Source organism: Labrus mixtus, chromosome 9 (assembly GCF_963584025.1).
Source record: "Labrus mixtus chromosome 9, fLabMix1.1, whole genome shotgun sequence".
Lineage (NCBI taxonomy): Eukaryota > Metazoa > Chordata > Actinopteri > Labriformes > Labridae > Labrus > Labrus mixtus.
The window spans coordinates 4,264,045-4,401,731 of record NC_083620.1 but is presented as its reverse complement, the minus strand read 5'-3'; the positions used below and the strand labels follow the sequence as shown (position 1 = coordinate 4,401,731).

Genomic DNA, 137,687 nt, shown 5'->3' with positions numbered 1-137,687 from the left:
AGAGGAAAATGAGTCTACTTCTAATTTTAATTTATTACATCAGCTAACATCAGCTAACCTGTATGGACTCAAGTCAATAAATTGATGTAGTATTATGCATTCATGCATTTTTGAGCTTGAGGGTGTGGCTTACATTGATTGACAGGTGAAGCAATGTGTTAACCATCCACTCGTGGTCACTTCTCGTGGCCACAGAAAAAACAGACGGTGGTGTCCAGAATGCCAAACTTAAGTCTTGACTGTGAACAAGTAAACGTCACTCGCTAAAAAAAAAGTTGAAAATAAAAAAAAGTATTACCTTGGACTGGACACAGTGTGGAGACACAACACAGTACAAAACATACTTTATATTCAAGTGTATCTGTATTAAATCACAGCTGTTATCTACAGAACAGTCAGGTGTATGGTGGTACTGAAAGTTAGCCAGTATCTGTTTTTATTGTGAGGTTTCTATTCAAATTAAATGAGAAGCATTGCTAAGTTTAAAAAAAAATCTGGGCATGTTTTACTCTGTAACTTGGCAGTGAGCTTTTTAATATCATGACACAGATATATAAAACAGAAAGAAGTATGTCAAACATTTCCCTGTGGTGCCTTCATTATATCATTAAAACTGCAAGTTGGATCAAGCTAACTGAGGCGCGTTCTGTTTCTTCACATTCATGAAGTGCCAAGTGTGAACAGCACCTCACGGCTTGCTGTCAAATGGGCTCCTGCGTGCCAAAGACATTAACCCTTTCATGCATGATTATTAAATACCAGTGCAAGATTTTTTTTTACTCCTTAGGGCATGAAAAGTAATGTTAATGTTTTCATTTTGTTGATATTTATAATTCTGAGAAATTACAAAAGTGTCCACTCGTGTGGACTTCCTGCAACGCTGCAATACAAAAAATCATTTTTTGTAGATGAATAAACTAAGTTATTGTATTTTTTTTCTTTTAACAAACAGTTTGTCTCTTCCTGGGATGCAAGATAATCTTTATAAGTTCTTGAATTTGAGTTTTGTAGGTTTTCCTGGTATAGTACTACGTACCGCCACAGTTTTTGTCTGGAGGCTGCCAGAACAGCACAACAGCAGACATTTAATGGAAAAGGAAATATTATGGCAGAGCGTAATTAAAATCGTATTACTAAAAAACCCTGTAAGTTACAGTCAATAAATTAAAACAATTGACGTATTATGAAGTATTATGAATTGTAATGAAATAAAGCCAGCAGCTAAGTGGACAGGTGATCAATCATAATATGATCCAAACCTGAAATAAAAACTTTAACAGTAATATTTCTCTTTAGTTGTAAGCGATGTTAAGAAAAGAGTATCGCCTGCAGGCTCTTCTGATAAAGCAGTAAGATATTGATCCTGAACATATGAATTCATGACTTCCCATCACCTATCTTGATTTTGAAAACATTTTTGGTATACTTCCTACTTCTGGCCAGTGGGGGGCAGTGTATGGGATGACTTGCAAACATCTACTGAAGTAGCTGATGTGAAACCAACTTTTGAACAGCTGTCCACAGTAGTGCCCACTACCACATACTCAACCCGTGTCACATCAACGTGTGCCAAGTCTGAACAAAGCCAACCAACTGATCTGAAATCTGAAGAGCATTTTTTCCCCCCTCCTCACAGCTCGCCAATTTTTCCTGTAACTGGATGCAGAGTGTCAAGGTTAAACAGTAAGGGATTGGTGTGTGTGTGTGTGTGTGTGTGTGTGTGTGTGTGTGTGTGTGTGTGTGTGTGTGTGTGTGTGCGTGTGTGTGTGTGTGTGTGTGTGTGTGTGTAATCCACAGATCCTGTTTGTGAGTCCCGTCATGCTCCTGCTGAAGCAGCACTTGTGGAAATCCCCGTGCAGAGGCTCGGCCTGCAGGTCACGATCAGTGAGAGCAGAGCAGGCCTCAGCAGAGCTCCTCTTCACATTTTATTTGCTTGTATCGACGTTGCTACATGTCCACAAAGACAACAAGTTTTTTTTATGACTTTTTTTCTCTCCTGGCTTACTTAAAAGAACATTTGTCTAAAGCATATTATTTATTCATTTAGCTGGAAATATCCGAGGGTAAAGCAATCTGTATATGAAACTATGTGGGAGCGTAGGCCCAACAAAGTTTCTAGAATAGCTTGGCAACATGTAATAAAGGTATGTGAATGATTCAAAACAAGCTTTTTAATGCCTGCCAGGAAAAGGTAAAGTGTTGCTTTAGGCTTGAATCCATCCCTTTAACAATACATACAATACAACAATTGGAATATCTACAAGAGGACCAAATGTGTGACGCACGAGGAAAATGGCGCCTTTTGTTCTGCCTGGCTGCCTTTTTGAGTTTCTTGTGGGGAAAAATCTGGAAGGTAAACAAAGACTAGTTGACTCCTACCTGGCTGTTGCTACTTCAAAGACACTTTCCCATTCAAAATGAACAGACTACACACTGATTGTTGTTGGCTCTGGTCATCAGGTTTTTAGATTGTTATCTTATCACTGTCTGCAAACAGCTGCAGTTTGAAAATGAGGGGCAACTGTTCTTATCAAGACAGTTCAGGAGAGCAACTGCACCTCCTCACCAAGTCAACGTGTACACTATTCACCATACTGCTTTTGTGGTAGTGACAGGCCTTACAATCCTACCCATAATGCAATGTGTGACTGGCTATAATAGCTGGTTTAATCCAAAAAAAGCACAATGATTCCTGCAATTGTGTCGGATCAAAGTTGGTTAATGGTCTTACTACAAAATAAAAAAAAACGCACTGAGACCAAACTTTTCTCGGTACTGTTGTTTGGTCCGCAGCAGGGATCAGTTGACAGCTTTCAGTGCAAACAGACTCAAGTTAGTTTCAGCCTAACTAAACAGGTGAGGTGTGATAGCTCCCTTAATCTGTCTCCTAGTTCTTATATGTGCAATATATGTGCTGCAACATTTTGGACCAGGAAGTTTGTGTTGTAGTACTCAAAATCAATAATTTCAATTCATTCATAGTTTGATTTTAACACTCTGGTTACAGCAGCAACCTTCCTGGTGTTATGGTCTAAGTGAGTGACACTCCTACTGCACAAGAGATGATGATTTTCATCGATATTTATGGTCCTGACTCGGCCTCGATCCCTAAATGTCTTGGTCTTGTCTCAGTCTTAGATCACTCAGGTCACGGGTATGTTTTGGTCTCGATTGGTTTGGTCTTGACTACAACACTGAGGGAAAGTACTGACAGGAAGAAAACAGAGTCACGATCTGGAGATATGAAATAAAACAGAATAAATGATGAGGGTTGCTAAGAGGGGAGTCGTGCCTCTCTGTCCTCAGTTTGTCTTCTAACAATGGGGGACTGCTCCTATGGATTGGGAACAACCGGGCCGAGGTGTTCTAAATACATGACGACCCACAGAAAGCACAACCAGCAAATCAAGCAACCAACAAGTTCACCACACCGCGGCTCCTTTGAACTTTTATGATCACAGTCGTTGAATAGAATCCTTTGTTTCTGTGCCTCGTTTGTTCTTGTTAAAAATTAAGCAACACGATCAATCCACTTCTGTTGTTTCAAAGGAAAGAAAAAACATCTCTGCGTCAGTGTAACATTAAACTTTGGCACAGCGAAAGGGAATGTTATCAGGCCCGAAGTAAAGATATCTAACAAGAAGTGTGTAAAATACACACACTCTGTGTTTCAAAACGTTAAGTGAGCCTTTGTGTGTGTTCATATCTGAGGCTGTGTCTTTATTGACTAAATCAAAGGCTGTTTACACTCATTCACGCTTTCTGCACAAAACCTCGACACACACCCAGCCCTGATAACAGACAGACACACACACACACACAGTGACAGGTGAGTATATTTACACATCACACAGACACTATGTGGAGGCTTATGTAGGTCGTACAGTAGGTGAGTCCACACTGCTAAAAGTAGTTTTCATATAAATAAAAGGCTGCACACAAATAATTAAGTGAGTCAGTTCATGAGTGCTTGTTTGTTTTTTTCTGTTAAATGTCTGGAACTTTTTTCCACAAAAACTCTGCAAAGGGTTTTTTTCTTTCTCTTTTCTTTTTACAGTAAGGGTTATTGGTTTGCACGTGAAGGAGTTGTGCCAGAACAAACATTTCTGTGGAGAATGTCCTCAGCAATAGGGGAGTTATGACCCTTTTTGTGAGTCAGTATTTGGATTCTCAGTGAAGACAAAAGACTCTTCTGGCTCGCCTACCTCTCCTCAACAGTTCTTGCCTTCAGAGTTCTTGCCAGAGTTTGAGCAGAGCATGCAGCATTGGACCAATTGCAAACATGAACAAGTCATAAGTTTATCATATTTTACAAACTCAGAGCAAACTGATATCAGAAAACGTGACAAAGTGAAACACATGGGCGACTACGGACTGACATTTGCAAAATGCAGGAAGCACAGAAGAAAACAATCGCTGATTGCGAGCGTGCAATTCAAAGATTTAGATACCGTTAGTGCACCTTAGCTCGATTACAAACACCCGTTTAATCACTTAGATTATGTCTTGCTCTGATATTTCATTGTGACTTGTATGGCGGTTTTTAGAGGTAATATGTCAGGTGCAGTATGTGAAATCATACCGGCTGCAGGCTATTGTCGGTGTTCCATCAGATAGTGCTACCCCACCAAGATGTGCTGGCAGAATGAAATGACACAAGAGAAAGTCTATAAAAAGATAAATCTATAGCCAGTGGGAGACAATCATATACACCATCGCTATTCAACCACATAATTCCTGTCATTAACACTCCACCTGTCCTTTCTCTCTGAAGAGATAACTGTAGAGATATGGAGGTAAAAAAAAAGTGGGGGGGTATAATCTGTCATAGCCCAAACTTTTATGTTTTTTATAACCTTTCTTTTGTTTTCTGTCATGCAACAGTAAACATTTGTAGGAATTGTTTCTGTGGATTGACGTGATGACAGTTTGTCCTGTGATTAGAGCAGCTGCATTAGCAAAAGGTTTGTTAGCAATGATCTGCCATTAAGAAGTAACAGATGTACTGTAGTGTTTGACCAATCACGATTATTCAACAAGGCTGGGTTATAAATGTCATCAAAATCTTATTCAGCATGTTTTTTTGTTTTTTTGCAATATTCTTTTTTAAATTTTACATTATATTTCTATATTACTGTATTTATGTGTATTAGTAATTTGAGTGTTTATTGCATGGCCTTGCGGAACAGTCTTTACATTTCACTGCACATCTGTATGAGCATGTGACAAATAAAAATCCTGAATCTTGAATCTTTTAAAGTATTAACTCATAGTTTCCTTCTTTATAAGAGAAGCTGAGATTTTGGCTTCAGTGGAGATCAAACAGTGTCCTTGCTGTTCAGTTATAACTGGACGTCGGTTTGTTTCTTTTTTTCTTCTTCTAAGTAATAAAGAAAGGCATAATTTGTATTTACAAGCTCTTTATAAAGAGCCGATTGTTAGACAATGGTACCAAGATGCAAGTATGTGATGAAAGCATTCATTTACAACAGCAGAATGAATATAAAAAGACTAATTGGCAGGTATTGTGAGATGTGTATTGGTGCCTTCTTGGGGTGCCAGGTTTCTGACACCTTCCCTGATAAGCTCTGGTTATTCCTCCATTCGTCCCACCCCTGCCTGCTATCAAAGGTGCTGCTTGGGCATGTTTCTGCAACGCCTCTTGGCACCCATGTGAAGCAATTTAAAGGGACTTTCTCTGATTCAACACATGCAGCCCTCGCCCCTGAGCTTGCCTCTTTCTGGCATTGAAAGAGTGGAGTGAGTGAGGAGCTGAAGGCAATTCACACTAAAGTGTTTCACGTGATGTTACCTTTCAGCGCTGTTTATCTTTCTGAAGCACCCTAAGGATATGTAAGCTGTGTCAGCAAAGGCGGCAGAGCGCCACCTGCCCCGTCTTTGATCCACCGGGGAGCTTCAGTTCAGTTTCGATGAACTGATAAAAAAGAAAAAGAAGAAGAAGAAGATGTTAGCTGAATGAGTCATGGAACAGATCTTTAAAGAGTCGGATAATGAGAGATGATTGTCTCTTCATTCACTTTTTATAGATAAGATATCTTACACACCTACCCTGAAGCAGTTCTGTGAGTTCATCAGTGTTGGAGAAAGTAGTCTGAAAGTGCTTAGCAAGCTTCAAACAGGCAGAAAATAAACTAAAGCAAAGCCACTCAAGGAAGAAATCTAAGTATTGAGAAAAAGTAGTTTAATAACAATGCAGTCAAATGTAACCTGTGCATCGAATATGATATTATTACAAATCTTAAAATCAAATATTATCCAACTATTTATGTTGTGTTGTATGGTATGTACAGTATGTATGTTTTTTTATGCAGATCTTGTGCAATAAGGGTAATGTGTATACAAGTGTGAAACCAGCATCTAACACTAAGAGGTAAATAAAATCATTCCATCTATTAAGAGACTTCCATGACGATGTGGTTGGATGTCATTTCAAAAGTTTCATTTTCATAAAAAACAAGCAAATAAAGTAAATAAACTGCATCACTTGCAACTTTCATGTAGCTGAACTTCCAAACGGCTGACGTTAGTCGGTTATGAAACCCGAGTCCTGCCACCTGTATTGTTGTCAGAGCTGTGTTTACATCATGTTTACATGGACGGGGCGGCCCTGTGTATAAAGCTATTTCAGTCAAGGACTAAAGAAAAGAAGAGTGACATACTCACTGCTTATTTGGATGTCACTTAAATGTCTTTAGATCTCGGTCATTATGTGTCAATCTATGCGCAATATGAAGCTACGAGTTAACCAAAGAGTGCTAACATTAGCATGCTAACACATGCTATGCAGGCCGCAGGAAGTTGCAGCTCGAGCAAAGGACAGTTTTTTTCCGCCCCTTGCGCTTAATGGTGCTCATTTATGGTGCGATCTAATTCATAATTCCTTCGTGTGGCCGCATGTGTAAAGCGGTTGAAGGTGTGCCGCTGGAGGAGAGCACTCTTCAGAAAAGTCGTTTTTTTGGTTTCATGCTGGTGCTCAAGGGCGACATCTACTGGATCGAAAAGTCGGACATTTTTCCTTTATTTTGCTTATTGTTCACTACTTCCTAACACTGTGTAGTGTATGATGAGCCTGTCTAACCCTCATGGGTTTTTTTTCACCAAAGATCAAAAGTCACAAGTATGTTCAGGCTGCATGCTTTGAATCCATAAAAACTCTGTTGGGCTTCACATCCAGACGATTTCTCAACTCTCAGTGTCACTTTCCAGCTTTTTTTTCACCTCTTGATGCTCGTTAAAGGATCACAAAATCTCCTCACTTTTTGTTTTGCTTTCTCAAACAGAGAGAGCCAAAGCCAACTTTCTCTTCACATGTTCCCTTCACATGAGCAGGCGGGGCACGTTTTCTCCCCCTCTGATACGATCTCAGGTGTTTCCAGGTGTGAGGATCTGACAGACGAGTTGAAGCCCCTCTCACGATGTCAGTTTAACCCTGGGGGAAAACCCCTGAGACTCACAGGGCCCTCACTGCCAAGAGGAAACACGACAAGTCCCCATCCTACATCCTACGCTGCAGTGTCAGACGCTTCAGAGCACTCTGTGCTTTCTAAAAAAGAAATGTCTTACATTTCAGGAGTTTCAAACTAACTTTTTTTTGTTGTTGTCATTGATGTGGATTTCCTTGTTGTTGATATGTTTGATGATGAAGAAATTTGCCATTGACACTGACTTGCTTACATAATGATCATTTTATTGACAAACAAGTTACAGCATCGCCAGGCTCGCCATGGTTCGACCTGGGAGAGACACAGCCAAAAGTGATCTCTCCCGAACATACAGAAACTCTGGTACTTATGGACACACCCCACAGGAGAACAACATGGGGATATCTGTTTGTTTTCAGGACAACCCCTCTTACTACAACTGCGGGGGTTTCTGTCTTAGATATGTGTATGTCATAAACTCAAAGGACAACACAGGTCACAGATACAATCTCTTGTCCAGATGTCCCTGGGCAACTCTCTGGACACAGGGGCCCATTTGTTCACATTCCACTGTGGGGGATCCTGTCTTAGATTTAGGATTTCCGGGTAACTCAAAGAACATTACCGGTCTCAAATATAATTACTACAAACTGTCGTTTTGCACATTCTTAATAAGAAACGGAGCTGACCTAATTTAAAGATTAGCCTCCATACACTCATAATAAACAGAGAAATGAGCTATAGTGACCAAATCCACTTCTGAACTCTGTTTTAAATACACTCTCTCTAGTGCTCATTGAGGTTTTGTAGTTTTTGGCTTTTCCAGTCAGAGGTTGCTGCAACATTCAGACACAAATCATCACATTTCACAGGAATGTCTCAAAGGATGAATTGATGAATATGATGTGGGTTGGCCGTCTTGTTCATCCATACCACTTGGAGTCGAGCACAGACTGATGAAGATGATGATTACATCTGCCAGGCACGTCTCCCCCGTGGGTGTTGTGGGTGTTGTGGGTGTTGCGACACTGAAATGGAATTTCATCCCCCACACTTTTTACCAGTGGAGTCATTGATGAAAACCTATTGGTCAAGTAAGATTTATTAAGTGACAATTAAGCCAATCAGAGCTGTTTGGTTACAGTTGAAGCACGGTAAAGTTACGTGCATTTAATCCTCCTGTCACTCATCACTGGCTGAGTCAGAGCTAACAAATAGATACATCCACAACATGTAGCATCTTTCTGAAAGAGAGTTAGTCACCCAAACAAATGTTTTTAAGATAAATCCACCTCACAAAACAACGTTAGTGTAACATTTTCTCCTCTAGGTTGTTCTTTTAGCTGTATTTATTTACTCCCATAACTTCACGATGAATAAAAGTACATTTTGTATGAAGAAGAAATAAAGAGACTGAGGCATAAGGCAATAAGAAAAGCTAAATAAAAGCATCACAGTCAAGCATTCAGTTTTGAATCTGGTTTTTAGAGCTAACTGGGTTACTCACAATGGATGTTCATAAAGTTAGAGTCTAATTATCTTTTGTAACTTTGTCTTGTTGTATGATGTGTCAGCTAACATTAGTTATTGGACATTAAATGAAACAGAATGTGTTGATTTGCTAGAGGGTAGTAATATACTAGCATTTGAACACCCGCACTTTTAAAATCGCTGCTCCACCCCTGTCTGTCACTGCAGCTTCTCAAAAACATGCTGTTGGCCTTAACTTTACATATCACACACCAGTGTGAAACACACACACCATTGTTTTTTTCTAATACAATAGGGATAATAATAGGGTTGTAATTGCTGAATGGAACCCCGACAGGCAGAGCTTCATGTCGGGGTCTAGTCTCACCCTGAATGTGTTGCGCCATGATAACGGCCTGCCCGCCTATATTATCACTCTTATTACATGACTACCTGAAAATCAATCACTTGATGCAGTTCTTGATTTGGAAATGATTTCAGTGATATGAAAATGCTTAATTTCTCCGCTATACAAATAGTCCGTTGGGATCTAGAGTTAGAGCTGCACCCATAGCAACAGTAATCACTTCTTAAAACGAGCTAAGCTAGCTGTTATTACTCACATTTACAGAACATATCCACTGATGGTGAAGTGAGACAAGGTGAAAAGGTCCTTGTGAATCAGCACAGACCCCGACTCGTCACTGTCGGAGTCTGTAGACATTTTCTTTTACCTTCATCATCTTTGAACACCACTGTGTCCCTTCCCCCCTTCACTTCCTCTTGACCTTAATGTGCAATCATCCGTTTTTTAGATTTCTCTGTCATTACAAAAGTTCTCAACTTATTATTATTTGTCCTTTACATTTTTGCATATCCGAATAAGTAAAAACTTTTCAGGATTTAAATAAACTCTGAGTTTTTAAGTGGTTTTGATTCATATGTTTTGAGTGTTTATTTTGCAAACATTACTTTTTTTTATTTATGACAAAATGTGATACATATTTTCTGATAGAACTTTTCATTGACTCACACATCTTTTTGAATATCTGTACAGTATCTGAAGAAATTCTTAAACGATGACCTCACAATAAACTCAAACAAAAAAAGTATTGCAGGGTTCAAAGGGTTTATGACTTTGCATGTTCTCACCGGCATTAGTTGGCTTATTTAGAGAATGAAGGATGAACTTTGACACACATTGTTTCTTTTTTATAACAGAGCACAGTTATCTTTTTGTGCCACTCTTCCATTTCCATGAGGTCATGACACAAAAATACTGATGGTACAGCCATTTACAGTTAATCTGTCCCACCTGCTGCTTAACCAGGGGTCAGCTTGACAAGAGTTCAGCTCTTCCTCTGCTGTGTTACAAATCATCAGCCAGTAAAAGATACAAAAACATGATTCCCTGGACACGCAGAGATCGTCTGCCAGTTCTTTGGAACTGAGAGCATTAACAACATATTTTTTTGCTGAGGCAACTATCTCGAGGCTGTCAGGAGATGGACAGTCCATAAATGTAACTGCTTCCTCGAAAACCCCCGATATCTTTCAATTGTATACTTTAAACTGCATGCGACAACTGCCTATCATTGAAAAAAAAAAAACTTTTGGCCCAAACTTGGTACAGTAGATTGACTTCCATTGAAACAAATTTATTTTCATCTACTTAATGAAGGGGATTCTTAATTCTATTTCCCATGTCGTTATAGTGGAGCATACACATATCCAAAGTGGCATGTAAAGGGTTAATTTTTCAATTCATAATGTCCAAAATCAATTGAAAGCATTATAAAAATAAAAAAAGGAAAAAAATCCAGAGGAATAGATACAAAAAAGGTGTGACATATTTGGTCATAATAACAAGTAATTAGGGCACAAGGGTTAAAGGGGAGTTCTTGTGTTTTTAACCTGAGCCCTGTTTGTACAGACTGAATATGTTGAGGTTGGCTTCAAGTGAATTTTTTCAGGCAAATGTACTTTGTCAACTAAAACTACTTTTTGGTTTTTGGTTCAGATTGTTATTCAAAATATCCAACAAACATTACAGAAGGGATCCCTACAGACAATGACCTTTTTATAAGGTTAAATACTTAACAGCCATCATATCTCTTCCTTCAAAGGCTCCGATTTGAAAAACATCACTGGCTTGACAATACAAAACAAACCCCCTAGTCTCCAGGGCAACAGTTGAGCGGAAACTTCTGGATTCTGGCGGGTAAAATCAGGGATGTCACCCGTTGGTTTCTGAAGTTTTAAAAAAAAGTAACTACAGCTTGTACCAATAAACCAATGAGCTATTAATACCAAGTGTTGTTTGAACCAGGCTGTATGAATGTTTATTTCTGCTGTAAAAATTGACATTTTGAAATGGTTGTTAAAGGGGCTTTCAGGGCTTTTGTAGGCAGCATCAAGTGGACACTAGAGGAACTGCAGTTTTTCGAACCTCTGCATAGGCTTCACTGTTCACCACAGAAGGTGGTCACTTGAAAATTATATGTTTAAGCCACACCATGTGTGTCTGTAATGATGCAAAATCATCTGAAATATTAAAAGCATTAATGTTTGCCTTATGTACACATTAAACCACAAGTAAGAATTTAGCTAATTATTTGATCTTGGTGCTGTCACAATCAATTATAGGCGATAGCTACAAAATGAGGACACATACTTTCATGAGTGAAAAACAGTCAAATATTTTCAATTATCAGGAACAAAATATGCACTGCTGTATGAGTTTTTGTTCTCCTCTTCATCGTCATTCTTTTGCTCTTCTAGGAGTTTATCCAAAAGGCTCGGGGGTTCAGACCCCACATCTGGATCTTCATCGAGACACTGATCATGTGACTCAGGGTCCAGGGCCTCCGAATGCTGCGGGGGGTCCGGCACCTGCAGCTGAGGATCTACAACATGAGGGATCATGGTGGTCAGAGACATGGACATGGGCAGGTGGACAAGAGAAGAGCCAGGCAGCGCTGCATGGCCGGAGGCGTACTGGACCCCTGTGTTGGGCATGGTAGAGATGGTGGTGAGGGGCGGGGCCCAGGGCAGGTAGGTCAACCCAGAATCTTGGAGCTCAATCTGTGGGAGGGCAGCTGAAGCTGGAGCCATAGGTATGTTCTGAAACGAAAACAGATAGGACTTAAATGTTCCATCCATAGAAACATACCACCGACCGACCACAGAGAAAAACATTTTCCCAAAAACTGCAATGTTCTTTACAGCATAGTGTTTCTGTATATCAGCACACTATTGAAATGAATGGACATTTTCACGTGACTTAAAAACATGACAGAAATAGATTCTTTTGAAGTAGGTTTCCTACGCCATCCTTAGCTCTTTTCACAAATGAACTCACAAAAGATTGCAGTGCATGCTAACTTAGTAGTTACTTAAATGAGGCTGAGGTGCTGACTACTATTGTTCATTTCGGGGAGCTGTGAAAGTAAGTACCCTGTTCCTCACAGGGGCAGGTCAGGGGGGTGTCCAGGGGCCTGGGTCACCCTTGAAATCTGATTGGTCACCCCAGAATCTTAAAACATTATTGGCTATTTGTCTTGACAGAGGCAGGGCTTTTGTTAAAATCAACTCATTTGGCTGTGCTGCAACAGGCTGCTCGTTGCTTTACTTTGTATTTATAATGATAAAATATTCACAGGATTACATCATTTTATTTGAATATTTAAAGTTAGTAGTTTAAGTAGATATCTCCATTCTTTGTAACCTGTTATATTTGGCCTTCTGAACCAACTTTTTGACTTTCCATTTCACCTTGATATGGACTATTTCGTTCGCTAGCCAAGGTTGCTAGGGCTTGTGGGTGTAGGTAGCATTAAGCATTGCACTTCAATCAGGGCAAAGAACGCTGAACTCAGCCCACATATGATGCCTCACATATTACATCAGTGTCCAACTGATGAACTCCACTGTAACTTTAGTTTTAAAAACCTTATAATTAAAAAGATTCCATGAAGCTAAGGCTAAAAGTTAAGCCTGGTGTCCAACTTTTTTCTCTTTAAAAATGGGGCTTCGAGAGTTCATGAAGTGTTTCGTTTCATCACATCCTGTTGTTGGAAAAGAGATGGCGAGGGACTCCAGGGTTATCCAGGGTTGTTTCCTGCTCACCCCAAAGTTAGTGAGCATCGGTGTGTGTGTGTAGGTCAGCATGGTGTAGCTGGGACACAGAGTCTGCATGTACACATCGGCAGGGAGGGCAGGAGTGGAGGTGTAAGCGAAGCTCTGAGCTGCTGAGCGGTCCTGCTGGTTGAAGTCGGATGAAGTCCAGGGTGTAACAGCCGTCTGCAGGCTGGCGCTGCTGGTGGTCGTGGCAGAAGCTGCAGCTTTCCATCCCGCGAAAAGCTGCCCTGCATCACTGACGGCAGGCAACTCAGATGAAACAGTGTCAGAGGTGAAGACGCCTGGATTTTAAAGACATGCAAGGTTTTTTACTGGCGGGAATCAGTTTGTCAAATGTTTCTAGTAACACTCAGAGGTATCAGTCAGGAATTTACATTTACCTTGTGTGTACGATGACTGGTTGCTGTGTGAGACCACATCCTAATACAAAACACATTACGACAATGAAACAAAAGGATTGAGCATGTCAGTAATTTGCAGTAGAATCATAAACACACATCATGTTAATGTTTATATATAAATATTAAGTATTTACACTTGTACCGATCAAGTCCAGGTGTCAACAGCAGCTGAGTGGAGCTTATTACTAAAGTGTGTGTGTGTGTGTGTGTGTGTGTGTGTGTGTGTGTGTGTGTGTGTGTGTGTGAGCCCTAGGGATACACAAACATTTATTGGTGCATACAGTATGTCTCTGGTGAATTCAGCTTTCGGAAATGATTCGAGTTAACCTTGACTTGGAAAACTAGAAAATTAGAGGAATTTGATTGTATTATTGCAGCAAAGAGACAGTGTGTCATGCCTGCAATGTAATCTTTCACGACCAAGGCACCTGCACAAAATGCAAGTGAGAATCCTCCAGAGTTAGTCATTTGTCTAAAGATCGATTTTTGAGCTTTAAAGACTGTATAGAAATAGGACAGTGGATGAAGCAGGAAACCAGGGAGAGAGAGTGAGAGAGAGAGAGAGAGAGAGAGAGTGAGGAGTGACATGATTCATTTCAGGATGAAGTTACAGTAAAACTCTGTGCTGGGATGCATAGTGACATGGGCCAGGCTGGCGGTGCACACTTTTTAACACCTTTTCTCCCTCATTATTATAATAATAATTCTACCTTCAGAGAAAGCAATGGTTTTATTGTTTGGAGTGCTGGTTTGATTGAAAAGACTGACTCAATCAAAAACAAAAAAAGTGAGCAGCATGACTCCAGACAAACTGGTCACATACCCTGGGTCTGCGCTCAGGCTGAGAGCTCAACTTGGGTAAAGGTAGCTATCAGGTTTACACTATTGGTACTGAAAGAGCTACACAGCTGCACAGAAAGTGCAGGAAGTGGACTTTGCGGAACAAGATGGGAATCCTCACACAGGAAGACAGTTTAAACTTTGTTCCATCTAGGAGACCCTCAAAAACAGACTGCTTCTTTTATACCAGTGAGACTTAAATTCAGGATCTTATGGCACTGTTTAAAGATTGACTGTAAATGTAAAGGTATCTGTTAATCTGCCTCATTGTATCAAAACATGTCATGTTAAATGAAATGTAATCCATTTGAGGCCAGGGGCTACAGTTTGACACCAGTATTGATGCTTTCCACATAAACTTTGAAGGAATTATCTCTGTTACCTCTCTATGGGCTAAATGTGCACACCCTTAAGTCCACTGTGTAAAAACCACATACAGGAAATCCCTTTTGAAAGGTTTTTACGTGCTCAAAGGAGGAAATGTATTTGTGTATAAGGAGGAGTGCATGATCAGCAGCGTACAAAACACAATGTGTGGTGAGAGACGATCAGGAGAAATGACCGAGTATGCAGCGGGTGCCTCTACACACGAGAGCAGCGAGAAGCCGTGTCCTGCAGACAGGCTGCAGGGCACAATTAAAGGCAGCAGTACACGAGGAATAGAGTCAACGTGGGTGAGCCGAAACCACAGTTCCTCAAACAGCCACATGATGCTGAGCAAGTGAGCAAATCCTCATCAAAGAATATATAAAACATGTTTTAGACTAATCGATTCTGGTCTCTGAAGCTCATTTTAGAGTGTTTTATTTATTTATTTTTTTTACATAACTTTCCACTTTAAATTATAACAATGCTCAGACCAATAGTGTGGCTTGTTGTGCGTTTAATTGTATTTAAACAGATGATCCAATAACTTTTCTGTAAGTGAGATCTGTGTGTGAGAAGTTAGCACTAGTAAGCAGGTGTCTTTGTCCCTACAGCTTGTTAGCTTATCAGTGGTTGTCATACATTGATTTGTTTGTAGTGAGAATATCAGTTATTCTTAAAAACCTGGCTAGCTGCATGTCTGCTGTGTTGCACCAGCTTTTTAGCTTAATATGCAACGTATAGCGGACCTTTCACTTGATCAGTTTGACTTCTTTAGTTTGACAAATATACAACTAGGAGCTACCCACATAAAAATAGATTGTCATGTTTTGGAAATACAGCCAAAGAACTATTATCAACATTATAGCTTTGATAAGTTTGCATTTGCTAACCCCACTCTCCTCTCAAATGTCAATCTCTCATCCAAACATGGTCACTTCTAGCTCCACAAAAACGCAAAGCCTCAGAAAGCTTGTTGACGAACTCATTTCTAATGGTGCATTATTTGTACAGTCGGTGGTTCAGAGGCAGCAGAGCTGTCACATGCATGAATAACTGCAGAGACCCTGAGGAGCTGGTTAATGTTACAGAAGCTCTCTGTCATTTAGGCTTTTTGTCTTTATTTTGGAAAGGACAGTAGATAAAGAAATCGGGAGAGGGTTGGGAATTTAAATGTGGGTAAGGCTGAAAAAAGCCACAAGTCATATTTGATCCTGTACCGCCCACTTTTTGGAGTGCGGCCTAACTGCCAGGTAATCGGCGCCCCCCCTGTGAGGCCTATCAGCATTTATTCTATTCAAACCAACAGGTTTAAACTTGGTGTCTAAGTCAACTTCTCATATACAGTCTATGCCTCAAAGAAGTACAAGAAAACTCCCAGAGTGCTTTGCTCTCTGAGACAGAATTCCATGGAGCACAGCTCTTGTGCGGGGGAATAAGTCAACTTCTTGGCAAATATTGAAACATGTTGAAACCCTTTGAAATGCAAAAGTTTCAAGTAGATAGGAAAGAATATGTCATCGTATCTTTAAACATTTTATAAAATAATTGCTTTTCATGAATTGAAAAATGGCAGTAAAGTTATTTCCTCCTCACAAAACTTGAAATATGTGACATGACAGGTGGTAGCTCGGATATTTAGAAAAAAAACCCTGCGGCAGATTTTGTACATGTTCAGAGTTTTTTCTTTTCGAAACGTATCCCTTTTAATCCTACTGACTTGATTGAATAAAGGACAGCAAGTAACTTGTGCTGCCTGAGGCGGCAGAGAGTAGGTTTGGTCTTAATAATATCAACAAAGCTTTTCAACAATTGTGCTGCTAAAGTAAGTGTTGATGGGTGCGTTTAACTGTAGAGAGTGTGCACTGTTACAAGGAGCTGTTCAAACATAAGGATGCCGAAGCTCTCTGTTTAAACAATGATCCTTTGTGCTATATGTGAGCCTGCTGCACTTCACATCACAAGCTCAGTAAACCTGAAAAAATTAAGATTTGATTTAGTGCAAGAGAGTGTCTAACATTAAAAAACCCACATGCTCGCTACAAGTTGTAAAATATGTAAGCTCTGTGCTCCAAAACCTAAAGATCTTTTTGCAAGTCCAGAGCCATTATAAATATACAGTAATTCATAAAAAACAAGCAACATTTCACATCCTAAAGTTTGTAAAAGCAGAATTTATAACAAGTGCTTCCAGCTGTGAAACAGTTGCAATGTGATTATGTTTTAGCACCAAAATAACTTTGTTAGTTTAGGAATAAGATAAAGTTTTAGGTTTAAAGAATACCATCCTATACATGTTAGAAACTAAACTAACCTGAATGCATCACACAAGTCTTGCAAGACAAGGACCTACATGCCAAACCTAACACTGACATACATGACTTAGAAAGAAGTCGACTCTTTTAAAGAACACAACATAGCAACAACTGACTGGTTTCAAAAGGAGACTGCACTGGGTTCCCTTTTGTTTGCACGAACCATCTGATGCTGTAAACCAGACTTGTGATGTCCCCAAGGCTCCTTAAATCAAAGTCATTACAAAACAACAGGCGTTAGGATCTGAAGAGGACTCTGGAGTGGTACCCACAGCATCATGTGTCTGGAGGCTGACATAGCAGCTGTACTTGAGGAGTAAGGAGTTATAACAGTTTGGTTAAATAGAGGCCATGCAGATGATTTGTCCTGCTTAGTCAGATTTCTGAAATGTCTGTCTTCACCTTTCTTTTCTTTTTTCCAGAATTAAGCTAGTATGGCTCACAGAAAGTTTTCCTCAACAGATACATCTCTGACCAGAGCCTAGTGTTCAGCCTAGTGTGGAATGGTCAGAGGGAGGTCTGTGGATTATCCAGAGTAACAAAAAAATGTTTTATTTTCCATTTTGCATGTCCAAATTCATAATTCTTCTTGTTTTGCTAGTGCTTGTGACTTTTGTGCATGCAGAGCGCTCTGTGCTCTCATTGGTCAATGTCACTGATGTGACAGAACACATCGTAGAAGGCAGGAAGAAAATCAGACACGCTGAAACTTCTGGAAGTCCAAAGGCGTCCCAGTTGTGGTCCTGACTACCCAGGACAAAGCGATCGATTTACGAGGTCCCGGAACCCAACGTCTGCCATATCGCGCTGTAATCAGGCTTATAACATTTAGTCTGTTCTTGGCATAACCCGCGGCAGTAAAACCAAAACTAGCTGCATGATTTTATGTCTGGTGAGATGGAATAAAGCTTATTTAACACTTTGGCTGAAGTGACCCTCTCATAGCTACAGTTCATATCTGCACTGACAGTGATACTATAGCCTAAATTCATTCATTATTTCTCAGAACACAAGACGGGTCAGCCTTCTTAGAATTTTTGGTAATTCGCTTGCATTGTCGAGCGTTAAAGAGAAGCGTGACACCACTCCTATATTATCCAGAGTTATGAAACTAGCGCTCCGCCAGCTGCATTCAAAAGGTAGAACATTTGCCTTCCAGCATCCCTGAAGGTAACTCATGAGCCGGTGACATGATTTATGTTGTTTTATCTGAAGTGCAATAACAACAGGCTGAGCTGTACTCGGATACATGCAGTCACTTTTTTGTTTCCTGGACAGGCTGATAACTTCCACTGCGGTTGAGAGACAACCAGCAGAGTCTCTGGTGTCATCTCACAGAAAATGTCCACACAAACATTAAAACAACCACTTTCTGTCTTTAACACTCAACCTTGCTTTTGAGTAGAAAATACCAATAAGAGTAAAATCCATCTTTTAAGGGAAAGACGTACTTTGGAAAAATGTTGGATCATTCCTTAAAGATGGAAGGATGATTGGGATTTTATTGTGAATAATACAATTACAGTGAATGTACTTTAATTTTAGGTCTGCTTCCTTCGTACCTTCAGTCCTTCATCAGTCAGACGAGTACAGGGTCTTATAATCTTTGATCTCAGGACCTTTTCTTACTGTCTGTTCCAAAAGTCAGAACTGAACTGGGGAAAAAGGCCTTTAAGTTTGCTGCTCCCTTTAAACTTAATGAACTTCTCTCGTTGGATGCTTTTAAGAGGAAGTTAAATGACTTGGAGGCGGACACATCTGGCTGTAGATGTTCTTCCTGATGTGTTTGTGGATGATTTTTGACAAACATTTTGTGTCTTTTAATGTCTAATGTATTTTGTATTTGAAAGATTGGCTGCTTGTTGTCCATGTGAAACTCTGTTCATGTTTTGATGCCTGTCTTGAAAAAGAGATTTTTAATCTCAATGAGTTTCTTTCCTGGTTAAATAAAGGTTAAATAAATAAAAAAAATGTTAAACCTCTAGATGTAAGGCGAGGGGAACACTTAAAGACCCCAAAGTCGAGAAGAGAACTTTTGTCTGGTCATACTGTCTGAGGTAAGCAGAGAAAATGATGACCACTTTGTGAAGCTCTGTCCACAGTTTGTGTGTCAGCACGTGCTGTGTGTCTCCTCTCCAGCTCTGGTAGGCGTTAATAAATAGCAAGTGGGAGGGCTCTTTGGCAAAGCTGCATGTTATTTTGCATAGGGCTGTGTGCCCAGGCCTGGAGCCATGTGCGAAATGGCTGTAACTGTCATGGAAAAACACCTGGATTATATAAAGAGAAAATCCCCCTCTTGGCTCTGGGATAGGCCCTGGGCCCCGACTGTTCACATCCTGATGGCCCCACAGAAGCCTTCTCTTTCAGCTCCTCAAAATGTCATCTATAATTTGCTGAATAATTTTATAGTTGGCAAGAGGACTCCCAACAGAACAGGCCTGATCTGTCGCGCTGCAGCTATTTGCAGATGTTAAAAAACAATGAGTAAGGTCTTTTACCTCCTTTTTGTAAAGTGTCTCGAGATAACACTTATGAGTTGAAGCTATACAAATAAAAATTGATTGATTGATTGAGAGTGCATGTGGAGGTTCAGTCGTGTGTGTGTGTGTGTTTTTCTTTTTGATCTCTGCAGACACCTCCCTGCTGCAGAAATCATAAAGATCCTCGACTCCGTTCTTCCACACCACAGATCTGATGAGTGACGAACGTCATGCCTGCAGTCTTGTGCTGATAAATCATTTGGGCACGATGTTTTCGTCATGGAAACCGTTTTCCCCCCCTTTCTTTCAGAAGAAATCATTTTCTCCTTTGCTCTACTTGAATATTTTTCTGCAGACTCTAACCTTAGGTGTACTTTTGGAATTTTTAAATCTCACAAAGTGTTAGTTTGTAATGTTTTATTAGTCAGACAACAAAATAATCCTGATCAATCATTGCTCCAAACTGCAACTCCTGCTATAAGAAATCCTCCACTTCTTGTGTATTTAATGACTAATGCTGCTGTGATAAAGGCAAGGGAAGAATGTGGTCAGTTTTTGCAAAGTTCTTTGGAACACAAATTTCCTTGGAAACTGTCGAGGGCCAACGTCTATTTCAACATTTGTTGAATTTGTTTTTGTTATGGCACCAATGTGTCTGTTTGTAAATGGTTGCAATGTGCAACTGTTGACAAAATGTGTCATGTAACTGTCATGTGTCATGTATCCTCACCACAGTGGGGGGCGCTGTCTTGGTGCTGTGCGGCTCCAGACTCCTCTTCCTCCTCAGCAGCTCTTTGACCGGGTCTTTGACTCGAACTCCCTGGTACGGCCTGGACCGGGCCAGTGCTGCTGGAGGCGCTGGAGAAATCAAAAACAGTGTTATAGTGAGAGAGAGAGAGAGAGAGAGAGAGAGAGAGAGAGAGAGAGAGAGGGAGAGAGAGAGACAGACAGAGAGAGAGAGAATGTGTGTTAAAGAGAGAGAAACAGAGAGAGAGAGAGAGAGAGAGAGAGAATGTGTGTTAAAGAGGGAGAAACAGAGAAAGAGAGAGAGAGAGAGAGAATGTGTGTTAAAGAGGGAGAAACAGAGAAAGAGAGAGAGAGAGAGAGAGGGGGAGACAGAAAAAGAGAGAGAGAGAGGGGGGACATAAAGAGAGAGAGAGAGAGTGAGAGAGAGGGGGAGACAGAAAGAGAGAGAGGCGAGAAAGAGAGAGAGAGAGAGAGAGTGAGAGAATGTGTGTTAAAGAGGGAGAAAGAGAGAGAGAGAGAGGCAAACCTTTCTTCATTTTCCTTGAAATGTCGGGAAAGCATTTTCTCTGATGGACATGATGAGTTCAGAGAGTTCATGAACAGAGGCTCACAATGATCTCTAGTTCATAATAATGATAATAACTTTGTAATTTATAAACATGTATAATCATTAATACAGTCATGTGTTCTGACTGTGAACTGATACTAATAGGAGAAAGGACTGTAAAACTATCTTTTTAATTTGTATTTGTGTGGTAGCACTTTATATAAATGAGTATGTATTCCCCTCTAATAAGTTGTTTTTAGCACCGCATGCAGTAACGATGTGTTAAAGTGACAATGAGCAAAAGTAGTGCATAAGTGTGATGTGCAATCATATATGTTCAGAATGTTTATGTGCAATAATAGAAGTACAAAACTCTCAAGAAAAGAACGTGGATATTTTTTTAATAGTTTTTTACACTGTTTCCTTAATTAAATGTATTTTTCAAAAATTGTATTTTTTGTGCATATTTTTTTTGCAATTTTATCCATTTTGTTTCTCTTTTAGCGTCTGTAATACGAGTACATAACATTGATTCTAGAGAAAATGCACACTCATTCTAAAGACCCTATACTGTACCTGTACATGTGCAGAAACAACAAAACAACAATTATATTCTGTTCTATGCAGTGTAAATACTATTTAAATTTATTTTAAAATACATTTAAAATCATTATTGTGCATTCATTTGAAAACTGTGATATGTGCAAGGAAAATCTAATTCGAGTTACCAGGATACAATTGCAAAACTTTTGTTATTCTGCAAAATGTGTTTATCATGAGCGTGTAGTCAGGCAGCAACCGAGCCCACCCCAATTATTCAATATTTTCACTAATTATAACATGTTGTTTCAATGTCCTGGCACAGAAATGGTCTCCCAGCAAGTCCGAGTGTTAACAACAAGTGACTTCCTGCAAGTATGAGCATGAGGGGAAATCTGATCTGACAGAGAGGACCTTTTCTGCATGCACGTAAAGCAGCAGTACTGTACATGTGAAGCTGCAGCCGGTGCCTGCGGTGCAGAACGACCTGAGGCTGCAAAGTCAAAAGTCTCAGTATCACCTGAGTCCCGTCAAAGAAGTTCAAAACAGCATGCACACTCACTTCTTCAGGCCGATGACTATCAGTGGTTAAACAAACACACAGTCTCATTAACATGCCAGTTATCAGCTCTGACTTGACTTGGAAAAACTCAAGAGGTCATGGATAATGTCTCAGTCAAATCAAACTCTCGTCCTCATGCCAAACATGTAAACATCAATCTTAAAGTGACAGATTATATAAAAATGGAGGTCAAGAGTTCAGTAGAGTGATAGCGCTCTGCTTATCCATCTGCTGAGAACTATGAAACCCTCTGGCATTCGGATTCCTCTGATGTTGAGCTGTGAAGCAGCACAAGGTTTTTTCTTGGAAACATTTTATCGATCTTGCCCTCTTAGTCCAAATCCCCAAAATCAGACTGGTGCACATAATTGTTTGTTTATCTGGGTCCTGGTGTTGGGTGAAGTCAATGGTGAATAACCTCTGACTACAGGAGCAGATATAAGCACAACTTAATGCAACCAGCCATGAAATGACTCATTACTTGCATTGGACAACATCCATAACAGAAACTACATTTGAAGCCAATGTTTCATTGCAGGCTGTCGGAGAGGAAGGACATCTGAAGATATTTAGGAAAAAAATAAACACTTTTTTTTGGTTATCTTTCAAAAGGAACACATTAAGGTCCCATATTAAAATCTCCATCCATACAGAGGAATCACATGTGTTTATTTCTGTCAATCATTTTATCATATTCCACTGAACCAGGAGGAGCTCTGCCACTTTCTCCACAATAACTGTTCCTCCCAGCATCAGTCTGCCATTAAAAAAAACACACTGACCTGGAGAGGAGGAGGTCTGTCCACACTGCTGCTGTCCCTACCCTCCACTTAACCTCTGCTGTGAGCTGAGGGTGTCTTGACAGTACGTCGTCCAGTTCACTATCTGCATCTGATAGATCTGTTCATAAAGGTCAGACAGTGTCCCTCTACAGACTAATAAGGTCTCTGATGCTTAACAGAAACAGGGACTGGAAGCAGATGAGCGTTTGATAAGCGTCCCCTCCCTCAGGCAGGGGTCCAACAACAGGAGGTTTAAAATCCTAAAGGAGTCAACAATCTGTTTTTTACCATGCACATGAAGACACAGTTCACAGATATGCTTTATTCAGATCCCGAACATGCACAACGCAATAATGGATAGATAAATCTATTGAAAGAAAAGGCATCACCAGCTACTGTGACTGCTGTGTCAGTCTTTATTCTGGCAACTGATGGTGCAATCACACTATGCAATATGCATTGTGTCCGAGCACGTTTGACCCCCAAGGTCCAATTAATTGACTTGTGCGAGTTGGCTGTATTGTGCAAAGTACAATTTCTTGGTCCTGGCACGGTTGGAAGAGGCTTGCTATAATCGATCCCCGTCTTGCATAATCGAGAAATCCAGGATTGTAGGAGGGCTGTATCTGACCAAAACCAATGAAGATAAGTCACAAAGTCATGTTCTCCGGGTCGTTCTAAATTGTTGTGCAGCCAAAGGCTTCCACATCCAGTTGAGATAGTTATGTTTGTTAACATGGCAATAGTGGCGATTTTAGAGTCTGTTGGGGCCCTAGGCAAAAACCAATTGGGGGCCCCTCCAACCTGCATTCTTAACCACCAGGTCTACCAGTGTCCCGATGCTTACTCCTCTTCCTCTTATTTCCTGTTTCTTTTTTCTCTCTTGTATAGACGGATAATTCCTCTTCATTTTTCTTTGTTGACTTTCATTACCGAACTCTGGTTTTCACAGGGCAACGAGAGTGAGCGCTGTCAGATAGTGGCCCTGTTAGGGAGGTTTCCTGCTGTCATTGAAAAATGTTCACATTTTGGGCCATTGCTTTGGTTTAAGTATATAAGTCATAAGGGGGCCCCTTACTCGTCTGGGGGGCCCAAGCAGTTGCCTTCCTTTGCCTGTTGACAAGCAGCGCCTCAGCATGGCAGGTTTGATGTTAATGCACATTTTGGCTTTTTGCAGCACTTTCTTTTTCATTTGCAATGCGTGTTACATTCGATGTCTTATAGTTTGGACTTTTGCACCCTTTTGCTTTTTAATTTGCATCGTTTCTGACTGCGTTGCACGTTTTTCTTGACGTAAATTGTTTTGGCAGTTGTGGAGAGTTTGACCTCGATTTACATCCTACATTCAAGATATGGAAGAGCAGCTCTAGTGTTGCAGCAGGTAGGGAAGGTTGTCACACGGCAAACAGTTAAAAGAAAAAAAAAGATTTATAAAGACTCCTGGCAAAGATGTGGAGTGTGAGGAGTGTGCAGCAAACAGGGGTGTGGTGCACATCACTAAGAGTGATTTATAACAGCAGTAGAGCAGCCTTTAAATTAGTTCAGTTCCTCCTTTTTGTTGTTGTAATTATTTACTCTGATAAGCAGATCTATATCTATTATTTCTAGGGTCTGGGGCAATGTGTTGAGAATAAAAAAATGACTATTTCAGGGGTATAAGATAAGTCTAGAATTTCTGCCTCACATTGTCTCATTATATGAGGAAACTGTTTGTTTCTTTATTGTGCTCCGTGCAAAACACCAGGAAATGAATGGTGTAAAAGAACAAAAAAAAAACAAGCTACAATCTAGATCTTTGAACTGAAACTCAAATGAGCTGCAGATGTTGTTAAAAGCAATCACACATGAGCACACACACAGACAGACAATCAGCATCGACCAACAGAAAAGAGGAAGCAGTCCAGCTGTGCAGTGTTTTACTGTGGTGCAGGCCTCAAACCATTTTGCATATCAAGATTATGGCCAAATCGTAACATTCAGCCAACTATCAAATGATCACCTTCCTCTTTCCGAAAGAGTCAACAGCTTTGGTAAAGTTTCTGACAAATATTCAAACGGGAAAAGTTTTGGAATATTTATATGGAAGTTTTGGAAGAAAATAAAAACCTCCACTCCTGACATGTAAACATTTTGTGGATTAAATCAAGTAAGCTCTGGTCATGTGCAGCTTTTAGTTTTAAATTTATCAAATGAATTGTGAGGAATAAAAACACAACCCAGTTTACAGCTGACATTCAAACAACAATCTTTTATTCAAGGCCAATAACCCTTTAATGCAGTATTCAAATGCTATTTCATCTAAACTGATATTTCATTTGAACTTAAATTGAACATTTATTCAACTGTTTCACTTTAAGTTTTCTCAAATTCTTTAAATATTATTCAATATTTTTTGTTGTCTGTTGTGCATTTTAAACTGATCTTGTTTTGTCGCACACTTAAAAGAAGAAATGTCACACTTGAGCACCAGTTCAACCAAAACAAACAGCTCCTCTAACCTCTCTACATTCCCTGAATTAGAAAGCGCCATAATTAAACACCGTTAAGTACAAGCGGCAGAAAAAAATGTCTTTTGATCAAGCTGCAATTTCCTGTGGCCTTCGTTGTTGTGTTAGCAGGCTAATGTTAGCACACATTGGTTAGCTCATAGCTACATATTGCACATTGGCACAGAATGACCGTGATCTAAAGATCAGAAGAATATAAAAGCCCTATACTAGCTCAAGTCCATTTACCATTAACATTTACCAGAGAGGTCAAAACAGCCAGTACAATCATAGGGAAACCACAGATGTCACTTTGTGAACGGCATATACAGAACAAAAAAAAGAAAACACTCGACATGACAAGTGACCCCCCTCATCTATTACACGTTTGAAGTTGCTCCATCAGGTCGACGCTTCAGACCGCCAAGAGTCAGAAAAAAATGTTCATAATAAATCATTTATTCGTATGTAGAAAAAAAACAAACATCTTGGCCCCCGACAAGATCCTTTAACTGCACAATGGTTTATGAAATGACAGTCTTTAAAAGCTCTAACTATATGAAATGTCTGTTTTTAAAACAACTTTATTACTTAACTAAATACTGTTTTTACAAAAAAAAAGTGGACGCTGATGTTGTCGAGGACTCTGAGCGCTCTTCTGATCTGTTGCTGAACTGAAATGTTTGTTTGTCATCATGTTCTTGTTTTTGTTCTTATGAAGCTAAATACAATTTTCCACACTGTGGATAAATAATGTTCTGTTCTTCTTTTCTTCTATTCTATTCTACTGATCATACTTTTGTTTTCATATTGTGTTTCTTTCCTCCCCAAGCTAACAAAAAGATAATAAAATAAATAAAAATAAGTATTGTTCATTTCAAACCTCTCTGCAGCTCCTTTCCTCCGAGCAAATTCAAAGTACGATTTGAATCAATCGTTTCACTTCTGACAACATATTTCTGCGTTATGTAAGCAAATCCCACTTGATTTTAGAGTTAAGCTGCTTCATGTAAATAAAAGATGTGTCCTACTTACATTTCTCCCAGTGCATATTTCTCATTTGGATTGTTTCCTATAGTCAAAGTAAGCCAAATCAAAGTGGCGGGTTGACTGACGTTCTTTATAAGGGTCTGAAGTCAGTTAAATATCCCCTTGAGATGTGACAGCTTCTGGAACCACAATCTCCCTCCTGCAGCTAGTTTCACTGCTTGAGCTGAATCATAACTATGAGAGATAAAAGGCATGAAGAAGAGAAACTATTAATGTGTTAGTAACAGCAAGAAGAACTACAGAGGCAGGAACTACAAGAAGAATCTTATTCTTTATAACATAGAGAATAATATACAATTCAATTAGAATACCAATCATGCAAAACAGGTTTTCTGTAGCCAATTGAGACAGAATGACGTTTGTTAAATCCTCTGAGTGAAATTAGATGTTTGACTTTGTGACTTGATTTCAACTATACAAGCTCACTCTTTGGGAAACACAAGGGAAAAGCTCATTCACTGACAAGCTGTTTTCTAAATGCTATTAAATAAATAAAAAAAAGAAGAAGAAAGCATTAGTTTAAGGCAGTGGTTCTCAACAGGAGGGCCGGGACCCAAAAGTGGGTCGTGGAGTTGTTTTCAGTGGGTCACAAATGTGTGTCTGGAAAAAATATTATGTTAAAAAGAAGCGCTTTTTGTTTTGCTTTATGTTTGTTTTGGTCTGCTTGCAAAACTGTACCGTACCTCAGCTCCCCTCTTGTTTGTATGCGTTTGTTTCTCTTTTTTTTGTGTGCTGTTTTTTACATGTATGCCCGTATTGGTGAATAAAAGTTTTTAAAAAAGGAAAAAGAAAAAATATACGCTTTTTACACTATTTTTGTTCAGTCTCTTAGTGTTGTCACATTTTGTAACTTCTGAGGTCAAAACTGCATAATATTTCAATAAATAAATCTGATTGGTTGAGAAGTAAATTGTACATTTGGGTCACAATTTTTTCATGAGGGAGTTGGTGGTTGGTCCTGAATCCTGAGGCCAGATCAGTTGAGAACCACTTTAAGGTGACACAACTGTAGACGCTTGAAACAAATGTAGCATCTATTAATTAAAAAAACATATATTTGACTTATAGACTGTACAGTCTATGATTTTACTAACATTGTTCAGTGAAATAGATAGATTCTGAAAGTTGGTTTATATGGAATCTACGCCGCAGCTACACCCTAGTGGTCTTTGCCGTTGTCAGGACGGGGTCAGCTCTATGTTCCCACATTTCTATCCATGAGCCTATGATGCCTCCAGAGGGCTGGAAAGTGACTCCAAGCATCCCAGGAGCACCTCCTCTCTATGCCAACCCGACTTTCCAGAGGTATTAATGCACTGCAAACTATGGTTTGCGTCCAGTTGCTGCGCTTCATTCGACTGATCTGCTAGTCAATGTGAGGCCTCTGTGCTACTTAGTTTATTTTGTTTATTTAAAAGGACAATGTGCACTTACATTAAATGTTTGCAATAAACAAAGAGATGGGCGCACCAGATTTAGCTAAAAGCTACATTCCATCTGTAGTCCATTGCTACTGGATAATAGGTTGGGTACCAAATTGGGAGAAAGGGGGATAAAATCTGATACAAATTTATGAAAAAGGTGGGAACATAGGGCTGTGGGAACATAGAAATGTGGGAACATAGGGCTGTGGGAACATAGGGCTGTGGGAACATAGAAATATGGGGACACAGAAATGTGGGAACATATAAATGTGGTAACATAGAAATGTGGGAACACAGAAATGTGGGAACACAGAAATGTGGGAACACAGAAATGTGGGAACACACAAATGTGGGAACACAGAAATGTGGGAACATAGAAATGTGGGAACATAGAAATGTGGGAACATAGGCACGCTCCCGTGAGGACTACATACTTGATTGTTGGTGTGTCTACGTAGTTCTGCAATACTCTGTCTAAAAACACTAATTGTCAGTGCGATTTCTGTGCAAGATATATCGCTAATTTTGGAGATGTATGAGCTGATGAATAGCGTTCTAGCTTTTGTGTTTCTGCAGAATTTTGAACATGGCGGCTAAACTGGAAATGTTGGAAATAGTAGAAATACGATACCACAACACAGACCAAGGGCAGGGACTGCAGTCTGCATCGTTTTCACACGTAGTGACATGTTTGAGTTATTATGTTGCTTGAATTCTGATGTTGGTCTGCTTTTTGTTTGGGTTCTTTGACTGTCAAGGGTTTTGTTGTTGTTGGGTGTCTCTTCCGTGGGTTGTGTTGTTGTCGTGTTTTGTTGTGATTTTGGTTCGTATGTGTTGTTGTTGTGTTTGCGTCTGCACATGTCAAAGCACTTTGTAAACCCTTGTTTGAGGAGGTGCACATACACATGCATAGGAAATCAAAGCTACCTTAATGTATTCAAACTTAAATCACTTTTTATTAAGACCCCCTTTGAGTTTGTTCACCACTGAAGAGGAGCCGACACGGGAATGATATAAATCTTACAACCGGGTCTGTCTGGCTGCCATACCTGGCCGTGGCATTTTAAACAAAAGTGTTTGCCAAGGTCGTCCTGTTCAGGCATGTGAGTAGAGAATTAACCCAGGTCACCATGTTTATGGTGCATGATCAGACCATCTTGATAAGAGAAAACAGCTTTTATTCGGCTTCATATTTCAGCTGGAAAAATAAAGGTGAGTCATCTTTTTTGTGCAGGTTCACATGCTGGTCAATGCTCTCTGATTGGCTGAAAGGAGGACATTAAGAGAGTAAAAGGGTTTACAGTTGAATTTAGGGTTTGGCTCGGCGCAGCAGAGATTACAGGTTGGGGGGTTAGGTATGGGTTTCTGTACAAAATCATAACCGGTATCCACTGTACATATCCTCCTCCTCCTCCAATTATCTATAAACAAATCAATGACCAGAAACAAGTAGTTTTGAATTAAATATGAATGAGATTGATCTGGATGTGAATTTTATCATATTTTGCGATCCAGCCTATTCATCTGATGCCAAAGACTTTTTAAAGGACTAACATCTGACACCCTCTACAATTCTACAATTCACTTCACATCAGAGAGTAAGTACAACACAAGCAAGGATCTAGAAAAAAGGGAACAATGTCATGAGAGCAAACGATCAGCTTTGAGTCTGATTGGACACACAGGTGCTGACAGGCATTGCACAGAGGCAAAGCACAACATTGAGGGCAGTTCTTGAGAGCTCTAATCAGTATAGAAACCATCTTATAAGTCATCGTTATCAAACAAAAACCATCATCATTACCATCATCATCATCAATAATATGGAGACCATCATCATTAAGTTAGTAGGTATTCATGAAAGAGCTGGGTCTTTAGCTTTTTCTTAAAGGTGGAGAGGGACTCTGCAGATCGAATGGAGTTTGGAAGTTCATTCCACCACCGGGGGGCGACAGAGGAGAAGAGTCTTTTGTCGCTGCGTAAGCGAGCAGCAGAGTTTTAAATTCGATGCGAGCAGTAACTGGGAGCCAGTGTAAGGAGATGAACAGCGGAGTGACATGTGCTCTTTTAGGAAGGTTGAAGACCAGTCGTGCTGCTGCATTTTGTATCATCTGCAGAGGTTTAATAGTGCATGTAGGAAGACCTGCCAGTAGAGAGTTGTTAAAGACTGGGGATCTTGCAGGGTCACTAACTGCAAGACTACAAGTAGGTTATTTTTGAGATCATTTCCCATCATGCACCTGGTGGAAATGTACAACTACAACTTTTGAGTAGAAAACCAAAAGGTGGGAAAACTGGTGGAGGTGGGGAGAGAGCATGTAACATTACTGATTGTAAGTCAACATTAAAATTGGGATTTAAGTGTGGCTGTCCGGCACTGGTGGTGAGCAAAAAGATGTCAGGAGGCAGAAATCGATGCAAAATAAGGTGGTTGATTTATTAACCAAAAATAGCAAAAACAAAAGTCCCCGGTAATCTGATAAAACAACTAGATTAAATAAACTGAAAGAAAACACAGCCTCACAGCAAGCTGCCACCAACAGAACATCTTTCCCCCAGACTCTGGCTGAGCTGAAGGCTTCACTAAATGTCCAATTAGGCTCAGGTGATTCAGCCTAATCACTTCTGCAAGCTGCAGTCAGTGTAGGGAAGGTGGGGGCAGGTGAAAGGTATGGGAGAACCTTTTCACAGAGCAAGACCGCCTCTAATACGAGTCCTCCCTTCTTTCAACGAGCGTGGAGATGGAATAAAGGAATTGCTGCAGATAATGATAATTCAATTCAAGTGACAACCAAGGGGTTGCAGATGACCTAGTGGTTAAGTCGTGCCCCATGTTTGGAGGCTATAGTCTGCGAAGCAGGTGCATGTCCTTCCCCACTCTCTCTCCCAGATTTCCTAATCTTTCCTCAAATAAAGGCATTAAAAGCCCAAAAATAAACCTTCACAAAAAAAAGACAACCAGAAAATTATTATTCAATTCAGTTCGCTAGCTATTGTATATACTGTGTAGGGAATTTCGAGGGCGGGAGACATTTCTTTTAACCTTTTTACTTTCACTTAATCGTGGTACAAAGGGGAGGACACGTCAAAGAGGTTTTCTTGCGCTCTCTACTACTCCACCAGATTCTGCTTCTTCTCCATGGTCCAGGAGAACCACACTTTCCTTCTCCTCCCCGCCATATTAACTAGTTTGCAGCTTCCTGTTTGTTGCTGGTGAGACCGCTCCTATTGGTTGTTGACAATGTTCAATGTTTAATGTTTTTACACCAGACTATCGTTTGCATTTCAGTAACTTTAAAAAAAAATGATTGACAAAAAAGGGTTCCTCTATAGACCATAACACAAAAGAGGTCGATGAAATAAAGAACAAACACACAGGATTGTGTAATTTGTCTATGACCTGCAATTTCCACATAGTCTGTGCACGCCGCGTCGAGACAGCAATGCGCACTACAGAGATTATCGCTCCCTCTATAGCCAATGCTCCTGTTCCCCCCTTTTTTCTTTTTTTTATGAATCACACAGGCTGTATCCAAAGTGCTTCCTTTTTCTTCTGTTAAAAGTGCCTTATCAACTGACGCATTTCCTTTCCAAAGCACCGATGTGGCACCATCCTGTGGACCATCCTGTGGACCATCCTGTGGACCATCCTGTGGACCATACCGAGCTGCAGGCTCCCAACCAAGTGGTCTCGTTTGTTTGTGGTCATTTTTAATATCTCAAAAGGACTGCAGTTACACAGATACAGCCACTTATTTATCACATGAATTTGAGAGACTAATGTTTAATTCAGAAAAAAATAAAAGATGTATGTCCTCTTTAAATGTCTGAAGAACACTAAAGAAGTTTGTTTTTGTTGACTCGGGGCAATCTATTCGTTTTTATTCTATTTTTACACTTATATGTGAGAACTACATCCTGAGTCAGTAGTGCAACGAGTGCATGAAAGAAAGAGGGAACTACCCTGGCCAACTTCACAACAGAAAGAATCACGTTTGCATGCTGGTGGCGCTGCTCTGTTGACGACCCGGGCTCTAGTGCTGCTCACACTTGCACTTATTTAAGGGTTTTTTTGAGAACCTTCAGCCAGTTATTTTATAACAATGGCAATCTATTTTAAAGTATACTTGTTGTGTTTTTATGGTTGCACATCTTGTGTTATGTTTGTTTTTCATGTATGTAGGTTGAACAGAGCTTTGTGTTTTTTCTCTGCACTTTTGCACAAATCAAAATGTCGCCTCCGGGACAATAAAGTACCGTAAAATCTAGAATATAATTTCTACCGATCTCTCTCTTAGTGGGAAAAATGGTTTAAAATGTCTTCCAGTTTGACATTTTCAGCGAAGTTTCTGTAGTTTCTGTGCAGCTGTGTAGATTCCTACCATCTGTTTTCACCATGTGGAGTTTTTAATCCAGCTAGCTACCTGTACACTAGTGGAGCTCTCAGCGTACGGTAACGTCTTGAACTGAGGAGTCTTAGCGATCAAACCAGCACCCCAAAAGGTTTACTTACTCAACAGTATACATCTGTTCTCTTAAAAAGGATTATGAACTAATGAGGGAGAAAAGCTGTCAGCCTGGTTTGTGTCGTTATGTATCCCGACACCTTAGCAGCAGATCCGATGTTCGCAATACACAGAGAATGAGGGTGAATTATCATTCGTGTCTGGTCGTGTGCAGTGGTTGACGGTGGCGGTTGATGCATGTCTTTAAACTGGTATATCGGTCACACTGCTACATGGTACGCATCCAACTTTTTGGTTGAAAAATAGATGTTAAAAGTTTGTCTTATACATCATATTTGACTGAATCTCTAATCTAATCTTCACCAAAACAAAGTGTTTGGTCTCTATAGCTTGTTTTCATAGTCATGATAACTGCAGTGTGTTTGATATTTAATATAATTAACTGACTAGGCATAACAAGTAATGCAAAATGAGCTGTCCCCTCAGCTAATTCAGTCACTGAACATTAATTTCTGGTCTTATTTAACCTGGTCTCTGAGTGTTTTATTTGACCATTTATCAAAAAGCTATTCAAGCTGCGTCATTCACTCAGGACACAAACAGTTGTTTATTATTCATATAGCACAGCCAGCACACATCTGCAGACTAAGTTCAATAGTTGACTGCAACTCTGAGCCTGAAACTGGCCTGTGTTGGTCTCTGTGGAGGTTCAGGCGGGAAACACCTGCATGTGCGTCAAGGTTCACTGACCAGCAGCGCAGAGAAGCCACAAGCAGAATCTCGTCTCCATCTTTCAGTGTCGAAATGATTTTATTTTTGTCTTTATGTTTTGGTGTCTTTCATTTCAAAGGAGTTGTAAAAATAAGAAAATGACACCTGCTTGTTGCCAATTTATCCCCCACAGCTGCAAAACACAGTGAACAAAAAATGCATTTCATAATTTTGATATTTGCAATGTCACGTTCCTAGTGACTACGTTCCCAATCGGTGACTCGTCTAAAAGTAAGAAAACCTGTGTATAGAAGCTGTTGTCCAGTATCTCATTCTAGAGAGAAGGGAGTAGAACAGAAAGTGTGGGAGGGTCCTTTTTTAAATACAGCTGGTCCCCTGCAGAGCCCTGAATATGAGGGGTCGGGCACCTCCTGCTGTAAGTCTATCTTGTCCTAGGCTGTGCAGCTTATACCACATAAAAGTTAATTAAAAATACAAGTGGTCTAATAAAAGTTTATCAGCAGGTGTTGTGGGAGTTAAGCCTCTGCTTGGCCTCCCCGGCCTGATGGTAGATTAAAGTAGACCAGGTGACATAAACTGAGATTAAAGCAGAGAAAAGAGTCCAGACTTTCATCTTCACAGGGGGGCCTCATGGGAAGTCCTGGCAACATTTCTCCCAACTGTGACCCCGCTACGTGTGGGGATAGATTTTGAATATGAGCAGTGAGTGTTGCAAAGCATGGCTGATGATGGTAGATAGCTAAAGCAGAGAGGGGAAAGCTTGTACCTGTTAGTTTATTACTCTGAAACATTATTGTTCGAACAGCGGGAGCATGGATTTTGTTTCGCCTTTTCATATTCACAGTGCAGATGAGCAGCCTCAGAGTTTGTGAAAGGCAGGGACTTCCAAAGTAAGCCGATCTTTATAGAGGCTGGAGCACAAATAAACGAGTAAAAACAAGAATCTGATAACCAGAAATACTTTTAATTGTACTCAGTCAAAAGTGTTCCTCTGCCATATTGGCTGTTTCTGTGAAGACAAAATAACCAAACCTCATATCATATAGTGTTGTAGAACTAAAAGACGGTCTTGGACTACAGACCGGCCTCAAGACCACTTTTTGATGGTCTCATTTTTGTCTTGGAATCAGAAGCATCTTTACTCTGTCTTGTCCCGGTCTCAGACTGGGTGGACTGGGATAAGAAGGAAAAAGTCCCAATCTAAAAAAACAAATAACTGCTACACACAAGATGATGAATTTCAATTTATATTTATGGTCTTGGTCTTGTCTCGGTCTCGCCCCGCCTTGGTCTAGGCCTTGATCCCTAAATGTCTTGGTCTTGTCTCGGTCTCGCCCCGCCGTGGTCCAGGCCTTGATCCCTTAATGTCTTGGTCTTGTCTCGGTCTCAGAGGACTCCGGCCTCGGGTGTGTCTTGGTCTCGGTCAGTGTGGTCTTGACTGCAACACTATCCTTATCTTATCTTATCATATGTGCGACTATTTAATGTAGACGATTCTAACTTCAAAAACAAAAAAGAAAACAACTTGTGAAAAATAATCAACATTTACTTTGCTCCAATGTGCAAACTAGTAGTATAGGAATATTTATCTGCCCCGAATCTGCTGTCCTCACTTTGCACTTTCATCCTTGTTGCTATATGTTGTACTGTTTTCTGTGGCTCACTTTTCGTTGGTCAAATTTCCCTTCCTTTTTTAAATGTGTTTCAAGTTGTTTTATCATGTCATGCATGATATGCATAACATATAAAGTGTTTATGTGTAACAAGGACCAGAAAACAGTCAGTCACATCCTCTGTTTCTGTAATGATGGCAGCTGTTACAGACAATAACAAACTATATAAAATGACCATCTTTCCCCTGTTGGTCTGTTTTAAAGGGCAGTCAAGAGTGTCGATTTCACTACGTTTTATATCCACATAAAACCTCCTCTTGAGCTTTGAGTACACTATTGACATCTCTGCTTGGTTACCTTCCACTTTGGAGGTAAAGAGAGGATACTCGACTTTCAAAATAAGGGAGTGAACCAGAGAGATGGCGCCAATTGGTCTATTGATAGCAGAAGAGCCATTTCTCACACGGAGCCTCATTCGTCAGTTGAGTCTGTGAGCCGAGTCTCAGCACTGATCCTATCTCCTGCTTTCACTTCACTCCACCAGAAGCTTCACCACTGACCCAGACGAACATAAAGATAACGAGCTGACCCTCGTGTCAACTGCAAGTGCCCGCAAGACCCCAAGGATCCCCAACACAGCTCAGCCTTATTATCTGATCTTTTAAAGATTCATGGTTTGACTTCTCTGTGGATCCCCTGAACATGTTGTGAATTCATGTTCAAAACAGATGAGTTTCATAACAGGCCGACATTCCACATCAAAACATGTAAGGAGTCCTTTTACAACATGATTCATTTCAGGAGAGAAAAAAAGGAATTGCTGATTACTTTTAAAAGCAAACGAGTCAGGTCAGATAGCATCTCTTTGTATGAATAAAGAGATGCTATCTAGAAACTAGAAACTGCTTGAGGACACTGCAGTACCCACAGGAGCCTCTAGAGGTCCCTGAGTTTAACCTTAACCTGAAACCACTCAGAGCGGCTCAAGCACTTGGTTCAAATTTGTTAGAAATCATAAATCAAAGATACAACAATGAGCAAAGTGTTCCGCCTCATATAGAAAAAAAATTGGGGACAAAGGACATCAACCGGGAGCCACTGTGCAGAGAGTTTGAAAATCCTCATCTCCCCCCTGAAGCCTGAGCTCTGAAACGTCACAGATTTATTTTGGTGTCAGTCGTGCAGTAAGTGATAGTGTGAGGGCGTGAAGTGGTATAAAATCGACATAGAGGCAACAGGCTGCATATATCATTCAGGTAGTCCCACTTACATCACCCACTGAAGAGGGGTTTTGAAGCCAAACAACGGGCGCCATATTCAAAATGCTTTCTCCACCTAACTTTAGTTCACCAAGAAACAAGCAAAGAGGGGAAGCTGAGGCAGGCCTTTAGCCTCCTGGAAAACAGCTACCCACCTGTCCATCAACATAGCCATTAGCCACACCCCTTTATTATATAAACGTATAAATAACTCACAGGGTTAATAAAATAAAACTGATAAAAGTAATAAAATAAAAGTTATTTAAAAAATCACCCCATATACAGTTTGTACTATAAGGAAATGAGATATAGAGACCTCACACTTCTCACAGTTCATACTGTTTTAAAAACTTGTTTTTGTTCACCTGATTTTTGAACCATCACTTGTGGGGTTTTCACACATGCACAAATCTCCCCGACATTACAGCCCCCCCTAGTAAAATTGGCGTATGAAGACAGGGAGAGCCGATGTGTGAATGCAGCAGGAAATATCCAGGAAGATTCACCGTAGGCATGTGGACAGGTGTGTTAACTATAGTTTTTTTATGACATTTTCAGGAGTGAATGTGTGAAAGTGCTCAAAGATATTTTAATTTCTTCCCTACACGTCCCAGCTCGCTTGTTTATGTTTGCTGGACAAAGTCTTTCTGCGTCACCAAGTTTGCAATGAACTCTGGGTTAAGTCCCATGCATATCCAGAGAACCTGGTAAAAAAAAGTTTGCTTCAGAGCCCTCACCCTGTAGACCATTTGACAGCGGGACGGTACTAAACACTCACAAAGCCCCTTAGAGTCTGTGAGTGTGGAGAGTGCTACACTTAACCCCAATATCCAGTTCAGTGGCCCCTGCATTAAAATTATGTACAAGCTTCTCCAGGAGGGATTAAATTAAATTACAGCAGCTTCTGTTCAGTCATAAATGTTTTTATTATGTGTGAATTGCAGGGCTGGGGTCACCTCCTCTATGTTTACTCTAAGAGGAGGGACATGGACACGTGACCTCAGTGCTTCTCCTTGTGGCTGCGACCTGTCAGACCCCTCACACAGCATCCAGAGACATGCTTCTATCTGTGTGTGTGTGTGTTTGTGTGTGTGTGTGTGTGTGTGTGTGTGAGACGTCAGCCCTGCGTGGTCTTGACCTGTGCGTACATGTCGAGCCTTAAAGGGCCAGAAACACGCCTCAACCTGCAGTGCAAATAAATCCTGCTGGGGGGTGGGGGGGCTGTGGCTACACTTTCACCTTTCACTCACTGACTCTCACTTTCTCTCTCTCTCGCTCACAAACATACTACACATGTGTATGCTGCATGTCAGCCTGCGAGCCGGGAGGACAGAGCCGGCCCCTTCAACCTGTGCAGAGGATCCAGACCTGAGCTCATAGACGGGCCTGAAACAAACAGTCAGAGAGGGGGGGAAGCTGCAGAGTGCTTGCACAGCTGCTCCTGCTGAATAAGTGTACAAACAGTGAGAGAAAAACACAGCAGCTTAAGTTAGCATTCTGTCCACATACTCACAGTGTGAAAGTGCAAGTTTGTAAGTTCACATAAGTAAATATGAACGGACAACAGTTCATGTTGACAATATGAATCACAGCTTTCCATAGATTTTGAAGTCTAAATATTAACTTCACACAGAAAGACATGAGGTGTGTAGAGTGAGATATTTAAAAATAGTGATGGCTAACTTTTGGTCAAAGGTTCTTCAATCATTCATGGACTTCCATTCAGTGTTTTCTTTCCTGTTGTGAGTTTACATGCAGGACGACAAAAAGCAGTGCATTGTGATGGAGAATAGAGAAGAAGTAAAACAAGATTCTTAAATTCATCAAATCAAAAGAACATTTTCCACTACAGGGTGATAATCATGAACTTAAATAATGTTTGACTACTGCTTCATGCTTACTTCATGCAGGATGTATCATGATGGCTTCCTGCTGCATTACTTTTAAAAAAATGATTGAAATACTATGATCATGTGATCGCTTCTTAGAGCATCAATAAAAGAATATTTATAACATTTATATCACATTTATTGCTTTGGTTCCCAACCTGAGATCCGGGTCCCCTCTAGGGGGTGCGCCAAAGATCTCAGGGGGTGCGAGGCTTTGTCTGCTCAGAGGTCATTGCACGTATTAACTTAGAAAATGATAACACAGGTCCTGCATAGTTTATTCAAAGGTCAGAAAATAAACTGTGTGAGAATGACATTTTCCTCACTCCATAACATCAGGCTTCTTCGTCAGCTACACTTGTAATCCAGGTTATAATGAAATCAATTAAACGTGCTGTTCATTCTGCATGTGTGTTGTGTTTTACCCTAAGGTAGAAATGGTGAATGGAACATGAACATATGTAGCACTTGTGTTTCTACACTTCATGAATGTCACATTCACACACTGAAGGCAGAAGATACAAAGTGCCCTTCAGTAATAGGTGATGCCAATCATACGCGTTCACACCGTGCAGACTAAACAGTGGGAGCTATTTGGGGTTCCGTGGCATCGAACCTCAGACCTTTCTTCTGAGAGACAACCACCCACTGAGCTACAGCCGCCCCATAATTATACAATTACACACTGTGTTTAAATGATAGTATAATGAGCACTTTATTACATATGATTACTATTTATTACATTTATAATTTGACATAAAAGCTTTATATATTGAAGTACAGGCAGATGTGTATGATGCTCTTGTTTAAGCATTTCTTTTGTTCTACTTTTCCATGAATCAATGTGGTTATATTTCTGTTCTTTAAGAGCAGATACTGAGACGTCTCCTGAGGAACCATACTGTCTTACTTGTTGACAGTCTTACTTTATGAGTTAAAGATCTGAATAACTCCCTCATCATTACACATTGTCCTGTTGTCACATAGGGTCAGTCCTGCAGATGTGACTAAATTCACAACAGGCTGCAGGATCAGGAACAACATCAATGTCTGACTTAAGCCTTTTAGCAAAACTTAATTTACAGTTAATTAAACACAACACCTAAAGGATTTAGATTAACATACAAAGAATAGTATTTAATTCAAAATTAGCTATCCTGCAGACTTCCTTCAGGGTTGCAGCCCTTATAACCAGGAAGTTGTGGAACTTCCCTTTTTAGTTTCTAAGTAGAGGCGCGGGTAACTGTGCCAGGTGCTTTTACAGTTTATCTTAGTTAAACATCAGCTTTCCTCAGAGCACATAACCACTTACATGAACAATCATAAGAGAAGAAAAAAAAAGAATTGGGGGGAATTTTGGAACAAAAGCGTATATGATTTACCGGTCGGGTCACATCAGGTGACGGAGGACAGGGATTGAATTTAACAAATAATGAACGATGGATCTTAAATATGTCTTGTTGAAACGAGATGTGCACAAAATCATTGAAGTTTTTAATGTAAGAGTGACTCATAGTTTATAGTTTAATAACTGATCCTCTTTTTCAGATCAGTGTAAATCTTAATTATTCTTCATTTTATGACAGACCTAACACAAATAATTGTTAATTAGAAACCAAATTCCTAAATTTGGGAAGAAAATTAAAATATAAAAAGAAACAGGTTGTGTTTTCCTGCCTGAACTTTGGAACTTTGTGTTGCTGTGGTGTATTTTTTTAGAGGACATTTCCTGGTTAATATTTAAAGCAACTAAACACTTTTTTCTTATTTTTGGGATATTAGACACCGTGATCCCTTTATAAAAAGAGCTCTCTCAGTTCTTTTTTTTTTTACCACAGTGTGTGACTCAGAAGCATCGAAAGTATTCATCAGCTACACAGAACTCATTTAATGAACCCTGACTGCACCTCTGCACAAGTGAGGGCATGTACAGTTTCTACAGTAGGAAACAAAGTGAACCCTGACTTAACTCTCCACACACACACACACACACACACACACACACTTTCCCTGAGGTTAGATCCTGTTGTATGTTGTGTGTATGTGTGCCTGTGTGGTGGAGACGTTTGCTGAGGCTCCTTTAAATATAAACCTCTTTCTAACCTTGTACACCAATGAGAAGCTCTTTGTTGGATTATAAAGTAAGGAAGAGACAAATTAACACAAACAGATGCAGAATAAACGTACAATACAAGCACAACTTGCAAAAGTCTTAACAACCCAATAAATCTAGGAGGGAACTCTGGTGGAGACCATTCCCAGCTGTGAAGTTGGGCTTCATTCTTATACACTACTGCCACCTGGTGGAAAATACTCACAACTACAAGTCACACAAACAATGATCTTGTTGGTATATCTTAATGCTCTAGATGGCGCCAGAGGGCTCGTAACGAACTGCTCCAAAAGGCCTAACATCTCTCCAAATGAAGAAGATGATGCAAGTGAGGCTGAAAGTTTGGTTCAGGCAGCCAATGGGGGGGGAACGTTTTAATGCAGGGTGAGGGGTCTCAAAAGATCAGCGAACGATGAGCAGCTTGGAGATAGATTTAAATTTCAGTGTATTGCCTAATTAACTACAAAGAGATTATTAACAGATCTTTTAAAGCTGCTGGATGTTCTTTTTTTATGCCAATTGTACAGGAGACAAGGAAAAGAGAAATAAAGAAACAGGGGGAAATGGGGAGTGTAAAGGGAGACAAAGAGAGTGAAGGAAGTGATGAAGGAAAGGAACTGATAAGAAAAGAAAGAAAGAAAGAAAGAAAGTTACAGGTAAGTGACCTATTTGTTGCATCTTTTTAGGTCAGTTCGAGCTTAAATAGGAGGAGCTTTAAAGTCTATTACTGGGAGACTATCAAAGTAGGGCTATTAAAGTATAATTATGGAAGTAAGTAATTACAAAACATTTCAAACTATTTTCAGGTCAGTCTGTAAATTATTGCAGGCATGTTTTTTACGTAATCATCAAATACACAGGCGGCCCCTTGTCCTCTGATGTCAAGCTCAGGTCGGGAAAGAAAAGCTTTTATATATCAGAAACTATAAAGACAATAGATAGTTAGAAAATGAGGCCATAGCAAGAACATTGCCCCTCCTTCAACCTGTCCATCCATCCATCATTTTATAACCAAGGGACAACCTCTATGTTGAGAAATGAAGCCAATGCAGAAATACAGTAAACTGCAGTTCCTCCAGTGTCCACTTGAGGCTGAGTGTCGAAGCAAAGGGGTCCAAATCAGGTCGCACATTATAATGCCCATTCTGACAGCAGAACTTAACATATAAACAGCCAGGGTTTAAAATAAAATAGGTGGACAAAAATGAGTTTTTAAAACAGTCCAGTTTGAACTGTGGGCTTTGTACTGTCTGATGATACGAGCTCGTCAGACGATACAGAGTCCCTCAATGCAAACTGACTGAATGATTGATCAGAATCCTTACATTTATACTTTGTACTGTCTGCCAGATGATACTGTCATGATTTGGTCTTATTTAGTTTTGTATTTTTGTGTATTTGAGAGTTTAGGTCTCCTTGTTTTAATTTCTCTGTCTATAGTGTTGCTTGTTTCCCTTCCCTTTTTCATTGTTACAGTTTCCCCATGTCAGTTGTTCTCTGTGGTTCCTCGTTGTTTTCCCTTTTTGGAAGTAAGTTTTTGTTTGCCTTTTGCCCTTTTTTGTTTAAAGGTGCAGTGTTGGTAGAGAAATGTGACAGTTTGAGAAGTGTACAGATTCTGTGGTATATGTTCATAACTCTATACAATAACTGTCCTCCAGAAAATGTGGTCCCTGTAACACTGTTTGAGGATAAAATGCTACAGGAGAAGTTATGGTGGGGGGTCAGCACCAGAGAAACCGTAACTCTCCTGGTCACTTTTTAGCTCCAAACAGTGTTCCAGGGAACCATTTTTTTCTTAGAGCAAAGTTTGTGTAATTAGTTCTGAAAATAGAATTGTTTAACTTCTCCAACTTTCAAATGTCATTACCAAATCTACATAGCACCTTTAAATAAATATGTTTTGGTTATACTGCAATTGGGTCCAGTTTCCTGTTTTTCCTAACGTGACAGAATGAAATGACAAATAGGAGGGAAGGAACACACAGGGGTAATCAGACACAGGTGAAGACAATGAGGGCAATCAACATGGAGGGAAACACACAGAGAGGCAGAGAGAAAATACAGGACAAGAAATACTGAGGACAACAACTACAATCTAAAACATGAATCACTAAAGACACAGAGAACTCAATAATTTAACAATACACACAAGAACAGAGAAACTTTACAAAATAAAAACAGGAAACACTAAAGACCAAACTAGGAAACATTAAGACAAAAACACACAAGGGAAACAAACAACACTAGGATAGAGAGGAGAAATTAAAACATGGAAACCTAAACTCTGAAATACACAAACATGTACGACAAGATACAGAGTCCCTCAATGCAAACTCACTTGACAATAATTGATCTGAAACCTTACATTTATACAATTTGCAATGCTGGAAACCTGCAGTATACAACATTATAGAGCTTCCAACTGGGAGAGACAAACTCTTAAAGAAAAATAACTCAATGAAAACAGAAAGACATTCAAACAAAGTGTTCTCACAAGATAAAAAATATATATACCTCCATGCCTGCATTCTTTACAATGCCAAGGAATTATAATATAAATGTGTCTAATCATAGATCAGTGATAGACATGAAAAAGGTTTTGTTGTTTTGTCTACTCAACAAACAAAGAAGCACATTTAATCCTTTTTAATAAGTGACCTCTCTGCAGCTCTTATGAACAGGACAAACAACTAGAGCAACCACTAATGCCTCCATAGTACATAAGGGTGTGTGAGCATCATCTTAAACAAATAAAAACAGACCTCTCTAAGAACATCCTTGTTCACATAATCCTGTTTATATAATCTAAAAATAAAGACTGCAGAAGCTAGAGCACCACGTAACATTTCAGTGTTACAGATTTGAACGGTTCTGAATATTATCATCACGTTAATTAAAAAGACAAACAAAGAATAGAATTTAAAATATTTTTAAAAAGTCCAGAGTTCAAATAATTATGGAGACTTAAGAAACATTTTGTTCCTGATTTGACATTGACAAGTTGTATTAAACAATGTATTTTTCTGTAATTTTCTCATCTTATACGTACTAACAAACTTCTTTTTTAAGGAGAGTAGACGTCCCCTGCGGGCGATTGTAAAAAGGATGCAGCTTTAACGAACTTCTGCAGTGGCTTCACTCTCTTAACTGGATGTTCCTTCCTTTTATGCAACCTATGATAGCAACAAGTTAGTTGAGAGCATTTAGGAGCAACAGTAGAGGTTATTTCCCCCCAAGGCAGTGAGTGTGAAAGAAAAAGTGTGGGTGCCGGGGCCCTCTGGTGTGCCTTGAAGGAACTGCAGGTGGTCCACTAAAGGTCATGACTAATAAATCAATTCATACTTTTTTTATTTTACAAACCACCTTTTCACTTGTTTTGTGGCCTGACAGATTGTTTTATAACATTACATTGCATTGGGCTCAAATATGCAGAATATATTTGGCTAAAGACATTAAAGGTATTTTGTGATACTTATTGCTGGTATTAACGTATTGATCAGAGGTCTGTTTTTTTAAAGGTTCAGTAGGTGCTTGAATAGTTTAGTGTTTTTACATTAGGCCACAGCGTTAAGTAGGAATGCTGCTCAAGGATTGATGGGGAATGAATACAGTGAAACTTACATTCGTTCACCACTACTTCTTCAAAAATGAAATGTTGATGTTGTTTTTAAACTTGTTTCTGCTGCCACCAAAGAGTCAAATAAAAGTGTTTTAATGTAGGGAAGAACTTCCTCTTCTGCCTTCACTTCAGCTGTTTTAAAGACTTCTCTGTCACTGTTCAATCATGAATACATGACATGTGAAATGACCTATCCCTCTCTCTTTGGTGAGATGCCAGCGAAGCTTTGTATTACATAAAGGTGATGGCCTATCTGTTCCTCCTAAAATCAACAGTTCCTCTGTTAACATACCCCTGACAGGTTGTCTCAGTGTGGATAGATGGAGATGTCTGATGATAAAAGGCATCATCAAATCAGAGCCTGATGGATAAGGTCTCTTTCTTCAGATAAACATCCTTCAGAAAGTTATCTGTTTAAGTGTGTTTCAATCAACAAGCTCCTAAGTCCGTTTTCAGACAACTCCATGGGATTTTTTTTCATAACCAAAAAAAGCAACGACACCTTAACACTTTGAATAATGCATTTAGAAAAACATATCTAAAATGTCCATAACTCTTTATCTCTCTTTCACATACTCGCTAGCACACACACACACACACACTGGCTTTTCTCAGGATGTGTATTATGGAAGAATAGGGCTTCTTGGACAGCAACAACTTTGTTGACTCCATGAAAAGGTCAAAAAGTTCCAGCAACATTTGTAGTATGAAGATCAACACGACCCTGATGAAGGCCACAAGCCCAAACGTGTCGGTCTAATTTGTTAATAAAGTTGATCCTCATACTACAAGGAAAAGACTGCCTTTAGTGTTGCTGCACCCATTATGTGGAATGACCTTCAGAGGATAGCTAAGTTGCCCTCTCTTGTTTCATACAGCGTTTTTAAAGACCTCGTGTACAAACTACCTCAGGAAGGAAATTGCAACTGTTTCACAATGTGAATTCATTTAAATGGACATGGTTTACATGTGTGAATATGTGTTTCAGTGTCTAGATGCTATTATTGTTAACTGTTAATATGTTTATATTTGTGCTGTTTCTATTTTTGTATTGCTGCAGGGCACCCCTGGAAAAGAGACGTCGGTCTCAGTGGGTCCTCCCTACTAAAATAAAGGATAAATAAAAAAGTGTTGCTGGAGCTTTTTGACCTCTTCAAGCCTTTCACTCTTCATGCACCTTGGTAGTTAGGCCAGAAAATCCTCTGCTTCTTGACTACACGAAAAAACAGGAACGTCCCTCAAGCAACTAGAAGAAGGGGCGGACACTGGCTCGATACTCTAGGTCTCAACAAGCTCCTCATGAGAAAAATCAACCATATCACGGGGGAATCTATTAGCATTGTTTTCTGCTAGCTGACAGTTGCCTGATCTGTGACATTGGGTAATCTAAAATATCTGCTGGGGTTGATACAACAATCTAACACCCCTTCACATCTCAGGGGCCATGACTAAGAAGGCACTCTTCTTGTCTCGTACCTTTAATCTGTGAGTTTTGTTGCTCTCCACTTTTCTTCTCTGGTAAGTAGAGTGCTTGTTGCAGCCTCGGGGGAAATGCATGCTGGACTTTGTCATTTGTACTGTTCTCCCTTTTGAGTCTTAAACACAGGGATGTGATGCCTAATCACCTGTTCCTCCTTATAGCAGGCTACAGGTTTGGGTACATCAAAGCACATGCAGAGCCAATGTGTGAGAACATCACATTACTTCAGTTATCCTGCAACGTTAACTGAATGACAAGTACCAACAGAGAAAGTTTGTGCTACTGTAACTGCAAAGCTCTTTTCTATGGCCTGTGTAACAAATGGGAGGTGCAAGTTAAACATAGCTATTTGATCAGGTTATGAGAGAGTCAGCCTCATGAGTATCTTCTTTTAAATCACTTTTAAAAACACATTTTTATCGTAAGGCCTTCTTATAATCCTAGTTTCATCCATGATGTTTTATTTGTTTTACTGTTAACTTTAGCCAATCGTTGTCTCGGTTGTTTCTCTTTTCTCTGTTCATTGGATGATTGCTGCACTGTTGTTTTATTTTTCATGCTTTTTTAACAGGATTTTATTGTTGTGTATTTGACTGTTGGGATTTTTCTTTTTTCTGTAAAGCACTTTGTGACGTTGGTTTTGATAAGTGCTTTATAAATAAACTTTATTATTGTTATTATTATTATGACACTGAAAACTGGCTTTAGGCCTTACATTTTTTGATTGGCACTTGGTGTTACTCAGATAAAACTTCCAACCCACAAGTCTCTGTCAAAATTTCAAAACCAGGCTACAAGACTAATCGCTCAAACTGTTTTGGTTGAAATGCTTGCAACTGATAAATTCTGTCTAGTCTCATCCACAAACTGTAGAGTTATTACACAAGCAAAGTGATGTTGTTAGTTACTGGAACAACCTTGTAAAAGACCTAAGTTGGAAAACACATGGACTCCACCCTCCAAGTATATTTTGAAAAACAAAGAGAAGTATCCTTTAGAGTCCTTCACAGATACTGTCCAGTCAGTCATTATCTTGTTAAATCTAAATATGTAGTCGGTGTTAAATGATCATTCTGTGATGTCATCCCAGTACCACTTTTTCATAACCAGGCTCTGGGACCATACCAAAAAGCTATAAGGGATGCAGCAGAATCATTTTTGATAATATTGATCCTGATTTTAATTTAAATGTCTAGAATGCGTTGTGTGTGGTTTCCATAAAGGCAACGTTGAAATCAAAGAATATCAGTCAATGTCAAAGCCTATAAATCAAAATGTAATAACCCTAAACCCTCACTTCTTTGTATGAAACCAAACACATTAAAACAACTATTTCCTTCCAAAACAAAAGGGCTATTATGACGCTACTCTACAGTATGTCCCTCCTTTAATATATTTATTTAAATCTGCATATTCTCTGGATTTGTAATTGCATTATGTTTATCCGCAAGCATCTTCACCCTGTTCTCTCTAGGCTTATTGAAACTATACTTTCTATTTATACAATTTAGAGGAGAGAAAAAGTTCATGTCAGCTAAATGACTGATTGAAGTACCAAGTGGCCTACTTGTGGCATAAACAGCCTATTTGGCATATTAGGTCAACCTGAGGAAGGTCCAATTAACTGAAATTGGGGCATACCACCGTGTGTCGGCTCCTCCCTACACGCAGAACAAGCGCTGCGTCTGCAACATGAGAAGCATTCCTAAGGTAATAATGGGCATAAACTTTACCTGTGTGTCACCAGGTAGGCTATAAATGGTCAACAAGGCTATTCATCCTACTTGATCAGTTATTTTCAGAGAGACGTTCATGATCAATCTATTCTAAATCCCTCTGTTCACTGTGACAGACGCACGCTGCTGAAATGGTCAATGGTAAAAGGACTTGAGCTTGTTCAACACTTTTCTAGTCTTCTGACTTCTCAAAGCACTTTTACACCACAGGTCACACATACAGTATTCACACACACATTCACACACTGATGGTAGAGGCTGCTATGTTAAGTTGTACTCAGTATTAACTAATCCCATTCATACACATTTATATGCCGCCAACGAAGCAGCGGGAGCAACTTGTGGTTAAATGTCTTGCCCAAGGACACATCAGACATGTGGCTGCAGGAGTGCTAGAGGTGGTTGAAAGACCACCTCCTGTGGCTGTACCACAGCCACCCACAGGAAAGTGCTCCTTTTATTTCCCTCCTGTAAATAAGATGCTTTTTGGACAGGTCCAGTTGAATCACAGCTTATGCCATTCTTTAGGAAATGCATTTGTCCGTGGTTATTCTGTAAAGTTTCCACGTTGGTTTTGATAGTTTTGATAAACCTCTTATGAAGCATTCTTGTGCTTCTTATAGCTGCTGTAACATGTCGCGGTGAAAACAAATTAAAACTCTAGTCGTGTTGTAAAGGGCATTTAATGAAACAAACTGCTTAAGCCTATAGTATATCAGAACATTCACTCTAAAGGCCTTCACAGTGTGGAAGAAAAAGAGATAGAGGTGATGCAGGGTGGTTTGTGTAAGAGGAGATATGTGTGGGGACAGAGAGAGAAATAGAGCAAGGTGACCACTATTTATTTTTTATTTTTGTTGGGGGGGTAAAACAAAAACAAAGTAGATTGTGAAGTCTAAGTGGAGTTAATATTTAAAAACATAAACTACTAAATACATTGTTATACATTTTAGCAAATTATTTGGAACGTGGCAATCCAAAATATTAGTCTATACTTTGCCAGCTGCAACAAGGAGTAAAACAAATCTATTTATGAAATAACTGTAAATAATATGAATGTGTTTATGTATTTCAGGATATTTTATATCATTTATACTGTATATATGCTATAGGCTGTATATATTATTGAAATAGCTTGTATTATTAAATGATGACTTGTGTGGCTATGTGTGAGTCAGAATAGCATTAGGGGGCAAATGATCTGTTTTTGTGTCTTTTGTCTTGAAGATGGATCATATAATAGGAACTGAAGCGTTCACAAACACTGCATACTTCTGCATAACTGTCTTGTTCTTCAGCGTGGGCGTTGACTGAAAACACCTGGAGCAAAAGGCGTGGACGTGCTCATCTTTGGTACAGTCAGTGTTACATTACTCAAATATAATATCACGCACAGACAGAGCTGTCAGTGATCACCTGGAGAACCAGACAGGTGCTGAAGGCAGACTAGTTCACACCCAGCTGTAGACATTAGGTCAGTATTATTTCGTTTTTCACTTTCATATTGGAGGGCTAAACTCTCTTTAGCTCATTTTAACACATTTTCTTTCACAGTTACTTTCGGTGTACACAATGAGAGGACGTTTCAGACGAAGAGACCAGAGGGAAAGAGGAGAAGAAACAACAGACCTCGGGGCTGCTGGGCTCTCACCTCTGCCAGGTGAAACCGCGCCGGGCTTCGCTGAGGCACACACACCTGTTGCGGGTTCGACTCTCCAGGATGTAGGCGGTAGTAAACAAGGTAGGACAACTTGTTCCGATAACGACTTTACTTGCTCCGAGGCAGTGTTAGTTTGTTTATTCCTTAAGAAAGTGCTGTTCAAACGCAGTGCCAGTAAGTGAAGAAGTTATTAACAAGCCTTTAAGAAGAGGAAGAGTGCAACTTTAATGGCGTACAAAACGCAGGATAGCTAAAGTAAGCTAAAGTTAAAGATATGCTTAGTTAATAAAACTCTATTTTAAGGTTCAAAGGTAAAACTGCAAATTAAAATGGTTAAGTAAAAAATATATAGCCTACTTAGGCCTATATAGCGTTTATAAAATGTGGTGAGTGCAGTGTTAATAACGTTGTCATCTCTAAATTCAGATAATCTTTAAGTGACGTAAACGGAATTATTTAAAACTCAACAGCGCCACTAATTAACAAACTGCAGAAATTGGAGAAGTTGAAAAAAGTCTTTAAGAAGTTGTAATATGTTAAAAAGCTGTTGTATTTGTAAGTTAGATGTTCCTTAAAAACTGAATATATGTTTTTAATGTAAGGAGATAGCCTAGTTGTATGACAAACATGAGTGAAAAGAAGGCTACCTCATAATATTTGATAGTAGGGCTGGTTAAAAATATCGATTAATCAATGCATTGCAATTATTGTTTTCCCAATTCAATATCATTCAGGGAAATCCTGAGATCGTTTTTTTTCTTTGTTGTAATGATGCCCTTCTCCACTGGGGGCGCTGTGGGTGCTGTGAATTTATTATTTGTTTATTAAAAAATAATGCAACGATAAAATACGTATTTGAGTCAGTTTGTTGTAAACCTACACAAACAATTCACACATAATTATTTAACAAATATCAGAGGTTACTGTGATGAGTTATCTGGGTATTTCTGTCATCTTACGTGTTATTAAATCGATATTGAAGCATATTGATCAATATCGAATCGAATCGGATCGTGACCCAAAGAATTGAAATGGAATTTAATTGTGATGTTGTGAACAATACCCAGCTCTTTTTGATATGACTAAGTATGCTACAGTAGCTTCCTACTCTCAACAAATAATAATTCATTTTCATTATAAAAAGTATGTTGCTCCTGCAGTGCAGATTAAGGTTTTTATTTATTTAATGCCATATTGACGCCAGCTATCATAAGCTCTAGCAACACAAATCCTAGAAATCGCTATTAGTCTCCAAATTTGTCCTCTTTGTATTATTCTAACTTGGTGGGATGTTAATAGCCCTTCTGGGACACATAGAGTTGTGTGATTGTGAATCTGAATTCTGCCATAAAGGCTCATGGTCCTTTGTTCCTCCACAGGTTCCAGATGTTCTATTTATGATGGTGAAAAGGTCTACCTGGGAGTCCGTGTTAAAATGCCAGTAAGGGATCTTCTAAGAAACATCCGCCTCGCCCAAGGAGTTGATCCTCAAGATTTTCAGGTAACAGTTGAATTTTTTTTTTTTTACTTTTGGTATTGTCAAAAAGCTCAAGTTCCGCACCACAGAAGAAGAATAAGGATGTGTTTTGTAATTATTTGATAAGACTGACTTAAATGAGCTGTTTAGGTGCAAGAGATGACTAAGCCCTAACACAAGACCTTGAGGAGCTTTCTAATGTCTTTAGCTTTTTGGAACACATTTATGTTTGTCTGAAAAACGTACAACGTAGTGAGGACACGTCACACTTATGTAACTGTGTGTTTTTTGTTTCGGTACAGGAGATGAACGGCAAATCAGTCCTAGGTCAGTATCAACCAGATTCATCCAAGTTTGTCATTTGGCTGTGGTGTGATGTAGAGGTTTTTTTTCCTTCTTTTAAAGGTACTGAGCAAAGTTCATGTAAGGGCTGCTACCCTTAAAGTCAACCAATTTAAATCAAATCAGATTTTCTTTGAATAAACAACAAATAACTGCATTTCCTTTGTTCAAAGAGTAATGCAGGAACTTGAGCAGAAACGGCTGTAAACTTTACAAAATCGGTCTCATAATGACCCTGCTGATTCCTAAAGATTTGAACCGTGAGCTGGTTTATCCACTGAGCCATCTTCCTCTCCAAAACTAAAAGAACAATTAATTTAAACCAGTAGAAACAGTGAACAAGCTGGTGAGTTTGAAGAACCAGAGTTTCACCATTGTCTTTTTGCAGATGTAGGACGTCAGGAGGGGCTTCCTGCCCACCTGCTGCTAGCATGATGTTTAGCTTGTTTAAAGGTTAGGATTCCTTCACTGTTCAAAAAATAAAAAGTTTTTTACCTGAGTCAGAATTATCCACAAGAGTCTTCTCCTTTACAAAAAAAAACATAAAACATGCCATCAAAAGCAGTAAAAACACTGGATTTAGCAGTTTTGAGTTAAACTCAATTTTTCTTGATTACTCATTGATAAGGCTTCAGAGCTACAAGCTATAAGCTACTGCTAACCTAAGCTCACTAGCAGACCATTTTCCTTAACCTGGTAAAGTAAGATGTGGGAATTTAAAAAATGTAATGTAAGTACTAAGGAAGTAGTCAGCTTGAAATGTTTTAATCCCCCTGAGGAGAGCCAGCACTATTGAAAACCATTAAAGATCCTTTTACACTACGCCAAGCTGAATAAAAAATCGTTAATTGTGAAAGCTTCATATTGAATATCTTGTTCCATTTGGACAGACAGAATTCGGTGCAGAAACAGAACCTTTGCTGCTTAAGAACCGCCATGAAGGATTAAAAACCTGCAGCACACCAGCATGCAGTCAGCCTGCTTCTACATTGAGTGCAAACATGCTGTTAAGTTCTCTGAAACTTAAACTTCACATTGTCTACCACAGGAGAAAAGAAACGAGTCCAAACACGCGCAGGACGCCGAACCGCCAAGGTGAGTTTCTCAAAAACCGACCCCGGGTCCTTTCAGAGGGTTTAACGAGCTCTTTGTAGCTTCAGGAAAACTCTGTAAATCACATGTCAGTTAAGAGCAGCTTTCAAATAACTCTGCACGCTGCGGCTGTCTTTGGCTTTCAGAGGAAACGCCCCACAAAGAGCCTGGAGGAGTTGGCAATTATAGTGGAGGTTCTGGAAGAGGACCTCAGGACTGGAAACAACTACTGCTCCACTCCCACGACTCTGTCCTCACCCTACTCTGCCGGGTCCCCCGAGTGGTCTCCAACCGGTAAATCAAGCTGATCACATCCACATTTATATAGAGACAGACTACAACAGGCTGTGTCATTATGAATGTTAAGTTTCTGACTGATGTTATACACAGACACCAGCTGATACCTGCATGATAACTGCAGACACACTTAGATTAAACAGAGAAAAGTAGAAGCAGCGTTTAAAACAAAGTACCCATACACAATGAAATATCAACACTTTACGACATGTTTCCTGAAAGAACTTTCATTAAGACTGATTAGTCTCCCTGTATTTAGCCGATGTATTTATTTATTTTTATTTTTATTTTATTATTTTTTTTAATTGAGATTTTCAGCATAATAGTAACATTAATTGCACTTGTGAATTTTTATGCAGAGGAACATTATTTGCATTGAAAGCAACAGACATTTAAAACAGAATGAAGACAAAAAAAAACATCTTAAGAAAATAAAGGTAATGAATAAATACATTTAAAATAAAATAAATAGAAAGTATATATAATAAAAATTAAAAATACAAAAAAAAACAGATAATTTATATAGATGATCAATTACAGGTCAACCCGATTTAGAAAAAAAAACTGTACTGCAGTCTATAAGACTTTAATTGCTAGCCGATGTATTTAGACTCATTAGACTTATTTACACCATGATGATATATTTTTCATCAGCGGATCATATGCCATCCAGACCGTGGGGTGTGATCTGAATAGATAAACTGATCCATTGCACTCCTAATCAGTACATTACAAAGTATTTGTGCTGTGTTTCTTCCCACCTCTGTAAAAAGATAAGCTTGATAAATTACCTCTCCTCACATTTTTAAATGTTCTCATTAAGGTGCCGGATACAACAGTGACGAGTCTGATGAAATGATCCCGAGCCCCCAGTCCTACATGAGCTACTCTCCCTGCTCAGTAGACTACCAGCAGGCCCTGTCTCCTCCGGCCTTCATGCACACCGGCCTCCAGCCTCCCAGCTACTGTCACAGTGAGAGAGACAGGGGACAGGGGGAGGACTGGTTTGATTCCCTGAACCAGGACTGGAACCTGGACAGTTCCGCTTTCTTCTTCACCCAGCTGCAGAAAGAGGAGAGCGCGCTGAGACACATCACTGACTCTGTGCTGCTGTCCACCGACGACCAGGGCAGGACGTAAGTCTGGTGCAAAAATAATGCTGTATGTTTGAATATCCCCCCCCCCCCCCCTATTGAAGCGACACTCTATTGATTTACTCCTCAAAGACTTTCTCCAGAGGGAGCTTTACAGACCTCTCCACTCCGCTCCTTCAGCCAGCTTGAGGATGCATTAGCTGCTTCTAGCTTCAAATCAGAGCAATTTTTAAACTTTGGCATGGAGATCATCAGTCTCAATAACTTTGATTTGTGATTATTTGTATGTACTTTGACTTTGTAGAGTACTATACAAATGTAGGATTGCAAATTTCATACAGATTACAATGGACGGTTCGATATAAGTAACTTCAGTGTTTTTATTTAAGTAATTTAAAAAAAAAGCTGACGCAGCAAAATAAATAAATGTTTCCCCACATTTTTCTTACCAAGCAGCTACACAGTTTCATCATATGTTGTTCTAGATTCATGTTTTGTAGGAATAATTTGGATGATAAAATGTTCTCCACTGCTTCAATCTGTCTCAAGTAGGCAGCACAGTACTGTAACACTGTCACTGCTGTATGGGACTCTTGCAAAGAACAGAAATCGTTAATGTTGTTGAAAACCCCCTTGTTTATGTTTTTTCTTAAGAGCAGAGTCCCACAGCAAAGTCCCACTTTTCCATCTCAGTCTGTGAAATATTTTTCTACCAACTACACATAAAAAACACACAGGTGTAGACATGTTAGCCTCTCATGAGATCGTCTGACAACATCGGGTTGTTCTTGTTCCTCCAGAGCTCTCCACAAAGTCGTATGTGTTGGAAAGAGGGCGCTGGGATACGCCATCGCCAAAAGGATGGCCGCACTCAACAGCCTGGACCTCAAAGACTCTGAAGGAATGGTAAATATCCACATTTTCAGTTTTCATTTCATATACAGAGTCTGTGATTATTGCCTGTGGGATTCAAAGGAATGTTGTCGGCTGATGTATAATACTGACATGATCACTCGTTCTGTATAGTTTATTTTTTAGATTAATTGAAGACTAAAGATAATGTTATTCTTATCATGTGATTATAATATTCAAATAAAGTAGATCAAATACAGACGAGGGACCAATCACTGCAGTTCAGAATCACAGTCTGCCGTTCCATGAATGTTTGCTTCTTTGATCTTATCTTATCATATGTGTGATTAAGTTTTATTTTATGCAACGGTTTGAAGTCTCAGTGTGATTGGTGGAGAAACTTTCTGGAAAAAGGTTTACACCTGAAATCAATGCAAGCTAAAGTTTTCTACTGAACAGTTATTGTAGGTTTATTTGAACTTCTAAGCAGTTGATTTTAATCTCTTAGATCTTATTTGGAAACTCCACTAGTTTCCAGCATGTGTTCAATCACACATATCATGAAATATTAAGTGTCTAAGTGTCAGAAGGATGCAGATTTAAGAAAACAAATTCACTCTGCAGAGTCTTCAAAGTCGTGTTTTTTTAATTTAGCATGATCCCTCACTATTGGACAACCCCATTGATTGATGTTAACATGACTGTTCGCAGACTGCCCTGCTCCACGCAGCCAAGCACAACCACCACCTGATGGTGGCAGATCTGATCCGGTTGGGGGCCAACGTCAACGTGACCAACAATTTAGGAAAGTCGTGCCTCCACCTCAGCGCTGAGAAAGGCTACATCAGAGTCCTGGAGGTTAGAGATGATTTTTTTTCTTCCTCTAAAGCTACAAAAAGGGGTTTCTCTAAGTTGTCATTACATGTCACATGAGGTGTAATGGACGCTACTGATCAATACAAAACTCATGGTATTTTTCCAATTTGTACAAAAAACATACCAGTGAAGGAGAACATTTTAAAAAGCAGAGGCACAAAGGTAGAAAACAACAAATCAACAGTAAAAGGAGGCGGGGCAAGCTGCTGTGTGCAGTAAAAAAGGAATGGTGACGAGAATGTCAAATATTTTCAAAAGACAAATATAAGTTATACATGACGGGAAACGCAGGCGTCCGGTACAACCAGTTTGCTTTTGCTTTTTTTTGGTTTTTCTGCAGCTAAATTATCCAAAAGAAAAAACATTTGTCACAAGATATCTGCTCCTACAGATAGAGTTTGCTTAGATCCAACAGGTTATTTAGGCGCATGTTTATTAGTTCTCATGGCAGCAAGCATTTATCTTTGTTGGAGTTACTAATTAAATGTTCAAACCAACCGGATTATACACTCGGAAAAGAAACCACCACAGCCAGTTTGTAAACACACTGAGTGTCATGTTGTGGTTATTCGCTGTCATGTGAATGTGCACAGTTTCCCCAGCGTAATGTGTTGAGTGACGTGGTTTCATGATTGCCTGATGAGTGACTCATACAGAGACAAACAAAGAGGATCATTACAGAACATTTTGTACCTTCATCAGGGTTCTGACGCTCCATCGTTTTGTAGGACGTGAACTTGTAGTGGTTCAAGTTTTTACAGGTTAGGCTGAATAGTAACTTGTGCAACCTGTTATTATGCTTCCAAATTTTCTGAGTTCACTTTTATAGCCCAGCTTGAGCACATGCAGCAGATGTTTGACACGTCTGAGATGTTTTTTTGGAGTTTGAGGAGAAACGAGCGGCAGTCAAAACACACACAGACTCTGTTTTCTTAGAAAGGCTGAAGCAGTGAGGGCACAGCGGGGTTTCTTGGCACATGTGTGTTTTTGCAGCTCTCCATGTGTCACAGTGGAGTGGAAGCACAGTATGAGGACGTTAAAGGCTAATCGAGCAGTGCACTTTAATTCAGCTCGTTTTTTTTACACCATCTGCCTTTGAACTTTTTATAGGCCACTTTGTGCAGTTAACCTTATCGTACACGTTTCTTATTCTATTTTCCTTTGGCTTTATTTCATATAACAGACGGGATAAACAGGGAAGAGAGGGGGTTGGGTGACATACAGCGAATGGCAGATGAATAACATCTTGGGTTGCTGTGGTGAGGACTGTAGCCTCTGTACACACGGCCGGCGCTCTGAGAACTCAAGTACCTAGCGTACCTACGATTAGATTCATCCAAAGGCTGCGATGCAAGAAAAAGAGCGGTGTGGTCGACGGCCCTTTAGAGAGAAAGTGATGCAAAAGAACATGGTCAACTACAAAGAGTGAAATCAAGGAGATGAAACATCATTTTCTGATTATTTTTTGCAGTTGTCATGTTCTATTAGAAAATAAACTCACAAAAATTAGCATTTATCAAAAGTGCAAAAGAAAAGTCATTCATGCTGCGTAAACAGATATGTTGTTTATTTTTCTAAAATTACTTTGTTTTTTTAATATAGCTTTTTGTGCTTTTTTAAGCTAAACCTGAGGAATAATTAGTATCTTTCTTTAGGACACAATATTGTTACTTTTTCAGATATTATAGTTAATGACTCCTATTCCCCTTTATCTCATATTTTACAGATCTTCATAGAAACATTTCAACATATGTTTTACTCCCTTTAAATTAAAATGTCAAATATCTCCTGCCTCAAAGTCAGCACTGGGTCTTTTAAGGTTATTTGACTTTTAAACACTAAACAGTCAATTAAATACAAAACACTGTTCCAGTACTTTAATAGACTGTAGTTGAATCATGGCTCATCCAGTTCACACACTGGAGAGTAAAGTCAGAGTCAGAGCACACACAGAGAGTCTGAAGGCAGCAGGTATGTGTGCTTTGAATTCCATTCATTGCAAATGATCAGCGTGCCAAATGAAGCGGGTGTGACTCAATTAAAATTGCGTAGCAGAGAGCAGGGTATGTTGTTGTTGTATAGACTCAGGCACCATGGCAACAAAAGTACAAGACCTGTACAACAATGGGTTATTCATTGTTTTCAAAGATTGCAGGCCAACGCCTGCACACCACAAAATTGGCATCACATTGGCAACGTTTTAGTATTTAAATGTTTCCAACCAACCTGTTTCCCACGGAATGAGTTTCTATTTATGGTCGCTGAAAGGAGTTCAAAGACTGAATAAGCAAACAAGCTACATCAATACAGTGGAAACAAGCACAGACACCTGTCATTTTAATGATTTAAAGCTACATCCTTACTCTCTCAACACCAACAACGTACACCTAGCAGCACCTACCTGTCAATCAAAGCAACCTCCACCCTAGTTATGCATAACTTTAACGCTCAGATATCTGAAAGATGAGACGTGTAAAAAATGTGGCTCCTTGCACAGTTATCATGAATTACAAAATGAGCTATAAAAACCAAAGCAGTTTGTTTGTTTCAGGCTGTAAACACTTCTGCTGTAATGTTCAGATTTGCACTATGGGGCCAAAAGGGAATAGACTCCCCTTTTGAGTTTACCAATCTCTCTGTGTGTTGGTGTAAGCTAAATGTGCAGATGAGAGGAACAGATGTTGCTTCTTCAATCGTGTTGCAGTATGTTTGTGAACTTGTGTTTGTTCTGTTTTCTAAAGGTTCTGAAACAAACGATGATGGACGGTGTGTTTGTCGACGTTGAAGCCACCGATAACTCGAGTGAGTACTGTGATGTTTCAAATCTCTTAAATGAACAGAATTATAGAGGTCAAAATGCAGGAATTAGAATCAGTTATTTTAATGAAAAGAATGGCTGCAGGAAAGCCAAAGTATAAAAATTTGATGACTGAATACAGGAGCTCTGCTGGCAGAAACCTCATACCACTGCTGACCTAGAAGAGTCTCCTTTAGATCACAGTTTGCTTTCAGTTACATTTTCAGTTCGAGGTAAATTAGCATTTTATCTGCATAAATAATGGAATATATTTAAGGAGAGAAAACTGTACTCTCCCCTCACACTAACAAAAAAACAAGCTTTGCAAAATTCTCTAAAAGCAACAAAGTGATTTGCATATTTAAACCGTTAAAGGAAACTGGGGTGTCTCTACTAAATGACCTCCAGCTTCTGTCTGTTGTGAGAAAAAAAAATCCCCCAGAATTAGGTAAAAAGCTGTAGTACTGTTTGTTTGTATGGTTGTTTCTCTGTTGTCTAATTCAGTTTGGTTAATTTTCTAATCAGTCATCATCTCGTAGTTTGGTCAAGCTGTCCTTATAAATACATTTGTAATCCTTAATCTTCCGTCTGCACAGCAAATGTACTTTCTTAGGTACTACTAGATACCCTGACATGTCTGTGTGTGTCTCCAGGGATGAGTGTCCTGCAGTGTGCTTCAGTCGCTCTGAAAGCCGCAGTGTGTGAGCTGGAAACCAGTTCATCTCCCAACTACTCCAGACTGCACACGCTGCACCAGGAGCAGATGATGGAGACCCTGGAGTGTTTGCTGCAGATGGGCAGCTACCTTCATACCATGGTATGACAACATGTTAATGCTTCAAAATGAGGTTTTTGTGCAGTAACACTCGCTGCCCGGTGACATTCAAACAGTGTCAAAGACGTTAAGTCCCTTGTTTGGAGTTTAGCTTGTTGGCTTCATCCCACACCTTAAAGATCCTGAACACATCATGAGTCAATGTTAACTGAGATCTGAGTAAACAAACATGTTCCTGGTGTGTTTAAGAACCTGTATAGGTCTAAACCCTCCCTGTTCCCTATGTGCTCGTTTTGGAACAGACTAGGCTACTGTAAAGAATGCTGGTATGCTTTTCAAGTGTCACACGGAGCAATTTGTGCCGTCAGCTCTGCAAAATGAAGATGAGTGGACTCAAAAGGTTTAACTTCAGAGTCATGTCACTCACCTTTGCTTTGATGCGTCTATCTTTAGGTGTTCTGGCTGTCAACACAAGTCAGCTAGCACTTTGTCTAAAAGGTCGGAAATGTGTCCTCCAGTGGAACACAGAGCAGACCAGAGTCCACACCATTGTTACACAACAGGAGGGTTATCTTCTCGTTTCCAACCCCTAAAGTGGAATTGAACCAATAGACTACCCCCCCAGTACCAGCCCTGAGTTTGTTCTCCTAATACCAGCCCATTAAAACTTAAAGACTCAGTTCCATCAAGCCTTAAATAAACTTACAGATTAATTTAATATTTGTTTAAATACGAGGTTAAATGTGTTGACATAAGCCGTGCTAGTGTAAGCTGAGTCTGACTTTAAAGACCCTATGAAATCAAAACCTTTGTTTGATCATTAATGTGTTGCTAACTCGGCCCAACAATGACAAAGAAATAGTTTCAAAGGTATTGTTATTATTTCAGACTTTGCTATTCCCTGGAAACATGGTAAAAATGTTGAAGACTCTTCCACAGCTCAGGGGCAAATCTGTATGTTCCTCTCTCATACACAGAAGCGTCTATTAGCTGTTGTAAACTTGATCAATTTCTACAAGTCCCGTCCTACCTTCCTGATTTTAGAGGTATCATTCAATATATCCCATGTGACTCTGATGTAGGGCTGCACAGTAAGACAGGCATTTTCATCTTCATCACAGCATGAGAAATCAATAATCCCATCGCAAAAGTTGGAATTTAAAAGATGATTTTTACGTCAACAAGAATGTCAACACACTCAGAAAGTCTTTCCTCTGACACTCCTTCAGGCTAAAGTTATATTTCTGTCAGTAATCGCTCCACAAAGAGTGTTTACCGATGTGTCAACAGCATGAAAATGTTCCAGCGAGGCTAGAAACGCGTCTCACTTTAACCCTCTTGCATCACTATGGACATTTTTTTCTACTACCAAATATTGAATAATTATCAGGAATTTAACCCTTTAAATGCCGGAATCATGTAATCAAACTGGCGTTTAAAGGGTTAAATTCCTAAAAATGATTGAATGTTTGGTAGTTTTGAGCAGGGCTGAAGTTGTTTAAGAGATGTATGCAGAAAAAAATATCAATGTGTTCTATTTTTATAGCAGTTTTTTTGGCATGGACATTTTTGTCCTTAGTGACTAAAGAGGGTAGTAAATTAATATTAGTAATATGTATCTCATATAAAAGGAGCACTTAAAGACACTCTTTCTACTTTTCATACAGACTTCGATCACTAACTCATTGTTCTCTCTCTTTCTCAGGGGAGTCAGACGATGCAGCCCAGGTTTTTCTGACCCTGGTGGCACGTCCGCCCGGCAGGGCTTCCCGGACCCCGACAGTAATGTTCTGAGTTGGTTTAGGCTTCAGTTTGTCTGAGACAGAGACCATAGTTAACTGAGTATCTGTTCTCTTGACGTTCCAAGCCGTTTATGTAATGCATCTGAGGTTCTGTGTGTGGTGGAAATGTCTGACTTGCAATCAGACACTTTCTTTAAAGCCTGCACAGAAACATCAGGTGCTCATTAGGTGGTTTCTGTGAAACTTCCATTGTTTGTTACATTACAGTAACAAGTCGTCCTCAGTCAGTGTGTCTGTGGCGATGTTAATGTGAAACCCTATGACAGTAGTTTATGTATGTATAAGAAACTGTAGGGTCATTTATGGGAGTGTTAGGAGTCCAGTTTGGTTTTATAAATGTGGACCCAAATACAGACAAAACACTTTTCCATAAGCCCCTGTCAGAGTCATAGGATTTACATGTTGGATCTCTTTAAAGACGTTGGTACCTGAGGACATTCAAATGTTTGTTCAGCATTGTGTGGTGATGGGGAGTAAAGACTACGTTTTGATCCTATCCTGTGCATGTCTTAGTTCTGTTTATACATCGCCTTTTCATGTATTGACAAGTTTTGGATTCATCTAAACAAAAAGTCAACTTCACTCTGTGGAGTCTTGTGTAATGGGCTGTGTTTTACCTGTTTACAGACCTGTTTCAGAAACACACCTGTTTGTTTGCTTCATTCAGGACTACAGGGAGCAAGGTTACAAAATGACTTTTTTTTTTTAGTTTTATTATTTTTAGGCTTTTCGTTTTCAGTTTCATTTGAGTTTAAACAAGTTTTTAATGCTGTTTGGTTAGTTTTGTTTTTAGTTTGTGAAAAGGCTTCATTTTTGTTTCGTTTTTGTGAGTTTAGGTTTTTAGTCTCTGTATCATAAATCTTAAGCACCTTCTTTAAAATACTCTGTTAAATATTGTTTGAGGGGGAAAAAGTTTGAACTTGTGCAATACCTAGATAGTGACGTGCCAGAGACTAATCATAATGATAGATTATATGTGACTCAGCATGAGTGGATCAAAGATAGAAACTAAGGTCATTTTCTCTACAATTTTAATTCATTATAGTTTGTTTTGTAAACACATAACACAGTTTCAGTTATCGTTTTTTAGTTAAGCCTGTATATCATTTAAGTTTCTGTTATTGTTCTGTTGACAGAGAAATTCAGTTTAAACTTTGTGTGTGTGCCAAAATGTGGCTTTTCAACATGTGTTGAGATTAGTTTTTTCTTACCACTGTAACTTTTGCTGCTTTGCTAAAGTGCTCATGATGGATAGGCCGGATCTTTGTAACATAACAATAAGTAAGGTCTTTTACCTGCTTTTTGTAACATAACAATAAGTAAGGTCTTTTACCTGCTTCTTGTAAAGTGTCTCGAGATAACACTTGTTATGAGTTGACGCTATACAAATAAAAATTGATTGATTGATTGATTAGCTAGTTAGAAGATATCACAAAGGGTTTATAGATTACCAATGGCAAAAGAGATGTGAGACAGCTTTTAATCTTTGTGTTCTCGCTAAAGTGGTAAATAAAGGACAAAAAATGTGATTCTTGCATGGATGATTTTTTTTTTCCTATACAAGATGACTGTTTATCATAACGACACTACCAAATAAGCTAGGAACTGGTGTTTGATTACTCCTAACCTTCAAATATCCCCGGGCTGGCATTATGTGGTCATGCTCTCATATTTCTCAAGAGTTCAAAGCTAACGCTGACATGCATCACAAACATGCAAACACACATGATGACTCTGTTTCAGCAGGCTTTTTGCAGTGTATTAAAGTTTTTGTTGTTGAGCAAGTTATGATCAACTATATTATTTTTGAATGCATGATCATTTACACTGGAGATGGGTTTTGGTTGTCCACATCATATGTTGTGTTTTTGTATCAATGTTTACCAAACTAAGAGATAAAATAAACTTCTATATCCAGCAAACAAAGCCTTTTTAAGTTATTTCTATACAGTTTATCGTACTGTGTTTTTCAGTTCTAACAAGTACATTTAGGTTCCAGTTTCTCAAGAACTCGACTTCTTTCTCTCGATATCTTCTTTATCTTGTTGTGTCAGTACAACATCACAGGTTTTCCCTTAATAACATGAACATTTCAGTCGGTTTATCGAGATCTCGACTCATTGTTCTCATTATCTCAAGATGCAGGTTAATGTCTTAATGAAAACATTTCAGCCATTTTCTTTAGATTTCAGATATTAACTTGTCACCACATGAAAAGATGCATTTTCATCATGAGATAACAATTTAATTCAATTAAAAAAAAAACTTTATTTGTCCCCTGGGGGCAATTCAAACGACATAAATAAGTCAAATATGTCAAGAAAACAGCTCGTTATCACAGGGGTATAATAAAATGTATGGATGTTTGTCCACTTAGGGCTTCTGTAGTCAAGTCATGACACTTCAATCATGTTTAATATCGTGGTAAATTCTTAACATTTCTTCAGGTACTTATTTAGACTCACCAATCTTACTAAAAGATGCATGTTATTATATTATTAGGACTCCAGGATGACTACTCTGGTTGACATTTGACACAACTCTGTGAACATAAGTGACCATTTAAAATGTCAATCTCTTCGACCTAAACAACAGTCCTTAAAGCAGGGGGAACAGTCCTCGAGCTAACAGCCTCTTTTATGTGTTTCTGAAGGATTACCGGGATTTGTCGCGGCTTGCGGGGCCAGAGTGGGCAGCAGTAGCTGTGAGCAGTTTGCCTGTGAAAGAGTGCAGTGAAACCCACTCTCCCAACTGTTGACTCACTGAAACTTGATGAGATGATCGAGGGTCTCTAACTCATCTGATGTGTAATCATGACTTCACAAGGAAATAAGCAAAAGTTTGATGACGGCATGAAGTCGTGGATCAATGTTTTAAGCAAAGAAATCACAAAGGACTAAACCGCAGACCTTAGACCAACAATATTGTTCAAACAAACCAGCTAAGTACATGTCAGGTTGAAGGAGTTTGCACGTGTTCCTACATGTTTTGCTGCATGTTTTTCTGACAGACGGAGACAGCAGGTGGGGCAGAAAGTATCATTACAGCATTCACCGGAGGGGGAAATAGTTTGCGGTTCCATATTTCACTTTGATGAAAGGCGCTACTGCATTTAGCTTGAGAAGAAGAACTCCCATCATTTGTATTGCAGAAAACAACAACAGCAAAAGATTAAATTGATACAACCATTGAAAAACAAATTAAATTTAACTGAAAATAATTAAACAAAAACGTTTTAATGAATATTTAAATAGTTCATTTCTATGCTACATTGTAATGATGGCTTCAAATACAGTTTGTAGTTTTGAATGCCATGGTTAACAGCATGAATGTATTATATAAGTGACACAAATATTTTTTTAAAAGGGGTGGATACACAATGCTATGTCATTAAATGATGCTTATAGGTCACCATGTTTGACATGTTAATCACGTAACCAAACCCTACAGCATATTCTGCTTTACCATGCTGTGGTTTACGGAAGCCCGAAGTGGACAAGCATCGATAAGTTGTATTTACTCTAACCAAACTAGCTTTGTTGTCCGGAGATAATGAGAAAAATAAGTTCAGATCTTGAAAAAAAAAAGCTGGAAGTAAGTGAGTCATGATGTAAATCTCACGCTCTTACACCACACATGCCTTTCCTCAACTAACTTGTTTTTTTTTTCCATGTCAGTCTATGGCTGGGGCGCCAGCAACCTAATGGGTGTAAGAATAAATCAGCAGCCAATCACAGTGATTTTGTGGCCAACCTCTTGTGAGAGAACCAGAAACAACTGCTAAAGTTACATAGTGCTGAAAACAAGCTAGTGGGGTGCTCTGTGGACATGAGAGACATCCTCCCTTGTTGAAAGTTTTGTGCTATTGGATCAACTTTGAAACTACTATATAAGGAGAAAAAGTGACTTGTTGTTTACTTCCTGGTTTACCTTACAGTTTTGTTAGACGATAACACTTTCCCTGCTATTTCTAATGTAAGGCAGAAAGTGGTTGAATGATTACCTGTTGGTACCTCTTTACTTATCAGTTATGTAGTTTTTACTAGAAGTATGTCAAAATGTTCCTCTGGATATCCATTATTTTTTGAAGAGTTATGAAATTTCTGCAATTTGTTAGCTTTTCTATGTTGTGCAACTTGAAAACCTGGAACACATGAGAACAACATTAAAACAGCACACAGCGAGTGTGATGTCAAAAGGGATAGCCGCTGTGAAATGTGGAGAAAAAAAAGAGAACTTACAGACAGTTACTGGCAGGTCAAGGTGTGAGTGATATTCAGAGGTTAAACCACAAAGCAAAACTATAAGAAAAGAGCACATGGCAATGAAGATAAGCTGGCAATAAAAACAAAGGAAATGGTGTGATAGATATTGAGTTAGGATACTGAGGGAAGTGGAGACAGGTGGGCGCTTAAGGTCAGCAAAACCAGGATTAATTAGAACTGCTAACAGGTGTGTTAGGAGGTAAGTTCTGAGGGCCTCTGGTGGAGAGGTGGAGAACAGCACCTAAGGGACTAAGAAAACAGTCAAGGCTGCGAGGATGGTACAGGACACAGACTGTGAAAATTATGTGTGTTTTTCTTAACTGTCATTCACATTCTTGTTGTTTCAGTCTATTCAATATAGTTTTAAAATCTATGTACTGTATTACTTTCTGAAAAAAAAGCTTTTGTACCATGCGGTCTGTCGTATTTCTTTTGTTTTTAGTTCATCTTTTTCATGCTGTACTTATCACACAACACATTTGATTCAGTACGCCGTACCGGAGTGAGTGGGGGGTTAATTAAACACACCCAGCCCACGGATCAAAGAGACTGATGTTTGCTGATCAAAAATACTTCCTGGACGTCAGAGAAGAAGGTGTGGTCTAAGATGTGACGCAACTCAAGGCTGCACCTCACACGAAGCTGTGCAGCAGTAGTTTTCCATCCTTAAGATGCATGTAGAAGAGGGGGGGGGGGGGGGTATCAATCCTGGATCTCAGGCATCGACCACCATGGATAAATCTAAACAAATCTAAATATAACATCTCACTGAATGACCAAACAAGCCAAAGCATTATAGTCTAAGAAGGCGAGACATGATGAGGCAGAACAAATGAGTAAAGAAGAACATCATGGCAGGAAACATAATAAAGACTGTTTGCACACATTCTGTAGACACTCGCTCTTGGTTCATTTTCATGAATATTTCCTGCTGCATTCACACATGCAGCTCATGGAGCTGAGCGGAAGTTCAAGCAGGAAGACTGGTTATATTCTCTCCCACATTTATTCAGTTTCTTCATTCAACTTAGCCTCTCCCTCTCTACCACGTCCTCCCTCTCCCTGCTCTGGTGATCGGATGATTTGAGGCGTTTACTCTTTAAGTAATAATCAAACCTGACTCTGCCACAACCTCTCTCAAACAATCATCCTGACCCTCCTCCGCCCCGGTCACCTTTATTCCGGCTCAGCAGAGTTCAGATACAGCCTCAGAAACCCACTCCTCATCACATCCTGACTTCTTCTATCACCACTACCACCACCAGGGTCTAGACTCCATAGGGGGGTATCCTATCCTGCTGTCGGCCTCATGACCCCTCTGAGTGCATGAAGTCGTCATGTTGGAGTCTAATCCCCAAAGACTTTACACATTTATTTCCTGAATTGTTAAATGAGATGTTCATTCTTAATTAAGTCTCTCCTGATTAAAATACATTTCAGGACAATTTAAGGAGGGTTGTGCAAGTTTTTTTATGTACAGCATTAAAGTGCCTTTTATAAAAAAATAAAATAAATAAATTGAACCCCATACTATTTTTCCAGACAGAAAGAAAGTTGGGGCCCAATAGGGATTGACTCCTTTTGGTAGCCAGCCTCCAGTGGCCACTCGGGGAACTGCAGTTTTGGCACATTTTTGACTATATCAATTTAGACCTTCACGTTCCTGCTTCAGGCAAATCCAGGAGAGAAGTCATACAAAGGATACTGTGTCACCCAAAAGACAAAGCTCTTGGTGTATCATATCTTCATGAAAGTTTTATGAACATTTTCATTCCACACAAGAAGACTGACTTTACTATAAAAGTCCTCTGATAAGATCTGAATAAAATATAGTTGACTTAAACAAAGTCAATGAAGTATTTACAGGGAGGGTTTATAAATACAGTGTTCCATAAATCAAGCTGCCTCTCTTGTTAAATCACGCTTGTTCAAAATTAAATGTGCATATCTCAACTTGTTCCATGTCTTGATTTATTGCGTCATAAAAAATACAACACCAGATGCATTCCTTGTTCTTATCCATCATCATATAACAATATGTTTCAGATTGAAATACTGTAGACACAAAGACAGAAAGACAAGATGACTCAATGTGCTAGCTTAGCTTTAGCGATAGCAATTAGGAGCTATTTAAATGCTTTGACCAATTGAGAGTTTAGCTTGTGAAATCATGTATCCACATTCTGCTGAGAACAGAATAATGGACATTTTGAAAACATAGTTGTCCTGATACTTCTCAAAGTTTTGAATAACAAGAACGTTTGGTTCATATCAAACCCAGAATGTGATTAAACCCATGAATTATTTTGTTCTATTTTGAGCCACGCAGTTTTAAAGTTTGACTGATCCAAACATACAGAAGTTATCCAATCAAAACACTTTAAACATCCAGGCCATGACTTTCTGAAAACATCTGAGCACATTTATGAACCACTGACTTCATTTTTTCCAAGACTGTTTTTTCTCTACATTACTTACTGCCCTAAGGACAGAAATACCACCTTCGCACACAAGATGTCAAGAACTTGGCTCTTCTGTTTTTTAAAAAGAAAACTCCTGGTTCTAGTTTTTTTCTTCGCAATAAAAAGTTTAAACTACTCCTAGAAATCAGAGATCTATGTTATTTTGGGTGGTCTTCTGCATTTCCATCCACCCCCCCTACCCATCCCCTTCCTCCCCTTCCTCCCCTTCCTCCCCCCACAAACTCACCCATCAACTGCTCATAATGAATTTAAAAGCTTCTCGCTGGTTTGTACACACAGCCTGAAACAGAGCTGCAGGCCATTCTGCAACACTGAGCTCCAGCTCTTCATCTGCTCTCCAACACATCACTGGAGTCTCACCGCAGTCCCTCAACCCCCCCCCCCCCCCCCCATCAGACCTCCCCCATTTCTTCCCCTTCTTGCATCATATCTCTCCCACATCGTCCTCTCTGGCACGCTCTGATTTGATCCTGTGTTGCCTTCGTCTTTACTCGGATTTCTTTTAGCCAACACCTTATTGAAAATGTCAACACAAAGATGCTGCTAGTGATGTTTGATTTTTTTTATTTTTTGTCATGTCTTTATTCATTCATGGAATATCATCAACATAATTGAACATCAGCTTGTGCTGTGCCCTACTTCTTTTACTCTCTCTTTTCATTTATTGGCTGCATGTTTGTTTGTTTGTTGGTTTGGATGTTTGAGAGTGCTATGAAGGATACCACAAATACAGTGCAGTACATAAACAGTTTCAGGACGTTGTTTGCATTCACGTTCCCGCAGAAAACCCTGTTTATTTCACATTCAGTCAAATAGCGCAGAGCCGATCTCAGAACCCCTCAGCCAACTTTTCAGGGCTTCAGGTTCAATGCCACTGTCTGACGAGTGACTTGAGAAGTGCGAGTGTTTAAAGTGTGAGCTGAACAAAGGATCCTTAAAAGGATGTAAATATTTCACAGCTAGAGGTCCCTTAAACCAAATCAAACGCTGTCTCTGCTGATGAAGATGTGTGCTCGGGATCAAGTGAGTTAAATAAACCATGTAGAGACTGTTCCACCACCTGCTGTTTGCAAGGTCAACAGAGACTTGTCAGGCTTTATTTACCCTTTTCCACTCAGGTGTATAATTGGCCGTATTGTTCGAAGGTTACTTTTAGATTTACATCCCCATGTGCACTTATTGCATCACTTTAATTTAGTCCAAAACATTATATTAATTCTATTGTTTTAAAATGAGTATCCTATGACATGAGGCATATGGTTCAGACTGTGATTTCTGTGGTATGAAAGAAAACCTCTTATTTCAGAGGTCGAGCTTTCGGCACAGACTTCATATTTATTACTTGTTTGTTGTCGACAAGGGACTACTTTTTTTTAAAGATGCAAGAGTAAAAAACAAAGATGTTTCTATGCTGTATTTCCTGTTAAATGTTTCAATGAGCTCAATAACTGAATAACTTCCAGATAGATGTTATATTGTGTTGATTTTCATGTCGCTACATTTATAGATGATCTTTGTCTCTTAACAGTTTGAATATTTTGACTCCTTAAACGTTGATGAAGAGCTGCCATCCTGTCAAAATATCCATTTCATCTTCACTATGATTCATTCATTTCAATGTTTACCTACAGAGTTGTCTAAACATCTTTGCCTCCAGAGGATGAATCTTTTTAATGACTTTTCTTTAACTGAGGACTTCTCTTTTTAGAAGCTGGATCACTGGTCTGAAATCATTCATTGTGACATGATTTGGTCTGGTGTAGTATTTTCAGAGTTTAGACTTTCTTGTTTTAGTTCTCGTTCTCCCCTGGTGTCAGCGTACTTCCTCGAGGATTCCCACCCCGATAAACATTGTGGAACAATTGATATCCTGCTTGACACAAAGTATTACAACAACATGATTAAAAAAATACAATAAATATATTTCTAAAATGATCGATTGCCTTCCACAACAAACATCAGGAGGACAATAACATACTGTTTGCAACCCCTGAATACAGCTGTGCTACATAACCAGTATGACAGCTTCAAACCCATGGAGGTATTATAGAATAGATACAGCATTGAAGGTGAGTGTCACTCAGTTCAGAGGCGCATGAAGCAAAAAAGTCTGACTTCAGCTATAAAAGTACCAGATCTTCCGTGTTACTGGGCCCATACAGCATCCACACTCTTTATGTCTACAAACACGTATCTGAATTGGCTTTAATTTCTTCATACGGGGAATTTGATGTACCTTAAAAAATATATATCCACTGATTTAAAATGTCACTTTCCCAATGTAATCTTATAGGAAAGAGTCCTTTTGGGCCCGATGGCATCATGTGATGCTGCAATACCAGGTGCGACCACCATGTAAAACAGGCTTCTATGATCAACGCACTTCCTGGGGGCTTGTTCCCAGACCCAAGAGCATGGGAGAGGAACATGGCCGCCTTGTGATCATGGTGAATAGTCAACACAGTCTGACAGTTCCTGCTCACCACATTTACTGCAAAATGTTGGCAGGACTTCATGTTACAGTAGATAACCTCTCTGTTTCCTCCTGTGGGATTCTTTTTAACGACGCTCAACACGCCTCATTTGGCTGATTCATTTCATACCTGATGGATTGTGAACGCCCACAAGGACAACAGAACATCTACTGAAGATGTTCACACACACACACACACACACACAAGCATATTCAGGTTCATGTGAGTGCACACCGACAAAACACATACATACTTATTTACTGATACACTTTTGTTTTCTTCTTTACAACAGTACTCAAACTGCCAATTATGTTTACTGGTTTGTGACTCACTGCAGTCGGTGACTAAGTCTGACTTTATACAACTGTAGATAAAACTTAAGATCTGAGCCGCCCATGATTAAAATCTTTGACTGTGTAAAAAAGTTGCTGTAAAAGAACAAGATTCCACAAGAGTGATTTAAAATATGGCCTTAAAATGCATAAAAAACTGGATCAAAATGTTGAAAAACTGACAGTGCTGTTCTTGCTGCTCTCTCAAATCCTGCTTGTGATGGCCTATGAGAAGATTTTTTTGCAAAGTTTGTTTCTTAATCAACTGTTTTCTAAATGTAGTTTGGCATCACTGTCAGTAGAAATAAACATAAAATAAGTGGACAGTGTCGGTTGTGACTTTCCTTTAAATACTTGTAGTTATTTGAGACATGGCTGTTACAATGCCAAACAATAAATATTCCTCTTAAAGCTCCTGTGAGGAGTTTTTATCTGGTTATGAAACAGACTCAAATTAAATCTGACGTCTCTATGACTTATGAAAGCAAACGAGAACATTAGAGAGTAGAATGGTGATTTCTATATTGTAATGGGTTAACTTTTTCTTGACTTTTTCAAGTAAAGATTGTAAATGAATGATGTTACAGGCTGTAGTGCTTTGTATTTGTTTTTTGTGTTCTCTCTCCCTCTCTCTCTCTCTCTCCTGTGTGCTCTCCAGCTGCTGCTCCTCAGCCTCAGTGAAGTTAACAATCAGGGTCTGGAGTCTAAAGGCAGCAGAGAGGAGGCAGTGGGACTTTCTGATGTGTGTGTTCGGGTGTCTTGATGTCGAGCATCTTTAGTCTGCTGCCTCTGTGGAAGGAAGTGTGTTTTTCATTGAGGCCTTAGTGTGCATTTTTCTTTTTAGTGTTGGACTTTTATAAAAGATTCATCAGCTTCACTTCTGGTTGTGTTTTCTGAGAGAAGCTTGATTTGAGTTGTGTCTTTTTCCTTAGTTTGTAAATAGATCTTTTTTTACATTTGCATATGCGTTGTTCCTCCTTCTTTTCTCTGGGTTTGATCTTAAAGTTACTCATCCCCCTAGCCATGTCGGGAACATTTTTTTTTTTTGACCTGGGTGGCCTAACTGTAGGAGTGATTTATGCAGCAAAGGCAAGAAGTTTGTGTTGCACATGCACAGACACGAATAAATATAATTTATTTACCCTAATTATCTCCACTCATTATATCTACTTATTGTCTTCACTTTAGAAAGTAACGCAGCAGAGTGGCACACATTAAATGATCTTAGCTCAAATCTTCAAGAACACCAGAACAAAATTGGCAAAGAGAAAAGAGGAACTGCTTTGTCCACAGGGGGCGCCAAACGAGAGTTCCTTTCAGGGGCTTTGAGCAGCACATCTCCTGTTTAAAGGTCTTTTGTGTCCCCCATCATAGTTTGATATGAAATCAAATTCCCATTCTTCTTCCACTAAGAATTGCTCTTTAAGACAGAATATGATGGCTTCTTTTTAGTTATTGTATAAAGAGTAAAAAAAAGGGGATTGGAGATATCCTTCACTTGTTTTGATTATTTCTCTGCAATTATAAATAACCTCGAAGTTCATCACACTGATGGAGAACCATGTTGTCTTTCCAAAGTCAGAGTTTTAACCATAGGTTTTAACAAATGATTTCAGCCTTTTCGATAAATGTCAAAAATCTACCACTGTAATCTTGGTGTCATAATATTCTCACTCTTTCTATACGTACGTCTTTGTTTTGTCCTAATAAGGAATGCAAGAAAACACACACAGCTATCTTCATGCAAAAAAACAAAAGCCTTGAAAGTCACCTTACGAGTCAAAAACATACAATATTAAAGACTTCTTAAAGTCACACACACCTTTTATCCCCCCAAAGTACCACCTCTTTATTTCTTAACTATTCTAAATGATCCTCTATAGTTTAGGGGGATCTGTGTGCATTTATACCTTTCTTAATTTATTTACATATGTAGTTACATATTGCTTTGCTGTTTAAGATACATGGGAAGTTTAATATGCACTCTGGTAAAGATAAATCCACCTCTGTATGAATGATTTCAAAGAGGCTTCATCAAAGCAGCAGCAGTGACAGTAAAATGATTTGTAGACATGAAATGCTTTAAGGATGCTAACCCAAACAAACATCGGAGAAAACATTAAAGATATAGTTTCAAAAGGTCATGTGTTCTTTAACCTGAGTCAGATTTAGACTGCAGTGAGAACATTTAAATACAGTATTTTGTCAAATAAATGATGTGAATATACTTCTTAAACTAGAGGTTTTCTGTTTCCTTACAGGAACACTCTCTTAAGACTCTATGAGTTGGGCTATTGCATCATGGTGTTCTTATCTTTTTCTATTATTTGTTGCTGTTTTTTATGATGATTTTGCACAATACATTTAATCAAATCAAATCAAATCAAGTTTATTTGTATAGCACATTTAAAAACAGCTTCATCTGACCAAAGTGCTTTACAGGCAATGCATAAAAAGAAAGAAACATGAATCTATACATATGCATATATATACATATATGTATATGTACATACACATAAATACACACACAAACATATATATATGCATATAGATATATACATGCAGCCTACATATTATACATATATAATATACATATTACAAACACATACATATACCCTCATACCTACATGCACATGCATACATAGAGATACATACATAAGCTAAATATATGGGGTCTGTTTCAACTTGTTTTAAATGCCACAATACATTTAATGTACGATACATGTTGTTTCTGGTTTTCAGTGGTTTGTGCATCTCTGTTTATATGTGGATTGTTGTTTGTTTTTATTGATAGATAGAAGAAGCTAAATGTGTGCAGTATCAGAGCCCGATGCAAATTTCACCAAAGGGAGAATAAAGTGTATCGTATGGTATGAGATCATTTCGTTTCATATCGTATCGTTTCGTTTTGTATTCTTATTTTTTTTAAATTATTCTTAAATCTGCTCCTGTTCTTTTTCAGCTCATGTCAGACTTCAGTCCCTGCATAAGGATATTAACATTTAACTTATTTTAAGGGCCTTCACATGATCCCTATAAGAAAGCAAACATTGTATGCTTTGCACAACATCTGACCTGTAATAAAAAGTGTATTCATGAAGATATGCTGAAATTTGCAGGTAAACTGTAGTATGATTTTTAAAAAATAACATCTGTGTGTCGCTCCTGTGTCGTCTGTTTCTGGGCTGAGAGGGACACCTGGTGGTGGAGCGGCTCTGTGTGGATTCATCTTACTGGAATATTCTACACTCATAAGAAATGGAGTCACTTCTCAATGTAGACAGTGTCACTGCAGAGCCTCTCATGTGAAAATGATAGAAATGTACATATCCAGCATAGATACTGTATAAAACTGAAGATAAAACTACATATCTCTGCCCACATTTAGTGCTTTTAGCCTGAAATCATCGTATGATCTGGATATATTTCACATCGTTGATGGTGTTTAACTTGAGCAAACACACTTTAGTTTCTGCACTTATAAAAGTGAACTTGTCTGAACTCATTCTTGCACCCAGCATGTTCTGAACACTGACATGTTGAATCGTTGGTTTAACACTTAAAATGTGCTTTGTATTTTCATGCATTATGTGTATTTATTTGCCATTTTTAAATTGTACTGTGACATTATTTTAGAGTGTAATAAACTGTTGTGAATTAGTGGTTAATATAAGCAGCACAGAGTGAAGGGACGTGTCTCTATCCTACTGAATGTAAACATGTCGGATAAATAAAAATATCATATGGAAGAACTTTATTGAACACACTGCAAAAATCAGCGTTTACAATCCATTCTTTTCATTGCATCCGTATCAAAACAAACAAGAAAGTGAATCAATACGCTTAACAGCATTCTCTGTCAACCAACTACTTTTTTATTCTGATAGTTCACTTGCATCTCTCTCCTCCTCCTCCTCCTCCTCCTGCAAGTATTGTGTGATATTGCCTCATGCACTTGAAAGGCCTACAACTGCTAGGAGAGATACCAAGAGATTTCACACACACACACACACACACAAGCGCACACGCTTCAATACAGGCGCACGCACAAGCTGAGAGATGAGATAGTCAACTTATGTTGTGTGTTGTTGACTGCCGGAGCTTGATATCACTCAGCTTTCAGCCCCGAGGATCGGACATAAAGCAGGAAGAAAATGTGAAAAATAACAAGATGTGCCAATTAGTGTTTTTTTCTTAACACTTTCCCTTCTGGTGCAGCGGATGTCGACTGATTTTAGGCTTTTGAAATTAAAAGGGTAATAAGTTGATATTGAATTTCAAAGGAGTCAATCAAAGCCTGCCGTCCTGTGGTGGGTCCTGGGAAATAACTCGCACTCTGACTGCATTGCAGCCAAAAAAAAAAGAAAAGAGGGGCTGGACTGTTCAGGAGTTACAGGGCTGGGCGCAGAATAGAAAGGAGGGGTAGATTCTTTATCCCTCTTTATCTCTTAATCCCACCCTCTTCTCATTCTGCGTGTGTGCTGCTCTGAGTGCAGCTCATGAAGTTTGCACGTAAAAAAGGCGTCTTTTAAAAATGTGAAAGCATGCAGTGAAAAACAGTCCAAACGGCAGAGAATGAATGAGTCTACATTAAGTGTTTTATTTGGCTGTGATTTTCCTGATGTAATCATTTCCTGACATTGACATTCCATCATTCAAATGACCCTGAATTGCAGATACATCAAATTTGATCAGTTGAAAAGAAAATTCCCATGAAGTCGTACCGTTACCCAACAACGATTTATTGTCGTGTCAACAGGTGATTGTTTGCTCGCAAAAAATACAGCCGAGAGAGAAGAAGAAAAGAAGCAATGTTTCTGTGTTTGTCAGAGCAGAAAAACCAAATCCTGAGCATGAGTCTCACCGACGACCAAGGGGGGAGAAATGTCGCCGGCTGTATGAAGAATAACTTGGTGGATATCTTGAAGCCATGCATTTAACAGAATATTGCCTTCAAATAACACTCGCACATGCTTTTTTTTCCAAAATCAAACATGCATTGGGTATCTCAGTGGGGGTAAAGAAGTGTAAATACTCGACATTTTTAGCAATACAAATCTTCTAAATGTGTCTGATAATGAGTATTTCTTAGAGCATGTTACACACGTTTTTTTTTTTCTTCCAGCAATCCCTTTATTCATTCGATTTAAAGCAAAAAAAATGATAATAAATGAATATATTAAGTAAAAATACAAATATAAAATAAAATATATATTTAGTTATGGATCTGCCTCGATGCTGCCGATGTGTGTGTGAGTGTGTGTGCGTGTCACAAAAACCACAAGCAAAAAATTCAATCACTACTTAGTAATTCAAAGAGCATTTTTTGTAAACGATCAATCATGGAAAGCGCAGTCATCACAAGGCTGTGAGTGCAGTTCGGATCACAGTGGTCACGGACAAGTTCAGCATCTCCTCTGGAAGCCACCATCGCTAAGGCTGGTTAGAGTTTAGTCACCCTTGTTTGGAAATCGGGAGGAAAAGGTGTGTTTTTTTTGTTCGGCCATCCTCTTGGAACAAATATATATATTTTTTTTTTTTAGAAAAGAACTACCAAAATCATGCAACTACCATTTCATTTTTGTGAGACAAAAACCAGTTGGTGCTCTTGACTTGATGTTTCTCTCGGTGCTCTCAGTTTTTGGAGGTGGGGCGTTTTTTTTTCCTTTTCTTTTTTTAGGCACTGCCGTCCTGTTTGAGCCGCTGACTGCGAGCCTTGTACACCTCAATCAGTAAGTCTTTGACGTACTGGATTTCTCGCTCCACCGACTCCGCCTTGTCACGGAGCTCCCGGTTCTGTCCCTCCAGGCCGTGCAGCTCCTCCTCCAGACAGTCCAGCTCCGCCCTCTTACGCAGCCTGTACCTGTGATTTAAAAAAAAAGCGCAGGTTTTTTTTTTTTTTTGCTGCCTTGCATCTTTATTTATAAGTCAAAGGGAGTGTGACCTTTGAGCTACATTGGGTGGATTACACACACAGCACACTCAACCCCTCCCGAGACTACATGATGTTTACTCCTGCATCACTCAATCCTTTAGACTTTTCTTTTCCCTTACTTTCTTTTTTTTTTTTTTTTTTACACCATCTGACACAAATGCGAATATAAAAAAAAAAGCACAGACGTACAGAAGTTAGGTGGGGCTGAATTTGGCAGAGAGTGAGGGACTTTCCATTTCCCTCCTACACTCTGCAGGACATTTAAAGCACTGGGGGGGGGGGGGTGCTTTATGTAACACTTCTGCAATGGTTACACTGAAGAACTGAGTTGTCAGCTGATTGAAAAGCTAAAAAAAAATCTAGAATAAGATCTGTTTATATTCACTCAAGCTTTGGAGATTTAAAAAAACAACCTTACTTAGCTTTGATTTTCTATATTTTACTTTATTATGAATCAGACTTTACTGTTTTCATGCCATATTTCACTCATTTTAGGATGATTTTGAAGGTCTACGTGGGGGGGGGGATAAGAGAAAGCTCAATGTTCACCTGTGAGCAGCAGTTTTGTTCTGGTCTCTCTTCTTCTGCTTCCTTTCTCCAGTGCCAGACTCCATAGAGGCGCCCATCACCAGAGGCGGTTTGACGGAGCAGTGCTCATCCTTTAGCCTCTGGGTCGGGCGGTGGATGGGGGCGCCCAGCAGCGAGCCCTCTGCCTCCCCTCTGGACAGACATTCGTAGCTTTGGTCTGCAAGGCATTCTGGATAGAGGTAGTGGCCATGTTGGGGTTCTACAGCCTGTGCTTGTGTGGGCTGATCGAGGTCTCCAATAAAGCTATGGTAAGGCTCCGTGCCGGCCATCGGCTGGTGGAAGTAGCCGTCGCCGGCCGCCATTGTCTCTTGGGGAACGACCCCGGAAAGTCCTCCATCTTTGCTGCAGTGCAAGACCTCCAGCCCCGTGCTGTCGTAACTTACATTAACCTTCACGTTGTGCATCAACTGTCCGTCTCGCTTGTGGTGGCTGTCGTACGAGCCGCCCAGACAAAAACCTCGCGCAATCTCCTCGCTGCAAAACATTCCCTCTGAGAAACAGTAACTCTCCTCTTCCTTCAACGATAAAGCACATTCTCTCACCTTCTTGACGCCGCCGAGGCTGCTCTTGCTCACAGTCTTGAGCGTGGAGTAGTGGTTCACAGACAGCTCTGTGCTTCCTGAGTAACTTCCCCTGGCGCCCCACGAGTCCAGTCCCACTTCCTCGCTGACTTTCACCGACTCGCTGAGGATCCTTCGCCCGTTGTTGTGGTGGTGGTAGCGGTGGTGGTAGTTGTACGGGGCGGGTCGCGCTATTTTGGATCTGCTGATGGGACCGCCGCAGAAGCTGGCCAGGTCCAGCTCCCCTGTTGCCAAGGTAACAACCACAGGGCTGGTTTCTGATTGGCTGGTTCCGTATGAGCCATAGGGTAACTGGTAATAAGACTGGGAGCCCATGCCTTGAGCGCCCTTGTCACATTTTGAGGATTTCTCCAACTTGTTTGCGGATGTGGACTCGGAGCGGAAGTAGTCCTCCAGCTGAGCCAGCTCCTCCTGCAGTAGAGAGGTCATGACCTCCAGATCCGAGGGCACCTTGACATCTTGTTCTAACGGCGAGGGTGGAAGAGATGAGCTGGGAGAGGACTCGGTCGTCGACACAAATGAAGACAAATCAACTTTTTCTGTCATCCAATCTGAATGACCATCACCTATGAAAATACAAAAAAAATCATCAGATATTCAGTTAAGCAATCCTTTTTTTTTTCATTCAGCTTTTTTTGAAAAAAAATTACAAATAAAAAATTTGAAATTCAGCAAAAAAAAAAAAAAATTCACGCAAGGTAAAGAGAAGATAAATCAATTTGAAAAAAAAGCTAAAAAGCAAGCAAAAGATCCGACAGATCCAAGTGAACAACTAACCGATCATCTGAAAATGATTGAACAGCATCGTCTGCATTCGATAAATATCCACTTAGCTGTACTCACTGTACGACATTAGCCCCGTGCTGCACTGCGGCTCCGACCTCGGGATGTGGAAAAATAAAAAAGCGTCTTGGCAAAACTCACCAATTAAGTGCTGCCTCTCCGCTGGCTCCGCCCCTGTCCTTGGCCGTGATTGGCTGCGGCTAGCCTGTCGGAGAAGGGGAGCGCCGAGCTCGCCTGTGGAAATTGGAGGAAGGATTTTCCTGCGAAGGATCGATGCCGCCATCGTGTCGTCTGCTCCGATTAAATTGTTCAAAAGCAAAAACGGTGCTCTGGCTGGATGAAAAGGTTGTGAAGACACCTGAAGACCTGTTGTGGGATAATAAAAATAAAGAAATGTTACAATTTTTAGATGGCCTTGAAATCCACAAAGTCACTTGTGTGAGTTGGCTCTAGTTTCCTGGGAAAAAGTGAAAAAAATAAAGTTTTTAATATTCAAAAATAGAAATACATGAAAACAATTAATTTTAAAGTTGTATTTTCTTAAACATGACCTTCCTATTCTCCTGTCACTTTATGCAGAGGCAATTATTGATAGTCACTTTAGATTAATTATCAAGCAGTAACAATCAAAAACAGAAACTAAACATCTTTTGTCAAAAAATAAACCATGTGAAAAATAATTGATTAAAAAAAAATCATAATTATATCAAACTAACATAATTATAGACTTAACGTTCATATTTATACATATAAATGGTTACTAAACAAAATAAAAGTTTTTAAAACATCTAACTCTGCACATAACACTTAAATAGAAACAGAATGTAATAAAAACAAACTGTTATACACATTTAAAGTAATCTTGACATGGATGATATAAATAGTACTCAATACAGGATGAAAATGTGGCGTAAATGACGTAAATTTGCCGGTAAATAAAAACATTTAAAAGGTTACGTTAGTTTTAACATTTTCTTAGCTGTTTTTTATTTATTTAAAATAATAAATAAACTTTCCTCTGTGCCCCCACAGTTCACTTCACGGCAGACAGCAGCTCTACTTACCCCATAGTTTCTGAGTAGTATTGTAAAAGTGCGCTGCTGAAGCAAAGCACACGAAGCTTTACGGTGAAGACGGAGACTGTCACAGATTTAAAAAGCCATATTTCCCCCTTTTGCCGGTCAGGGACTCTTCATCAAGTGTTATTTCGCGACGAACAGACTTGCAGACAGAAAGTTTTAAAGTCCGCTACTTCTGCAACTCCTAATGCTCCGGGCCGGATCACAGCAGACGAGATCACTCCGCGGTTTACAGAGTTCAACCGGCCGTTACGTCATGAACCTGGGGACTTTCCCATTATCCAGAGACCTCAGCGTGTGTGTGTGTGTGTGTGTGTGTGTGTGTGTGTGTGTGTGTGTGTGTGTGTGTGTGTGTGTGTGTGTGTGTGTGTGTGTGTGTGTGTGTGTGTGTGTGTGTGTGTGTGTGCTGGTGTGTGTGTGTGTGTGTTTAACCAGCACACACTCATTTAACCTGTCTTGTTTTCATATATTTTACAATAAAAACTCATATCATACGTTTTAAAGTACAGCTTCTAAAAGAAAAGTATTATTTTTAAAAGCGTATTTCTCTACTTGTTAATTGTTCATTATGTTTTCTTATAAAACTATTTATATTCTAAATTGATAAGATTAATTTTATTTTTTATCTTTGTATGATACACTCCGTGACGTTGTGAAGAAAAGTGCTCCTTGAAAAAAGTAAGTTTCATACTTTACTGTAGGCTACTTAAACTAAATTTACGACCCTTATTTATGAAAAAAAATTAAATGATAAAATAAACTTGAACCTTTTATCGTTTGAGAAGCATTTCTGCTTTATGGGATGCTGCAGAAACTGACAAATAACAAATAAACTATTCTAATAAAATCTACATAGTTAAAATATGTGGGAGAGTAAAAACGTGAAAATAAATATTTCATTCACATACAGAGATGATGTTATTAAAACACAACAAAATGAGCCGGTGTGGATCATTGTGGTAAAAAATCAACAGACGGTGTAGCTGGCACTAGTTCTCGTAGCGCCGAGGCGGAAGGACACGCTGTTGCAGTTCGAAGGTGTAACTTTAGTTGCAGCCCTGTTGCATCAGATCCGCAGGGGATTCGCTGTGCGCTTTAACAATGTGGCCACACCATTGGTTTATCCGGGGAACTTTTCTATTTTCCATTGGCCTGCTATCATTCTCACACTGATTGCTAATCATTACACATTATCACCGACCTGGGACCGGTTTACTGTATGTTCTAAGCAGAGACGTGGGCTGGAAACAAACTCATGAATGAACTGCAGCTGAGGCCATAACGAGACATGCAGCCAATTCAAATCAATTACAGTTCAATTCAGTTGAATTTCTGTATGCTGCTGCTTTACATTCACACAACTTCCATTTGACTAGTTTGTAGTACTATTTTCTTTCATATCGGTCAAATTAAAACACATCCTAAATTTTAATATCAAACCTTCCCTATACTAAAGTTAAACACTTTATCTTACACCTAGGCTTACAACTATACTTCAGACATTTCTCATCGGTAAAATAACAAAACATATTCTAAATTAATTGAAAGCAAGGTTTTGTAAATATATATCAAATGTGTTTTTTTAAACAATTTATTTTTGTTATTTATTATACAGACAAAGGTATTGCAAAGGTAGTTTAGTCAAGGAGTAAAATAGGGTAAAAAAAAAAGATGGGTGTAACATGTTTCATTAACCGATGAATGTTTAAGTTCTGTTACAATTCTAATGTCTATATTGGTAAGTTACATTATTCCTTGTATTGCGAGCTTACTACACTGCTTAGAAAATATAAAGTCAAAGATGTTAATTTGAAAGATGTCAAGCATTTGCACAAAAAACATAATCTCACTTTACAAATTCTGACTTGAAATAGAGAAGGTGTGCGATAATGAACTAATATCTTTAAGTATATTTTAGAGCACATTGTTACATCACTCTTTTTGGGAATGTAGTTAACATGCAAACAGCTCTGCACACAAACATGTATTAAATCTAATTATTTTATGATTTACCTATTTTGGCTCATTGTCTTTTTTTGCACATTGTTAATGCACTGTGGAATAGTAAACATGTGAGGATGGGGGGGGGGGGGGGGGGGGGGATGTTCTTCCCCTCCTTAGTGTCCTGTACAGTGGTCTGATGTGGAAGCAGGCCTTCTGTGTGGAGATGCTCTGTGGTGTCTCAGGTGTCTTCCTGCAGCACTGCTGGTATTTTCATAAGATGTTTTTACACATTTCAGGACAGTCTGAAATCTGAGTTAACTATTCCAATATGGACCTCACAGCATGACATTTGGTCCTGTGAGAGAGGAAGGTGGGGGTCTCAGGAGGCAGGCCGTGATGTAAAACGATGCTGCAGAAATCCAAGATGGTGGATGAAGTGACAGAGTCCAGCACAATAATGACAGGTTTTTTTTCTTTATAATAATACTACGTGTTATTGGATGTAGTCACGGTATTAACGAATGAGTGGAAAAGAACATACTGGTGAGCAGAGGAGTTTAAAGCAGCTCACCCCGACTTATAGCAGGAGTTTTACTGGGTGGCTGGCAGGAGAAAGTCAGGGTGAAAAATGTGGCTTTTTGTGTCCACTCATGCATACAGTGTTGTGTACATTTGAAAACACCAATAGCGTCAGTAAGATATAATGGACTATTTGTTATCCCAGAAAGATTTATTCCTATCGTTTCAGGTCATTTTGGATGAGTACATTTTTTTAGTATTAGTGAGCATATTCTTTTTTTTTTTTAATTCTGTGTTTGTGAGTGATCTAAATCACGTCAACACTTCATTGCTGAACTGCTGTTCCAATATTTTAAAGTCCAAACTGCTCTGACAAATGTTCTCAGTCATGGTTATGCAAAGTTTAAACATTAAGGTATACTGGACTTGGTTGAACTTTTTGATGACACTTCATATTTCATGTGAAAAACTTTTAAATGACTACAGCATACACAAGGGAAGTGCTTCTCAAGTGGTGGGTCGGGATCAAAAAGTGGGTCGCAGAGCCCTTTTCAGTTATGTTTGCACATAACAGCATGACACATGGCCACAACAAGCTGCAACCTCAGGGGCAGAAAAAAGAAATCAAGCCAGTCAGTGCTTTAGTGCCAATAACTGCAGATCTTCAAGTGTCCACCTTAAGGCCCGATATTAAAATGTGCACGATGTAGCGGTTGTAGTGGTTTGTCAAGGGGTTTAAAACCTGCCTCAGCTCCAGCTCTCAGCATGTCGTCAGGTTGACTAAAAGTCAGGATCTCCAGTATGGCCACCGCTATCAATGGGACTCCAAAGCCCCCTGTAGTAACAGATGGGTGACATCACTCAGTCTTTGTCCATCACAGTCTAAGGTCTCCAGTACTGGGATCGGGGATGAGACTCCAGAGTATCTACCATAGCTAAAGAGGTTTTAAAAAATGTTAAATGGATCTGATAACTACACAGATCTTCACTTCTGTTTTGATAATCCAATTTTTTCTACCAAGGATCATGTATTCCAGCTCACTTTTATTCTGGGTTTTTAAAGATAAACTGGATTGGACCAACCTGATCTAGGTACAGACTTTTAAGGTGTACTAAATCTAGATTTTGAAAGCTTTAAAGGGGACATTACATGCTTTGTCCACAGGGGGCGCACACAAACTGAAAGATCCTCACAGTTTATCCTCAATCATTTACACCCCTAATGTGTACATTAAAACACTGAAAAATAAAGAATTCCAGTGTAAAAAAATAACCAACTAGCTGGTAAAAATGGTGTGTTGTTTGACCATTTAAAAGTTTTCTTACATGTCCCCCACCTCCTGCCATCCGGTCTGAATCAGCCCTGCTAGATGATACTGATTATTTTGGGATCCAATGCTAATAACTCAAAAATTGAAGAACAACACAAACTGGAGGTTTTATCCAGATGAAACCAGAATTCATTTACCAGATCTTATCCGATTATGTAATTCGGTTTCTTTTTAACAACCCTATTTCAAGATTTGTAATTTCACCATCCTGTTCTCTGTTAACCAACAGGTTCATGAATAAGAGAATGTAGATCCATGGTCTTTAATGTTAAACATAATCAAAATCAGAGGGACTCCCTCGTGTTACGAGTTTTTGAAGCAGAAATAAAAACAAACGTACAAATATCCGTCCAGAAGTCACTGTAGAGAACTAATTCTTCTGTTTTGTTAATAATACATTCTTAAAACACTTTCCTACACGTTGACTCACATTGGTCTCAAACCAGCAAGCTACCCAAAGACAATTCTGATTCTGATCAGTTCCTTTGTTTGTAGAGAGGCTCTAGATCAGTGGTGCTCAACCGGTCTAGGCTCAGGTACCACCATCAACTCCTTCATGCAACACACATTTCATCTCTTTCAACCAATCATGTATTCAAGGAAAAATTGTGCAGTTTGGATCTTAGAAGGTCAAAAACACGTGAAAGAACAAAGAGTTGAAACAAACACTTCACAAGACTTTTTGACTTTTTTTTCCCCATGCAGGCACATTTTGTTGACCCCCTGAAAGCAGCTCCTCGACTCACTTTTGGGTCCCGACCCACCAATTGAGAACCACTGCTCTAGATGATGGTGATATGATCTACATCAGATCAGTCCACATCAGTCTACATCCATAACTGTGCCTTCAAATGGAACTCTAAACTAGTGAAGTCGTGTACAGGAAAACCCCGGGGTTAAAGTGGTAACCCAATGGGAACAATGTTGGACACCAAAAGAATGATTGTTCTCCTCCTGGCTTTCTACATGGAAATGCTAACATTACATTATTTCTTTGTGTGTAAACACCATGCGGAGGAACAGGAGACTAAAGAAGAAAAAAGGTGAGGATCTAGACTAACAATAGATTAGCAATAGCTCCTTTTGGTCGCTAACGTAGCTAACGTTAAGCAAAACCTTTTGGGTGGCAAAAAAAAAAAATGGAACTTACTATGCGGTGAATACCATTGAATTGAATTTATTTATTTAATAGGGACAATGCAATTTAACATAATTTCAATACAAAGCATGAAACTGATGTGCTGCATAAAGAGTATATAGCTATTGCTAATTTCCAACTCGTGTCCCCAGTTGGGGTCATATGCTCTCTTCTCACACGGTAAACCTGACCCCATTTGAATGTGCCAAGACCTGTTGACTTTGACTTCATCTGTTATCATCAGGAGATTATCTTCCCCGTTCCTGCTCGAGTAATACACAACTCTTATCTTATCATGGCTGTTGTATTGTCTGTTGGAGTTGTTCTGTCTCTCTATCCATCTCCGTCTTGCTGGCTCTCCCTCTGTCCCTTTTTCTTGGCCCACACAGTCTCAGCAGATGGCTGTTCACCACGAGCGTGGTTCTGATCGAGGTTTCTGTCTCTCTGACATCTTCATTTGCCAAAAGGATTCTGGCTGCTCTGAAGAAAGGAGGTCCAAGGGTTTGTGAGCAGAGTTGTCACATCTGGGTTTCTAGAGGTTTTAGAGTCGGGGGGATGGCTGGGGAGCAGAGCTTGAGATCCTGCAGGTAGAGGGGATTGGATCACAGGGGCAGGTGGACCAAAGATCTGGTCACAGGGAGAACCAATACCAGACTGGGTAAATGAACGATCTGGTGATGAGTGGACCACTGAGTGCAGCTTTGATTCTGTAAAGTGTGTAGGTGGCTTGATTGCATATGAGCAGCAGGTGTGCAGGCTTGATTGGTGACAAGGTGTGAGGATCCACAACAAGGCACAGGTGAAACTGGTGAGGGCAATCAATATGGAGGGAAGTCATACAAAGGGAGGAAGAAAGACAAGACTAGAAACACCGGGGACAAAGAACTTCAAAGTTGAAACAGGAAACATTGAAGACAAGACGAGGGGAAATGCCCCACAGGGAAATTTTAGAAGCACAAGGAAAGGAAAAGAGAAAATAAAAAACAGGACAAACTAAAAACTTAACCCAGGAATATGAACAGAAAAACATGCAGGAAACAGAGAAACACAAGGATACAAACAAAGGACAAGATAAAACAGGAAATCAAATTTAACAAATAAAACCGAGAAGAAAAAAAAAACTAAGGTAAATCACAATGACATCATAGCTGCTGACAATTAATCAGCCTACTGAGTGTATTTTAACAGAACTATTAAACATAATTAATAAATATAAAGTTGTGTTGTTGTTCTTTTTTTCACAAAATAATGATATATATATATATATATATATAAACATATATTGTAACTTTAGTTGTGTTTTCAGAGTTCTGTGTTCACGCTGGTCGCTCCTCTCGTCCTTCTGTCATGGATGAGAATTCAAACATCACTTTGCACCGCAATGCATGATGGTATATATTGCTGGCTTAGTGACCAATGGTTGTACACTCGTTTTATCAATGCATTGTGGGATACAATGAGTCTATATAGGGTATGATAATGCTCACAGAATTTTGGGCTGCACTACAGAATGACAAAAGCCTGATATAGTGTGAGTAGTGTGTGATGTGGGACACAGTTTGGGGTCTTCACGCTTCCTGTTTAAAGGACGTTTTCCTCCTCAGTGTTACCAAATGTGTTAACAGTCAACTTTTGCAATGATTTGGCCTCATACAAATAAAAATGGATTGTAAAGTACATCCTGTGTTCATGTGCTCGGAACATGTTGGATTTATTACCACAATCTCTCCCGATCAAGACGATGATTTGAAACTCCCTCACCTCACAGTGATATTGGTTTCAATGAGTATTTTCCTCTTCAGTTTCATTTATTCCACATGTTTCCTGTTTGTTGAAATCCTATCTGATTAGAGAAATCAGTGGTTTCCTGGGATTAAGTAAATGTTATTGTGTCTTCTCAGCCGGTTGTCACTGTGTTTGTGTGTCCTCAGCCTCCTGACCTCCCTGCAGCCAGCATGTTCTCCCTGACAGGGATAGTGACACTGACAGGTAAGATGTGGGGAGGTCGACAGGCTGGCTGACACCCAGCGTGTCCCGCTGCCCTCATTAGTAAAACCAGGACGGCTCCGCAGGCTTCCCGGCTGTCTATCCTCGGCCCCCCTCAACAGCCAAAAAGCTGATTGAAGCAGCCAGGTCTTCCTGTTGCTATAGTAATAGGCAACACTGGCTCACCCTTCTTTTAAAAACATGTTTTTGGCATTCCTGAAGCCGCGGGTTTTCACGGCCTCCCCCTCGGAGCTCTTCTACGCCCCCATTGTTTACAGTGCTCGTCGTGCTATTCTTGCAGACGGTGCAGTTTTTTATTATGCATGATGCACCTCTTTAGTCGCGCATGAATTTGTAATCATGCCAGGTCGAGGGGATCAGAAAAAGTTGTGTTGATATGTGCAATGCCCGTGCAACAATTTAAAATTGAATCTGTTTTATAACTAAAAATAAATCAGATGTATGTAGAAACAATTCAGTTGTTTTCTTATATTTTAGTGTTTTCCTACATATATAGGCTATCACATTTTCCCCAAGTAAAGCATAAAAATAGTTACAGCAAAAACACAAATACCAGACAAAAACATAGTAAATCCATGTGCAAAGTATTTCTGGTTTGCACGTTATTAAAGGAATTACAAATATTCAATCTTCTCAATATGTTTTTAAAGCAATCCCAATGACTAAGTCTCCTTTATTAATTAAAAAGTCCATATTGTACTCTGATTGTAGTAACAGTGTGGACAATTTGCTGTACATAAAACCAGGAAGAAAAGATTCTGAATTCGAAAAGCAACCAACAGTGTTTCAATTAAAATGTCAGATTAAATTGTCATCATAGCAATAGAAGGAAAGGAAATAGAAAACAGTCATTTAAAATAAGAAACTCAATCTTATTTGAGGTAAAAAAAATAAAATAAAAAAACACTTTTTACGTCTAATTTTGACTTCATGTTGAAAATGAGTGCATACATTTTAGATTTGAAGGAATAAAACACAAATATTGGCAGCGATCTTGGCACAATTTAAAAACCTCCCGTACTCTAAATTGTGTGTAAATATTCTGACAGTCGAGTCCTCAGATTTCAATGTTTTGTGCAATGTAGTGAATCTACAATGAATTCCTGATCCTGCTGCCGGTTTTCTGTACTGCGGCAAAATGATTGCCTACTTTTTGTGCAGTATTGCCCTCCATCTGTCCGTTTGTACTGTACAAACCATACAGGAGCCCCTCTCCAGCAGTGCATCGTGGGATGGGAAGAGCCTCCTTCAAAGACACAGGCGGCCATGCACTCCTCTTACCATGGCACATTGGTATCAGTTACACCATAATTTCATCACCAGCAGCTCCCTGAGAATCCTGCTTACATTAACTTTTTACAGGGATTGGCAGCACTGAGGCAGGGATGCATGGCAGTGCCAGCGCTTGAACCCGTTTAAATTCAGCCTCCTTTTCAATAGTTGCTCCCAACATATTGTTATTTGTTGATGAAGTGTTGTATTTGTAAGAACAAATGGTGTGAATTGTGCAGAATCCCTGCAGTTACAGTGGGATTACATTGGGAGAAAAAAGGCGAGGGGGGATTAAAAAAACAAGAGGATGGGAGACTTCAAAGTGTTAAAGTATGCAGGGCTGCGTTTGAATGACGGCCGGCGTATTGTTTTGATAAGTGTTCCCCCGAGGAGAACATGTGAGGGAGGGTGTCACTCTGTGCTCTCATCTCTGCGATACGGAGCCAGGCACCGGGGGAACGTCAAAAAACCAGCCACAATTATGGAGTGCATGAAACAATACTGCAGCACACACACACACACATAAACACACACACGAGCACACACACTGCACAAATTAATTTGCTTTAAACATGAACCTAAATTAACATGTTAGACCCTGAGATGAGGATGATAATACTGCTGCACAGGGAGCGAGGAAGAATGGCAAATGTAGATAATTTAATTCAATCCCCTCGACACACACACACACACACACAGACACACACACACACACACACACACACACACACACACACACATCTGCTTTCATCACCGCTCATTGTGATTTTATCAGCTGCTCTCAGTGCTTGTAACACATCGTCAAACACTGTAAATCTCTCTATTTGTTTACAAAGGGTCTGAAAATTTAATTATTGTCTCGACGTTGCTGCAAACGGATGCAAATTACAACAGCAACATAAATAAACATGAATTAATTAACCCGTTACTTTGGCCATGAACATCTCACGGATGATGAAACAGTGAATACTTCACATCTAACTATGACATGTGATATTGGATCAAAAAAAAAGTGATTATTTCACAAATGAAGATCAAAGATTTGCAAATAAATACATCCGATTCTAAAACACATACAGCATATTTAATTTGTGTGAAAAAAGTAACTGATTGAAATGTGACATTTCCTCTAAAAACTCTCCCCGTTTCATCCCACTGTTGTTGAATCTATAGTTCATAGAGCGGAGAAGAAATAAGAAAACACAAGTTATTTCACTAGAAGTCAATTTAAATCCAAATGTAAGTGCAACATCATGGGGAACATCAATGAATAGATAAGATGATAATAATGATAATACATAAGTGTAATGCAGTGGTCTCTAAACTGAGGGTTAGACTCCCTCAATGGATTGTGAAAGAGAAAAATAAGAAAAATAACTGCTTCAATTCCTGGCTCAAGATTTGTTTATCGCTTTTCTTTTTTCAGATTCTTTCCGTTTTCTCACTGAACGCTGGCCTCGAAAAAATTGTCAAATGAAAACAGTCTAATAATGAAATAAATATAAATCTCTCTTTGATTCCGCCGCTCACAAATCAAAGATGTGCAATCTGTGACGAGCAGTTGCAGGCTTTGGGGTCACAAGAAAGTCAAGTGGAATCAATTTGAGGCGTTATATATATATTGCCCCGAAATCACAAATCTGCCGTCAGAGCGTTTGCAATTTGTACAGAACACAAACTGGATTCAGAACATGAATGAAATGAAGAAAAAAAAACAGCATCAGATGAAGAGAGGAAAAAGGGAGAAAAAGGGGAGATCTCTCTTCCAGGACGACAGACAAGGAAGAGTGATGCATCTGACCGACTGTGTCGAACTAAAATCACATAAGAAGCATTGTGTTCTCCTCCTCTCGTCCATTCTTACTTCAGAGGTCATTGCATTGTGAAATCCAAAGATGTCTACCGTTGCACCCCAAAACTACACAGTTCAATTATGAGTTGTTTTTCTAAAATCCACATTAAAGGATTAAATTTAAAGTTTTTCTCTTATTGTGAAAAATGTGTTTCTTCCATTTTCAGACTCTGGCAGCTAAGCGTTTGAATGTAGAGCTACTTCCTCATGTGAAGCCACAAGATGTCGTTTGTATTTTCTATTTTAGAACCAGTAAGAACCGAGGTCATCAGCTAATAGCGTTTGTCTCATTTCATTACTTGAATTCAGATAAGACGTCAGTGATCTTTGCTCGCTGCTCTTTTGACTCGTTTCGAGCCTGTCAGGTCTTTTTTTTACATTTGATTTCTTTAACTGTAACGTTTATCTGGACTTGTCAGGTGTTATGAGATATTTGTGTTTCTCTACTTTCCTCTGATTGAGGGATCGACGTTATCAGGCGACGGCGATAACTCCCTGGCGATGGCTTGATGTGCGTTCAGGTCTTACACGACCTTGCTGTGACAACAAAGGCATTTGAGATGTTGAAGAGGAGAGAGACTTGGTATTTTTAAATCTCACATATTTGACATCATTTATGTGTGTAGGCTACAGTAAATGACATTTTCGCTCTTTATGGCAATTTGGCCTCATTACAGCTGTATGCTTCTTCTTTTTTTAGTACGGGATCATTTCCCGTCTATTTATATTTCAGACCTGTGGGTGCCATGAGCGTGTTTTTCAGGATTTCTATTCAGTGAGTGACGTCGGTGGCGTCAGTCTGTAATGTGACCTGATTGGTCCTCTTGGGTTACAAACCTATTTAATATGATAATTTCCAGTGTTGGTGTTTTTGTTTTTTAAATAACCTGATGACGAATCTCTGTACAAATAAAAAATGTTTTTCACCATTTTCCCACAATGAAAGCAGAAGCAGACGTCGTAATGAAGTCCTTTGTTTCCTCTCCTTCATTTGCACCTCTGTCGCTTGCAAAACACCTGTCACTAGGGGTACGACGCTAATGATAACTTGTCGACACCTCGTGATACAATTAAGAAACAATTGCAAATGTGGACAATTTAAATCGATTTAAAAAAATACGCAATGTGAGACTCTTTTTTTGATTCCAGCAGAGGGCGCTCTCTGCTTCAGACTCCTCTCGTTAGATGTCAGCAGCTGAAGAAGAGAGTCGTACAGACATGGCGGAAGCGAGTGAAGAGTTTGTGGGGACTAAATGCAGTTCAAGTGAGGTAAGCAGAAAAAAACAACAAGACAAAAAGTGTGTGAATCTTACAAGAGACTGATGAACGACAAAAAGAGCAAGTCTGAGACACCAAAACATCTTAATAACATTCTCTGGGAAGAAGATTTGAAACCCCCACCTCGCTCAAACGAGTAAGAGCCACGATGTTTTACGTATTGAAGCTGATGATTACCACTTTAGAGACAGTTATGATGACCAAACTTCACAAGAACATGAATAAAAACTTATATTAGGTGACACAAAATTGAGAAATTTCAGTGTCTTTTCAAACCTATTTGAGCTTCAGTGCCACAAACACAGGAAATGTGTATTTAAATATATTTTCACTATCAGTGTTTGACATGTTTTATTAATTTGGGATTGTTTAAAAATCTTTCTTTTATCTGAAATTAAAATGTCGAAAACGTCGTTTTGTAATTTATAATTACAGCCACTTTATAATAAAGAATACATCTGCATTGTTTTATTTGTATCTATACAAACACAACATTTAAAAGCTTATTGTATAAAAAGAAAAACATGTAAAATTAGATTTTTCATATTAATTGTCAGAGAATTTAATTAAAAGAATCATGTTTATTCATACATCAACTTCAATCTAATTCTTTATATCATATAGAAACGGGATGAAATCCTAATGTGGATTGAGTTTTATGTTACATATCATGTTGTGAGTTGAGCGAATCGTTATGTCCCTACATTTCACTCTTCTCGTGACTATCAGTCACTGTCAAAATTAAAGCAAAACGCCAAAATCATATTCCAACAAAGAATAAAAAAAATACGTTCTGACCTTCAAAAAAGAGCAACACCCTTTTTTTGCAGACCTGCTATGATAATAATATTATAACACAGTCTTACATCAAACTAGACTCATGAATAAAGACAGGTGAGGAGGTTTATTGGCCGGGACAGGTCGTCCAAAGGTGTCAGACGACTGTGACGTTTAACAACATTTCCACCACATTTTCTGTCCTGCAGCAGGAATACTGATTATTTCATTACAAAGCCAGATATTTATCCAATCTGAGCTTTTTAGCTCACACACACAAAGATGAGTTTACACCCAGAGAAACCCACATTACTAGATTACTGTTGTCTTTCTCAGGGTGTTCCACCGCAGTAACGATGTTGTGGTTGTGGGGGGAGAGAAAGCGCAACGAGCCGTCCCAGCGATTTCAAGTCATCGTGGTCTCATTACAGCAGGCTGTTGGTAATCCTCTGCCTTTGATGTGGGAGCTGAAGGGAGCTGTGTTTTACTGTAGTTCAAACAACGTTCTCCCTGCTCCCTCAGCACCTCCACCACCAGGAGGAAGCTGAGGAGCCACAATGACAAAGACAGAGAGAGAGAGAGAGAGAGAGAGAGAGAGAGAGAGAGTCGGGGAGGCTGGTTTGTTTTTCCAGCTGAATGCAGATGACAAAGAAACACACATGAAGGTTTGTCGGTGGTGTGGGAGTCGATGTGAGGTTAACCAGGAGGAGATTTGTTCCATGGGGGAGACACAACAATAGGCTCAGATGGAGCAATTCAAGTCTACTGAGAATATTTTATTCATGCCCCAAGGGAGGGATTGAAGGCAGACGAGACCACACGAGACCAGAGAGTCATACATACACATGAAGGAGACGAAATATGGAACGACAGCTTCATTATACACAAAACTCTGTTCATAAAAAACTGCCTTTATCAGATATTAGTGCACAGTTTCTGCTGAATACTGGATAATGATAGGTTAATTACACTGACTGTATATAAAGATGGACAGAGAAACAGCCACCTGGGAGTGAAGCAAAAACACTTAGAGCTCCTCAGTCATAGGCCCCGCTTCCTCTATGTTAACAGATGTGCAGGGGTCAAATTATAAGTGGATTGCTCTGACAAAATAATATAATACTTGATTCACACCTCTTCACAGGAGTTGACCAGCCTCAACAGCAAAGTAAAACAAGCCCAAAGAACACACACATACACAGATACATTCAATTGCCCTCCACCGTGTATTCAACAGGAAGAGGTTAGTGCAACGACAACCATCAACACCGCCACAATAAATCCAAAATACCCCAGAATGTGTTTCTCAGTCCCAGTATTTACAAAAGTAGAGTTTAAAAAAGGCACAGTTTTAATCGTCCGAGTGAGACCTCCTGTGCACTCACACTCTTTGAACCACAACCATCGGCGCTGTTAGCGTTTACTCACAACCTCGTCGGCTCTGTTGTGGAGCAACACCCAGAGGTGAAAAGCCAGGGTCAATCTAATATCTGGAGCTACTGATGAACGAAGACTACGATGAGATGCCAAGGGCTTGTCGAAGACGTGGACACCTGGACAGAATGAGCCTCTTCCGGTTGCCGTGGTGATCTATTGCCATTTTTAAAGGCATATTATTTCCCATTAGGGGGGTGTGTCTGTGAGTCAGGGGAGATGTGTCCTCTGATCCTTTGGAGTTCGTTACCAGCACAATATATCAGAATGCTTTCCAGGGGATATTTTGGCTACACTTTTGTACAACAGACAAAGACGGAAACGTGCTGTCCATATTATTTTACAGTCAACATTTTACAGTATAGACGACGAGGTCAATCGTATCAATCCACAGGAAGAAGGCAGACACATTTAATGAAGTGAAAGAACAGAAAATAAACAAAAGAAGAAGAAACCAGGTTGGATATCAACCCTCGGCCCTTTGCTGCATGTCACCCCCTGCTCCCCCTTCCCTCGGTTTCCTGTCACTGTCCAGCTTTCACAGTCAAATAAAGACACAACTTCCCAAAACGATATACGATAAACACATCAGAATATTCAAGTGGAGGGGTTACAAGACATCAAACAGGGTCTTGAAGTTGAACTTAGAACAAATAGTGAAAAGATGACCAGAGTTTTTCAAACTTCATTGTGTTAGTTGTTTGAAATGTGCTCCATGGTGCGATAGTAAGTCGGGTGATGTTTCTATATGTCGTTGCTCCGCTGGGTTTTCCACATGGAAGCTCATGTCATCATCCAAGTCAAATGCACCAATCAGGGGCCGGCATGAGCAACAATAAACAAGAATTGCAACATGACTTTAACAGTGTTTTTCTGGTTAATAAAAACATTGTTATATTTTCTTCACTTTAATGTAGCCTGGGGTGATTCTCATGCATCCTCCTCTGACCTACCGACAATTCAAACATCTTTTTTTTGTAAGCTGTCAAACAGAAACTCTTACTGGGTACATTATAGTTCTGATTATTTTTCTCAACAGTAGACAAAATCAGCATGTGCTGCAAATTTTAAAATTATACACATTCATCACTTATTTTCTTTGAGAATGAATTTTACTGGTTTAATATGTCAATATATTTCATATTTTCTTCTTTTCTTACGGGCCCTCTGTCATTTAAATGAACTGTTATTTGTACAATGTCTTTGTGGTATGTTCTTTGCCTTGTTTAATTTATACCGTGTCACAATATTAGTGTTGTATCAAAGAGAACAAAGTATGAAATGAGTTTTGGAAAAACAAGTTATTAATGGAGTGCTGTGACAATAATTCAGCTGGTTAAATGTAATTGTTTTATGTACAGTACATGTGTTATCATTTTGAAAATGTTGATTCTAATGCAGTGGCTCGTCTCATTATGTTTCCATTTAAAAATCAGATATAAGCCATAAAGTCTTTTAAAGTATTTTTTCTTTCAATTCTCTCGTTTTACCTTTTGAATATCAAAAAGTCAGGCATATAACACGAGATAGTTCTCACCCTCAGGGGTCGCCATTGTAGCTTTGAAGCAGCAGAAAAGGACACGTTAATGGCTCAGACAGCAGAGTGAATCTCCAGAGTAAAATAAAAGCACATTTATATGAATAAATCTGACCTAAAGACAAGTGAGTCAGTCTTTTTTATACAAATGTTGGCAATAGTGCTTGGTTGTAATTTCCCTTTAAAATGAAGATGTAAAATGTTGCAGTATTTATATATTTGTGATGCGTACTACAGCTGTATTGTATTTTCAAACATGCACATAACTCCTGAAAATGTCCTAACATTTTCCAGATTGAGCTGCATGTGTGAACGCAAACAGCTGAATTTTTGCTGCGAGACCCTCTGGTGAACTGCCTGTGTGAAGGTGGAATGAGCGGATATGAGAAAGCAGCAGAAAATATTCAGGTATTCAGATTCACCATGAGCAAGATTAACACATTAATCCCCTTATAAGGACATTACCATAGAAACAAATCACTAAATACTTTTTTACAATTTTTTTTTCAAAGATTCAGTTCAGTGAAAATTGTTAACATTAAAAATGTGAATCAAGTAGGTCATTCAAAGCTAACTGGAACGTTAAAACAGAGATATTTAACAATGATAAATGAAGAGTGCCGAGGTATCTGACAGGGTTTTCTCCTTTGAGTCCTAAGACCCTCAAATCACACAAAATCTAAAAAGCAGTGTCCAGGTCTCTGCAGCACCTAAGGGATTCCAAACAAACAAAGGAAGAGCTGCATGAATCTTACACATCCCAAACAAGAGAGGAAACAGAATCTCTGTTATATCCACCACCTAAAGCTCAACATATCCTCACTCGAGCACTGCAGACACACACACACACACACACACACACACACACACAACATGAGAATCATACACTCTGATATGGCCTCACTGTCAGCTCATCGCTGGCTCATGTACCACCACTGCGGCTTTCTGTTTGTCCCTGATCTTGAACATTTTGGTAGAATGTGGATTCCAATAAAGGCTGGTTAAACAACAGATTTTATTCCCCGACTCAAGAGGGCCCCGCATGGCCCAGAGGCGAAAGCTGCTCCTTTGAACGTCTAAATCCCCGTGCAGCGTCTGACTTTGTTATTCACTGGTGGATGTTCCTTCCTCCGTGTTTCCATGTGCACCATCTCTGTGGAAGGCCTCTCGGACCATGCAGGGAGGGAGCTTTTAGCTGTAAAAGATCATCTCATTGAGATCATCAAGCCCCAGTTAATTGAACTTTAATATGATATCTTTGTAGGGGCACAGGGTGAACATACTGTTTTGATAAAGAATTCATCAGGCAGAGACGGGGAGCCAGACTTAATGAGCCCCTCCCTGGATTTGGAGATGAGAGACATGAAACAAACAGCCTGCTCTCAGCCCGAACGTCTGCTGCCCTCTCCTGCCTGAACACACACACATCACGTCCACACACCTCCCATAGAGCTGCCATACAGTATGAAGCATGGGAAAGTGCTGCAGTGTCAAAGTGCCTTCTGTTTATCTGCAATTATGTATTTAATGACGTCAAACACAGAGAACAGTGCTGTTTGCGAAAGCACGAATCACCTTTGTGAAACAAATAGTCTGGGCAAATTTCTTTGCTAAGCAACAGACAGGTTCTTTGTTACGAAATAGAGTTTGTATCTTTGTATACTTTTAATGGCCTTGGTAGATTTTTTTTTAAGTTGCATTTATCAGAAAAGGTGAATAACTGCAAAGGCTACAGCCACTGTACATTTCTTCAATTTTAACTGAGGTTTAAAACAATTTCTGTCCAGGCGTACATTTTAATAATATTTCATATCAAACGAATAAGAAAATAATTATCTCTGAATGGAGATCAGTCCTATAACGGCAGTGCTTAGCCTGAACACTGGGGGAGGGGTGGGAGAGGAGGGGAGATTGGTGTATTGAGGGACAGAGGAGGTATGGCCAAAGAGCTGTGACTGCTGCTAAATGCAAACATTAATCAATATAAAGTGGAATATAACCTTTATGTTTTGAAGGGCAGTGTAAAATCGAGCACTTTTTACAACGAGTGGAGTCTCCCCCTGTTGGCCATTAGAGATGAAACATGTATTACAACAAGCATATTTTAGAAACACATTTTTCTAAAAGTTAGTGTGTATATCTTTAGAGACAATTTCTTTAAACTATGGGGTCACGAGCAGCACCCCTAGGCTTAAAGGTAGCGTGTCGGGCTCTGGTGACCAAATCACGCTCTTGAAATAAACTAACAGATGCAAAAAAAAGTTTGAAATGATTTTTGGCAAATTTGAGGAACAACAATACGCCTTTAATGGCATGATGATCCTTTCTTCACTCCAAAAATGTAATGAAAGAAGCATTTTCTGAAAAGTGCCACATTCATTGATTTTACTAAAGCAAAGGTGAAAATGTACACGGGTTCAATCTCAAATCATTGAAACAGTGAAGAAGGACAGACCTTAATCCCACTGTTAGAAAAACTATTTCATTTTCAGTTGTGAGGGATTTCATAAAAGAAAGAAAGAAAGAAAGAAAGGATTTTAAACAGCCTCATCTTAACAGCCCATTGAAGAGGAGCAGTGGTATTTGGCCTGCAACGTGACCACTTTGAAAGCCATTCTCCCATAGATGCTAATGGTCAGTCTGATTACTTTTAATCACTACATAGGCTTGAACACTCTTTTTTTTCTGCTCCATTGTGTTCTAGATAGGTTTCCCTCCTAGAACTGAGAAGAAACTTCATTATCCAGAGTGAGGTAGTTGTCTTAAGCCAGCCTTACACCAAAGTCATTTTCAAACAATCACTTTTGCAGGAGATTTCAGACGTAAGAAAATCACCAGATGGTTTAGCTCAGTTTGACAATGCCTTTCCTACAGTATAACACAGGGTCAGTTTAAGCACACAGCCATAAGCAGCTGGAGTCAAGGGTTCACAAGATCACAGGAGAACTAGAAGATCACACGGGAATAAAGAGAACAATGGTCACACAACAGGTAGCTTTGTCTTTCTTTGATTTGGGGCCTGTTTTGACGTAAGGTTGATAAAGTGATGGGCTATACAATCTGGAGTCCACAAATTTTGTTTTATTTTGAAATTGACCGGATGCTCTATGCATTCCCATGTCTGACTTCCTGTCCAGGTCGATCTGCTCTGTGAAGCTTGATGCATACTTGCAGCGAGTTCTGTTGAAAATAGCAAAGCAGAGTGTATAGTGGGGGAACTGGCAGGTACTAGTGATGGACCAAGGAGCGTGCAGAGGAAACATGAGCATCCACTGGAGAGGGCAAGCTCAGCTCCAGAGTAGACAACTATAATTTCAGTTGAGGTCAATGAAATCATCACTGTTGAAGACCAATAGACACAGTGCTGACAATAGAATAAAACTGCAGAAAAGGTGCAGTCAGTGATGAAACTCCAACAGGGTCAAATCCTGAGTTAAGATGTCTTCTGAATAGAAACACTGAACATATTAGAGGTAAAGCAGTAAGAATGTGGCTCCTTATGTTGGATCCTGTCAGTCAATATTTAAACTCAAACTGTTGATCTTACACAGGGATTGGATCACATTTGTTTAAATCTGAAATTATTTAACTTCCTGCTCTTCATTATACTTCTTATGGTTTTTTCAAACATGAAAAAATATCCTGAAAAGGTCCTGAAATTTTTCGAGATGAGCTGCATGTGAGAATGCAAACAGACACATGTTTTCACTCTGACTTTATACCTGGAATATTTTCATCCAGTCAATTCGATGTGGGAATGCTGCAGAAACTATTCAGGAAAGTTAACAGCGAGCCAATGGGGAGGGGGATGACCTTTATATCCAGCACCACAGACTGTAGAGCATGTGTCTGGTCCAATCCCAGAGCATGTAATATGAAACTGCCAGAATGTTCTTCTCCGCTCTTTTGTTGACACCCTTTGAACACATAGCACTGATATAATAATAAGGAGTGCATGTGTGAAAACAGCTAAAACAAGGTGTGGAAATAAGACAATTCCTGGGCGGTGAAATAATCACATGACGTGCTGACATCTTTGTTTTCGCTAGTAACCACCTTTTTAAGCCTTCAGTTAGTAGCTTTATATTGTGTTGTTCATTATTTAAACTCCAGAGCGCATGATTTAAACAGTATGACATCATTCTTTATATATACATGGGCACCTTAAAGGAAGCTGCAAACTAAATATAGAGTGTAAATGTTACAGGTCTCAGGCTGGGACCCATAAACAAATAAGGTTCCTGTGTAAACAGGAGAAAGATGAGGAAGACAACAGTGCTTCTGCTCAGTGCAGCTTCTCTCAGCATAATAGTGATGTGTAGTTCGTGAAACGAACGAATCATCTGGGTGAACGAACTGAACTGAATCACTTACTGAAAAGAGTCGTTCATTTCTCAACTTCAGTTGCGCTCTCCTCTCTCCCGTCTCGTGTCTCTCTCTCTAGACCGTAAGAGTCACTCAAAGCCTCCCTCCTCTCCCTCCCTCCTCTCCTCAGTCAGTACAGTGTGTGTGTGTGTGTGTGTGAGAGCTCTCGTTCAGTGAACGAACTGAACGAGCGCTCCGACATGAATCACGAATCACAAACTGAACGTGTACTGAACGTACTGAACAGAACAGTCTGGGAAAATAAATGTGATTGTTTTAGCAGCTTTCAGTTTGCAAACTGTAACTTTATCCAACTAAATTCTCAGCTCATTGGTTTATTATTCACCACCGGCTGTTCTCAGTACGATCGCGAGCAGAACTAAACGTTCGGCCGTGTTTCAGCTTATTAAATTCTGATTCACAGACAGAGCTGCTGAGAAGTACTGAACGATTCGGTGAACAAATCTTTTGAACGAATCACTTTACTGAACTGATTCTACTGATTCAGTACACTGAAAAGAACTGCTTTTCACATCACTACAGCATAATGAAGAAGCGACGAGAGTCTGCAAACAAAGAGCATCCAAGGGAGAAGCACAGCGCCACACTGCCTCCTACTGGCAACACTGACATGTGCAGTTAATTCTAAATTGAAACTCTTCTACAAAGAAATATTTCACTGGCCAACATGGCTCATATTAAAGTGCCCCTTTATATTATTTATAAAATAAAACAAACCAGATATAAACATAAAATGTGACAACACCTTTTGTGTGCGTCACATAAATATGGGAGTTACAGGTGAGAGGGCTGCTGTCATCGTGTCCTCGGATGCTCCCGTACTGCGATCATCTACTTTTGGCATGTGGAAACCAGCTGTGGCCAAAAGCTGTTTTGGTTTCTCTATTGAGATTTATTTTTGGGCGTTTCATGCCTTTAATGGAGAGACAGGACAGTGGATAGAGTCAGAAATCGTGTAGAGAGAGAGCGGGGAATGACATGCGGGAAAGAAGTCACAGGTCGGATCTGAACCCGGGTGGCCCACCTGGAGGACCACAACCTCCATACATGGGACGCGCGCACCAACCACTGTGCCACCAGCGCCCCACTATTGTGATTTTCTTTACGTACATTTCCACCAAGAGCATGATGGGAAAGGATCTATATACTGTTGGAGTGTAATGGTAACCCTGCAAGAGACTCTGTCTCTGCAAAAGATAACTGTCTGTAAAAAATTGTCTCTAATTGTAAGTGCCAGTCTTCATGTCTAGGATTAAAAAAATTAGTTTTTTTGTTTGAAGCGCTGTGAGTGAATCTGGTACTAATGTAGAAAAAGGAAAGTGCAGCACGCTTTCAGTAAAACCAAAGGTAGATAACAATACTTTAAAATATTTTTGATTCTATTCCACTCAGTCCTGTCTGTGATTGATTTTCGCAGCAGCAGAGATCAAAGGCGGGAGGAGACAAAAGATAAAAGAAGATAAAAGAAGAGCTGGAGGAAAGACATCCTGGAAACTGTCACCTGAACGTGTTGCCTCCAGTCGACTGGGACAAAAAAAAATGAAAAACTCAACACAATTGGAGCACTTGCACTTTGTATTGTAATGCCAGTTTCTAATTTGCTGCTTTTAGGCATTTCCTAACAGGAAAAGTCAGATCTTGTGTACGTCTGTGTGGTGGAAATGTCTCCATTGATCCGACTTTCATATTTACAAGGGGGCTATTTTCCTGGACATCAGGTAGAGGGCGAGGAGCTCTGCTGTTACAATGCTTTGCTTAACATAATAAGAAACATAAGACATAATTGTACTGCATCATGATTAATTAGCATCTTAAAGACATGGGATAGTCAGAACCTGTAGGGACATCAGGTTGATTTGAAGGAAAACAACACATGTAATAGCCCATTAGCTACATTAGGCAACAGCTAATGTTAGCATTAAGCCACTTCCTATAACGTTAGCTACAGAGTAAATTACAGATAGTTAGGGATTCATGCCATTTGGATTCTAACAGTTGTATTGCAAATTTGAGTACAAAAAATGCATTGCACTACAAAAGACAGAAAGTTCACGCGGTTTAGTGCGTCACTCGTCTCCTTGTCCGCTCCTATCTCAGAACCACAAGGTGAGCTTACCTTTGTATTTTAAAACAATTCAAGGTTCATACATTTTAAAAGCTGTAGATGTAAAACTATGAAACATGTGACACTGCTGGTAAATACCAGCTGATAGAGACAGATCATGTGTTGTGAATAAATAGTCTCCTGTCTGTCCTGCCATGTGTTTAATAGGTGTTGCCTAATTGCTTAGTTTGTATAAATAATATTAACATTTGCTTTGACCAAACATTGCGCAACAGAAATGATGGTTAAGCCAATTTTTTCGGCTGAATTTTCAGATCAACTCTTGATCTGGCAGCTTGTAGACCTGTATGAAGCAACACATCCGTGTGAACACCCAGGTCATGTTACACTGTTTCAACATCACATCCTGGAAAACAGATCTACCAAAAGGCTCTCAACACTTGCCACATCATCAGATACACTTAAAAAAATAAAATTAAAATAAAGTCGTGCAACAGAACGTGTATGTTGCTCGTTCTCTCCATGCATACGTAGGGTTCTCTTCAACTACTATTCATGTTCCATAGGTGTGAATATGAGTGTTACTGATTGTTTGTCTATACATGTCAGCCCTGTGATTGACAGGCGACACTCTAGGGCAGGGGTGGGCAAACTTTTTGACTTGCGGGCCACAATGGGTTCTAAAATTTGACAGAGGGGCCGGGCCAGGAACAGATGGATGGAGTGTTTGTGTGAACTAATATAAATGACATGTAAAAGCCATTACATGAAAGGATTTGGCCTTTAACAAGTAGCAAAGCATGAATATGCAAGGCTCAATGTACAGATTGATTTCCAAATGCATTCATTTAATTAAATAAAATTTTAATAAACACAGTAGAGAAACTCACGTTCAGTTTCAGTGGGAACAGTGTTGGTGATCTCCCTTTTTTGCCAGTGCATTAAAGTCTGGAGTTAGTTTAGTAGTGGTAATTCTCAGGATAGATCCGAGGTGTTGGTCAGTTAACTTGGATCTGTGAGGGGCTTTGTTGATGTTCATGACGCTGAATGTCTGCTCACATACGTAGGTATATCGCTTAGCTCAGGAAATTTGTCAGATTTCCCCATTAACTCCAAAAATGCGCTGATCTCCTCTTTCAGCTCCCACACTCGTTGAAACACTTTGCCCAAACTTAACCAGCGGACACGAGAGTGGTACAGTAAGTCCTGATGATCCGCATCAGTTTCCTCCAGGAACATAATAAACTGACGATGCTGAAGTCCCTCTTTTACTCCAAGGTAGCTTCATTCTCTCGATGACAGCAGACACCTGGTTATACAAGTCCTCTCCTCGCGTTTTTCCTTTCAGAGACTCCATGGTCAAAAACTCCTCCGTTATCTCAAAACTGTCATTAATCCCTCGGATAAAAATGAGGAGCTGAGCAGTGTCTTTCACGTCATTACTTTCATCCAGTGCTAGTGAATATAACTTAAAGGACTCAGCCTTTTTGTTTAATTCGCTGGCTATATCTTCATCAATCAGTTCCACACAGCGAGTCACAGTCCTGCATGATAAACTGATTTTTTCAAACTGGCCTTGGCTCTCTGGACACAAGAGACCTGCTGTCTCTACCATGCATTCTTTTAAAAACTCGCCTTCGGAGAAAGGCTTGCTAGCCTTTGCTAATTTGAATGCCAGCAAAAAACTTGCCTTGGTAGTTGACTCTTGAATCGCAGTTTGTGGGTGAAAAAAATGTTGCTGAGTCTGTAAATTAGCCTTCAACCTCTGAGTTGTAGCCGCCTGTTCTTGCGTGGACTGCTTGCTAGCGTAGTTAGCATGCTTCGTTGCAAAGTGACGGCTGATACTGTACTCTTTGAAAACTGCGACAGTTTCTTGGCATATCAGGCATACAGCCTTTGATCGGACTTCAGGGAAAAAATATTTAGTTGTCCACTCCGTATTAAACACTCGGCATTCACTGTCCACTTTTCTTTTCTTTGATCCGCTCATTTTTACAGAAGGGCTCATACGGGTTCATAGGGCAAAGTGAAGAAGGGAGTAATACACCACACTCTGAAGTGCGCCATCTATTGGGGAAACGCGGGCATTACAGGGGAAAACGAACAAGGTTTAATTATAATAAAATTTTATTTAATAATAATATAATTTGGACAAGTTCGGCGGGCCGGATTAAAAAGCCCAATATAGTATATAATAATAATTATTATTATTAATAATAATAATATAATATAGTATATGGCCCGCGGGCCGTAGTTTGCCCATGCCTGCTCTAGGGTGTATCCCGCCTCTCAACCGATGTCAGCTCAGATTGCCTCCAGCCCCCTTGTGACCACACATATGGACAAAAACCTTTTTTTTTCTGAGTTCTCCAAACTAGTTGAGAGATGTCTGAATTGTGCATCAGTAAAGAGTCCTGCTTTTATGATTATAAATCTCCCTACTTGGAGATTCTCAGGGCCTTGCAGATGTTGAGATCGTCTGTCTCAGGGTCTCGAATATCTCTAAGGTCTAAACATCATGTTGTACCCGGACCTGTTGTTACACTAACAGGGTCGTTGAAACAACATGCTCCTATATTTTCAACATTTTCACCTCATTGAAGTGTGGAAACTGTCTCCTGGCAGCTGGCAGGGTTGTGTGATTGAACCTTTTGGGAAGATAAACTCCTTCAGGATCAGGGAGGTGGCTGCAAATGTTAAACAAACTTGGGGAGAGGAGGTGTCAGAAGTTTAAGGATATAAACAGTCACTCCACACCACTACTGACACTGTTGGAGAAAAGTTTGAAGGCTTGCACTGCTGGATCTTGAAGTGCTTCCTTCTGCAGTCAGTCCACTCTGCTAAAGTTGCCTGCTGCTCATCTGCAGACATGGCACCTGTGCTCCAAATGTTCACTGTCATCATCACAGCAGCGGTCCTGACAACTCTGACATCATCCCATGAACTTAAAGAAACGTAAGTAAAGCAAGATTTAACCAACAAACAGTTGCATTCCATATTGCCTGCAAAAGTTTGCTTTATGCATAATGCAGGTGGTCGCCAATCACACTTGCCAGCCTGTGCAGGATTGGACATCCATGTCAAATACATGTATATTTTTTGTGTGCAATGCCTGCTGCAGTCTGTCTCTCTCCCTCTCTCTCTCTCTCTCAAATGTTACTGGATGCAAATCCGTCACTGAATCGCTATCTGCATTGCATTATGTTGCTTTGCTGTCTTAAGAAAGGACTTGAACAACAATTCTGTCTGTTTCTCTGTACGAGTCAAAAAGAAAAAAAAGAAAAGAAAGGCTCTGTAACATGCAGCTTCTTCTACACAAGCAGGGCTCCAGACAGTCTTCTGTGAGCAGATAAACACATCCTGTAATCCAGTGTCTTCGAAACATGTCTCAATCTACTTCCTAGCGGCAAGTTTATAATATGTTTTTGGTGTGAGGAGCTTCTCAAATTGGCGCCGTTTTACATCTGGCATCATGTCGGTTTTGATATTTGTTCATTTAATCTCTTTCAATATAAGAACACTGTTTTTGTCTTGACTGCTCACCTCCCTTCTTCAGCCAACAAGACGCTTTACCCCCCTTTAAAATCTTCACTTGTTTCTGCCTGGTATGTAGTACGCCTCACTTCTTCAGCTACTGACGTCAGACAAGAGAAGCCAAAAGAAATAGACAGTGCCCTCTGCTGGTTGAAATAGAGTATTGCAATAAATATTTTCGCATCAGTGATTTGAATTGGCCCTTATTTGTATGGATTTTTAATTATATGAGGAGGTATCGTTACATGGCTAAAACAGAATCCAAAGTCCTGGCTCAATGAAAATAATCAGTTGGACTATACTACTATTGAACCTGCAGGGTTTTCTGCTCACATTTTGTCCATATCTGTAATTTATGACCTCATTATTTCGCTAATCTGACACTCTTTTCTTCATGCAGCCTTTATGCGGTGACACTGAGCTCCCGGCTCAGAGGAGGGTATCAGGAGAGCCTGTGTGCACAGATCCACGACCCCACAGAGCCCATCTGTCTGACTGTTATCCTACAAATGGAGACGGGTAGAAAAAAAAAAGTCATCGTGGAGACGTCGATCACACGAGACTTTTACCGCTGCTTTGACTTTAAGGTCTGTCACATTATTTGTACACATATTTAGGCAACTTGTCATTATTAAGCACGTCAGTTAAGATACATATTATGTATAAAACACTGCTTTTTGATACTTGGTTCTGCATTTCACTGGCAGCGAGCTGGAGCTGAACTTTGTTTTTTTAATGTCTATTGGATTCACACTTTACTTTGTCTCACCTCAACCGAGACTTCTGTTTACCCTAAGTTGAGTCAAAATAAACACTATTAGTCTTTGATTTTTGAAAGAAACAGAAGACCAACAGCTTCCATCACTTAATCTTGATCATGTTGTGTATTTGTTTTGTCATAACGTTACATACCTCTGGTTCAGAATATAGTCAAAACCCACAGCGGCAGGATGACTCCGACACAATTGTTTGCATATGTTTAAAATAATTTAAGGGAAAAAAAGCATGTAAGCTAGATGATCAACTCAATAATGACACTGAGGTTATTGTTAAGAGGGGGCAAACAGAGAATTTACCTTTTTGTAAACTACATTCTTTCTCAGTCAGTCCTTTAATCCTTGTCATTTTTATCAGTCATTTACTAAGAGTCTCTTACCCGCTGGTTTCAAGGCCTCTCAGCTAAACAGTCTGAACAGTATTGTTCAAATCTGTCCTCAGATTATTGGCCTGAAATAAAGCAGATGATCCTCAGGAGAGCTGAATGTATTTTAGCTTATTCCAGACATGTGCTTTAAATTAATTTCCACTATTCTGAATCGTTGGTCCCCCCTGCAACTAGATCACTAAATGCTCCTTAGATTTCATATTTCTACAAACCTTTTATCCTTTTACTACCACAGAGCCTTGTCATCCTTTTATTGTTTTATTCTGTCTGTTCATTTATTGATAACTCTGTTTAACCTTGGTATTTCTTTTTAGGTCCTATTTCATATTTTTTTTAGCTCTTTGGTATCATTTATTGTTGTCTGTACCTCATTGTGCTGTATTTCTGTATATTTTTTAATGTACAAGCTGCTCCAAACCAATTGCCCAAAGAGGGATTAATAAAGTAGCTTGAATTTAATTAAGATAATAACTAGACTAAACTCTCTGCCGCCCTCTTGGTGGTGGAACGAACTTCTAAACTCGATTGGATCCGCAGAGTTCCTTTGCACCTTTAAGAAAAAGCTAAAGACCCAGCTCTTTATGAACACCTACACACTTAATGATATTGATGATGCTGTCAATGGTTTTGTTTGATAATGATGATTTTAAATGGTTTTGATGCTGATTAGAACTCTCAAGAATAGCTGTTGATGTTGTGCTTTGCCTCTGGTCACTTCCTGTCAGCTCCTGTGTGTCCAATCAGACTCAAAGCTGATCGTTTGCACTTACTGACATTGTTTCCTCCCATCCTTGCTTGTGTTGTTTTTACTCTCTGATGTACGTCGCTTTGGATAAAAGCAGAAGTCGATTAACTAACAAAACTTTCACAACCTCTATTTTCACAGATTCTGGTGATATAAAGCATTAAATGATACATCATTCTAGGCAAAAACAGCAGTGTTAGCACTGTGTTTTTAGCATGACACTGCATCACTCCTTTTATTGATTGTTGTGGTTTATTGAATGGTATAACTCTCAGGTTTCAAATATTCCTTAAGTATTTAAAACAATCTGAAGATACTGAAAGCATCATGACTGAGACTGTCAATGCCAAAGATCATGATGTAGCAAATGTTTTACTGCACACATACCGCATACACGGAACAGTTTCAGAAAAGTGCATCAATACTGGCAACACATTTGAGTCATGCATTCAGATAAACAAAGCGTTCCTCCCATTTATCTTTTTGCAAACCTGTTGTGTAATCCGGTCATTTGAGGCCCAGATGCTCAACAATCCTGGAGTAAATGACCAGTTCCAGTTCCATCAGATAACACTTGCTTTGATAGACCATGAAGCCTGGCTTTGAATCCTTAGTGGGACTGTGGTGTTTCCCGCCTGATGGATTTGTGTTCTGTGCTGTTGCAGGTTCCTGAAGTGAGCACGATAACGGTGGCGAACGTTATTATTGTTCTTGAGGGTAGGAAAGACACAATAACCAAGAAGACCAAAGTCCTCATTGAACCGCCTACTTGCATCCACATCGTCCAAACTGATAAACCAATCTACACGCCTGGACAGCCTGGTGAGTTTTGAATTCTTATTATATATTTTTTAACCTCACTCTCTTTCATTAGGAGGACACTAAAGGTGTTAAAAAACTTCTGTTTCTGAGTGGCAGGAATACTGCAGAATATTTACTCTTCATACGGCTCAGCCTGCTTACCAAATCTGCTGCAGCAGCACTATTTTAGACTGAATTATAATATCTGCATCCTGCTGAGACAAGACTTGACAACTGTAGGAATTATGCCTTTATTCGGCTGTTAGGACTCCAGCTGGTGAAGGGAAAGGGGAGCAACATAAAAACCAGGTGGGGTTGATAGAAATGTAAAATTGCGCTACAATTACATTATGCTGAGATAGACAGTAGAGGACAGGGCCTGTGGGTGCTGACCTAAGTTTTAAACACTAATCTGTTTTAAGGTGAGACTAAAATAGAAACAAACCTAACTAACAGAAAATGCCTGTTCCTCAAACATTCTTGGTAACAATGAATAAAATATAGCATATAAAAACCACAAATACAGGCCAGCTGCACTTGTTGTCAATGTGTCTTTAATCCTAATTATGTGGATAGTTCATTTTATTTACTGCTTGAATTTAACTTTTTGAATTATCAAGTTTATTGAATGACAAGTATATCCCGGAGTACTCATGAGGAAGCGACGCATGCATATGCAGAACATGCAAACTCCTCACAGAAACGGCCCTGCGCAGCCAGAGAACTTCTTGCTGTGAGGAAACAGTGCTAACCTCTGCATCACGTGCAGCCCAAACCTCATCTACTTCAAAAATAACATTATGCATACATAGAGTCTATGCGGGCACTCTTATAATGTTAGAACACATCAGTGAATATGTACAGTAGGTGTTTGTGATTACCATACCTCGCTTGTTTCGTGTTTTCTTTTCATCTGCCAACTCTCCTCCGCTTTGCATCTTGTTTCTCTTGCTCCATAAACAACCAACACACACAGACCTTCCTCTAAATCAGTGTGGATATTCAAGTGGCAAATCTGTGAGAAAAAAAAAGTAATTTGATCATGAATATGTTAGACAGACACATTTATATTGAGATTCTTGACAACTTTCATCACACCTGTAGCTGCTGAAGATAAAAAAAAACACAAAATTGATTTGACAAGCAGACTGCAAGATAATCATTTTAATGAACACTCTTAAGAAGCAGTCTAAAGTGTGTGAGAGATTTATTTAAATCTGACTCCCCAAATGGCTTTTTTCCTGCTGGTTGTGGCCCCACTGTCAGGAATATTATACATGTCCCTCATTTTAAGTATCTGCTGGAACTCAATGGAAAGTGTACTGAAGGATTTTATTCATTTATTTTTTTTGCAGCAATTTTTCCTAGATGTTGTCCTCATTATGTATGGATGTCAGTTTGTAAAATTAATAAATGAACTGATGTGTTTTCTTCTTCTTTCACTTAAAGTCAGGTTTCGAATGGTCTCATTGGATACAGATTTCATCCCTAAAGCACGAGTGGTAAGTTAAACATGTTTCCTCTTATCCTGTTATACTACATGACATGTTCTGGTACAGTGTACTTGTCGTCTGGAGTAATTTCTCCTGAGCAGTCAGTGAATCTGAAGAAGGAGGTCTATTTTAGTTCAGAGAGTGGGAGGTGAAAGTAGGGCTCTTTTTTTTTTGTTTTTTTTACACGTAAAGACAGCGTGGGTGTGAAGTGCTGTGTGGAGTCGTGTGATAAACATGCTGTCAGAGTTCATTTGGCGTTTGACCCAAACATCTGAACCAATGTAAACTCAAGGCCTTTTCCTTTTTACACTGAGAGGCTAAAGACATGGCTTTGTGCAGCAGACATGAATTTCATTCAAATCTGTTATATGAAGAGGAAACTGTGCTGAAAGGATTTGGTTTCTACTCGTCTCATATGAAAAAAAGGATGCTAAAATCTTTTGTTTATTTGGGACCATTTGTCCATAACAAACGGCCACTGATGCATTGTTCTAGTTTGTTTTGTACTCAGGCAAGCTTTAATTAACGTTTGTTTATTGTTGTTGTTAATTTGTGAAGCCAGAATATCTAGTGCTCCCCCTGCATACTATAGGTCATAAACCCGGCCTTCTCCATGTAAACAGATGGGACATGGGTCAAACTATACAGAACTTCAAATCATTTGGTACTGGAATTCTGTCATGTACAACAAGAACTTGTGCTTTGTGCGAATTCCTTTTATACTTTACCCATTTTCACAAAAATCTTCTCATGTTCTTCTCTTTTTCAGTACGATTCAGTGGTGCTCCAGGTAAGATTCACGAACAGCAATCGTAAGAGAAGCTACCTCTGGTGCTTCTTCTTCTAACTGCTTAAAGTCATAGTGAAAAAGTTAATAACACAAATGAACAACTAATGTGTTCATTTGTTTCATTAACACATTAACACATTGAAATGTAGAAATTTTTGCAAATTTATTAAAAAAGAAAAACTGAAATATCACATGGTCATAAGTATTCAGACCCTTTGCTCAGTATTGAGTAGAAGCACCCTTTTGAGCTAGTACAGCCATGAGTCTTCTTGGGAATGATGCAACAAGTTTTTCACACCTGGATTTGGGGATCCTCTGCCATTCTTCCTTGCAGATCCTCTCCAGTTCTGTCAGGTTGGATGATGAACGTTGGTGGACAGCCATTTTCAGGTCTCTCCAGAGATGCTCAATTGGGTTTAGGTCAGGGCTCTGGCTGGGCCAGTCAAGAATGGTCACAGAGTTGTTCCGAAGCCACTCCTTTGTTATTTTAGCTGTGTGCTTAGGGTCATTGTCTTGTTGGAAGGTGAACCTTCGGCCCAGTCTGAGGTCCTGAGCACTCTGGAAGAGGTTTTCTTTCAGGATATCTCTGTACTTGGCCGCATTCATCTTTCCTTCAATTGCAACCAGTCGTCCTGTCCCTGCAGCTGAAAAACACCCCCATAGCATGATGCTGCCACCACCACCATGTTTCACGGTTGGGATTGTATTGGGCAGGTGATGAGCAGTGCCTGGTTTTCTCCACACATACCGCTTAGAATTAAAGCCAAAAAGTTCAATCTTGGTCTCATCAGACCAGAGAATCTTCTTTCTCATAGTCTGGGAGTCCTTCATGTGTTTTTTGGCAAACTCTATGTGGGCTTTCATATGTCTTGCACTGAGGAGAGGCTTCCGTCGGGCCACTCTGCCATAAAGCCCCGACTGGTGGAGGGCTGCAGTGATAGTTGACTTTGTGGAACTTTCTCCCATCTCCCTACTGCATCTCTGGAGCTCAGCCACAGTGATCTTTGGGTTCTTCTTTACCTCTCTCACCAAGGCTCTTCTCCCACGATTGCTCAGTTTGGCTGGACGGCCAGGTCTAGGAAGAGTTCTGGTCGTCCCAAACTTCTTCCATTTAAGGATTATGGAGGCCACTGTGCTCTTAGGAACCTTGAGTGCTGCAGAAATTCTTTTGTAACCTTGGCCAGATCTGTGCCTTGCCACAATTCTGTCTCTGAACTCCTTGGGCAGTTCCTTCGACCTCATGATTCTCATTTGCTCTGACGTGCACTGTGAGCTGTAAGGTCTTATATAGACAGGTGTGTGCCTTTCCTAATCAAGTCCAATCCGTTTAATTAAACACAGCTGGACTCCAATGAAGGAGCAGAACCATCTCAAGGAGGATCAGAAGAAATGGACAGCATGTGAGTTAAATATGAGTGTCACAGCAAAGGGTCTGAATACTTATGACCATGTGATATTTCAGTTTTTCTTTTTTAATAAATTTACAAAAATTTCTACATTTCTGTTTTTTTTCTGTCAAGATGGGGTGCTGAGTGTACATTAATGAGAAATAAAATGAACTTTTTTGATTTTAGCAAATGGCTGCAATGAAACAAAGAGTGAAAAATGTAAAGGGGTCTGAATACTTTCCGTACCCACTGTATATTAGCCACCAGAGATGTTGGTCAGCTCAGCCCTTCAACTGAGAAAACAGCAGGACTGTAGGGACGGTAGCTAGGCTATACATTGTAATTGACAGTCACTTTTGCTCCACGTAATTCCACTAACTTCAATGAAAAACTGAGCTAAAAACAATGTTGAGTTGAATGTACACTATATTGAAAGAATTCACAGCCCTTCACTTTTCCGGTTTTCCGTCTCTCTATAGGATCCAAATTCAAATCGCATTGCCCAGTGGCTGGATAAGTCTATTGATGTTGGCATCCTTGACTTTTCACACCCAATGAATTCTGATGCCGAGCAAGGAACCTACACGATCAGCGCCATCACAGACAAAGGACAAAAAATAACTCACACCTTTGTTGTCAAGGAATTTGGTAAAAATGGAAATCTTCCAAAGTAATGAAGTGCTTGATTCATGTACATTTTCAGCAGTATCATTTAAAAAAAAAAACATTTTTTCTTTGCCTCAGTCCCGCCAAAATATGAAGTTATAGTTCAACTGCCCAGCATGGTCAGTGTAATGGATGAAGAGGCGCCACTAAAGATTTGTGGAAAGTGAGTAAAACATCTTCTAGTTCTATTCATGTAAACAATATAAAAAGTTATTTCTGATTCCCATGTCACGGTATATAAATGCTTGGTCTATTCAAGAGTAGGCGTTTAACTCATGCCAAAGTAAACCCTTTAACCCTTTAAGTAATACATTTTGCTGGTGACAAAGTTGAATAACTGATAAATGCTGCTCTGAGTGACAATAAGGGGTAATAGATGAGCCCATAAAATGTCAGACTTTCCCCCTGAAGGTTGGTCCACCCTTTGACTTCTTTTCTGAAACTAATCAATGTAGTTTTGTGCCTAGACTAAACCAGAAGACTGCAAAGAAAGTGTAGAAAAATTAGGTATCATTTCATTTTGACTTATTTGATTTGGAGGATGTTCCGCTGTTTCTTGATACCTGCACTTTTAGGCAATGAGATGACATTAACTTTCAATACAAATCTCCTCTATATCAATCATCAATCCAGCTCTGACTTTCTTTAAAAGCATCTTTTATTCTTGTGCGTCCTCCAGGTACACCTATGGGAAACCAGTTCAAGGTTCAATCAAGGCGGTGTTCTGCCGAATAGGCTTCGTTTACTGGTATTATAGGACCAAAGACATAAACCCTTGCAAGACTTATAATATGACAGTGAGTAATCTACGTAACAAAACACTTGGCTTTCTGTATGCACATTTCCTTTTTACCACTCCTTTGACATTTTTAAGTAAGAATTGTGTTGACTTTTGTGATTTTCTACTAGACGGATAAAAGCGGTTGTGCTACACAAAAAGTGAACATGGCTGAGTTTTTCCTCACCGATTTCATGTACATCAACAGCTTCAAGGTGACTGCTGAACTGGAGGAGTTTGGCACAGGTAGGCTGACTAATTGCTGGATAATGTTCAGTAGTTCAATACTTCCTGATCAATCAATCTTTATTTTGTGTAGCGCCAGTTCATAAAAAATGTCATCTTGAGACACTTTACAGAAAGCAGGTAAATGACCTTACTCTGCTATATTACAAAGACCATCATGAGCCCAGCACTAAGCAACATTTAGCAAAGAGACGTCCTGATCTGTGATCTGTTTACTTCCTACTGTCTAGGGGTCACTCTGACAGGAGACGCACGGATGACTATCAACAGGTATGTCAGATCGGCCTTCTTCATGGAGACGCCTGTAGCATACAAGCCTGGCCTCACGTTCGAAGGAAAGGTAATAATCAGTGACATTAACCTATTTTTTTGATCATGTTCATGATGAAGGAAGTTTTGATCTAAAATCTCAGGTATCAGAGTTGTCGTAGGAGGAACCTTCAAAGCAAATGTAACCTTTGAAAGTCAATTCATATATTTGAGGCTGTGAAAAATCCGACAGTCGCAGGTCAGGGAATGCTTTCTTATTATCACAATTATAACTGCTGTTTATGAACAGTACTTATGTCATACATCTTTAGAAAGCTACTTGTGATTCTGATCATGTTAACCATTTCAAGATCCAACTAACACAGCAGCCACAATGTATATGCTTCTGCCAGACCACCAACATACAAACAGGGAAACATTTTTTGCCGTTCCCAGCATCTCACTGTTTCTTTTCTGTATTATTTCATGTTTATGAATGAATCTTTTCAATGGCGAAACATCAGAAGAAGTGCAGCTGTTCGTATACACAGTATATTTTGGTAATGTTACATCATTGGATTTTGATATAGTATCAAAGAGAGCAGTTTGAGGCTCAAAATAATGAATATGAAACCAAGTTATGAAGCAGTCAGTGCTCAAGTGAGATTATACTTACACAGCGAAACGGTTTGGACAGAAACTCCTAGAAAAAAGGGAACAATGTCAGTAAGAGCAAACGATCAGCTTTGAGTCCGATGGGACATACAGGTGCTGACAGGCATTGCACAGAGGCAAAGCACAACATTGACGGCAGTTCTTGAGAGCTCTAATCAGTATAGAAACCATCTTATAAGTCGTCGTTATCAAACAAAAAACATCGTCACAACCATCATCATCATCAATAATATGAAGACCATCATCATTAAGTTAGTAGGTATTTATGAAAGAGCTGGGTCTTTAGCTTTTTCTTAAAAGGTGCAGAGGGACTCTGCAGATCGAATGGAGTTTGGAAGTTCATTCCACCACCGGGGGGCGACAGAGGAGAAGAGTCTAGTCAGAGACTTAGGACCCTGTTGTGAATGTTGGATCAGACACCTTTCATTGGCAGAGCGTAGTGGGCGGGAGGGAGTGTAGACCTGGATGAGAGAGTTAAAGTAAGGAGGAGCTGTTTTTGTCGCTGTTTTGTAAGCGAACAGCAGAGTTTTAAATTTGATGCGAGCAGTAACTGGGAGCCAGTGTAAGGAGATGAACAGCGGAGTGACATGAGCTCTTTTAGGAAGGTTGAAGACCAGTCATGCTTGCTGCATTTTGTATCATCTGCAGGGGTTTGATCGTGCATGTAGGAAGACCTGCCAGTAGAGAGTTGCAATAATCGATGTGTGATATCACAAGAGCCTGTACCAGGAGCTGTGTAGCATGTTCTGACAGGTAAGGTCTGATCTACCTGATGTTGTACAGGGCAAATCGACATGACCGGGCAATTGAGGCTACTTGAACCTTAAAAGTTAGCTGGTCATCAATCATGACACCCAGGTTCCGGGTAGATTTTGTGGGCATGAGTTTGGTTGTTCCAAGCTGGATGTTGATCTGTGGTTGCATAGAGGGACTGGCTGGGATGACAAGGAGCTCAGTCTTTGAAAGATTGAGTTGAAGGTGCCGTTCATTCATCCATTTAGAGATATCAGCAAGGCATGACGAGATTCTTGCAGAGACTGTAACATCGTCTGGCGGGAATGACAGGAAGAACTTGGTATCGTCAGCATAGCAGTGGTATGAGAATCCATGAGAGCGGATTATTGAACCAAGTGAGCTTGTGTATATGGAGAAGAGAAGGGGACCAAGCACTGACCCTTGAGGTACCCCTGTGGATAAGCTGTGCGCTTTGGACACTTCTCCCTTCCACGACACTCTAAAGGATCGCCCAAAGAGGTAGGACACAAACCAGCAGAGGGCAGATCCTGAGATGCCAAGTTCAGAGAGCAAGTTCAGACTCCTGTCTGCAAGCCCAACACACTTTCAGGAGACAGTGTTCAACATGGGTCTGCCTGTTAAAAGCAGTTTACCACTGTTACTTAATGCAGTTCTCATGATTTATTAATAATTAAGTGTAATAAGAGTACAGTCTTGACCTGTTCTTGTGTAACATGTAAATTGTTTTGAATTGGGGCTAAACAAATAGCCCCAATTCTGATTGAGATTGATTGACTCATACCACCGTGTGTAAGCTTATGGTTGTTTTTTTTGTTTGTAGATTAAAGTAATCGGTCCAGACAACCAACCTGTCTCCAATGCCTATGTGACCCTGTCTACCTCTTCCTCACAAAGAGTAAAACTTACTACGGACACAAGCGGCATGGCGTCATTTTCCTTGGACACAAGCCTCTGGAAGGACACTGTTTCTTTAACGGTTTGTCAAGCCTTTTAGTTTGTCAGAAATGTCTTTTCTTGTGCTTTGATACAAATGACCAGTTCTTTTTTCGTAACAATTCAGTCAATATTTAAAGGAAATTTCTATCCTTGTGATCGTTGAGCAACACAGATTTTAAATCTATGTCATCCATTTCTACAATTGACTATTGGTTCATGGTTACAAGTTAGATCTTAAATTAATGTTGATGAGTCAAAATGTGACTTGTGGTATCTACAGGCTACGCCTGAGAAGATAAAGATTCCTACATATCCAAAATACAACGCATACTACAGATCAGCCTACCACAGCGCTTTGAGATTTTACTCCCTGAGCCACAGCTTTCTGAAGATCATGCTGGCCGACGGGAAGATCTCCTGTGACAGAGATGCGACTGTGCGTGCTCAGTACATCATCCAGGGGAAGGCGCTAAGATATGAGACAGACACCCTGACCTTTTTCTACCTGGTAAGATTCATTGTAATCATGTTAGACAATGGGCCTCTTTAAGCTGCTGGATATAGAAATATCAGATCATCTACCACTCTAAGGGTTGCTATGTGGTTCAAAGTTTGCATTCATTGTTGTAGTGTTTTAATTTACTGTATATAAAAGGTACATCATAGAGACATCATTATGTTTCTAAATCAATCAGATTACACTAGACATTATTTTATCATTTGAACCTTGACTAGTAGAACTGTGTTTTTGCCGCTAGGAGAGGGAACTGATTATATCAGTTTTATAGTTATTATGTCAATAAGCATTCAGATAACTGTATTTTTTCTGTGACAAAAACAACTTAACATATCTCTTGTGTTATGTCTATGTTAAGGTGATGTCTAAAGGGGTAATGAAGCAGTACGGCCGTGTCCATGTGTCTGTTGAACATGTAATTGGTAAGCAATGTTTCCACACAAAAAACAGACAATGGCTCACATGCACAACCATTTCAGTAGTTTTTAAATTAATAAATAGCTGTTTTAATGATTAAACTGTTAATCCAACATGCACTATTCCTTTCCCCGTTACTCCATACTCCCCTCCTGGTTCTCTACTCAACTTTCCTAACAAATAAAAGGTATAAAAGCCTAAAAATATATCTTAAAAACAAAGAAAACCTCACAAATCCAATATTTCAAATGAATCCCCAAAAAATACATGAAATCCTCCTTTATGAGTCTTTTTGGCTTTAAATAAAACAATTTCCACTGTTGTCATTAAGGTATGAATAAATGCAGTCAAATAAAAAATAGAAATGCAAAACAAAAATGTAAGTAGTTATTTTTGGGAAAAATATACTCTACAGCTCAATTAGCTTCAGATAAACCAAACAGGTTATTATTAGAATATGTAAAGAGGTATGCTGTACAAAATACAAATACATGATTTTATATTAGAAAATAACGAATAAAAAATAAATAAAACGAGAAACTGTATGTTTGGTGTGAAATGTATATTCATAGTGCTCTAATTGGTTTCTCTTGTTTTTCGTGTCTCAGTCAACAAAGGAGAGTTGTCTATAACACTTGTTCAGGTCACAAACCTGGCACCGTATGCTCAGGTGATCATTTACACCGTGTTGCCCAGTGGAGAGGTTGTGGCTGATAGCATGAACTTTCCTGTTGAGCTCTGCTTCAATAACAAGGTACCACCGTAATGACCCATTAGGATGTATATAACAGAGATACATGAATCCAAATCTTAAGTTTACTTTACTGTAAGATTGGAAGATATTTGCATTTTAGGTGAAAATTATTTGAGTATTGTTTGTCTGAGATGTTCTCCTCAGCTCTGTAATGACCTGGATGTCTTGATTTGTGCAGGTGTCCCTGAAGTTCTCCTCCATCCAGCAGCTTCCAGCAGAGGAGACCAAGCTCCAACTTAACGCTGAGCCAGGCTCCATGTGCTCTGTTAGAGCCATCGACCTGAGCATCCTCCTGCAGCAGCCAGAGCAGGAACTCACTGTTGACTATGTAAGACTCTTACTGTCTTCAGTTCTACTTTGAGCTGTGTTAAAAAAGAAAATTCCAATACTGAACTATGCCCCTATTCTTAAATAGACCCTTTTTTGATAAAAAAAAAAAAGAGTAACAAAACTTTGCAATCACTACTCCTTTGTACTTGCAACTGAGTAATATTTGTGTCCCAGTGTGTGATTTTAATTTGCATAATGGCAAAGACAACTCTAAGACAACCCCCACTTACTTATGGTGTACCTCAAGGTTCCATTTCGGGCCCCATCCTATTGTCTTTATATGCTGCCCCTGGGTTAGGGTTAACAATCAACTAAGGCAGCTGTAGACCAGCAACTCCTGTGTTCTCTAATGTTAAATGATTGTCTTTGTAAATATTGTTTGCGCTCAATAAACTGACTTTTCTGGTTTCAATTAAAGGGTATAACTCGTATTACCTGTCTGTAATGCATTCAGACAGCATTGTGCCTGTCAGTGGCAAAAACAAGAACATTTAGTTGGACGAACTTCTCATTGACCTCAAGAGATTAGGCCGGCAGCCATTACAGCCAAATGTATGTCTGCTGGCGAATCATCTATCAGAACGATGGATAAATGTTCTAAATGTTTTAGACTCTAAAATATGTGAAAGTAAATCCATTGACAACCCAACTTGATCAACACGTGACAGTGGTGTTCTTGTTTCAAAAGTTTGTCATGATTGCAGGGATGAAATGGTACCAGTCTATAAAAAAAAGATTTGTGATAGACTGACCTGTAGCTGTGCCTACACTTATGACTTACATAAAGTTGTAATTTTTATGTGTTTGTTCTTTGTGCAGATGTATAACCAGCTGCCTCTGCAGATGCTATCAGGATATGATTATAGGGTTGACGACAATGAGCCATATCCATGCGAGGGCGGTGATCCTGAACCTTCGCCTGGGCCTATAACCCTGCCCTTTCGGCCTATTGTTCCCGATATTGAAATCTGGACGCCCTATGTGCCCTATGAGCAGAATGATGCTTTCAGCAGATTTAAGGTATAAAAAATGCAATCTGGGTCTGTATTTCCAAAGAATTCATTACTAATCTCTATCTAATTATATTCTGTATCAGTGCTCCATCTCTATGTCTCCACATATCTCTATGTTCAAACTCCTGTCCCAACCCATCAAACACTTTTTTACCCCTACCCAATCCTGTCATCTTCCATGGTTGGCATCTAAATATCAATAGATGGAATCACGAGTCAGCCTGCACAACAACTGTTTTATTGGCTTTAGGTTTACATGCAAGTAAGAGACGGATCGAAAGCCTGGCAAGTTGTTAACTTCACAAAATGAATGAAAAAATAAATCATCAGTATTCATCTTTCCCGACGTGTAAGGGCTGTCAGATTATTATTTTTTTTAAATGGCAATTAGGGCTATCAGTGGGTTAATCCAAATGCCATTAAGATTCACTATACCATTAAAAACATACATTTTTTATTGCAAGTTACTTCGTGAAACTGAACCCCCCAGGGTCCACCCACCCACACTATAAAAGTCATACAATGATATCAAAAGTTCACTTCCATATTGATTGTTTTCATTGATAATCACAACAGAACAGGCCTTCACACACTCTTCCTTATCATATCAGCAGACCTCTCTTCTTTGGTCCTTCTGGGGCCCGGACCCCAGGTTGGGAACCAATGCTCTAATGGATGGTGTCTAACCTTGACATTCAACACAATATATGTATTCATAACATTTCATGAAGTAATACTCAATACATCCAAAAACCGTATTGAGAAGAGACTTGTAAAACTGGACCAACACAACTCTAACAACTCACAATTTCTCTCCCTCCCTCTTCTAGGAAACTGGAACTAAACTGTTGACCAATATGCTTTCAAAAAAACCTCGTGACTGCAGTCCGGTGCCTATCTTTCTTCCTCATTTTACTTCGGCTTCTGGTAAGTTTTATGGTTTCTGTATACTCTTTTGACTCCTGTGTGCTAAAAACAGAAATTGGCCAAAATAATGGAGAATAATGAATTATTTGGACTGTGATACATCAAAATGGCGGCTGCACTCTCACCTTTTGATTCACACCTCATTTTGCATATTACGACCTTCCATTCACTGTTACCAGCCTATGATAGCCTGAGTTGAAAGAAGACGTCTGCCTCTGTTCTGATGTATCTATACCGAGCCAATTGCACTCAACCAATGAGATTCTGAACACGTGGCTATGCCGCTTCTATCAATAGCTTGGAGTGATTTATTCCTGCACACGAGTGATTGATTAAAAAGAAAAGTTATTTTCAGACTTGCATTAGAAGTGTTAATAAGTTGATATTTTCTACCAAAATAGGCTATGACTCATGATTTATCTGGAAAAAACAAACACTTCGTTAACAGAATTGATACTGACTTCTGTGGTCCCTGAAACACGAGAGAATGTCCAACCCAATGAGGCTCAGAGGAACCCTGCCCCACCAGCAGAGGAAAAGGTTGAGGAGGCCACCAGGAGTTTCTTCCCTCACACCTGGATCTGGGACCTGGTGATAGTGGGGTAATAATCAAACATCCAATATTAAGGATCACTGAAATATACTTCATGCATTTTTTTTATTTGATGTATTTCAAACAGATATTGTGTGGTTCGTGGTGAGTTTAATATATAATTTTAGAGAAGTTTGAACTAAGTAATAATGCTAATGGATGCACAATCTTTAATGCAATGACAACTCAGCGTCTGCTGCTTCCGGCGTTACTCCGACTGCAGCAGAGATAGATACACATCAATCTCTAGTTTTAAATCTTCTCCGTTACATTTTTTCATGGTCCCATTATGTGTACATTTATTATGAAGCTGCAACTGCTGTGCTGTGCCAGATTCTACATTCTTATGTAGAATAGAGTTAAAAGTCCATGCTGAATGTTTTTTTTGATTGTCCGTTTCCACAGAGACAATGGTTCAGTCAAATTGAAGGAGACCGTTCCTGACACCATCACTAAATGGGTCGCCGGAGCGTTCTGTGTTTCGTCCTCTGAGGGCTTCGGCGTGTCGCCCAACGTCGGACTGACCGCCTTCAAGCCGTTTTTTGTCAGTCTCACGCTGCCTTACTCCGTCATCCGGGGGGAGTCATTTACGCTCAAAGCCACCGTCTTCAACTATCTCTCTGATTGCATTATGGTAACTATTCACAGATGAGTTTGATTTAAATGGATTAAAGAGTATAATGATGTAATCTGTATGTGTTTCTGTGTGCAGATGAAGATCACACTGGCTGACTCAGACCAGTACACGTACCAGAACTGTGCTGGCTGCCAGTACAGTGTGTGTCTGTGTGCTGAAGAGAGCCTGACCTTCTCATGGATCGTTACTCCAACCGCCTTAGGTATCGATACAAAACTCACCAAATAATAATGTTGAATCAATGCCATTTCATATGATACTACCTTCATTTGCATCTTTGAGACAAGAAACTTAAAAGCGCTTTACAACAGCAGAATGGAAAAAGGACAACTGTTGCAATTGCTACGAGAAAAAACAAGAGAAAAAAAACTGTGTATAACATTAAAAAAGATGGAAATAATGCCTAACAGAAAATGAAAAATGACAGCCCATTTAAAAGTCATGCTCCCTGCATTTTATTGCAAATCATATAAGCCAGTTATTGTGAATCACTTCTGATGTGACAGGGTTTCAGTTGCACTGTGAGATATAATTTGTACACTCTTTGGTCATCCGTGGAAGGATTTTAGTTTCTTAACCGAACAGGTAAACATGAGTATTAAGCTACTAATTGATCAGATTCTGTTACTGCGCTGTTATGAAGGTCAGCCATCTTTTTTACTTTGTACTTACACGTTGCATCTGCAAAAGCGTGATATTAGTGTCCCAGTGTGTGGTTTTTAAGTGGATGACTGAATTGCGAGAGGCAAGCATGTGAAAACACCTTCTAAACTACATAAAGCACCGAAAATGATTAACTAAACCACTGCTGCCAAACAGCTGACTCAAAACTAAATTGTCCAGGAGACCCAGAAAATAATGAATAAAAGCAAAAGCTGCCAGGGAGGCTTTAACACTCAACACAAAAGGCAGGGGTATATCAACAAAACTACCCAGCTTCCCCAAGTTATTCACTGAGAGACCGGCAATAGACACAAATACACAGAAAGTTTGTTTGTGTTTATGAACACACAGACAGCAAGAGAACCACAAGGAGAACCTCTCACTACCTGTGAAGGTAAGATAAAGAGTCAGCAGAGAGCACTGCAGACCCAGAGGATATAAGCTCCCCACACCTGGTTTTAATCAAGGTCAATCAGAGACACACACACCTGACTCTGCACTGAGGTGATTCATTCACCAACCTCAGTGATACGCTAGAGAGTGTGCCCTCACAGTGTTAACCACTAAACCACAGTGCAGGCCACTATCCATAAGGGAAAACTAAAATTATAACTACAATTCTTCAACAAGAATAACTGCACTTTCACTATTAACATACAATGCTATAAATAGTAATATAATGAACAATATTGTTTAAAATATATATTCTATATATTTTTTACAGTGTAAATAATGAGGTGTACAGTTTGTGCAGGATTTTGTGCATGAAGAGTGCAAAAGTTTACAAAAACACAAAGTCTTGATCAGTTTCTCTCCAGCAGATTTCTTTGAAACGATGCTAACCAGTCACAGCTCTGCTCCTCCTGCTATTTCTGTCACTAATGATCTAATGCAATCTTCACATCATCATAATTAAATCCTGTCGTTGTCTGTTCTGCCCAATAACAAACAAACACTCTCAGTGACAAAAATGAGACAAAAGCAGCTAATGAATCTGTATTAAGGGCATTGACAGCTGTTACGTTTTCACTGCTGGAAGCAAAGACAGCGGGCTGTGTTTGTTCTGCTGCCTGGCCCTGAAAGCAGAGGATTTCTATCAGCCTCCATCAGCACGGATTGAGACACCGCTCTGATGAATGTCAAATTGCACTCATCTAACTCCCCCTTAGAGGAATGCTGACAATCACTTGTACTAACAAGTCAGGTAGCATCTCTGACGAAACACTCAGAAAGCTCTCCCTCGGGGGGGTGATCTGTACTTGTCCTCTGAGTGAAGGATTGTGGGCTGTGAAGGGAGGAAGAGGAGGGGTTGGAAGATGGAGCAGGATGAGGGATAATAAGGCAACAAATGGGGATTAATAAGGAAGAGTGAGTTAGGAAACAAGGGGGAGGAACGGGAACAGGGAGGATAACGAGTGTGAAAGCAGACAGGATGCTGATGCCTCTGTACACAAAGTGTCATAGGAAGAGGTAATCAATACACCGCTCTGCTTTCAGAATAACAGCATGTATGTGTGCACACAGGTCAGGTGAATATGAAGGTCAGCGCAGAAGCTCTGAAGAAGGGCAAACTGTGTGGAAGTAAAACAACCACTGTACCAAAAAAGGGCCAAGTGGACACAGTGATCCGCGACCTGCTGGTGGAGGTCAGTGACCATCAGACACTATATTAAAAAGAATGACTAAACACTGTTATAAAACCGCTTACACATGTATTACTCATACATTGTCTTTTTTTGGGATGGGGAAATTGGTTAGAATTTTGTTAACAAATTCCCGCCACAGGTTTTAGAGATGCTTAATTTAAATTGAAAGTCAAAACGACAAGAATATGTTATTTTTCTAGAAAGGTAGAAAAGGGTATTTCAATCTCTACATTTAATATAATGGTAGGGGAAACATTGAAACGTGTTGTGTAATGAGTGAAAAAGTCAAATAGTGCAACAGTATGGCTCAGTGGTGTGGTATTAGATCATTTAAGGCAAACAATAAAGAACATTGGATAAGTAATTAGGTTATTTTTTCACCTCTTTAAATCTCTCTGTCTGTTCACCAGGCTGAAGGAACCCCACAGATGGTCAGTCATAGCGCCCTCCTCTGTCCTGCAAGTAAGCATTCACATACAACCTTAGCATCTCATGTTTCTCTTAGTTTCTTTGTTGTGTGTCATTAATGTTTCTTTATCTCTGCTGTTCATGTTTCCAGATGAGATTGTGGAGGAGAACATGTCTCTTGAGTTGCCAAAGGACTATGTCGAGGGGTCAGTCAGGGCTTCGGTCTCTGTTCTGGGTAAATGGACCAGCTAATACGGACTTATAACGTTTTATCTGACTTTCAATCTGGTTTTTAGGAAGAAAAAATTACAGCACAACATCAGCAGCTCTTATAGTTTTTAATGACTTTATATAATGTAAGATAATAAGCAGCCCTCTTTATAGACCTGTCCAAGGCATTTGATATATGGACCATATAATACTCAAACACAGACTGATCTTTGGGGGACTGTCCGCACAAACGGGAAACTACCTTACCAATAGAGGCGTGTGTGTGCAGGCAGATGTCTGTAACTTCTAGTTGATTCGCACAGTAACCAAAGGTGTGCCACACTCTGTGCTGCTGCCTGTCTCTGCCAGAACACTCTTCTCAATAAATCTCAATAAAAAAAACAGGTGCCAAAACATTTTTTTCCCGGTTAACCAAAAGTAAAATAAAATTAACCTGCTCAGAATAAACATGTTTGTAGAGAGTATTGTTGTAATCTGTCTGTTGTTTCTCCTGCAGGTGACCTGATGGGCACGGCCTTGAAGAACGTGCAGGACCTCCTGAGGATGCCGTATGGCTGTGGGGAGCAGAACATGTTGAAGTTCGCTCCCAATGTTTTTATCCTCGACTACCTGAAGAGCACAAATCAGCTGACCAAGGACATCCTGGATAAAACAGATGATTACATGAAGTCAGGTGAGATTTTCCATCCCCCTTTTGAGATAAAATAAATGTTTAGGTTTCATAAATAAAGCTTCTTCAGCACCAAAGACTCAGCTGATCTGGAGTATTTTAGGGATCATTCCTGTCTGCAAATTTCCTTTGGTTTTGATAACAATCCATCGACACATCCATCCACCCTCCATCCATCCATTCATCCACCCATCCATGCATCCATCCATCCATTCTTCAATCCATCAGTCCACCCATCCATCCACCCATCCATCCATCCATCCATTCATTCTTCAATCCATCAGTTCACCCATCCATCCATCCATCCATCCATTCATTCTTCAATCCATCAGTTCACCCATCCATCCATCCATCCATCCATCCATTCTTCAATCCATCAGTCCACCCATCCTTCCATCCATCCATCCATCCATCCATCCATCCATCCATCCATCCATCAGCTTCCATCATTTTCATCTTATCCAGGGTTGGGATGTGATGGAAGCAGGCTAAGCAAGTAGACTCAGACACCCCTCCCCCAGCAACGTTTTCTATCTCCTCGGGGGAGACTTCAGGGTGTTCCCCATACACAATCCTTCCAACTTCCAAAGAGAGCCGACCATGAGGCATCCTAACTAAAAGCCTGAACCACCTCTACTGACTCCTTTGGATGCGAAGGAGCAGGAGCTCTAGTCTGAGCTCCCTCCTGATATCTGAGCCCTCACACTATCTCTTAAAGAGTCCATATTCTGCCCTCTTTGGGGTTCGTATATTTAATCTATGTACCTACTTTTGTACGTTCACAATAGCTAAAGTCCAAAAAAAGTGTCTGTTTTCATGTACTGCTCCTCCTTGCTCCCTCTACGCTCTTAGTCTGTCAGCTGCACTCTGTTGAGCCCACACTGTTAGACCCCACATGGGCCAAGTCTGCTCTGATTGGTCTGCCGATACACTCTGTTGTTATTGGTCAGTTGCTCAGCACGCTTGAGCTGCTGGGCTTGCCACAACGAGCCAATGGGCTTAGATCAGTGATCTCACACTGACAATGACGTCACACTGACAATTTTTTTTCGAGGGGGGCTAGAACCGAGCGTTACATGCAGCTAATGCTACAGCTAACAGGAGGAGGTAGGAGAAACCGCGTTTCCGTGGACTTTGAATTTTTGCACATAGATGTGCCTAAACATGCACAGGATACTTGGAAAACACACTAAAGGGCATATAAAATCAGAAAAAGCATAATATGGGACCTTTAACATGAGCACAAACACCCTCCAGAAGAAACTCATTCCAGCTGCTTGTATCCACGATCTCATTCTTTTGGTCACTACCCAAAGCTCATGACCAGTTTAATGTCAACTCTAATCTTTGTTTTTGTTTTTAAACCTGTCTTCTAGCCTTGTTTTTCAAAATAAGTTAATTGATACCTGAATCAACAGGACTCCTTGAATTGTTCAAAGGCAGAGCTGTTACCTGTTAGTCTGTGCTTTGTTTTGTTCTTGATCTTGTTGCAGGATATATGAGGCAGCTTCAATACAAACATCCTGACGGTTCCTACAGCGCCTTTGGAACGGGAGATAAGTCTGGAAACACTTGGTCAGTACTCTTTAATTAGAGACATAATGAGTGGGATAAGTGAATACAAACATTAGATAATGATGCACAGCTGTTTTCTATGAACATGTAGAAAATGGTTCAATGATTCATCTTCAGAATATCCTCCACTCTTTTTTATGTATTTATTTTAATAAATCAGTGAGCCTCATTCACCAATAATTCTTTGAAAGACATTCCCACTTACACCCATTTTCAGAAATTCCGACATTCACCAAAGTTTTGCTTTCTGGCTTTGTTTCTTAGATAAGAACATTGTCTTCAAACACACAAGAGCTGAGTGGCTGCCCTTGAGTTGTCAGAAGACTAGAAAAGTGTTTACAAGCTCAAGTCCAAGTTCTGTGAGTTTGAACACCTGAAAAAAATGATCAAAAATATCAAATACTGTAGGACGTATGGGTAATTCTTGCACATTATCTATGTTTGATTGTGACTTATTTCATTATATTTGGCATATAAAATTGCTGTGGATTAAACAAGCCAACAAACTTTAAAATATTGACGTATAAAATAATTCAGACGGATGAAGAAGCAACAACCACCCACTGTCTGTAAACTTTATTTACACACCTGTCGTTAACACTTGACGTGAACAGTTTTGTATAATGGGACCAAAATAACATTGATAATATACAGTTGATGTTCCCACTTGTATAACTCATGGTGTGATTGTGTTGCATCAGTGTTCAGAAAACATTTCAGAGCATTTTATCTAAAGCTCTTTTTATTGTTCAACTCAAAATATTTTCAGCTCGAATCTGATCCGCTCAGTATGAAACACAGACGCAGTGGGAGGTGTTTGGCACCAGCGAGCGTCCTAATTATTTACTTTGTGAAGAAACCTGCCAGAAAATATTAATATTTGCATTTAATGGGCTTAAAGGACAGAGCCTCGGGGGATTCTCTGTTTGGAAAAAGGGTGCTGGGCAGTTTGGCAGGTGGTGAGTGTGTGTGTGGGTGTGTGTTTGTGTCGAGGAGGAACGAGGACTCTCAAGTGTTCTATTGAATTAAAATTCAGACGGGGAATGGGATTGGATTGTCTCAATCGATTAATAAACCCAGAGTCTGGAACAAAAGCATTAAGGATGTATGGGCCTATATATATGGTGGATTCAATTTGTTAGAAATGGTAAGGGTCTGCATTGGTGTTATTAACAAGCCTGTAACTCAGTCAGTACTATTAGAGTAACATGATGCATGTTTAGGATTGATTGATTGATTGATTGATTGATTGATTGATTGAAGTGTTTTATTTGGAACATGTAAAAAAGAGAAGTAAAGAAAAGCATACAGAAAAAAGTAATCTACAAAACAATACAACTTAAATTTAAACGTCTGAAAAGCTTGTTTTATTGTCACCAACACAAACACAAGGTTAGACGTGTCTTATAATAAATGCCTTAATGTGTGTGTGTGTGTGTGTGTGTGTGTGTGTGTGTGTGTGTGTGTGTGTGTGTGTGTGTGTGTGTGTGTGTGTGTGTGTGTCTGTCTAGGCTGACCACTTTTGTCATGAAGTCATTCGGCGGGGCAAGCTCGTACATCTTTGTGGACAGCGGGCACATCAACCATGCCAAGAAGTGGCTCTCTGGACTGCAGCGTACTGACGGCTGCTTCAATTCTGTCGGGAAACTTTTCCACAACGGCATGAAGGTAACGACTCCAGTTTGAGTGAGGACATTTAAGATGGAGTGGATCTGGTTTCACATCGTCGGCTGAGGTCAGTTAGAGCTCTGCAAAGAAACACGGAAAAGGAAAATACTTTGAAGAAGATACTTTAAAAAACAGTTTGGCACACCCCACTTTAAGAAATATTATATACTGTGCGCATCATCAAGTTGTTTTTAAATTCACAAATGAGTTGGAACTTCTTTTTTTTTGCAGATTTCTGTAACCAGAAAGTTTTTTTTTGTTTTTTTTTACAATAACCCAGCTTAAGACCTTGTTATAAACTATATGTAAACTCAATCATATTCACAATATCTTAAACACATCCATAAATGAATAATACTGATCAGTAAATGTATTGATTGATCCAAAAATGTGTAAAAAAATATTTGCAAATGTGTTCACATATCTGAAAGTTTGTAGACCATTTGTAAGTAAGTGCATATTTATTGATGGCAGAATTTCACTAAGAATAGATTGCGGTTGATGATGCTATGCGCATGCTGTCTCCTCTATCACAAGGTTCAGTTCACAAAGCATATAGCACAGATGTGATACAATGTTCACCGTTTATAACAAAGTCTCCTCCCTGGATTGAGTCAGCAAGAGCAGCTGTTCCAGATTAAAAAACACTGTCATCTCTGTGATGCGTACACCCACCCAGACCGCCTCAACAAGTGGTGTGCTTACGTGCTCGGGTTGAGTCACTGAGAGCCCTCGACTGCTATAACCCCAGATTATATTTAAAGGCAGGGTTGGTCATTTTCTCCAGATACATTTTTTTTAAGATGTTGGTTGAAATAGTCTTTAGGTCCTGACAGAGATCAATAACTCGTGCTCTGAAAAACGAACAAAGAAAATCTGTCATCTGTATCATGTTGTAAGCCTGTAAAAACTTCAACCAATGTCTGCCACGAGATACCAATCTGATGAACCAATCACACGTCTCCCTGTCTCCCTGCTTGTTCTCTACCCCTTGCGCGTCACCGATGATGCTCCGCTTCTGGAGCATTTTGAGGGAGCACAGAGGGGAGGGGGTGGGTGTAGTAGGAGAACTGAGGGAATGCTACCAACCCTGCCTTTAATAAAAGTAATGTAAACGTAATATTTACAAACAATTAGTTTGTAGGTCATACAGACGTGGAATTGATGTCCTGATCACTGGAAAGTTTGTTTTTGTTACATCCCTTATAAGTACTGTGGTGCATTTACAACCATCTCTCAGCAGTCGGTCATTTTGTTATTTTATCTGCTCCTGGCTGTTTTGCATCATTGTCTGAAAATGAAATGTTTCCCTTGCATAAAGAGGGGCTCTAAATGACTGAATAATGGCTCGTTTAAATACGCACAAACAGCAACGGTTTGTGCCTGGAGAATGACACGTTGTCTGGTTATCTGATGTGTAATCCTTTAGTGGATCAGGCCCTGGGTGTTTTCGCTTTAGAGCTGAAAACGCTTAGGTCATCAGTTACAACTGAGGCGAGCCTCTCAATTGGCTGTCTGTTTCTGTGTGACTTTTTGCCACACTTCTACCTTGCAAGATGTACAAATGTATGTGACAAGTGTTTGTTCATGTAAGAACATGTTGGAATACGTTAAGTGTTAGAAAAAACGGTTGGATTTAATAAAATGTTGAATAAACTTAAAAAACAGAAACTAGAATGTACAGTCAGCCCAACTTGACCCTCTCAAAAGAATTCATATATATTTTAGAACTTAACCGAATTTTGCATTTCATTTTGCATCAGGGCGGAGTGAGTGACGATGTGACTCTGACGGCTTACATCGTTGCTGCCATGCTGGAGCTGGACGATGATGTCACGGTGAGTCTGACATCATGTCTCCTCAGACTGCCATTTTCATCAGAGACTCTAATCACCTGTTTTGTCAAACTCATTGGAAATCCCTTAAAAATCTGATTAAATAATTGTGCAAACATAGATGTCTGCATATTTCTCTGTACATTGTCCCATTTCCTTTGGTGTTTCAGGACCCTGCTGTGCTGAACGGTCTGCTCTGTCTGAAGAGTGCGCTGAACGGCACGGTGAACAACCTGTACACCACCGCCCTGCTGTCCTACACCTTCACTCTGGCTAATGACGAAGCCATGAGGATGAAACTCCTCACAGAGCTCAACCTGAAGTCAGAAGCAGCAGGTGAGACAGTGAAACCATCAACAGCACCTGCGCAGCCCAGACAATACACGTTGCTGTCAGTGAGCATCATGAACCCAAAAAAAAAGAAAAACAACAGTCTTTCTTTCTGTTGAAGTGTTTCAGGAACATACAGTAGAAAGCACGCAGAAAACATACAAAAATAAAAACACTTTAATTGGAGCTTTAGCAGTAATACCTACTGTACGCTGAGAAAGGTCAAAGAGTTAGTTTAAGACTTTTCATCCCATGTTTCATTTCTGATTGGTTTTATGTAAATTAAAACGTCATGACGTAACTCCAAATGAAACACGTTAGATAGGATAGAACCAATCACAAGACAGAAGGCGGGACCTAACGTTGGGAGGAATTTGATTGGATCGTTAGCTTTAACAAAGCTTTTTAATTGGTTGAAAAATGTGTAGACATCCTTTAGTGCAGCATGAGTCATCAGACATTTGAAATCTTTTAAAGGAAGAGAAAATAGTTTTTTGTAAATTAAAAATACTCATACTTTTTTTTGTAAATATTTTTGACAGATGAATTAACATTTAACACAGGAACGCTGGATTAAAAGCAGGAAAATGTATTTATAATTTATTTTCTTTAGCTTTGCATGTCTGTATATATTAAGTAATAAGTGGACCACACAGCGTTCGCCGCTGCTAACCTCATGAGCCTCGTTTGTTTTGTCTGGCAGGAGGCACGCGTCACTTGGTCAGAGTTGGGGCTCCAAGAACGCATCTGGACTCTCTGGAGGTGGAGATGACCTCCTACTTTCTCCTGGCTCTGCTCTCTGGTCCCACCCTGCCGGACTTCAATCTGGGTTACGCCTCCAGCATCGTCCGCTGGATTATTAAGCAGCAGAACCCGCAGGGCGGCTTCTCCTCCACACAGGTAGAGCAGACACACAGAGGCGCTCCTACTCTATAGCTAGTGCTACTCTCCTAAAAAATGTCAGGCAGGCTCTTCCTGAGTCGCTTTTTCACACATGCACATGACAGCGGGAGACGTGTTGGAGGAGACGAGGAGCGTGGTCTCAGGAGGCAGGAAGTGATGTAAGAAAACACCAATATGGCAGACAAAGCAACAGAGGCCGATGCCAAATGTTGTCCTTCATATCAGTCATACAAGTAGTTTTACACATGCACAGTATCAACTATATATCTGAAGAGAACATACTGGTATAAAAAAAAAACACAACATGATGAAGCAGTTTTGTTACTACACGTGGTTTGCATTAGTCTCTATAGATAAACATCAACAACTCCTGCTCAGTCTAATTTTTCTGAATACTTCTTGCTGTGTTTACACGGTGGCTGACCCCGACTTCACACAGACATACTACCAGGGGGAGGAAGAAAAAGTCTGTGTAAAGTCAGGGTGAAACTTCAGCTTTTCATGCTCACACATGAGCATGTGTTAAAAATGTTGTGAAGAGGGCTTATGAGAAGCCTTTTTATCCCTCCCCCCACCCAAAAGATTTTTCTGATGACGCCTCTCTCCTCTCCTCTCCTCTCCTCTCCTCTCGTCAGGACACTGTGGTGGCCCTCCAGGCTCTGGCTAAGTATGCTGCTGCCACCTACAGCGAGGAGGGCACCGTCGCAGTGACAGTGAGCTCCCCGAAAGGCCAGCTGAAAAAGTTCACAGTGGACGAGAGCAGCAGGCTGCTGTACCAGGAGGAAGAGCTGAGTGACGTGCCCGGAAAGTACGCGGTGACGGCCAAGGGAGAAGGCTGCGTGCTGGTTCAGGTAAATCAGTAACGGGACGAGCCAAAAAAAACGATCAGAAAAGTAAATGTGTGACAGAACTGTAACAGTGAAGGAATGACTGAGGCAGCTCAGGGGTGAAAGAGAACACATTCAGATCTGTATCTATGGCCAATTATGTTGAGACTAAGAAATACTACTATTGATATACAAAAAATATCACGTAAAATATATACTACAAGTGATGTGAAACAGCTTTACAGAATGCTTGTAACAGGTCGTGTTGGCACCCAAAAACACCTGACTTGCACTGGACAATGCTCTTTGCTTAAATGAATGACTGTGAGTCACACAGGTATATGTTAGTACAGTTCAATCTAAAGGCTCAAAGCTGTTAAAGTCTCTGTAAATGTCCAGGAGCTCTGGCTGCTGTGATCTGATCCACATACAGATGAGCATGAGATCCAGAGGAAACAGACAGACTCTCACAGAAAAGTTCAACAGAGTGCAACAGTAACGTGGGGGAGCAGACTGAGGACATGGTCAACGAGGCAGCAGGAAAGCATTCTGTAGTAACAAACGATCTAACAGGGGACAGGTGGTAGACAGGTGGTAGACAGGTGGTGGACAGGTGGTGGACAGGTGGTGGACAGGTGGTAGACAGGTGGTGGACAGGTGGAGGACAGGTGGTAGACAGGTGGTAGACAGGTGGTAGACAGGTGGAGGACAGGTGGAGGACAGGTGGTAGACAGGTGGTAGACAGGTGGAGGACAGGTGGTAGACAGGTGGTAGACAGGTGGAGGACAGGTGGAGGACAGGTGGTAGACAGGTGGTAGACAGGTGGAGGACAGGTGGTAGACAGGTGGAGGACAGGTGGAGGACAGGTGGAGGACAGGTCTGAGGCAGGCAGAGTCAGCAGCAGGTGATGAAGCCCAGGCACCGTGCTGGAAAGTCTTGCCTGAAGCAAAAGAACAATCTGGCAGAGTCTGCATGAACACCAGAGGCTTTTCTACTGGCTTGATTGCAGATGAGAGGCAGCTGTGTGACAGGTGAGTTGAGTTGGCAGATGAATTGGTCATGGCTGGCAGGCAGAGTGGAAAAGTAAAGAGTGACTGTGTGAAGGCAGCAGGTGAGAAGAGGAGTAAAACTGTGATGATGCTGAGGAAGGTGCAGGATGAAAATGGATTGGGCCAATATTTATAAAGATATTAAAGTGTAAAGAAATATGTCTTTGAATGTTGTATTAAAGGGGTAATAATGGATTTGAAGTGTCTAAAAATGTAAATTCTGGTTGGCGTTTTTTGTTTTGGATTTAGAAAATTTCAAAAACGCAGAGAATCGAAAAAGACCAAGTACTGTTGTATCTTTCATCACAAGAAGTACACTGATTTACACAAGTAAATGCTGATTTAAAAGTAATGCTAAAAATAATTTCAAGCACAAAAACCGATATTATCAACCAGTGTTATAAATGTATTGGTATCAGTTTGTTGACGAATGTGCAGAAAGACAAATATGGACTGATGCAGATGAAAAAATAAATAGCTATTGCTGCTCTGACATTCCTTAACCATATTATTTTCATTGTCATTTTTTTGTTGTTGTTTGAATCCAAATTTATCGTGACTCTCCTCAGATCTCGATGTTTTATAACATCCCCCCTCCCCCCGACACCTCCTCGTTCAACATCACCGCCAACCCGCTGGCCAAGTGTGACCATGAGCAGCCTCAGCTCGTCCTCTTCGTACTCGTCAGGTACTCTTTTTGTGTGGTTATGAGTGAAATCAAAAATAAGTTTATTGTTCATAGTATTGGTTGATGATGACTAAACTTCAATGGAGACTCTCACTGGCTTGAAAGATTGTAATATGACACCTATGCAAACATAGGTCACATGACACGGAGGCAGAAGTTGCTGCAAGTGAAAAAAAGATAAGGCTAAACCGAGCTAAACTTTGAAAATGAGTCTGAAAGACTCCATCTAATTCACAAAACACACAAAGGGTTAAAAGCTCCTCTGACTGTGCTGCGGAGACAAAAGCATCTTTTTGCTCCTGAGCAGTAATGCTGTCAGTAGGTTGTGTTTAAGGTTTCTAGATTTTTGTGAATTAAGCAAAAAAGAAAATATTGTCCATCTGCTTTTCTTAAACTGTGCATCCGTTTACCACATTAGATGAAATAAAGTCACATGTGACAGTAAATCATTTCAAGGTGTCTGACTTGGTTTGTGTGTTTGTGTGTGAAGGTACCAGGGCCCAAGAGAGGAAACAAATATGGTGATCATAAACATCAAACTGCTGTCAGGATACATTGAGGAGGAGAGCTCTATGCAGCTGGTCAGTTCTTCTACAGCTGCACGATATAAAAACACTTCTGTCACTATAACAGTAGACTGATGAAGCTCAGCTCTTGAATGTTTGAGTTCACTAATTGAAGATTGTGCTTTTGCAGCTAAAGGACGATCCCTTGGTGAAGCGTGTGGAGGTGGAGGCCGGACACGTCATCATCTACGTGGACGGGGTAGGAAGCACTGACAGTGTGTTTGATGATAGTGAAATAGTGCTCAACGGGCGTTACAGCTCTTTTAAATGACGTGCGGAAATTGTCCAACAATGAAGCTGATTTTTAGAAACTCTTCATACAGTTTGCATTTAGTTTGTTAATTGAAACTCTTCATAGTTCACTCTAAATAAACATGTTGAGCGAAAACACTTGCAACTCTTTGTTAATGCAAGCTTTGGATCAAGCTGTGATCTTTAAGCATACATCGTAAACCAGTCAATCTTCATTTCTAAAACTCCAAGCCCCTAACAAAAGTAATCTCAGTACACTACAGAAAGATCAGGTCTAGACTCTTCTTCTTGGTATATTATTTGGAGAGAGCTATCATTAATCTGCCATAAGCAAGCCCTTGCCAACAGTGTTAAGAGGCTCAAACAATTAATTACTAATTGAACAACAGTTTGCTAAGTCTACATCACCAGTGAACAATGAACAGGAAGTGAGCATTACAGAATTCATCTACTTTAATCTTTTAAGTTTGAAGGATTTCTGCATAAATCAGCATCCGACCTCTTCCCTTTGCTGCATGTCGTCCCCCACTCTCTCCTCCCAACATTTCCTGTCTCTCTTCAGCTGTCCTATCTAAAAAAAAAAAATCAAAAAAAGCCAAAAAGCCCCAAAAATAACTTGAGCATTTCAGTTTAGGATAACAAATGTCACTGGATTGACTTTATAGAAGAACCTGTTACAGGGTTTTCAATGGTTATGAAAAAGAACAAAAATGGAATTGACTACTTCAATGTACAGTATAAGGTTGGGCATCAAGTGAAGTGGGCATTGTCTTTAAATAGTCACAATAAGTGACACATATGACTGTTAAAAGAAAACTGGATGAGTTTAATGATAACACTACCTACATTTCATGACAAGATCAGCAAAGAGATGAGAGGTGCCAAAATCATCCAAAATCAAAATGTAATGTCGTGGTAGGAATGATAAAAGCAATCTGCCATTGTGTCACATACTCCTTCCAAGTTTCCAATCCTGTGAGCCTTCAAATGAAGAAAGAACATAGAATGACACAATGTGTGTTTCATGTTGCAGATGATGCAGGGGGAAGACAGGCTGTACAGTGTTATCATGCAGCAAGATCAGCCTGTCAAGGACCTGAAGCCTGCTGTGGTCAAAGTCTTTGACTATTACCAGACAAGTAAGAGCCTCTTATAACCTTTTCTTCTTTGTGTCTTATGTTAAGTTTCCTTTATTTTGCTATAGGTAAATATACTGCTAATGACCCGGGGGTATGATCAAATGTGTTTGGTTTGACCATACATCTCCACCTCCTGAAGCCACTGGTGACATCATGTGAAGTCTGATTTGGGGTTGTCACAACTGCCTATATGCCCAAATCATCCTTAAGTGTGTGTTGTATATACAATTATTTTACTGCTCCCGTTTAAGTCGGAGCCAGCTCCATCTCAAATCCTAGTTTGGGCTGCCTTCGACGGAAAATCGCAGTAGCCAGTTGAGAGCGAGCAGACTGGGAAGCGTCAGCAAGCGGATGTTGCATGCTTTCAGGGCTCACAGACATGGCAGCGAACATAAACATAACTGTGCTCCAAGCCAGGAATATTAAAAAGGAAAACCAGTTTGAAGTCAGGTTTACCCTATATTATGAGTTTATGCTTGACTCATGTCCCATCTGTTAACATGGAGGAGGCGGGCTTTATGACTATGTACTGCAGCCTGTCATTATGGGGAGCCGTCAGGTTGTCTATCTTTTTATAAGAAATCTCTGGTTTGATCCAAATACTAAATATTTTCTTCTGTACAATATATAAATGTCACTATGATATGATACATGTGAAATCCAGCAGATTCTTGTTAATGCGCAGTCCTTAAAGGGACAAACAGCTGATGTTTCATATTATGGTGTGTCTGATGTGTTATTTTATTTTTCAGGTGATGAGGCGGTCACTGAATACACCACGCCCTGCAAAGAGTAAGCTACTTTTCAATACTCTGTGTTGACTGTTTGTCTCTTTTGTATTGAATGCACATAGAAACATGTAGCGTAGAGTTTATTTGGTGATAGAAACAACAAGGAAAAATAAATATACAATATTCTACATGAAGTTGGATGTTGTTTTTTTATTGATGTTATAAATTTTTATGGAAAAACAAAATGCTGTTTCTCCTGAAAAAGCTCTAATAGTGACAAAGTCCTAAGTATGTTAAAGCATGTTGTTGGATTACATGCAGGTAACTCATTGCATGTGTTTCCTCTCCAGGTGATTGCAATAAGGACTTGTAAAAACCACATCTGCAAAACCAGACGGGACTATAGTTTGAAGAAACTGTGTGGCAGTGTGCAATGATTAGTTTTCTTCTGTCGTTTTCTTCTCAGTTCAAACTTGGTGTCTGGCTTTGTTTTCTTTGAACTGCATTTCTCTATTGGTGTAAATTTAGGAAATTGTTTCTTTAGGGGGGTAGGTGGGGTTACAGCTGTTGACTGTCCTTGCTTTAGTCCTTCCACATGTGAATGTTTGGCATCAACAATAAGTCAACATTCAGGAGATACTGCTGTCTCTCTTCTCACCTCTGGAACCTTTACAATAAATCCTGCAGAGTTCAAGAAAAGCAGCGGACATTTTGTAACAGTTCATTTTCAATATATTCAACAAAATCCATATGATTCACATGTGAAAGAAGAAACAAGTTATAGACAGGGTACCAATAACACAGTATGGTCCGAGTATTGATTATGAATGTGTTTGTGTGAAACAGGATCTACTGTCTAGAAGAAAAACCTGTTTTTTGAGTGCTGGGTGATTTAATCTGTGTGTGTGTGTGTGTGTGTGTGTGTGTGTGTGTGTGTGTGTGTGTGTGTGTGTGTGTGTGTGTGTGTGTGTGTGTGTGTGTGTGTGTGTGTGTGTGTGTGTGTGTGTGTGTGTGTGTGTGTGTGTGTGTGTGTGTGTGTGTGTGTGTGTGTGTGTGCGTGTGCGTGTGTGCATGCGTGTGTATGTGCGTAAAAGCCACATTGATTCATCATTACTGTACAATTTGTGACTGGCTGACAATAACATTTCTAAAATGACAAAAATGTGTACTTGAGCTTCTTTCCATTCTGTTAGATTTATATAGTAGCAACATGATATGAAACTAATAAACTGCCACGTCCGTTTGTCCAATCATCCAGAAACAGTGGGACAGTTACTATTTTGTTTAGTTGTGTTATCCTATAGTGCAGAATATTATAGATGGTTAACAATAAAGGTGAAGTTGTTGAGTGCAGAACGCCGGTTACTTTTCACCCTCAATAGTCGCCATCTTGGCTTTGAATCAGAAGGGAAGGATAATGAATCGGCTCCAACAGCGCAGTCATTTAAACATAAGAACAACCATTATTTTAGTCAATTGTTCTCAATAGAAGCTGGATTACAATTTTCAAATAAAGAAGGAGAAAGTAACCTTAGTGTTACTTCTTTTTGGTTTGATACTCATGTAAATCTAGCTGTGGCAGTGTGAGTGTCAAATGTCATATCACATTGTAGCCATTTTCAATATGTAGATATTTGACTAATTAGTTCTCAACAGTTGATATGAAGCATGTCATCAACAACACACCTGTCTTTCAGTCTGTTCAAGCGGTTATTGAAAATGAAGCCTGGTCTCTTTTGGATGGAGGGGCTCCTCCCCTATTTGCAGCACCGAGCTCTCTGACAGCGACTTTAGTAGAAGCTTGTAACTTGGTGCTTGGTGAGATTAGAACTACTACTCTTAAGTTTTCTTTCCACCCATAGATTATAAAACCACTATATTCTTGTTGTTAAACTCAAGCATGGAGAAATAATGATGCTATTTCTAAAACAAGAAGCTCATGCATGAATGATCATCAGCCTGTGTGTGTGTGTTTACTGTGCACTACATTCTTTCTGGATGCTACTACTGTGCTGATGTTAACTTGACCTCACCTGCTGACTGGATGTCAATAAACCTTAATCTCATGTTGTTGTCGGCTATTTCACGTATAAAGTGAGGAGAAACAAGTGCTTTTGAAATTGTTGTTATTGTAACAGTCTAACAGATTTATTGAATTTGAAAAGTAACAAAAGTACAAAACTAGTAACTGCAAATAGTAGTGTCAATCCCATCATTCCCAACACTGCTCATAACTTCATTGCCAGGGGGAGACGGGGTGATCATCAACAAAGAGGCTCAAAATGAGGTAACGTTAACCTACGTCTGAGATGATTATGAAGCCAACATAAAGACAATGAAGCATTTTATCTGTATATGATCGATGAACTGCAGCTGTTCTCTACCCTGCACATGTTGTGCCCTGAAAAAGGGTAAAATGAATAAATGGACTCAAGACACAATGCTTCCTCTGTCAGCGTCATGCAGAATGAGGCATCGCGGCTAAGAGCTCCCCCTTCCGGCCTCGGCAGGCATCACTAATCAATCACATGCATTATCTCTTGATAGACATTACAGGTAGATGACAGATTCATAAATCTTGGCAGACATATCTGTATATTTCAATGGTTTTTAACAAAAAAATAAGTTTTAAAGTGGTTTAAATCCTTCAGACTGAATCTGTTTTAACACTGATATCTTTTACAAATTATTAAACTTAAATTAACTTCTACAATTGTTTTATGACATTTTTTACAAGAATTCGCTGTTTTATGTCACTAAAATCATATTTATTTCTCCATGAATTTATTTATAACTTATCAGTTATTTCAAATAAATTACACCTATCACACACTCCCCTGCAAAAATAGATGTCGTCCCGACATCACTAGATCTATGAATTAAAGTTTCTCAAACTCTCAAACTAATTTTCCTACAGTACAGGTTGATACTGGTAATATGTTTCATTTGCTAGAGCTGTACTATAGCATGTTGGGGTCCCTAGTTTGTCATAGGTAAAGGTTTTAGGAGCTCTTCTTTCTCGTCTTGGTAGCTCATGTCTCAGTTCTCTGTCATCATTATCTGAATGTGGATGCTGGGGTTGAATCTCATCCTGTGCTTCTTCAACTGGTTGTCCATTGTCGCACTGATTCTCGTTTTCCAACAGCATATTTTCCTGCTCTGTATCAGATTCATCCATGTGTGTTATGGGAACTTGTTCATTCACTTGTCCATCATCACAAAACACTGGTGTTTCTTGGTCACTGTCGTTTTCTGTATCTGCATGCTCAATGGTTTGATCTACACTTGGCATTTGAAACTGTGTTACTGGCCTGTAGTAGAACAAACATTCATCTTCATCATTGTCCTCATCCGGTTCTGTGTTGTTTGTGGTCGTCTTTGTTATCTTTTTGTTTAGCTTGGATGCTGTCTTTGGCTAGATTTCCAAGGGTAAGTGATCACATGGCAGCAACAAATTGCGATGCAGGGTTCTTG

The 137,687-nt window shown here is 39.7% G+C and overlaps 4 protein-coding genes across 6 annotated transcripts; 2 read left to right on the top strand and 2 right to left on the bottom strand.

Annotated features, from left to right (window-relative positions):
• Nucleotides 1-9,839: 9,839 nt before the first annotated feature.
• On the bottom strand, nucleotides 9,840-26,367 carry LOC132980098 (POU domain class 2-associating factor 1). Its single transcript, XM_061046025.1, has 5 exons — nucleotides 26,154-26,367; nucleotides 20,185-20,312; nucleotides 13,433-13,472; nucleotides 13,041-13,333; nucleotides 9,840-12,035 (listed from the first exon to the last, which is right to left on the bottom strand). Exons 1-5 carry the CDS (start codon nucleotides 26,176-26,178, stop codon nucleotides 11,616-11,618), a joined length of 906 nt encoding a protein of 301 aa, XP_060902008.1. The 5' UTR covers nucleotides 26,179-26,367; the 3' UTR covers nucleotides 9,840-11,615.
• A 21,456-nt stretch (nucleotides 26,368-47,823) lies between these two features.
• Nucleotides 47,824-60,135, top strand: zgc:113279 (uncharacterized protein LOC553749 homolog). The gene is made up of 12 exons (XM_061046024.1): nucleotides 47,824-47,973; nucleotides 48,054-48,240; nucleotides 49,539-49,660; nucleotides 49,939-49,963; nucleotides 51,027-51,073; nucleotides 51,217-51,364; nucleotides 52,191-52,503; nucleotides 53,262-53,367; nucleotides 54,025-54,171; nucleotides 56,931-56,991; nucleotides 57,640-57,803; nucleotides 59,467-60,135. The coding sequence occupies exons 2-12, from the start codon at nucleotides 48,072-48,074 to the stop codon at nucleotides 59,497-59,499; spliced, it is 1,335 nt and encodes a 444-aa protein (XP_060902007.1). The 5' UTR covers nucleotides 47,824-47,973; nucleotides 48,054-48,071; the 3' UTR covers nucleotides 59,500-60,135.
• Nucleotides 60,136-73,697: 13,562 nt separating this feature from the next.
• Nucleotides 73,698-78,307, bottom strand: LOC132980096 (uncharacterized). Of its 3 annotated transcripts, XM_061046021.1 has the most exons (4): nucleotides 78,069-78,307; nucleotides 77,146-77,370; nucleotides 75,602-76,787; nucleotides 73,698-74,980 (listed from the first exon to the last, which is right to left on the bottom strand). In XM_061046021.1, the coding sequence occupies exons 2-4, from the start codon at nucleotides 77,285-77,287 to the stop codon at nucleotides 74,794-74,796; spliced, it is 1,515 nt and encodes a 504-aa protein (XP_060902004.1). In that variant the 5' UTR covers nucleotides 77,288-77,370; nucleotides 78,069-78,307; the 3' UTR covers nucleotides 73,698-74,793. The 3 variants fall into 3 exon arrangements, with proteins under 3 accessions (XP_060902004.1, XP_060902006.1, XP_060902005.1); XM_061046023.1 differs by lacking the exons at nucleotides 77,146-77,370; nucleotides 78,069-78,307 and adding an exon at nucleotides 77,065-77,135; XM_061046022.1 differs by lacking the exons at nucleotides 77,146-77,370; nucleotides 78,069-78,307 and adding an exon at nucleotides 76,999-77,106.
• Nucleotides 78,308-102,405: 24,098 nt separating this feature from the next.
• Nucleotides 102,406-135,253, top strand: LOC132980094 (alpha-2-macroglobulin-like protein 1). Its single transcript, XM_061046020.1, has 36 exons — nucleotides 102,406-102,578; nucleotides 103,558-103,744; nucleotides 105,733-105,889; nucleotides 107,318-107,370; nucleotides 108,131-108,151; nucleotides 110,019-110,187; nucleotides 110,284-110,368; nucleotides 110,885-111,002; nucleotides 111,115-111,229; nucleotides 111,460-111,569; nucleotides 113,730-113,885; nucleotides 114,126-114,353; nucleotides 114,721-114,784; nucleotides 115,388-115,533; nucleotides 115,712-115,861; nucleotides 116,683-116,883; nucleotides 117,707-117,803; nucleotides 118,252-118,405; nucleotides 118,801-119,029; nucleotides 119,108-119,234; nucleotides 121,220-121,341; nucleotides 121,752-121,803; nucleotides 121,901-121,984; nucleotides 122,477-122,653; nucleotides 124,144-124,225; nucleotides 125,737-125,893; nucleotides 127,657-127,731; nucleotides 127,899-128,064; nucleotides 128,762-128,958; nucleotides 129,597-129,812; nucleotides 131,407-131,525; nucleotides 132,016-132,106; nucleotides 132,222-132,290; nucleotides 133,377-133,482; nucleotides 134,235-134,274; nucleotides 134,564-135,253. Exons 1-36 carry the CDS (start codon nucleotides 102,493-102,495, stop codon nucleotides 134,565-134,567), a joined length of 4,410 nt encoding a protein of 1,469 aa, XP_060902003.1. The 5' UTR covers nucleotides 102,406-102,492; the 3' UTR covers nucleotides 134,568-135,253.
• Nucleotides 135,254-137,687: the final 2,434 nt, after the last annotated feature.

Excerpts from the sequence above, each read along its gene's own strand:
- LOC132980094 (XM_061046020.1), top strand. The coding sequence starts at position 102,493 with ATGGCACCTGTGCTCCAAATGTTCACTGTCATCATCACAGCAGCGGTC. Across the intron at positions 119,235-121,219 it reads CGTTACTCCAACCGCCTTAG|GTCAGGTGAATATGAAGGTC; the intron begins GTATCGATACAA and ends GTGTGCACACAG. Across the intron at positions 129,813-131,406 it reads AAGGCTGCGTGCTGGTTCAG|ATCTCGATGTTTTATAACAT; the intron begins GTAAATCAGTAA and ends GACTCTCCTCAG.
- LOC132980096 (XM_061046021.1), bottom strand. The coding sequence starts at position 77,287 with ATGGCGGCATCGATCCTTCGCAGGAAAATCCTTCCTCCAATTTCCACA. Across the intron at positions 76,788-77,145 it reads GGAGAGGCAGCACTTAATTG|GTGATGGTCATTCAGATTGG; the intron begins GTGAGTTTTGCC and ends GTATTTTCATAG. Across the intron at positions 74,981-75,601 it reads AACAAAACTGCTGCTCACAG|GTACAGGCTGCGTAAGAGGG; the intron begins GTGAACATTGAG and ends TTTAAATCACAG.
- zgc:113279 (XM_061046024.1), top strand. The coding sequence starts at position 48,072 with ATGAGAGGACGTTTCAGACGAAGAGACCAGAGGGAAAGAGGAGAAGAA. Across the intron at positions 53,368-54,024 it reads TCAAAGACTCTGAAGGAATG|ACTGCCCTGCTCCACGCAGC; the intron begins GTAAATATCCAC and ends GACTGTTCGCAG. Across the intron at positions 56,992-57,639 it reads TGAAGCCACCGATAACTCGA|GGATGAGTGTCCTGCAGTGT; the intron begins GTGAGTACTGTG and ends GTGTGTCTCCAG.
- LOC132980098 (XM_061046025.1), bottom strand. The coding sequence starts at position 26,178 with ATGAGAAATATGCACTGGGAGAAAT. Across the intron at positions 20,313-26,153 it reads AAATATGCACTGGGAGAAAT|CGCCTCCAGCAGCACTGGCC; the intron begins GTAAGTAGGACA and ends TGATTTCTCCAG. Across the intron at positions 12,036-13,040 it reads CGATGCTCACTAACTTTGGG|AACATACCTATGGCTCCAGC; the intron begins GTGAGCAGGAAA and ends TTTTCGTTTCAG.